Below are 144179 nucleotides of genomic sequence, written 5' to 3' on the forward strand. Positions count from 1 at the left end.
AAAATTATGTTGATATTATTTGTTACGTTCCTTATACGGCGTCTAACTAAACATTGCTAATTACAGTTAAAAGCTTCTGCACCATTATGACCCTATGTCAATTGCAAGGTCTATTATGAAGGATCAGATGTTGAAGAAAAGTTGTCATTCCCATATAGCTTACAATTACGGAATGACAGCTACTATTCAGCACGCGCGCGCGCGTCATGTTTTTCAGATACGGATATGTAACGATCGATCAATCGCAAACAATGATTTACTTCAAGTCTAAATTTCTTAAGATATGACTTTGCGCGGATGTCGAATAGATGCCTACTGCCGTATTCGAACTTCAAGATATTCACAAGAGACGACACGTACTAGATCCATTCTAGATACGTTATATAGTTTAGATTTCAACTAGTTCTCTTTTGCAGCTCAATTCGGGCAACCAATGTAACTTTTACGTTAGAGTTAGATATCTATTAGATGTGAATTGGATCTCTAAGGGCCCGATTCGGATTTTGTAATAGATATCTATTAGACATCGCCAAGATACGATAACGATATGTTTAAGATCTAACCTGTCAAATTTGACATTTCCGCGATTCTGGAGATACTTTTGAACGATTTCCACAAGATATTACTTAGAGATCTAATTCACATCTAATAGATATCTAACACGATCTATCGTAAAAGTGACATTGGTTACCCGAATTGCGCTGCAAAAGAGAACTAGTTGAAATCTAAACTATAACGTATCTAGAATGGATCTAGTACGTGTCGTCTCTTGTGAATATATATAATATAGAGTATCTCCAGAATCGCGGAAATGTCAAATTTGACAGGTTATATCTTAAAAATATCGTTATCCTATCTTGGTGATGTCTAAAAGATATCTAGTAGATGTCTATGTCAAAATCCGAATCGGGCCCCTAGAGCCTTAAAGGCTGTAGTGGACGCACGCTCAACGCGGCGTCGCAGGCGCGACTGCGCTCGCTATCGTTCAACCTCAGTCCCGTTAGAGCGAGACCCCCGGTGCGAGCAGCGCGGCTGCCCCGTCCGAGCCATCCGGAAGCCTCGCTGAAACTGGACCGTTTTCTTTTCTTGTTATTATTGAGATCGACTCTCAAGTTTCTGTTGTCGGTTGATAACGCGATGCGACGGCACTGTGCGCACGTGCGCTGCGCCGCTCTAGCGAATAACTATAATTTATAAGTTTATAAGTTCAACTTATAAGTGCGGTGTGCCGGATGACTTTTGGGCGTGTGTTTATTTTTTTTAATAACGTTCTAGTGTTGTTGCGTGTGAAGGATTGCTTTTGTGATTTTTGATGACAAGGATATTTTACTGACTTCTATCCAAGTGCGAATTTTTGGCTTGAAATAAGCTCAGAAGGATACGTTCGTGTGGTTCTCCGTTATACGAGGTACGTTTAGTGTCGTTAAAATTTTAAGCTTTGGGTATTTTAATGCTCTCAATATTTTAAAGAAGAAGTTTATGGCAAGTAAGAATTTTTACGGACATATTAAATTTTAAAAGTAAATATTGTGTTAAAGCGGTTAAATTTTGATTTAAAATCCTGGTACTCAAAATGACAAAAATGAATAATTGTACTATAAATATATTTTTTTTTTAATTGCAGTAAGGGGTTAAGTTTATTGATATTGTATTTTAATAAATAAAATTGTGAATTCAAGCAATAATAATACGTTCATAAATAATTAAATCCGTACTTACTGAAAAAGACTTAGGAATTCCGGATTTTTCATTTTATTTAAAATTGTAACAAACATAAAAATAAAAAAAAATCAATAATTAATTTTTAACTTTGAAAGTTTTGATAATTTTGAGTTCAAATCCTTTGGGTTTGAGTACCTGTAGTTGCAATAAATTTGTATGGTAGGTAACTTTACCTACCTACCATAAAAATGTATTGCAACTAGGTAACTTGTTTTTTTTTTTAATTAGGTAATTAAATACACATCAAATAGAGCAACGTAACGGAGTGCAACTAACACACCACAAAAAATAACATAATTATATTAAGTTCGGTTCATATTATTTCCCGTTAAACATATAGACCAGCACAATCAAAGTAAGTTATATTTTAACAGCAATGAAATTAAGAAATGCCTAAATTAAACTGAAAACATAAATAATATTAACATGGGTATTTTTACGTTTATATGAAGTATGATGGATTCTGTGGATATTAAAAACGTGAGCTATTACAATGTTATGATAATATATGCAGCATAGTACGAGTAACACTCATAAAGTAATAGGAGTACCTATCCTAACCTATAATTAAAAAAAAAGGTAATTCTACGACGCCCGTCGGCAAAATTTGTCAATACTCTAACCTAACCTAACTTGTGGCTCCACATAAATATAATATCCGAATTCAGATTCAATAGAATTTGCAAATAATATTTCAAAGCAATTGTGTTTTACTTAACTTTATTAGTAAAACAAAGTGAACTATGCCCTTTTTCAAGAAAGCGGTGGCATAGATCTATTATCAATTTATTTAATTAGATGTTGTATTTAAAATCATTTTAAGTTAAAATAATATTTCAACTATTTTTATTTGAGTAAAAATACATATTGAAAATGTCAGCTTTTATAACAAAATAATGGTAGGCAATCCTGTTCATTAATTTATCTTTCTGTCATTCTTTCTGAATGCCATTAGATAACTATTATTAATTATGTAAGAAAGAAAAGGGATATAATTATGCATATTATTTTTTACATTACCGTGATAGCATATAACAATCAGTTTAGTATATTAACATTTCTCAAATTGAATCTATTAGCATTCACCATCTACCTAGCTTTATTTGACGTTCATAAGCGCATTGTAATTATGCCTACTTGAATAAACTATCTTTTATCTTTATCTTTATCTTTATGATGTGATTACAGCGTGAATATAAATTCATTTATATATATATATATATATATACCCTCTTAAGTATGTTAAATTAGTGTCTTAACACTTAATAACGTAAATTAAAGAAAATTATTATATTTAATAAGAACCCAAATTTTATGTATTGACGAACAGATGACGTTATTTTAAGTCCCGGTTTAAATAATTTTGTTTTACAAGTACATATTCCATAAGAGACATAGTACATACCTGTATATATAAATTCGCCTAAGTCAGACTATACAAAATTTGCATTACATACAATCGACATACTACAAAAAATCCTAATTCAAAAAGTGTTGTGTACCTACTACTTTTAATAAAATGGTCTATTTATACAGAGTGCTTCATGTAACAGGAGCAATAAATTAAACTGTAGGCTGTACTCCTCAAACTGACCAACATTTGTTGAGCAACTTTTGAAAATAACTAAGATTTTGATTTTTATTACACTTTAAAGTTTATTCTAAGACGCAATGTATTGCAAATTTTGTTATGTTTAAAGCGTGACAAGCAACGTCAAACACACTGATGTCAGCATACATTGAAGGCAATATTTATTTTGTATGAAAAAGAGGAAGTCTAAAGGATTCATAATTTTTAAAAGTTGCTGAACAAATGTTGGTCAGTTTGAGGAGTACAGCCTACAGTTTAATTTATTGCTCCTGTTACAGGAAGCACCCTGTATACCTGATAGTTATAGTCTAGAACCTAGGTACTCGTATTAGGGGTAGGTATAGTTTGTTATTAAAATATGAATACGGATAAAATCATTGTTCAGGTTCACGCGCTGTCAAAAATAAAGGGGCCCACTCAGCCTGTAAGTTGTTCGGAGCTGTCAACTTTTTGTTCTAACTGACAGGCCGATATCGTCCGGCAGACTGTTAATCAGTGGGCCTCTTTAACGTATCGTAAGTAATATCTTTCACCGTTTAACGGTTTTAATATTTTAACAAATTTCCTCAGAAAAGTCATAAAACTTTGACGCCGCGTATATGAAAAGTGCAACCGATCAGAAACACGCTTTATGTTTATTTTAAAAAAGGTCATCTTTGTAAAAAAGTGCAAAAACAGAGAGGTATAAAGGAGATTCTGTAATGAAATTTATCAATGATCTGATGTCATTGATGCCATAATTTATTATTGCAATTATAATACTGATAAAAGCTTTATAGCTTAATACTTAATACTAATAAATTAATACTTACTTATTTATATTATTCCGTTTAAAAGTGTTTGTTATTGTTGATAAAACAAACCAAACTTTCATCATCTTCCTCGCGTTGTCCCGGCATTTTGCCACGGCTCATGGGAGCCTGGGGTCCGCTTGGCAACTAATCCCAGGAATTGGCGTGGGCACTAGTTTTTACGAAAGCGACTGCCATCTGACCTTCCAACCCATAGGGTAAACTAGGCCCGTATTGGGATTAGTCCGGTTTCCTCACGATGTTTTCCTTCACCGAAAAGCGACTGGTAAATATCAAATGATATTTCGTACATAAGTTCCGAAAAACTTATTGGTACGAGCCGGGGTTTGAACCCGCGACCTCCGAATTGCAAGTCGCACGTTCTTACCGCTAGGCCACTAGCGCAAACTTTAACTAAATTATATTATAACATACCTAGCATCTAGCAGTAGATGCCAAACTGTCATTACAGTCATCATTAATTACAATGAACAACATAATAAGTCGTCTCTTGAACATTTATGTTTATCAACTGTATATATATTTATAACCAACAGTCAAAATATTACAAAAAATAAATCTAAAATCTTCTTGTGTAAATCTTGGTGTATATGTGCTTTGATTTGTTTTTGTTCTGATTTATATATTGATAATTATTAGTGTGTCGTTACAATTTTGTTTTAGACTTATTATTTTTATGTTTGATTAGTACCTAAATAAACAAATGCAGTTGTAGGTACTTCCTTGGATTTTATTACAAAATAAAATACTCTGAATGATAAGCTTTTAAGAAAGAATGTCAAAATAGGTATCCTTTGTCATTTACCCTGGAGTACGTTAATTGAAATACGATTTCATAAGAAAACTTCCGTGAGACACAGACATATTAAATATATTATTAAAATACGTGAGTAACCCGTTTTTAATATATTTAATACGATTTCATAACATTGTTACGAGAAAAAAAGCACTAAAACAAAATTGTTCCTTTCTCTGCACGGGTCTCTAAACAATATAAATTTAAAAATGAAGTGCTTATCAGAGCAGACGTTAACTGAAGTTCCATATCAAGTAAAGGGACGCAACTAATATGAATTTGCAGAAAACATATGCCGTTATCCTCTTAAGGCTGTATGGCGAACCTTATTCCGTAAAGACGGGCATAAACTCGTCTGTTTTATTCAAATGAACGATATCAACGAGATTTCACCCAACTCCGTGTTCTCGTAAAGGATAATGCGGCGAAATGGTTCCAGTAAAGGATGGTACGGCAGTGTTTGCTTCGCGCTCGACTTGGCGGGGGCACTGCCGTGCCCCCCGATGATTACCAACTTGCAAATAACCTTTATTAACTGGCTAAATACTTATAGCAGGCACCTTTCAATTGATTACTATATGTATAAAAGTATTTTCATTTTGATTTTTCCCGACTGACTACCTAACAAAAAGGACACATACATAAAAGTTGGTTTGATAATCACGATAAAACAAAAAAAATTGGCATCTGCAATTATATTACAAAATAGTAGGTGTTCATTCCTGCAATTATTGTCGTAGTTTTACCGAGAAGCCAGAGCTTTCTTTAACTCAGCTACAATGAAGCTTACCACTTAGATTTACTGAGAATTAGGGCCAGTTGCACCAACCACATTTGACAGACTGATCAACGTCAGCCAGCGCGCCCCGGCGCTTTACTATGAAACTTTCCATAGATAAAAATTTAGCGAACTCTTTAACGATACGAACAGTTTGGTGCAACCGACCCTAAATATACAACTTCAGCGCAAAATCAACCCCCCTATGAAGTAATGTAGAAAGATGGGAAGTACCTATCAAACCGCAAAGGAAAGTAGGTGTTTAGTCAGTCGCACAATCTCCGGCGCCCAAGTCAATCACGCTCGGTTTCGTCCACACTGGAAAAAACCTGAAGCGATTAAACCGCTGTGTCATCTTTGTTATTAAAAAATCAAACGTTTCGCTTTCACTGGTATTGTAGTACGCTGTGCGTTTTGGTATGCTCACGTTGCTGCCGCTTATGCTGCGTATGGTCTCAGCCCGGTTTTGATAAGTAAAATCAGTAGGATATAAATGCAACTGGCCTTACGCGGGAACTCGCAATAAAATATCTACTCTACAATCTCTATAAACTAAGTTGAAAACGTAAGGATTGTAGGTCAACTTTCCGTCTGTAATCAGTTGGAATTTATTCATCCTTTGCAATATTTACAAAAAAACGTAGCAAACGCTACAAATTATGTATATTACCTACTTAGAGGCTTTTAAAAATGGTAACCAGTTTAAATCGTAAAATATGATGTTTCAATTTTAACGCTTATGTCCAGGCGGTTTGTTTAACAATGAGTGTTTCAAGTACCTGAACTGAAATTAGACCACATATTACATATACACATTACACATATACATATTACATGACATCTATTTCAGTTTATAATTTATATAGTATTGTTTCTACTTAAAATAACACAAATTAAGATATTTCAATATTAATATTTAATTTGTTTTCTAATAGCTCCAAGTAGGGTACTAACCTACACAAAATGCATATGGTGAAGAAGAATATATAATGGTTTTTAAACCCAATACTCTTACAGAGCCCTGTAGATTGTTGAGCGGAGACAACGTAAGCATATCGTTAGGTAACTGACAGACATGTCTGAATTTATATCGATCAGGTGCCGCGGCAGCCTCTCCGCTTCCGGAACAAAAAAGTCCGGTAACAAAAAATATATCACGGAGTTTATAATTGAGTGTATTAATTTAATTTGTGGCTGTATTTCTCAGTTCTTTATTGGAGAGATTTTTACTTTGATATTGTAGTAAAATAAGCCGAATTTATTGAATCGTTTCCGAAGGCCTTCGACCTGGTTTTACGCAATTATTTTTATCTCACGACTGCCACATTTCGATCGTTTTTTAATGTTGTAACTAAACGGAACTGTATGACACAGAGATAAGAACATGTTTATTAAAATATCTGCGAATTAATAAAAGTATCTCACTCGTGTAAGAAAGGAATTAAATTTTGTTCAGTATCCAATTTATCTTTATCGGTTAATTATAATTACAAACAAGCAAATTCTTAGTTATTTGTTAATAAAATGGCATGAAAATAAGAAGATACCCTTGTTAGAAATCTAGTTATAAGAATTATTTAATGTAAAAAAATCCAATTGTAAATTACCGCTATTTAAAGATAAGGATAAAAGATAGTTTATTCAAGTAGGCATATTACAATGCGCTTATGAACGTCAAATAAAGCTACACCGGCACCAACCCTACACCTCTGCCCCGAGAAGATTTAAATCCCCCCTCAATATCTATATTTTCATCATTTAGTTTTTCTAAATATATGACGTTGATGAAAAAATTGGTTTGGTAAAATTGGTCTTTAATTTCATTGTATATGTCGGCGGCAGATCGTAAAATCGGGCATATCGAGATATTCCTAGGCATATCATGAAACGCCGCCATTTCATGATCTGACTAAGATTAACCCAGGCGTATCACGATCTGCCTTATAAAAGAGGCGGCAGATCGGTCAGACCAATGTATTCGTTGATATTCCTAGCTTCATACCGGGCGCATCGTAAAATAATTGATGAGATATTTCTAGGCATATCATGGAACGCCGCCATTTCATGATCTGACTAAAATTAACTCAGGCATATCACGATCTGTCTTATAAAAGATTCGGCAGATCGATGGGACCAATGTATTCGTCGAATTCCTAGCTTCTTTCATACCGATCGTATCGTAAAATAATTGCATTTTTTGCCACTGGAGGCGCTGCATTCTATATGGCGCTGCGTCCGAGTCCAGTGTTGCCAGACCGTACTTTTTAATACAAGTTTACGTTCCTTTTGAGCCTTGAGGTTTGCTCGATATGGCTGGTGGTCGCTAGGCAGATCATGAAATGCCGGCGTTTCATGATCTGCCTAGGAATATCACCCCTTGAGGTTTGCACGATATGGCTGGTGGTCGCTAGGCAGATCATGAAATGCCGGCGTTTCATGATCTGCCTAGGAATATCACCCATTGAGGTTTGCACGATATGGCTGGTGGTCGCGCTAGGCAGATCATGAAATGCCGGCGTTTCATGATCTGCCTAGGAATATCACCGCTTGAGGTTTGCACGATATGGCTGGTCGTCGCTAGGCAGATCATGAAATGCCGGCGTTTCATGATCTGCCTAGGAATATCACCCCTTGAGATTGCACGATATGGCTGGTGGTCGCTAGACAGATCATGAAATGCCGGCGTTTTATGATCTGCCTAGGAATATCACCCCTTGAGGTTTGCACGATATGGCTGGTCGTCGCTAGGCAGATCATGAAATGCCGGCATTTCATGATCTGCCTAGGAATATCACCCCTTGAGGTTTGCACGATATGGCTGGTGGTCGCTAGACAGATCATGAAATGCCGGCGTTTCATGATCTGCCTAGGAATATCACCCCTTGAGGTTTGCACGATATGGCTGGTCGTCGCTAGGCAGATCATGAAATGCCGGCATTTCATGATCTGCCTAGGAATATCACCCATTGAGGTTTGCACGATATGGCTGGTGGTCGCGCTAGGCAGATCATGAAATGCCGGCGTTTCATGATCTGCCTAGGAATATCACGCCTTGAGGTTTGCACGATATGGCTGGTGGTCGCGCTAGGCAGATCATGAAATGCCGGCGTTTCATGATCTGCCTAGGAATATCACGCCTTGAGGTTTGCACGATATGGCTGGTGGTCGCGCTAGGCAGATCATGAAATGCCGGCGTTTCATGATCTGCCTAGGAATATCACGCCTTGAGGTTTGCACGATATGGCTGGTGGTCGCGCTAGGCAGATCATGAAATGCCGGCGTTTCATGATCTGCCTAGGAATATCACGCCTTGAGGTTTGCACGATATGGCTGGTCGTCGCTAGGCAGATCATGAAATGCCGGCGTTTCATGGTATGCCTAGGAATATCACACCCTACTTATTTGATATGCCTAAACGTCGTTAGGCAAATCGTCAAACGTTGATGTTTGAACGATATGGCTGGTAGTCGCTAGTCAGATCATGAAATGGCGGCGTTTCATGGTATGCCTAGGAATATCTCGATATGGCCGATTTTACGATCTGCCTCCGATATATACATCAATATAAACTAAAACATAGCTTAACGAGTATACAAATTAAATTCTTACACTTCTACCTCCTCCGTTCAGATGCGACTTTAAAAGAAATTGGGAAGAGAGTGCAATATCACGTCCAAAGTATTAGTTTAATTGTTTCATTTTTACTCGTATTTGTAGGTTCAACAAGAATAAGAAGAGTGTAGGTATAGTATGTATGTATGTATGTAAACACTTTATTGTACATAAGACAGGTTAAGATACAATTAAAAGAAAGTATACAATGTACAAAGGCGAACTTATCCCTATAAGGGATCTCTTCCAATTGAGAGCAATTGAGAGTAGACAAATGAAAATGACAGACAAACGAACACATGTACAGAAAAGTAAATTATGGTTCAATGGTTACCCAAGTAAAGTATAGTATAGTCATTAAATACATTATTGTTTAAAGGCTGGAATCGCCGTAACAATGATTGTCGCGTTCGTGGGTGTGTCTAACGGGGGGTTTCAAAACAAGCCCGGCTCGCATTTGCATCAAATTGCTGCCATTACTAATTATCTGCGAAAAGCTTTCGCGACCTCTTCCTGGTGTTTGACACGGCGTTTAGATGCCTCGCTGTTTACTAATGATAAAGGGATCTTCCATAACAGATACATATGCAGAGTAACGTTGTGCATGTGTATAATAGAGCTAACTACTTATCAGGTACACTTTTAATTCCTGAGGAGTGAAAATATTTCAAATGTGAACTTTATTCCAGTGTCTAGGACTCCGACATTGCATTTTCATCCCTTATCGGTTTTGGTGTAAAATAATTTACATCACCCTAGGTCCGTAAGTGCCCCTAGGCTCACTTCCTGGCCAAGGCAGGACGTAAAACTTTAGACAAACCACGGGCGGTAATTCGTTTAAAGCCCCAAATCGCATATTTATGGCCTGCAATCACAACACCTGCCAAGAAAACAATGGTGTCGGTTTAATAGACTCGGAACGGGTCACGGCCGATGCAACTACTTTTTGCACAAGTGGGGGTGGAGGGACTCAGCTCTGTGTGATTGCGGCGAAGAGGACCAAACTATGGAACATATTATCCAGCGCTGCCCCCTCCATTCATACCAAGGGCCACCAGAAGAGCTGCTGCATCTCACACCCGACGCAGTTGTTTGGCTCAGCACCCTGAATGTTGACGTTTAAATTTTAGTTTTCTTCTTTTGTATATTATTGTACAAAATTGCCTATTTTTTGTATTTATGCCATACGATTAAATAAATAAACAACACCTGCGATCTGGGGCATTTACGAATTCACCTCCCTAGGTATGTAATGTACTATAACATTTCATAATTAAAGTTTAAGTCCAATAAAACCGTTTTTGTATTGCATTACCTGAATCCCAAGAATAGAAGTTTCTAACTTTTTTTTACAAAATAGGTAATAACAAAATGGGTACTTTTATCCCGAAATAAAAATTTCAAGAGGGTGCTGAGTATTTTTACGTAGGAATAAATCGAGCTTTGTAACTCTACGCGATCGAAGTCGGTTAGTGATAATTACGAAATCCTAAGAACATTCACCAAATGTCTGTATCTGATACTTTGCTTAAGATTTAGGCATGTAATATTTACATGCAACACTGTGTCGCTAAGAGGGAACAACAAAATTTTATTCGTCTGCTGCATCAGACACATGAATCACGATGCAGATGAAAAATGTATTCGAACCCACGAGACCGTCTACTATTAACCTCCACGACATAATGTCGCATGCGAGAAAAACAAGCTAAACTGCAGAATTCGCCGATTTAAACATACCTTAAACCATTTGTATTCGTTTTCGAACGCTTTGATAATAAAGACGAGGGCGATGCAGGGGAGCTATTGCAAAAGGCAACCGAGCGCAAGTGAGTTGGTCGCTCATATAAACCAGTATAAGTAGTCTCCGATCACACATTGTCATTATAAACCTCGAGGTCATAGTTATAGTAGCTTACTTGAATGGTTGACTTCACTCTGGCAGGCAAGTAATGAAAATACACGGCCAGACATCGATAGACGTCGGTGATCTAAATTCAAGGAAATTTAGTCTGCATTCAAGTACATCACTCGAGATAAATTTAAATGGCAAAAAAATGCACAGACGTTTAGATAGTCGCATAATTTTCAGATTCATTTTCATAGTCTGCACTCCGTCTGCGGTCAACTCTTGGACGTTTATGTTAGGACATTATTTAAGACACTACCTAAATAATTTACCTAAACATAAAATATACGAAAAAAAATATTTCGCTATCTTGCTCAATATGAAACAATACGAGAGAATACAGTCCATATTATTAAAAAAAACTCCTATCAATCCTGAATACTTACTTTACTTTTCATTGGTGTGTTTCAATAAAATCATTTGTCCGATAAAACAATTAGATCGCCTTTCTAACCGGACATCCGTTTTACATACAGAAACATGGGGCTAGAAATAGCCTAAGGCTCATCGAAGATTAATGCATGGACCTACAATTAAGGAGAAGCCAGTTCATATATCTAGCCACTTAATGACCAGCGTCCGTTCCGGTGTCAATAAACAATAAAAATGTTAAATCAATTCCAGATAGTTCTAGTCAAATACTTTAGGTACCTATATTGAAACAAGTTTTTAATTTGTTCTCGGTCATCATTATTTTGTCTGTTAAGTGCAATCAAATAAGCCTCCAGCTATTTATACTATTTGTAACTGTCAAATGTTTAAAACTACGTCAATAGTGTTATTCATATACTACATTGATGTAGTTTTTAATGTATTTGTATAGTATAGTAATACGCGCAATCTTTGTTGCATTTTAAGTAAATAAAAAATTGGGTACTCACTTAAGAACGTGTCATTTCACACTGTTTAATCTGTGCTACCAACGTGCTACAGAAAGCTCCTTAACTCTAATACTTGTTTCAGCTTGTATGGCAGCCTAGACCGCGGCGATGCATCAATGCATTTAACGGTTTATTTATTATCTTGACACATCTACAGTAACATTCACTCTCATGCGCAGTGCTAATATATCAATGACGTCTGTACCCACAAACCTCATTAGCCAGCACCCATATTGTTCTCTCGTTACACAAAAAGATCACTTTCATTATCTCCGTGGCATACGTCTTCTGGTTGCGTAAACGCAAGTTTACTGTTAACTTGGCGATGGCAATCGGGTGCATGGGAATTTTATTGTTTTGCGTACAAAACGCGTTCACACACATGAATGCCAGCCCTATATGTATGCCTCGGTATGATTACAGTGAATTTGACACAGTTGCCACAGTGCTAATGAACTTTGTAACGAGGCATTAATAGGGTTGTCGTCAAAAATTACACATCTTTTTCATCAAGTCTTTAAAGAACTTCACCTTTATTATTATGAATTTGATGTGTATATAAATACCTACAGTTGCCATCAAATATAAGTACATATCGCAGCGGCCAAGGTATTTAGGTATTTATAGAAATGGACTTCCACTCCACTTGTATTACAAGCTACAAGCTTTTGATAAACGGGCCACTGGAAAACCTTCAGAAGAAAGGGAACGGCCGTTTCTCCATACAAATGTAGTCCCCATTTACGTCTCTGGATATTGCATTATGGAAAATATGTTTACATAATGTGATGTTGGTATATTAACCATAGCTATGCCCCTACGTTTGACTTTTTTCGACTTTTTTATTACTGTAAAAATTAGGAGCGATAAACAGATTTCATACAATATTTTAAATGATCCTAACTTTTATAATACGTAATTAAAAATTGGAGAAAAGCGAAATGTAGGCATAGCTGTGGTAGATATACTTATAACAAATTGTATCAAAATATTTTCAATCATGTTAATATTCAGAGAGGAAAATGAGGACTAAGTACGTTTGTGTAAAAAGGCGATGTCGCGCGGGTCCACCACATTGGTCTTAATTAATTATGATCAATAGACTTAAAAAGTACCTGCGATTCCCACCGAACCGGCGGAGTCGGAGCGCATTTCACATTTGTACGGCCGCAAGCTGATCAGCTCCTCGCGGAAGCGGACTGCTCCGGACGGACTCCATCGCTTTTGCCATACATAATGTATAATAATAAAAATAATAATGTGAGCCTATATACGTCCCACTGCTGGGCACAGGCCTCCTCTCATGCGCGAGAGGGCTTGGGCTATAGTCCCCACGCTAGCCCAATGCGGATTGGGGACTTCACATACACCTTTGAATTTCTTCGCAGATGTATGCAGGTTTCCTCACGATGTTTTCCTTCACCGAAAAGCTAGCGGTAAATATCAAATGATATTTCGTACATAAGTTCCGAAAAACTCATCGGTAGGTACGAGCCAGGATTTGAACCCGCGACCTCCAGATTGAAAGTCGGACGTCATATCCACTCGGCCACCACCGCTTTTTTTAATGTATAGGCACAGAAAATGCGCTCCGGCGCGGCCCGACTACAGCCGGTCGGTAGGAATCGTACAGAGTTGTATCCTTCCATTTCAAAGTCCAGATTATATATACAATACTTATGTAAAATTTACTTTTAATTAAGAAACTGTTTACCTATATAATGACATTAATGTCGTTTAATATATAATTTTTAACAGGAAATGTTCGACTTAATGTCAATTTAAATATGTGATTCCAATATACAGTAAAACATGAACGGAAGCGGATAATCGTAAAACGTTACGGCCGCAATACAAAAGCCTTCATTGAAACTTCACTCGCCGTTTCATTGGCGTAAAAATTGGTTCACTCAAGCATTATAAAGCCTATCCGGCACAGAAGATCGTAACTCACCATAGTATTCATAATAAATAGCACCTTTTGCACAAATTGGACAGTAGAGGCATCTATCGTGATCTTTAACAATAATCGGAAACTCCCACCGATAATATGAAAAAAATCACGAAAATTGCCATTGCGTCACCAGTTAATTGCCGTTACGATTATTATAAACCGATCGATTACGAACGGTTTTGTAACAGAGTATCAAATTTAGGGCACTATAACAATGCTTGCGTGACCTAGTAGTATTGAAAAGATTTGAGTATTTGATTGACTTAAGTAATTTTTCTTAAATACAATTGTAAAATGGACAATTAAGTAACAGTTATTCTTATTTTTACATATTCTAGGTACTGTCACAGAATAAATAATAGTACTAAGTACAGAAGACTCACTCTTTAACAAAACGCGTCTGTTACGATCAGCACAGATATCGCCGCTAGGTGGCGACAGCGCCACGCGCGGCTTATGGCTTTCCCCACAATTGGGGCCGAACGGATGTACTTTTAGCTACCTGTAGCAAAGCGACGAAATCGCGGAGCGAGACACGCCTGGTACTGTTTAGAACTTTTAGATTATTTATATTGATATCGATATACTTATCTGTTAACCGAAAAATGTCGTTTTAAAGGAAAGTATGCATTTTTCAACTATAGGTTCGATTCGTGCAATAAATTGTAGGTAGGTTACGTATACGTGTGTCAATCAAACAAAATAATGTAATCAGCAGCGCGTTTAGATGTTTTCTACACTTGGTAATTAAGTGTATCTAGTACGAATTCATAATTTGCACTGAATATTCATTATTCAGTAGCGACAACCTGAACTAACCTTGCTATATAATAACGTAATATATCATCAACTCTTCGGCTAAAATCTAATGCAGCCTTCCACAAAGTTGTCATCAATTTGGACTCTATTTCATCATGAATAATGACTGGAAGTTGACATCAAAAATATACAGAGCACTACAATTTGCATCAGTTATTGATTTAATGCAACGTGATAATTGATAGTTATGTAGTCAATATATTATATTTCCTTACATATTCAAGATACTTACCCCAGTTTATCTAAAAGTAGGTCAAACCTCTATTTACTGGAATTGAGTTTTAATGGATTTGACAAATAAAAATGTAATATGCTTTTATCACATTTGCTCAAAGTCAAAGAGAGAATTGAATTTGCAATTGACAATTTTGGCAAGACATTCATTGCAAAATATACCAAGTCGGCCGAAATTTTATAACCACTTAGTCGTAAAATAAATGTCTTGAATATGTACTGATCAAATGTTTGACCATTTTAACTTATATTCAAATACATTTACGATTAATTTAGTACACAAAGTAAAGTACATATAACACAAGATTATTACAAAATCATTGCTTGGCGATAACTCCTTCAAGCTGATTGATAGGTTGTACTAATATTATGTGTTTTGTACTGATTTGATTACTTGTAATATGTGGTTCGTATTGACTTGTCGATCGGTTAAGTGATCGACGACTCACACGTGTCCACTCGGGCGCAAGACGCCAAAATTAACAAGCTTTTTATCCCATTACTAAAACATATAGTGTTTCTGCCGCCAAATAATCATACGAAAAAAACACATAAGTGTTAGGTACCTAAATACTTCATAAAAAAAGCTTGTAATAAAAAATACAACTTAACCTTTTTAAAGGTTGTTACTTTTAATTTTATAGCATTGTCATCATTATTGGTATAATTTTTTTAAAGATTTTTTTTATATATTTTTTTGTTGTGTTTACAAAGTAATAGTGTTTACAAAGTAATAGTGTTTACAAAGTAAACTTATTTTATAATTTTTCTTTGTTGTCGTCTATCAGGCGCTGTCGCGAATTGCTAAATTGCCAACAATCTGCTTGGTATGGAGCCCACATCCATATCACCATCGACTGGCGAGTCCTATGGAATGCGCCTAATAAAACCATAACAATAGCTACCACAAAAAATCTCCCACGGCACATAATAATGAATAGTTAACGACGAAAACTAGGTGAATCTTTGTGCAATCGTGTGGTGTCTTTTAAAAGAAATATGATCATTTTCAATTTCATAACGTTTCCCACACATGGGGCTATGAATGGAAGACTGCTGTCGGGCAGAGGACTGACAAATTAGTGTAATCTAAAACAGATTTTGTGACGCGTGCCCATTGCGTGCCTACTTATCTCAAATTACAAGTTTCTATTGCTAATGAATATCATCAGCCATCGACATCGACGTGTGCTAAGAAATCATGGAAGCTTTTTACGCAACGCTTGTACATAATTTGATACAAATTTAACAAAATGATTGTGATGACCAATTTATATTTTTATTCTGTGATATCCATTGATATGTTACCCAGACTTTCAACATGATCTCGTATTATTTGCATGTAAAATTCTGACATAATTTGTTCAGGGCTGCAATATTCAAACGAGTCTAAATTATTCCCTATATCAATATCATCGTTGTAACACAAAGGCTTCATATAAAACCTGAGACAATGAAGAGAACGGACCTTCGTGAAAAATGGCTTCAAAACTCAAGAACAAACGTTCAATGCAAATTGGACGAATGTCAAACTGTTGTATTAGTAGTATAATAGCGTTACACAACGTGCATCTTGACATTCCTTTTTGTTGTTCGTTGCATTCTGTGTGTGAGAACGGTTCCCATGCGATGGTAGATAGCGTGCGCGCCCAGCCGGCTAAACGCGCGATAAGGCAGATTAGAGCATCCGACGGGAGTACTACAGAGGCTATTAGTCATCCCCATTGTCGCTTCTGAATAGGTAAAAGTACTAAGACATACATGCTTGTTTCTTCTTTGATATAGTTATGATGAGTTCATGTAATGGCGTCTACATAATTCATCGTTATTTTTACATACTTGCTAAGGAAAGAGACATTAGGCAAATACTGTACATGCCACGTAGACGCCATCAGCAAATCATTATCACACATGAGAAAAATCGTCGCAATGTCTCATAGATAGGTACCTACGTAATAAAAAAACGTTTGGATCAACAATAACTTCAAGGATGCTGTACAACTGACATTTAGACCACTTTAAACGACGAAATCACGGTGTTTATTACCAATGAGCCTAATACGAGTTAACATAACTACATAATATCATCCAATAAAACAACAGCAACCTCTAATTACAGCGTCATTAATTTGGGAATCATCTCGTTAACAATTACGGTCCAACATCCTCTTGAGTTCATTTGAAATGTAAAATATGTGTATATTGAGCAATACACACCCATTATCTTATTATTTCTAATAAGAAACACATGTTGCGAGCAAGAATCGAAGTGGATTTATGGCAGCTTACGAAAAGCAATCAGACGGGGTGTGGCTTATAGTAATTATTTCTTAACACCATCTTCTAAACGTGGCTACCGAACGGACTCCATTAGACACTTCCTCTGCCTTAATGGTTAGATTAAGATGCGGCTAACTACTAGTGTTAATAAGTTCTCGAAATTAACGGCACTTTGATCGCGGCTTCACGGCTGACCTTTCTCACTCCCCGGCAGATAAAACATATCGACATAAACATTTCGGGGCGTTCGAAGTATTGTCTGAACATGGTCAGTGTGGAGGGTTCTTTATTAAGGCGCGAGCCTTAATAGCCCCATAAAAGATTTATTATCGCCCATGAATGAACTGATCCGCGGAGGATGTTTATTGTAAAGAGTAATAAATCAAGTTCTAAACTTGATACCCTTTTCATTGGACGCATTGAAACATATTCTTGATGAGTTAAGGCAGCAAACACGGGGTAATGAATAGGATATAATTTGTCAAAGATATCCAATATTTTTAAAATTATACTTTATTCTTTTTTTTGTTTAGTATTAAAAAAGTTTTCTGTGGCCATTGACGGTATTTATGATTTAATAATAGATTCTGTGGGTACTAAGTATTGTATTTTAAATTACATTGGCAGCGTATAAAAACATATACCGTTACAGTAGACCTCGATCAATGGGTTCAAGATGACACTTTCAGATTGCGCATCGCTTAAATTAAACTTTTATCTTCTCTTCTCTAACACTGAATGCTATAGAAAGCGAATTCACTTTGTTTATTAAAAAAAAACTGATAGCTTCCTTCCTATTAGAAAGTTTGGATCTTAACGCGATAGGCTGATAAGGAGTTGAGCTTGGAACTTGAGACTCCGGTGCCGTCAAAAAGATGTAATCGTCTTCCGGTAGATGTCGCTATACGCCACCCTTATGGCGTGTATGCATAAGGGAAGGGATGGAAAGATTTGCGATGTCCTGGTAGGCTTCCGTAGCTCAATTGGTTAAGAGCAACGCACGGATTGCGGAGGATGCGGTTCAAGTCCTGCCAGAAGCGTAACTTTTTCCATTTTTAGGGTTCCGTAGCCAAATGGCAAAAAACGGAACCCTTATAGATTCGTCATGTCTGTCTGTCTGTCTGTCTGTCTGTCTGTCTGTCCGTCTGTCCGTCTGTCCGTCTGTCTGTCCGTCCGTATGTCACAGCCACTTTTCTCCGAAACTATAAGAACTATATTGTTGAAACTTGGTAAGTAGATGTATTCTGTGAACCGCATTAAGATTTTCACACAAAAATAGAAAAAAAACAATAAATTTTTGGGGTTCCCCATACTTCGAACTGAAACTCAAAAATTTTTTTTTCATCAAACCCATACGTGTGGGGTATCTATGGATAGGTCTTCAAAAATGATATTGAGGTTTCTAATATCATTTTTTTCTAAACTGAATAGTTTGCGCGAGAGACACTTCCAAAGTGGTAAAATGTGTGTCCCCCCCCCTGTAACTTCTAAAATAAGAGAATGATAAAACTAAAAAAAATATATGATGTACATTACCATGCAAACTTCCACCGAAAATTGGTTTGAACGAGATCTAGTAAGTAGTTTTTTTTTATACGTCATAAATCGCCTAAATACGGAACCCTTCATGGGCGAGTCCGACTCGCACTTGGCCGCTTTTTTTCCTTTAATATAAAATTTGGAATATCGCTCGCAGACGAAACTGCTTGTTAAAAAATTGATAAGGAGTTAGCTTTTTATTCTAGCAGCAAGACAGGGTTACCCTTTTCGTGTAAATTACAGGGTTGGACATATTACATATAATCAATACTATGTATTATCCTTTATATTAATATTAATAAAATATGTAGGTACTTTCAAAACCATATTTAAATTATTTGCAACAAAACAGCGCCTTAACATAACGCCGGGAAAATGGGTAGGTTACACATAGATATTTTCATTCATTCCATTCGTGCCAGCTCTTGTGAATCGACCTGTACTCGTAGTACATAGCATGTTAGTTACTCAGATATGAGTAGGTATCGTCTTTATATTGTATTTAGTATCTACTGAGATAGATACTAAATACAATATAAAGACGATACCTACTACGACGACGATATTACCGTAGGTACCTACTTACGTACTACATTTTCACGGTCCTCAGTTCAAGTACGCTTAGGATGTCAGCAGCGTACAAGCGGATGTAGACATCTTTCACTGTTACTATCATTGTCACGTCAATAACTGAGTCACCAGTATGACAGCTTGTTTGACAGCCGACTTGACAGTTTCGAGCCCACACGATGAGACGATACGAGTCGAAAGCTTAGCGGCAACCAGTTGCTTGTCAAGATGTTTCTCGTGACAGTCTGCCGTATTCGAACTTCAAGATATTCCCAAGAGACGACACGTACTAGATCCATTCTAGATACGTTATAGTTTAGATTTCCACTAGTTCTCTTTTGCAGCGCAATTCGGGCAACCAATGTCACTTTTACGTTAGATAGTGTTAGATATCTTTTAGATGTGAATTGGATCTCTAAGTCATATCTTGTGGAAATCGTTCAAGAGTATCTCCAGAATCGCGGAAATGTCAAATTTGACAGGTTAGATCTTAAACATATCGTTATCGTATCTTGGTGATGTCTAAAAGATATCTAATAGATGTCTATTTCAAAATCCGAACCGGACCAATTGGTTTGTTGTGTATTTATTTATTAATTCTACGTTGCGTAAAATATACTTCGAAAAGGCGGACTTAATACTGTAGGTAACCTTGACGTTGAAAACATTAACACTTCAATATCGTCATGACTTTACCTTTCTGCCATTGTGAATAACCGAGAAGAATAACAAAGGAGCAAGTTCGGTCCGTCTTTTTATTCATATCAATGATTTGGTTCCTTTTGTATATTATTTATAACTAAAGAGTAATTGGATTTTCAAATAACTAACTCAACTTGCTATTTACTGACTCTGTTGATAGATTTATTACGAATACCGGCTATACCGTTCCAACTGTATTTTCTAAATACTGTGTTGTTTAAGAATAATACTAAAAACAATTTTACTGAAATACAATAACTCCAGAGCAAGCAATCCAGATTCACATTTACCATCAATCCGTGAGTTATTTAGGGCAAATTAAAAGACAATATAAATCCATCTAATGTGGTCTGTTTCGACATGAAAATTGCTTGTCATTAGCAAGGCTAAAATGTCACAGAACAATACGGGCGGGTTGTCGCGTCGCGTCCGAAGGCCGCACGTGAGCGCTTTCCTTCGATATTACACTGCAAACGGCCAAGCAACGGAAATAATGCACTCAAACAAATGTCCTGGTGCCATTAAGACGTTTTAGACCATAACAGTATGTTCAAACTTTTGACTCAGTTTGCGCAGTTTGTTTTGCAGACGATATCAATCGAGACCCTGAAATTTATTCCGACACGAAAAACGCTATTTTTTTACAGATAATGACAAGTACCAAAAAATACAATACAAGGAGAAAATTTAAATAAAATCAAAGTAAATTAAAATCGCAAATAATGCCAGTAGTTATATTCAGTTTATTCAGAGACTTTTTACGCATAAACAAATTAATATTTAAACAAACCCTATCATTTCTTATGAACGCAATGAAACATAAAATACAAGACCGTCACAACCCCTTCGTGAAAGGTCAAATGTAATGTAATTATGAACAATCATGAACAATGTGATATCGGTTTACCATATCAATTTATCCTTTATTGTAAGTACCTATGTAGGTACCTAATAGGTGAATGGGGCGTGACACTGAATAGTTGAGGAAATTAGATCATGATTAAGTCAGTTATTTTAAATTGATATATTTTAAAAACTTCTAATATCAAAATCAGCAAACTTAATGAGATCAAATAATTCCACTTAAATAAATCAACAATTACTATGCAACTGGATAATAACTTTATTTTGACCTGACAGGGCATTTAGAGAAAAAAAAAATTTAGTCTATATTCTCAATATAGCCACACCTATGCCGAACTAGCGAGAGGCATTTCATCAGGCCCGCGGAACAATGGCGGAGCACGCGCCCGCGCACCTCTGACCCGCGCCACGTGCTGCCCGCGCGCTGATTGGACGGCGAAAGTGAACTCATCGTTTTGTAATAGGCTACTCTATTAGTGCTCCCAACTAACTATATGTGAAGAGTAAGTTATACTTTTGGGGTTTTAGTCTAATATTGACGCTGTTGATTGTACCTACTTGTTTACCATTATGCTCTGCTAGCAGAATAACATTTTAAATTGGACTTATTCTATATGTTTGCATTGTTTTAATTTTGAATTAACATTTTCTTTTCTAATGATTGTTGATAAAAAAATACGATTGGCTGCTAATATATTTATATCTAATGGTCCAAAATAATACTGCTTGTCTGCGTAGTATCAAATTAATGTCCAGTATATTTAAATCTCCAACATTTAAACTAACCTTTGTTTGTTTTGACCTAATTACTTGAACATGCTTAATGGGAGCTTATAATAATTGCATACCTACTGAGTAGGTACTAACTTTAAATTGGCCATGTTTTGTTATAATCTGTCCACAAGTCCATCTATTGTGTATAACGTCCTAAAGTACCAGCATATTGTGCCCAGTAAATCAATGAAAGGTGTAGCATGTTCCCTTCTTTTTGGTGTCCATTTAATCTCAGTCTGCAAAAGCTTATCTAAAACAACTTGAAACTTTATCTACATATTTCAATGTCTTGTTTATCTTTGGCTAACTTGAAGAGGCTTTAATTCAATCAAAGGAAAGCTTCAGAGACACCTTGTATCTGGCTTGTCTCGAGGATTAACTTATTTATTTGTTATGCGTGTATATTTGACATGAGCGGGGGGAATATTCTCAACACTAACTTGCTATACACTAACAATTCATTTTAAATGTTATATTTTATTATAAAATATTGTTAATGTAGTTATACTCCAGCAATAAAATAAATGTTGAAGCACCAAATTACTTGCAAGAATATATTTTCTAATTATCGCTAAACGGCACGTACCTATATAGTAATGTAGTTTAGTATGTACTATATAATGTTCAATATTTTAATCTCGAGATCCTGTGCATTAACAGCATAATCAGACTCACAATCCATAGCCAATAGCCATACACTATTGTTACAAGTCGATCGGCCGTCAAAATGTCACAAATTCCAGTCTATTATAAATCTGCACAGCTATACAAATAAATAAAGCGTTAGTTAATTTGAAAGCCTATTAAGTGTATTATTATCTTTGATTCCGACAAGCGTGTCACGAGAGGGGCGCGTCGGGCGATAAATCGGCGCAGGCGCAGGCCGGGCGGCGTTAAAGATGAAGTGCCCGCTTAACATACAATGAGGCTGTGCTGTTGCAATAGAGAGGCTTTAGGACAATGTTGGAGGCGCGAGTGTTTAGCTACGCATTAGTACTGGCGCTAGTTAATTGTTGAGTATCTTTAGTCACTAAACAAGTTACAAGTCGGCTGAAATCAATTTTTTAAAATATAGTTTTGGTTATAAATTAACCCCCTTATTCATAAACATCTGCTAAGTTAATCAGCTGATGATCTTCTTTTGTCCCTCTCTATGGCATAACGACAGATAGGGACATACGACGATCATCAACTGATTAAGTTAGCAATCGTTTATGAATAACGCCATAAGAGAATAAAATATGTACAATAATTTAGCATACCTGTGCCTGTGGCTGTGTATAGCCTGTGAAGCCGCGGTCCTGGGTTCGAATCCCAGTAAGGGCATTTATTTGTGTGATGAGCACAGATATTTGTTCCTGAGTCATGGTTGTTTTCTATGTATTTAAGTATTTGTATATTATATCTATCGTTGTCTGAGTACCCACAACACAAGCCTTCTTGAGCTTACCGTGGGGCTTAGTCAATTTGTGTAAAAATGTCCATTAATATTTATTTATTTATTTATTTATTATACCTATATAAAAAAACAGTTATTTAACCGACGGCCAACGCCCATGAATCTGTTCTTGATTTAATGTGTATAGTAGACAGGCCTATCTACCTTTTTTACTTGCATTCAACTATTCATTAAATTTATCTAAACCACATTACAGAAAAAGCTTATAATATTCCATAATAATTTTACTCCATTAGGTACGTATGTAAACAAAAAAAAAAGGTACATAGTTATTTGGGTAAAGAAACATCATCCTAACTGAAGAATCATCAAATTGGCTGTTAAGTTCTAGTCAGTCTAAACGAGGCATAAAATTAGTCACTAACGAGTCTAGGTGTGTCCCCTGTAACAAATAACGCCGTAATAATAATAATTGTAGGCGCAGTTAGGTACGATAGCGCAGCGTTGTACGATGTAATCTAGATGGTTCAAAGGTAAGAAAAAAAACAAGCAACAACGGTTGCACGATAGAAGTGAAAACTCACCTCACTATGTTACCGACGCCCGGTAACCGGTAACACGATACATACGTTTAGCGGAGGTATTCTATTTGTTTATTATATATTATTATCATTCTCAAATAAGATCACACTTTTTCATTGACATGTTTATTTACATACTGCCATGACAACGTCAAATTATTTGAACATAGGTAAAGAGTCTTGAAAAGGAGTCCGCAACATAAATGTCAAATAATATTGAGTTTTTCTTCATTGATTTAAATGCCATCTAAATTATGAGTGGCCATCTAAACCTTACGCCCCTTACGGTCTCGAGTTTATAATTTTTTCCCACCTCAAAAAGTGCCCAGCGCCGCTAAAGAAGTTTTCACTTCAAAAACATTAGATATATTACAAAAAATTTTGTCTTAACTCTCTTGTGATAGAAGGAAGCCATCCATCCATCCATCGTATGCCAATCCAATAAAGCAATTATTTAATTGTAGGTAAAAAAATACAAAGATAAACGGAATACTAGTATCAAAAGCACAAAAGCACCAACAAACCAATTACGCGCGTCAAAACATTACCTTGAAAGAAGCAAAGAACATCTCAACAGCGCTTCGACATAATGGCTCTATTGTTGCATCCAAGATTCACTGCGAGATAAACAACTAGTCATGCGAAAAACAAAATATTATCTTTATATTAATTACACATTGCCTAACTTTGTCCTCGCGGTTTCAACACAGCTGATGGGTACGATTTGTCATAGTATAATACGCACATTAAATTGACGAGTGATTCCGCGGAGGAATGCGGACCTACCACCTACTGTTACGTAAAAAGTGTTTTGAAATGGTCAGCACCTGCTGCAAAACCAAAACTAGATTAATACATTTATCTGGGTAGGTATTTACCTACCCAGATAAATGTATTAATAATTAAATGTATTAATAATAATTAAAAGTATAAGGAAATACCAGACATCGCGGACCTATCAGTAGAATGCACCGTGGAGTGTTGTGCAATTGAAATTAAACCTAATATAGTACTAGTTACATTGTACAGACCTGATCGAAATGTAAACATATTTTTTGAATTTTTAGGAAAACTGTTAAATAGATTAAAGTCCAAAAGCTTCAAGCATCTTATTATAGCCGGTGACTTTAATTTAAATAAATTTCAAAACTCTCCAAATTACACAAGGCTTACTAATAATATGCTTGAGCTTGATCTCACGCAAATCATAGATGTACCCACTAGATCTACCACTAATACTGCAACTTGTATAGATCTCATATTTTCAAATTACAAAAACTACAATGTACATATAGAAGACCATGGACTCTCGGACCATAAAAGCCTTATCTATAAATTTAAGCAAAGTGAAACTACTTTAAACAACACATATAGTTATAAAAGGATTTTTAATACAAATAACATACTTAAATTTAAAGCGGCTCTACATGATATAGAATGGAAAAACATTTTAGTTCAGAACGATAACATAAACGCTAACTATAATATATTCCATTACCATATACTTACATTATTGAATAGATTCTTTCCACGAAAAAACACTAAATGTAATACTAAAAAGAAAAAGAATTGGCTTACAAAGGGTCTCAAAATATCGTGCGCTCATAAAAGGCAGTTAAAAATTATGGTTAATCAAAATAATGATATAGTATTAAAAAATCATTTCAAGTTATATTCCAAAATACTCCAAAAATGCATAACAAAATCAAAACGGCTTAATTATATACAAGAAATGGAAGAATCTTCAAACAAAACTAAGACAATGTGGCAAGTAATCAAAAATATAACCGGCAAAAACACACAAACACAACATACAAATATAGAGCTATTACTTAACAACACAAAGATTGAATACCCACAAGCGATAGCTAATGCTTTTAGTGATTATTATACCTCTGTAGGCCACAGCGCAGGGCCTAGAAACCCGCTAGGGCGCCCATGTCCCAAGCCTTCTGTCAACTCAATATTCCTCCATCCTGTTACCGAACAAGAAGTCCAAAAAGTTATTCAGAACCTCCCTAACAAACATAGCTGTGGATATGATGAAATTCCACCCAGTCTGATAAAAACCTGTAATAGCGAGTTAACACCACCTATTACATTTCTCATCAATCAATCATTCAACGAATGCTCTTTTCCAGAGAAATTAAAAATAGCAGCAATTAAACCTATCCTCAAAAAAGGCGGGAAAAAATCCGATCTCACAAATTACAGACCTATCGCGCTCTTACCGTCCATATCGAAAATATTTGAAAAATGCATGGCAGATAGAATCTATAATTTTTTAGAAAAATATCACCTACTAGAAGAAAATCAGTTCGGTTTCCGTCAGAAACGTTCAACCACCCTAGCAGTCTACACATACATCCAAAATATATTAGAATATCTCAAAAACAAAAATTATGCCATTGGCCTTCTGCTAGATTTGTCCAAAGCTTACGACAGAGTATCCCATCCAATACTACTTAACAAATTATACGAAATAGGTATCCGAGGCAATGCTTACAACTGGTTAAAATCATACCTTGAAAACAGACAACAATTCGTGCAAATTGACCACTACCATAATGATTCCGGGCAGCTCCAAAAAATCCAGTCAAAGTGGCAAACTGTCAACAGCTCAATTCCACAAGGCAGCGTACTGGGATGTGTGCTCTTCTTAATATACATAAACGACCTCCCAAAAATTACTAACCATAAATGCGTAGTATTTGCCGACGATATCTCACTCTTATTTAAACACGATAATGACCCAAACAATAACTTTTCACATATAAAGGAAACCTTCTTCGACATATCACAATGGCTACAAGACCATAACTTAATTATAAATACAGCAAAAACAAAGACTATACAATTTAGACCACACCAAAAACGACCGACTGACTTGACACCACTATTACAAGATTTAAACATAATAGAAGAGACTGAATGTACCCTGCTAGGACTAACTATTGATACCCACCTAGACTGGAAAAAACACGTAGCCAAAGTCAAAGCAAAATTATCTTCCTTCCTATACGCGTTCAGCATTTTAAAATCAAACACACATATCCATTGCGCCCTGTCCGCTTACTACGCATATGCACAGTCTTGGCTCAGTTATGGTTTGCTATTGTGGGGCCATAGCAGCGACGCCCACGACCTATTTATAATGCAAAAAAAATGCATCCGTATATTGGTAAATATTCCACAGACCGACAGTTGCAAACCCCATTTTCAGGAACTTCAATTATTGACTCTCCCCTCTCTGTATATCCTGGAAATAACTTCATTTGTCAAAAATAATTTACACCTATTTGAATTTAACAAGAGTGCGCGTCGCAAAGATAATCTCATCCTCCCAGAACCAATCTTAGATATTTATAAAAAAGGACCGTACTACCGAGCAATAAATATATATAATAAACTACCTACTGAAATAAAAAACATACAAATAAATCATTTATTTACACAAAAACTCAAGTCCGTTCTATTGCAAAAATCATACTATACCATCGAAGAATTTATGCAGGATGATCTATTATGATAATATTTGTAAACAAAGTTCCTAAACATAGAAAATAATAATATGTAGCAAGTAGCAAGCAAAGTATGTTTAAGTGTACTAAATATTATATTTAGTTAATGTAGTCTTAAGGATAATTGCCATACCCTACCAGGGTGCCATGTGATCTGTTTCTTATTGTAACATCTATTATATTGTACCATGGTTTGCAATAAACGATATACTATACTATACTATACCTACACGAGTAGTTTATAAAGGCTGCTTATTGTTTACAGATATGTATATCGTACTAAATAAATATGTAGGTAACAATATTATTTTGCCATATTTAGTGTCACAGTGGAAATCGTTTAATAACAAGACTTATCATAGTGTTCTATCTATTAGTCTTTCACATAAATTGCACGCCTTTAACTGATCAATACCCAAATCAAAATTCTCGAATGGCATTCAAACAAAAGTCCAAAACGGCAAACCACCAATTGTCGACAAACCTAAAATTTACAGGCCAAATAAATAGATTACAATGCGAATTTCTGCCAAGCCTTCGAAATATCTGCCAATTGCATATCGCGGTGAATAGGGCACGTCGGCCGGTCAGCCAATAACCCAATCAGTCCTGCAATAGCAAAAGAGACCTAATAGACTTCAGAATAAGGTTGATATTTGAAATATAGATTTAACAAGGTGTATGAGAAATAAGAGGTTCAGAAAGTAAGCAAATGTAATGCTAAATAGAACTGTTATGAGTTTGAGCGAATTTATAGCCCGGCTGGCGTATACGTCACTCGGAATGGTGCTTTTGTCAATTCTGTCTCGGAGATGAGATTACATGGCCATTTTGTAACGGTTCTTGTCCAACTTAACTATATATAAGGTAAACGTACTAGTGCTCGACATGCTAATGCCCAACAGCCAGCCTATTATGGATAGCTTTATCCATCTTTATCCACGTGATAAAAAAACTGTCACTGTTTAACACCGTGGGAAAGAAAGTGACGGACACCGTTTTATCACGCTGTCACGTAGACAAGAACGACCATCATATCCGTACAGATGACACCCTGCTGTCACCTCTATTGACAATGACTTAAGTTTCAAGATGAAATGTACTGGGACAGCGTCGAGCACCAGTACGTTTACCTTACAAGACACTATTACAAATACACTTCATAATTTGTTACTTACTGTTCTTTAGCCTGATCTGGATTTTCTAATAATTGTAAACATAAATCAAACTCCTGACACCTATGATTACTGACGTCGTCAAACATCTCTAACATCTGTTATTTAACCATACAACAGTTACCTACTCATCAACGAACTACAACACAAGTATAAAAGCGAAATCATTCGAGACGTAATACTCGTAAGATCAAAATTAGTGATAAGAATACCAAAGTAGCCAAAATAATGAGCATCTACGGGTCCGCGAAGCGATGCCATCGGATAAGTGGTTTTCTTAACGCCCCCCGTGCCGCGATACTATCGTCACAATACAACTACAATAGGCAGCATATTAATTTCTAACACGATCACTGTTTGTGAATTAAGTTGTGAATGGCTCGGGAATTATGAACGAAATTTAATGCGGTAACATTTTAATTTAGGAAATTTCACGAAGATTTAAATGGAAAGGAGATTTTAATAAAAAAAATCTTGAGCTTTTTACCTGTCACATGGCTACTACAATTTGCTGTGTTTAAACCATCAAGCCACGGGCAAGATTTGAGTGATATAAAGAATAATTGAGACTACAAATTTTTGCGACTAAACCATGCTGTTTCGGAAAATAGAAAGTGATTAAAAGGAAATTATAATGAATTCATAAATCGCATATTTATATCATAAAACATTTAGATACAAGTCATAACACGTCTTTAAAAAAAATTGTAGATAGCACTGTAAGTTGCTGTATAAAGTACTGCATGACAGTACTGTGGTACGATAGCCTCTTAGCGCGTGCGCACCGCGCATCAGCCAGTTATTTTTTATCTTACGAACAAATACTTGCAAGACCATCTGGATGATCGCTAGCGAGATTACGAGCCAGTTTTGTTTATCTATTCTTCTCGCTTACGACATGGACAAATTACGCAACACATAACATACTGTACATTACATGTATTGATGAGGTTACAAATTTGGCTGCCAAAATCGGCTACTTGGAACTCGAGGACTTGTCTTCTTAAAAGGTTTTTTTAAGTGTAGGTTTTCTGATTCTAACAGCGTATTTGATATGTATTTAGGTCGGTCTTATAAACATTTAAGCATGAGAAAATTTATTTTACTAAGTATAGCATATTAGTCGGTATTGAACCGCTCGTAATTAGTCAATAATAGACACATGTCATTTTCACACACACATTTTCAAAATCAAATGAGAGTCCAAGTTGCAGTAATAAAAGATATCAACGCGACAAGCAAAAGCTAGTTGCATGTAGGAACTTGAGACGATTTATAAAAGTATTTTTAATCAAGGTATTTCATACTTTATTTGTATGTACTTATGTACCCATTACCTTCACACTTTAATATAATTTTTGACCTAACCTTCATAGCGTGAAGTCATCTAAAACTACTAATTATAATAGACATGATCATAATCATGTGCGTATCACAAGACAGCCATTAGCCTCAATCCCTACAGGACACGACCGACCTTCAGTGTATGATACCATCACACTTATCTGAGCTTTCGATCCAGAGCCATATTCAAATAATAAGCTTGCGATACCAATATCATATCAAAAAATCGCGTCTGTCTATTCTATGGTCTAAAATTGATATTAGTATCATATTTTTAATTCTAAATACGCCTCCCAGCCAAAGTAACCAATCGGCTGCCGATTATAATTATCCACTCTGAGATGTTATCTGTTTTTTTATACTTGTGAAATTGACGGACCAGTGCATGGCCAACCTGATAAGTGGACGAAACTTGCAATTTAACTCCAATACATGTAACATTCAACACCTCTGGAATTGCAGGCGTCCATAGATTACGGAGACTGCTTACCATCAGGCGGGCCGTACGCTTATTTGCCACCGACGTAGTGTTAAAAAAACAATGCATATTTACTTGATAAAAACAGGTTAAAAAATAAATAATCACGCACTTAAAATGCATTAAGTCACAAAGATTAGATATTTAAATATAGAAATTATCCAATATTTCAGGAAACTGTACATAGATAAGATATAGCCGGATTCGAACTAACAGACCATAATATTTCTGCAGTTTTCTACCTAATACGAGGTTTTAGCTTAGTAGGTAGAAGGGGAGGGTGCCTTCGGACAAGGTGTTGCTATAAAAAGAGCAAGGCTGTGTGCTTTAATTCAACTCAAAACAATATCGTAAAACCTTTTCCATCTAAGGATCAATACGGAGAGCATGCGTCATAGGAAGTCGGGGCGGACACTTGGTCGTGTTTTATTTCAATCATGTTCAATGGCATCGATTCTCCGTTATCTCTTGATCGGACACGTCGAAAGCAAGGATAGCTATGGCCGCCTTCACCTCGCCTTGATGAGTCACAAAAATCGATCAGTCGCATTGTTGTACCGACATTGATCCTAACGACACGACTTACAACTTTGGCGAGTAATTATAAGTTTATCGTTGCTTAACGTGACGTCCACCGTTATCTGATATGGTGGCGCAATGGCGCCCGTAGCGCACGCATCACAGATTCGGAGCTGAGGGCCTACCGCGAACCACGTTCGACGTGTTGCCTCCCTGTCACACTTACGTACGAATTCACAAGTGCGACAGAGAGGCAACACGTCGAACCTTGCTTTATATTGATACGTATGTAATTAATACGCAATTACCGAAGTTAAGAATTACTCATTATAAAACAAGACAATTTACGCTTCCTTTTTGGATTCTTTCTTACATCACAGTCACAGTTTTACTTCAGCATAATCTACTGACTGACCTGATATAACTAATATTGTTTTTCTGTTTCAGGTATGTTACTTCATGAATGACTAACGTGGAACTTTAGTAAGGTTTGTAAATATGCATTGAAATATAAACTCGTACCTAGTTACATTGAGCGCTGAAGGCGCGGGAAGGTGAGCGTCAGGACTCAGGACATCTGGCGGTCTAGCATGAGTTGCCTTCTCATCTTGCACGACTTCAAGTATGGAGTCGCGCGCGAGAACGCAACTCATGATAGACCGCCTGGTGTGGGAGAACTGGGAGATTGAGAGGCAAGTTCGTGCACGAACTGTAGATAGGTGGTATAGTAGTAAACGAAAGAAATGAAGTCGAACCATTATTTCATGCCAAAACATAAAGTTGCCCCTAGACCTTGCCCGCAAACTTTCAAAACCGCTCTGAAATGCAGTAAGCATTTTATGATTTTCTATATGAGCTTTTGAGACGATTTCCCGCCAACGCAACATAGCTATTGGATTATTAGAGCTTTATAAGGCATGTTAGTGAAAAGTGGATAGGCGTAGATGGTTGTTTTTGTAATAGGTAATAATATTATAGATTGGATGCCATAACTGGATGACGCCAGGCGGGTTTCTTGAATAGAGTGATGTTAAGCTGCGGCTACATGCGATCATCTTTATTGTGAAATCAGTGTATACGCCAGTCTTGACTACTGCCATTGAGAAAATGAGCCGGTGAGTTAACTGGAAAATGAGGTCTTGTTTGTGCCGCTTGTAACTTGTTTTTTTGCGTGTATCAATTTCACTTGATATTATCTTTCACATCTTTTTGTTACATGGTCCATTTGATGTATAAACAAGTGTCGATCAAATATAGTCAACAAAGTAGCATTGGCTCTTCTCTGAAAATATGACTACGGTTTTGTCTAATTTATATCAATTCTCTGCAAACATTTTAAATGGAGCCGCGGCAATAAGATGTAAACACATTATATTTTTGAAATGGCCGGTATCTGATTTTTTTTCGCATAATATACCTAGTAATTGTGAAAGTATCGCAAAGTAGGTATACTTCTCATTCAAGACCAATTTCCCATATACTACGCATACCTCATTCAGTTTTACGGTAATCCACGTGATCGACGTCCATTATTTCCTTGATTTTATCACAAATTGAGTATAAATCGCCTTGCTTTAATTAATGCTTTCTTAAGCCATTAAGTTTCTTTCAATGAATGGATCATTGAGACCGCCTGATTTCTAATTCATTAAATCTTATTGTAATTGGATAGCTCACTAGTCCATGTAAGTTAATACAGTGTGTAAGTCAAATACGGGCAATAAATTAAACCAGATATAGAATTTACCTGTCTTATCATTAATTAAGATGTTTTTTTAAGTTACACTTAATTATGACCCTGTGATTAATTTTTTCCACATGTACCGAGCAGCAATGTACTGTAAACATTAAGAAACAAGATGATAATGACATTACGAGATACGAGCTTTTCATAGTAACTGCCAACAAGCGTTGACAGTTACTTTAAAAAGCTCGTATCCCGTAACGTGTGGGGTGTATTACATTGCGGGCCGAATTATTTTGTATGGTTATCATTTTCAATGCATTTCTAAGTAAAATCTATCTCAATATACTTTTTAGGTCCTATGCTAACCACCGTTTAAATATTCGCCCGTATTGGATTTACACACTGTATATTGCCTGCTACGTACGAACATTGATCAAGTTAATTAAATGTAGTAGCTCCTTAACTATATTTTATTTAGGTCCAGATTGTTAAGTACATTTTAATAATTATGAATCGTAGAGTTATCACATGATATAGCCAAGATGAATGTTTCACAATCTTAAAGTTAAACCTTACATTTCAGCTTAACGCTATCCTTAAACTGTCAATTTAACAGCAATTAAGAACACTTTAACTATAAATGATTTTATTTCCTTTCTTCAAGTCATAATTAAGTATAAACGTGCTCTGGATTGGTAGGTATATAGGACGTAGGTAAAACTAAATAGAAGAACCGGAAAAGAAAGCATAAGAATCAAACGATATTAAACTTTATATCAATGCATTAAGACGGTTGAGGAAAGCTTTATTTTGGTCGTGTACGTTGGTTAATTACGGGAAGAGCAAAAACAGCGACCACCCACGGCCGCGGCCGTTTCTTATGGCCTCCAGTGTATCAAGTTTCATTCGGGTTTTCTTTACAGGTACCTTAGTATATATGGCTTGAAATTTAAACATATTTTAACATCACTTTTAACGCATTTTAGGGTAGATATGAAAATTAAGTAATTTTTTACGAGGATGCGCCTACAAATAGAACATCAAAATACATAGCTCTTCTAAAGAAAATATAATAGAAGAACGAGGTGTAAGAATGTTTATTCACCTCAAGTACTTAATTAACTACCCAACCACAAAAATTAGGCGTATCACTAAATAAATTTTAAATTTTATAAGAGCAAAATTAAAAAGTAGATCATTGTATATTGATATGTAGGTAAGTAGGTAATCGTAAGTAAGAATTATAAGACTTGTTAGAGCAATCGAAGATACGCATCCCGTTACCAGAACAACACCAGATGCGTTTCCGCCGGGGAATGTAATGCAACCTAATTGAATGTAACCCCACGTGTGTGTAACGGTACGGACATGCCTCGGTCTAACTGTCGCAGGGTAACCACAATGGCCTTAGTGTCCGGGAATGTTGCTCTTGTACCATTGATAACGGATACTAAGGCGTTAGTATCCCTTTAAAGGGTATTTCAAATACAATCAGCTTGTAAAAATAGTCCAACTGGATTTAAATCGAACTTAGTGTGTCGAGAATTTGTAGCACTCGTGGACTGTCCCTTACTTATTGTGATATTACTTCAAGCTAAATTTTGAATCATCTGATGACTAAGAGGAAGCAACAATATATGTATTTTTACTAGAAATGAATGGAGTTGGAAATAATAAGGAAATGTGTGCGTCATAACATTATCCCTACTTTACCCCTACTTTATCCCTACTATATTATTAAAACAAATACAAATGCATTTATTTCATTACTTTTTTACAGCTGTTCTTAGTTATAGTATTGGGTAGGTAATTAATCCATCTTAGGTATAAAGAGTAAGTAGGTAAGTATTTATCTAATCATTGTGAGTAATGTAAGTAATGAAAGAGGTGCGGGTACAGCTTGCTGGATTTAAACCCGCCCTTGGTCAGCTAATTGGAATGGTATTAATATATTAATTAAAATAGTACGTCTATATGTCTGTATTGTCTGTCTATTACGTTATCACACTTAAACCGCTTCACCGATTTAAATGAAATTTGCAATGCATTCAATATAATATACCTACTTATCTCCAGAAATATTCAGACACAATTACACAACATTTTAAATATGATTTAAACTTTCACGATTTTTACACATTATTAAATTATACAACGGGACTTAATCGCGTATCGCGTATCACCTGGCGTTTACAAAATTGATTGCAGTTGTGGTAGTTCCTATATCGGAGAAACAAAGCGCACAATAGCAGAAAGAGTTAAGGAACATATTGCAGCTGTCAAAAATCGTCAGGTGAACAAGTCTGCCGTGGCTGAGCATTTACTGGAGTCAGGACCAAACCACTGGATTGAGCTGCATAACCCTAAAATCCTGTCCACGGATCGTCATTTCTACAGCAGGAAAGTACGGGAAGCCATTGAAATCAAAAAACATAGTAATTTCAATCGGGACGAGGATTTCAAGATCTCATCCACATGGAATCGAGTCATTAGTAAATGTAAGCGTAAACGAATATCGACAGTCGATAAATCGAATATCGTTAGTGTTGTGTGTCGACAGAGTGACATCCCTAGTGCGCAAAACGTTCAAGCGGATAAACAAGACCAAGTGCGGGTAGTTCGAAAAACTCGCGCGGTTAGACGATGCTGATGTCAACTTAAGCCAGTCTTCTCCGAGACCACGGGGACAACGCCGTCCTCGAAACGTCGGAGGTAAATCTTAAAACTTAGATACGCGATTAAGTCCCGTTGTATAATTTAATAATTTTAAATATGGCTTTAAAAACCTACCTTAAATACCGATTTAACAAAGTACAACTACTACTACTACTACTACTACTACTAGTACTAGGTACTATCTTGGGTCCGAATCCGAATAACAAATCGGGAAAATTCATTCAACAACGAGAGACACAGCAGCTAATGTAAAATTTGGGTGTGTAATGTTTTTAATAACAACTATTTTCGAATTTTCATTTTGCATAATTCGAATTGCATAATTTTGAAAGCAGAAATTATTATTTAGTATAAAAACAAAATGAATAAGAACAAATTTCATTATTTCAGTAGTAATAATAATTTAGTTGCATAGTAATGTATTTTCATAACAGGCAATCAGTATAATGATCACTTTGTATACTATTTAATGCTCATAACGATATAATGTTCATAGAATATAAACGCCTACTGAAAATTGATAAGCAAAATATAAACGCCCCACTGCTGGGCGCAGGCCTCCTCTCATGATCGAGACTAATCGAGAGGGTAATAAAGCGTATTATAAAATAAGTCGGTTCTGGCGCTTCGCCGGCCGCTGCCGCGGCACGCTCGCTTCGCTCGCTCGGCTCGCGCGCTGTAGGGTCGCAGTTCTACCTAACACTCCTCCTCGCTTCGCTCGTCGTCGTACCTAACGGCGACCTGCCTTAAGGTAGAATATGTACTAAAGTTGTTTTATAATTTATGTCATATATTATATGATGTCACCCGATCATTCGTTAAAATATGGTTCTACATTTTAATCATAATACTAACTGTATGTTATAACAAGTAAAATTATTCCTAATGATCGTTATAAACAACGTTTTTATGATCTTAGAACATTCTGTAATTTAATTGTTATAACGAATAATATTATGGATTTTGTTTCTATACATTATGTTTATTATGAGTTTTAAAAGTAGTTAAATGTAATTATGCAAAATGTTTGTATTAAAATTGAACGGCACCCGTAAAATTTTCCCACAGCGATGACACCAATTAGGTTTACCAACATCAAGGTCATCTATAACATTTTAAAATTAATTCTCACGGACACATTTAAGATGCTCTAATCCGTCCGGAATAAGACGTGTTACACGGCAAAGTTAACCATCGCCTCCGACATCAATATCTTCAACCTTATTTTTAGAAGGGTAAGGTTTCGATTTGGATGAAAGATTGTTATAAAGGAGCAAGTGTAACTGGGTTTTGCTGTAATGTATCTCGGACGCGTCGAATCAGCTGTCACTTCACACGGAGCTTTGGTCGTCCGCTCCTCCGCAAATCAATGTCGCCTGTCACTGATTAATCCAAAGAAGATAATGGCAAAGTATCTTCTAGCTGGCATTGTTTGGTACAACTGCTACCCTCGCCTACTGGTACAAATGAATATACAAAATACTCTGTTTTTTTTATTAGCAGGCCTTTGTAACGCCGCTGTTTCTATAAAGTTGATAGATTTTTCAATTCATGTTGCTCTCCCTGCTGCCGGGAGGCCCTAACGGGAACTTCGCCGGGAAATAAACTATTTTTAAGTTTTACATGTAAATGACCGATCCATAGAAAGTAGTAGTTAATAAATGGCATTCTACATAATTGCATGATAAATCATTGTACGTAGGTACTTTTTATTGTACAAGTAGGCTTGCTAAATATAAAATATGCAAATCCAATATGAAATAACCACAGGATATTCGTTTCAATACAAGAATTCGCAAACAAGAGTGATGTTTCCGCTCTTAACGATTCTTGTTCCGAAAGTAGGGCTACTTGTAATGTATTGTCAGTTAGCATATAATTCATTTCAATTAATTATGGTAACCAATTACACTGATATTAAATTATATTAATATACATAGTTAATATTATTGTCCTGTTTATTCATCATGCCCCTGTTAACCATCGTGTTTTTAAAACAATGGAACAGATAAACCTCCTTAAACCCTTTTGTTTCTTAAAATAATTTAAAGTATAAATACTTTAAGAACAAATTTAGTAGTAATTAATTATACTCGTAATTTATGCATGCCATACGATTAAATAATAATTATTGTCCTGTTTATTCATCATGCCCCTGTTAACCATCGTGTTTTAAAACAATGGAACAGATAAACCTCCTTAAACCCTTTTGTTTCTTAAAATAATTTAAAGTATAAATACTTTAAGAACAAATTTATTCGGACGATAAAAGTCAAATAAAAATAAGATGACTTCACCTGAACCTTGAAGGCAGCAAATAATTGTAACAATAACTTTCGATTACATGGTACATTTATAGTTGTAAACTTTTCCACCTTATTTAATGTAGCCCCCGCAGTGTTTATGTTTCAAAGTAACTTCGGTCAGTTATAGGTTCTCGATTTGTTGATGAACCTGCGTGGGTTTTATGGCATGTGTATTGAGCATTGAATGCATAATATTATAATCAAGTCAAGGCTAATAACATGGAACAATGTTGAGATAACACCGGTAAATGCAGATTAATTCTTCCGATAAATAATAATAACTAATACGGCGGTTACTGTGTAACATTTGAAGAGAATACTCGTATCAATCGGCTTGTAGGGACTTTTTGGTAGCTAAATGTTGTTTATATTTACTAAATTTACTATCACGACACATATGAAGGACCAATCTACTAATTAATTACTTCAAGCTAATTTTGAATCATCAGATGACTAAGAGGAAGCAACAATATATAAAATGTAAAATGTTTGACAGGACCGAGCGTTCCTGTTGTTACTCCCATTATGTTGTTGCCTACACTGTTGTTACTCCCATTATGTTGTTGCCTACACTGTTGTTACTCCCAATATGTTGTTGCCTACACTGTTGTTACTCCCATTATGTTGTTGCCTACACTGATATCCAGAATTAGAGACGGTAATTTAGCCATTAGGGCTTTGTATTTATTATTATTATCGCGATAAGGTATAGCTCTGATTTCTTGAATGTTTTTTTAAATAATTTTGTTTAATTTGCTCATAAATATTTTCAGGAAAAGTTCCTAAACCGCTATTTATAAGAAATAAGTACGCATTTTACTTTTTTATTTTATTTTGAATATGTAATGTTATTATGAGTACCTACTTGCTAACTGTAACATTTATTGATAATGATTCAGAACACGAAATACGATTCTTGATTTATTGACGAAACTTGATTTATTTTAACTCGATAGGTATGCATTTATAGAATAGCAAACCTGAATAAGTAGTGAATTAATAGGTACCTACTTATTGACTAATTACGAACTTTTATACAAATTAAATGCTGATAGGAAACAATGATGCATGTGCAATTAACTTGTATATAATATCACTTTATATGTACAATATCCTGTAAAGGTTCATTTATATCTTAAATTTTGCGTGTCTCAATTAATATTTTTGCGTAGGCACCTAACCACCTCATAAAAATTGTGCTGGCCATAAAATCTGCAAAGAAAAACATTGCCTGGAGCAAACAAAGATGAACCAATTACATTAATATGTCGCCATCGCAAACGAGGTGGGCGCAGTTCATTTACTTCCTCATCTATAAAACCGTCATGTGTCTGTGACCCACGCACGATTCAGCCACTAATAAGGTAATAACCGCCGTATCGTTGGCACAAAAAAGGCTTACATCGAAAGTGAACAATTTTGATGAACCTTAACTAACATTGCTTTTTGGAGAGCGCGATATTTTACGCTCTTAATTGGTTGGTATAACGAGTTTGTCCTTTATTCAGTGCGGCAACTTCAAAGCCTGCGTGGATGTTTTAAACTTTAAAACAGATTAGCGATGGCCTCTTACTGAGATTATTATAATGGACGTGCGTAAGAGATTTGCTGAAAAGATTTACGAACTTTCGCTTTGTTGAGAGTTTAATGTAGTGGAAATATTGCAAATGAATCAATAAATGAGATTTATATTTTTTAAACATTATCGTTTTATTGACCCGTCTTCTTTCGTGATGTAGGTACTAACATAATTCTAAAACACAAAGTTTAATCAATTAGTGCACGCAAAATATACTCACTTAAGCTTCCCCGCCGTCAGTAGGAAGACGGGCGGAACGCGTTCATGAAAAATTTAGTTATTTTTATTCCCGTGATTGGCAAAATGGTATTTTCTTTTATTTAACATATCAAAAAAGTTACCACAAGGGAAAATTACTTATTTGCCAAAATTAAATGTATCTATAATTTATGAAAAAAAAGCAATGTGTCAACATTACAGAACATAATAATAATAAAAAAGGCGCAAGTAACCACTTACGTGTTTTCAAGTTGGTCCGTGACTATGGCAATGAGTTCAAATACTTTGATAAATGGGTATCTGCCATTAAAATCAATTAGAAAAGACGTAAAAGACCATTCTTATTAGTCAATTACTTTTTACCTAGTATTTTTCTACCATTTTTACGAAGATGAAAAGGCGAAACCCTGCAATTAATATACAGGGTGCCCGGTAATTAGTGGATAACCTTCTAACCACCGACAGAGCATGGCTAGCTCCAATTAAAAAAGACAGAAAAGTTCGATTATCTCGTAAACCACGAAACTTTTACTAGACCTATAAGTGCATTTTCTGGACCAGCCTAAGGTGCTCTGTCGGTGGTTAGAAGGTTATCCACTAATTACCGGGCACCCTGTATACCTAGGTATGTGTTTTTTTGTATGCTTTATCATATGTCTAGTACATATCTTAATAACACTTTTAACATAATGTTTTACGTTGTTTGCTACAGTTATAGCAGAAGTTTTAGTGTTGGTGTTTCAATACATATTTATTTTCGCAGCTTCAACTTCATGTCAATTACGCCCTTCTTTCTACTGGCGGCAGTACGCGGGCAAGGTCTGAGAGAACACAGTCATTGTTTTAAATATTATTCACGAGACTTGGCCACGTTACGAAGAGCTTAAACAATGGTATTAAATTAGTCCTCGTTTCATTTTGTACAGCACACATCGTTTATGTCATTATAAAAAAACATGTGAATCTTTTAATTGCACTCAAGTTTTAACTCAACTTGACCCAAATTCTGACTATGCAACCCGACCGTAACCAACTTTGTAAACAAACAACATACGATAGATTTGGTTATAACGGAATTATCGCCATTTTTGTCCAAGAATACCTTTATCTTGGCCAAATAGTCTCTTTCCAGGCGCGACAGGAGAAAGAAGTCCAAAGACGCACCGAAAACGCCTGGAGGAGCTATTGGTCAATGAAACACCTGATGAAGGGAGACCTACCTCTATCACTCAAGCGTAGGCTCATGGACATGTGCGTACTTCCAGTTCTCACCTACGGTGCTCAGACCTGGTCTTTGACGGAAGCTCAGAAGTTTAAACTCGGGGTTTGCCAGAGAGCTATGGAGCGCAGCATATTAGGTGTAAAATTAAGGGATCGAGTCCGAAACACCACGCTGCGCTCTAAGACTCGAATAATAGACGTAGCTCGGAAAGCGGCTAAGTTAAAATGGGACTGGGCTGGTCATGTCTGCCGAATGCCGGACGACTTGTGGGCCAAGTTAACCACAGAGTGGGAGCCCCACGAGTCTAACCGGGGAGCCGGCAGGCCTCGTCGGCGATGGCGGGATGGCCTGGACTCCTTCTTGAGAGGCTGGCCAGATGTAGCACTGAACAGGGACGACTGGAAGGAGAGGGGGGAGGCCTTTGCCCAGCAGTGGGACACAGTGGGCTCTGTATAATTTAGGGGCTCCATCATTTTTCAGCTGTATTGCATATGCGCGCAAGGATACTATGTTTAAAAAATGCTTTCCAATTTCTAAATATGTATAAAATCACTCATTTATAAAAATATTAGAAGAATTTTAATGTTGCATTATCGATAGTTACCTACAATTATTGTAGTTATACTTTATATCACGAAAAGTATGAATACCTACGTTAGCTATTGTTAAGTCTAGTAGGTACCTATATAAAAGTCGGCTGATTAAAATAAGTGAATACGACAAAAAGGATGTATTTATTTCCTTGTTACACTTATTACCATGGCATAGACTTACGTAATATATTTTAATTCAATTGATTAAATGTTTTATTGTCTTGACACTGACTAATTAATAATGTCGTTTTGTCGTTGCGTTGTCTAGCCTCCCTCGGTTTCATCACTGTAGTAGTCGGCAGCATTAATATCTCATTCACGCATGCGTCACTCTCGTTACAATCTTAAATATCAGTTTTCGATCACGTTTGATCTCTCTGACCCTAGATTTCGGGCTACCGTGAGCACGATCTTATCTCATAGCAAACAAGTCAAATTAACCTTACACGGCGAATCATTAAAGTTTAATTTAGAATAAACAACAGTCGGCGGCGGAACGTTTGAATCATCTCATGTTAACAATCAGAGATTAGCATGTTAAATACCTGCGTCCATTTGATAGAAATATTATTTTGATAATTAACATATGATTTACGAAATATAAAATATTCATAATGTATTCCAAATAAAATTTTAACTAGTGTACGGCACACAATTTATAAAATTGCTGTTCGAGTCGAGAAACCTACGCAACTGCGTCGGTTACATACATTACCTGTAGGTACCTACTAATTTCAACCGGATGGTCGGTTTGCAAGACCGCCAGTAATTTTGATATTAATAAAATATGCGATTTGCAGAAAAATATCATCGACTATAAGAGCCAGGAATTGGGACTAGAATCGTTTGGTCGACGAAATCATCCGCGAGCATCGGTTTTTTATTGAGATCGATATTTCGCAATAATCGTCAGCCTAAAGCCATTAAGGCAATGAATGGCGAATGTGGGGCAATATCCTGCGCTGGGCCGTAGGAAGCCGGACCAGACTTACTAATGGCGGAGATGAGTCGATACGCGGCGAGAGGGCGCGGTAAAGCGTACGAAATACGAAATGATGGTTCGCCGTAAAGTGCAAGGACAACGATAATGCGCCCGCGCCCGTCACAGCTTCTTCATACAGAAGAGACTCCACTTTATACTAACAACATACCGCGGTATTCGGAAAACAAGATTCGTTCTAGAGAAGAGAACGATACGATATGTACTAGATACCTGGTAGTTTAGATTTTAACTAGATATCTTTTGCAGCTCAATTCAGGCAACCAATGTCACTTTTACGTTAAATTATCGTAGTAAGATCGTTTCAAAATCGTTTTGAAATCTACAAATACATATCGAGACGTTTTAGACATTGTGGAAATCGTCCAAGAGTATCTCCAGAATCGCGGAAATGTCAAATTTGACAGGCTAGATCTTAAAAATATCGTTGACGTACAGGGCCGGATTAAGCATGTCGGGGCCCCTAGGCAGTGCAATGCTCGGGGCCCCCTTATAGTCAATTCTGCATGCATTTTCGGTTTTAATTTCAACCTTCAGGTGTCGGTTGAGCCGATCCGAACAAGCCGAGCGGTGTCTTTTTCGCTAGGTAATTAAATATTTTGCGAGGCTGATCAGCGATTGTCCGACCATAAGACCATACGCTGAGCCACATAATTAAAATTAAACTACTAATAATGATTTTCTATGTATTCATTGACCAGTTAAGCTACCATGTAGGTACAGGGTGAAGTAGCAAAAAACGCGAGCGTAGCGAGCGCGAAATTTTTTGTGAAAAAATTGTGAGAGCGTGTTAGAAAGACCGGGCCGGCCCTAAAAATTCGAAGTTCCCCAGTGAGGCGAGCTTTCATGCGAGGTCAAAGCCGTGCTTCAGGACAAACTCAGCTAGAGCACAGAGCTATAACCGCGAAAATCGAAGTTCGCAAATTGCGGGCATTTTTCTCTGTCACTCTAATTACGCGTTCATTGGAGTAAAAGAGAAAGATCCCCGCAATTTGCGAATTTCGGTTTTCGCGGTAGCAGACGCCAACGAATGTCCTTGTATTAAAAAGCGAGACCGCAGGCCGAGCTTGACGCAGCGAGACCAAAGGCTCGCTAAGCTGAAGAAGAGGAGATTTAGAAGACAAACCAAAAATTGAGGTAGCCTCACTTTTGGCTGAAGGTCGAGCTCAGCAATCTCCACATTACTTAACAAGCCCAAAGCGTACTTATAACCAGCGAGGTGTGCATTCATGCGAGGCAAAAGGCCTTGGAAGCTTCTGAAATCAATGTTGATATTTGTTAAAAAGCGACGCCGAGGATCGAGCTGTAAGAAAGCAGTGTGCAGCTCTCTGTCACGAACCAATCGTCAAATGTTACTCAATAATAATAATTATGTGTCATATGTACAAGAGTTACTCGGAGGGCCGAAGTTCCATTGATGAGGTTTTAGGCCCTCAGGAGCCTGAAATTCGAGCTCGACATTACTGACTTTAAAAGCTATAAAATAACGTAATTTACATAATCATCTAATGATTGTGTGTCTGAGAAACTGATATTGGACATTAGGTATAGGTAGGTATCATTTTTTTATTTTTTTTTTTATTTTGGCCATATGAAACAAATATTTTTTTTGGCGCGCGCGGGGCCCCCTAGCCGAGGCGGGGCCCATAGGCAGTTGCCTACTCTGCCTTAGGGTTAATCCGGCCCTGTTGACGTATCTTGGTGATGTCTAATAGATGTCTAGTTCAAAATCCGAATCGGGCCCATAGAGATTGTGCGGAAAGAGAAGAGTCGTGGAATGTATGGGGCCCAATACATTCCACGACTCGTCTCTTTCCGAACAGACTACATATTTTTGTTATAAGTACATCGCGCTCTGTCGACAATAACGTCAATAACTGATCTTTATTGACACATTGTCTTCAAAATTGTAGTGATTAGCTCACATGTAAGCTACATGATAGACTGGAAAAAGTTTATACGTCAAATGGGCCTAAGGTAAACGTACTGGTGGTCGACGCGGTCTCAGTACATGTCATCTTGAAACTTAAGTCATTGTCAATAGAGGTGACAGCAGGGTGTCATCTATTGAGCATTAGCATGTCGATCACCAGTACGTTTACCTTATAATATTTTTGACAATTCATGATCCATGTTAATGATCACAACAGCCAGTCAGTATTTGTTATGAGATGTGTTTTTATGACGATAAGGTATCCGAAACTGAAGTTGTCAAAAAAAATAATAAAACGCAGGCGGACGCAGACAAAATACTTTGTTTAAAATTATTCAAACGAAAAGCTTGAAACGCACCTTCTGTTCTTATTTCCTTTGTGTTCGACAACAAAGTTAAGGTCGATCCCAATCCAATGGTAATACTTATAATTTTCACTTGTAATTATATGTAGGTATGTAAGTAGTAGATCTTCAGATAGAAAGTATTAAAAAAGGTATTTTAAGATTGTTTAAGTGGGCTCTTAAGTTACCTAAAGGTTAACGTACTTTACCTATATTTTGAGTTTTAAAACATTGTAACGAGTAGATACTTTGTCATTATCATTAAACTGTTTTAATGATAATGATAAAGTATCTACTCGTATATTAAATACAGCAGCAGTTGTTTATTTTTGTTTCATCGAACAGCAGGATCACTGTGTACAAAAGCTTTAATTTTACTTTAAGGCGACGGTAGAGGTGGGTAAATTTTCAGATTCTGTCAATTTACCCCATTTCACACACAAGCGCACTTCACGCACACTACCTCACTTTACTGGGACAGGTCATTGACCCATCAAGTTTTTTTAAGATAGCGTTTTGACTTTAGTGTTAACCACTTGCCTCTTTTGAGGAACAGAAACTGTAAAAACTCAATTACTGTCAAAGACAAAACTGTAATGCGCCTTGCTCAAACGGAACTCCATATTTTGATTTTTGGATACTTTTAGTGTCGATTTGTAGAGAATTACAGCAAATAAAAAATATTATGGCGTGAAGAGTCGGTACACGGCTTCTTCGTGAACAGATTTACGTATAATTTAATGCAGTTATTAATCATTTATTAATGCAGTTATTGTTCATTATTGAACAAATTGATTGCACAAAGTGAGGTCTAAATCGAAAACGTCATATACCGTCCCCTTAAGTTATGTATAAGATAAGATTGTTGGTGCATATCATGTGAGTGCTCTTATCACATTTCTTTAAAAACAACAATTTCGTATCAATTTATTTTAATACATTTTTACCTTGCACGACTTGTTTATCAGCATACATTACTACTACTAGATAATATCATATTTATGATATCGTGCCACATGGCTTTATCATATATAAATCAGTAATGGAGCAGATTATACATGCGCATAATAAAGACAGATCGTGAGCAGGACCCCTGCATTTCTTCAACAGTTCCTATTTGTGACATCGTCCCGCCATCGTTATGAAATATGAATTTGTTAATCTATACCTAGTTACAAACAAGAAATACAAACCATCCATCCTTAAACCTTAATACTATCCTCTTAAATCTCTTTATCCTCTAAACCTTTAACAAAATATTTAAATAAAGTAGATAAGTACATTAGAAACTTTAAAGCGCCGAGGAAAAACTATGAAAATCGTACATATGTATCACACTCGGTAGCGACGACAACATCTCGTTTACTCGCTCAAACTAGTTTCGGATATCATAACAGGCGGTCTAGCATAAGTTGCGTTTTCGCGCGAGTCCATACTTGAAGTCGCGCTTGATGTATGGAGTCGCGCGCGAGAACGCAACTCATGCTAGACCGTCTGTTATATGTTAATGTCTTTAAGGTGTTTATTTAATTTATAATGACTGTTATGTTTCAGACATAGTGAGCTAGAGAACTATATAACGACACCACAATCAAAATAGCGTTCAGTTTATTAAACTTCCTTATTGCACATTCGCGGAAAATGGCTTAAAATTATTTATTTTTCCTTGAAACGACGACTAGTGACGCTTACTTTTATCATCATCATTAAATCAAGCTACCCTTCCTCACCTTAAATGACCTACCTAAGACCTATATTGAATAAAATTATTTCTATTCTATTCTATTCTATTCTATTGTGAAATGTAAGTATTGTTGCAATTATTGTAAGTAGAATTAAGTAGGTACTTACATACAATAAAACTATTAAAACAGATTATATCGCGTAAATTTAATTTATACTACATCCGTATAAATGTGGGGATGTAGTATAAATTCAATATACGCGATATAATCCGTTTTAATAGTTTTATTTCACGAGTAACTATCACGGTAACCGAAGACAATATTAGGTACATACAAGATTTTTGAATGAATGAATGAATGAATATATTTTTATTTCGTGTAACACATGGACACATTTTTATTAGTAGAGCTTACAAGCTAGGGGGTTAGTAGGTACAAACATTTAAAACAATACAACACTGATGGGGGAATGCAATCCCTCACAGTGCGACAAGTAGGGACAGTCAACCCTGTCCGCTATCATTCGTAGGATGGTGTTGGGACTGCCACGCACACGGCGCACCAGGGATGCTGCGCGCGCACGCATGGTAGTATAGAAACAATCCACGCGCGCGTCGCGAACATCCCTGATGCGCTACAAAAACGAGGCAGCCCCATCAGCACCCGGAACGCATTATTGTACTGGACCCTAAGGGCCCTATATGCCCGTTGCGTATACTGCGCCCACAGATTGCAGGTGTAGAGGGAAGTGCAAAACGCCTTAAACAATGTGACTTTCACCTCTTTAGAGCACCTTGCAAATCTGCGGGCGATCATACTCGCTCGGACCGATAAGGCCCTTCGTTCCCTTTCCATGTCCAGGTCGTCTTTGAGGTCGGTCGCGATCATATGGCCTAAGTACTTAAAATGGTCCACTCTATCTATAGGGGTACCATTGAGGCAAATAGCAGGAAGCTCCATTGTCTCCTTGCGACCGCACTCAAACACCATGACCTGGCTCTTGGTTGCGTTTTACCGTCTGAAATAATTTTGAAGTTACGAAATCAAAAAACTGAACACATTATGATTCCAGTTGGGTCATTAAAAACATCCTCATAAACTTCGTACTTGGCCAGTATAGGTAATCACCAAATGTAAAATCACTTTCGAAATCGTCATCCGAAAAGGACATGAACTCGTTAATGCGAGCGGTTTTCTGTAATAACTCCAAGATATATAATTCTTCGAAATTTAATTGTCAATCGAGTCGTAAATTTGTGACCTTAGCCTGCCTTATAACGCATCCTTCGACCTCGTGATTCGAAATTTTAGATTGCAATATAACCCTTACGGTAATACGCATAGGACTGACAAAGTTGCTTAAAGAAATAAATTAATTCACATATAGTTGTCAAACCTGCGTACTTAATTGAATGTAACGATGGCTGTCGTCACAGCTCTGCCATTAAATTCGTATGAGAGCAATCGTGAGCAAAATAAAACTCATCGGAATTGTTCCAGCTGACTCGATGACTTAATTATTGTTATTTCCACGGCCTTAGCCACGTAATTGCGGCTTGTGTCATCTATAATAAGAGTACGAGTCATATTTTTGTTTAAACTGAGCTACTTAGGTTTTTGGATCGAAGTTGCACACTTGCGCAGTGTTACTTAACTTTAACAAGCAAAGATTAAGTCTTATTCCAAATTTGAATACAAATACAGTCGATTTAAATGTAAAGAAGGAAATCTGATGTTAATTCCAACTGAAACTGGATTTTAATAACTGAATTAACTTAATGACAATGAGCGTTATAATTCGGATCAAGTTATGCTCGAGCTTCTGAGCTTATAATATGATGTTTATTACGTCCCGAGTTTCAAAAGACGTCATAACACAATGGACGCGTATGTGCAGTCGCGGTAAAATTCTTAATTAGCACCTCTATTAGTTAACCCATTGTATTAGGCGCAGATTGAAACCATAGCTTGCTTCATAGCCTTAACCTAGATCAGAACGGCGGTATATTGCAGTGTCGCATTAATCTTCGGTGACGATTAATAATAGGCTCCCGTCGCTTTGTACATCGGAATCATCGTCTATTGTACATGATATGTAAAAATTGTGAGACACACGGTCTGCTAGTTTGATCATTCGAAAATATATTTACTTTGAATTCAATACGTTATTGTTTTGTAAGTTTTTGTTTTAACGATTCAGTGTATATTAAATATTGTCATTATTACCCTTGGCATAAATCATTTCTGAATCACTGCTCCCCACGTTAACGATAGGTTAAAACTATTTCCTGTATTAAAAAAATCCGGGGCGTTTCCTTGTTTCAATTAATATACATCGTGTGATGAGTGGTTTGAGTTTTTGATGTCTACCCCCAATTTTTTCATACAATTTTCATCGGGTAGTTAAACAAATCTCTGTTTATGAAACGTTGATAAAACGTCAGTTATACGCGAACGAAACGTGTAACATGCGTCAAAAAGTCAGAAATAAAGGTAAACAAAATCAATTCGCTATAGATCCGTAAAAATTATGCATTTAGTTATATTAATAAAATTAACTCTAATTAAACCAATACCTACATTGAACACATGTAGTAGTAGTAGTAGTAGTAGTAGTAGTAGTAATCACTTTATTGTACACAACACAGGAGTCCTATGTTACCTACATGTACATGTACATGTACATGTAGGTAACGGAGGAGTCATGAAAATAAGATGCTAAAGATACTATTCAGTGGATATTCTAATACCAAGCACTGCATAGCATATCGGTAGCATCTAAAAATGCCATTTTATACATTGCGCTGAATAAAATTAAATCTATGAACATATTTACGTATCCGTGTGTGTCGCGGCCAATCGCGCGTGTTCCATTTCAAGCTAACCTCAAATGGCGCCCGCAAATTGTTTGTACCCTTTGTTTCGGCAAATTCATTCATACATATGCTACGATACGAGAATCTATCTTGTTAGGCAACAGCGTATCATCATTTGTTATGAAATAGCCATTCGGAGTAGGTACGTACGCTAAGATTGGAGATGAAACAAATTACTGTTTCGGTGTGCGCAGGTGTACAATATAATCGGTTTTAGCAATCTTTCACTGATTTAGTGGTTAGCTTGATGTTTGGTACATTTTTGGGACTGATTTTTATTTGTTGTGGTTATGATGTACCATCTGTATTCTCGATATTAACTTATTTTAAAATGTCCAATATTTTTTAAAGATCGACTTTAAGTTTACAACACTGCAAAATTATTGTTATAGAATTAGTAATTTCAGTGTTTTATGATTTAAATTTATGTTATAATAACTAAAATTTGGATTTTGTATGCGTCTAAAATAAATATTATTCATTCATTATCTGGAGGCCTACCGCGAACCACGTTCGACGCGTTGCCTCTCTGTCGCACTTGTAAATTCGTACGTAAGTGTGACAGGGAGGCATCACGTCGAACGTGGTTCGCGGTAGGCCCTCTGATACCTGTAAATGTCTACTATTTAGTACTTATATTTATTGTTTAACATTCAATATATTAGTGACTTCAAAAAAAGAGCTACCGTGAAGTTGACGAAGTTTTTTTAAGCAATATTTTACGATTTTAATATGTATACCAGATGCGTCTTTATGATTAAAAAAAATAGTCTTATACCGACGAAAACATAACAATTTACGGATGTCAATCCGCAAAGTGAGAATACTCCTCCTAGCACTTTATATATTCGTATTATATTCGGTTTAAAACTATACCATGATCTCTGCCGCCTAACCAAGATTTAGATTTGTTTATGTCGTATATTACGAGTATGAAAGTATCGCGGAGGTCGATTGTAATACATTTATTTACAAATTATGTTTATTTTAATAAATTTCTCTCACGAAAAAGTACTATCGAAATTATTAGAAGGGTTTTCTATAAATTTGCACATTTTCTCGCTCCGGACTAGATACGGCGGACGGAGAGCGAGCGAGCGAGAAAATGTTCTGAAATTAATGTCATCAGATGAAAAATAAAAATCCGCTAATATTTTACGGATGTCCCTGGTAAACCATTTTACCAGGGACATCCGTAAAATAAATGCTAAACTATACATTCATTAAACAATCCCCAAAGACATTTGGCAACAGTTCATAGATCAAGCAATTAATTTCCAATGACCAAAGCCCAGATGGCAATCACTGTATCACGATGCAACTAATACTCTGGTAATTTCACAATGAAAATTGCCATAGAAACTACGGAGAAAATATTTGGGGACTCCGGAGCAACAGTTATGCAATCGGATTGGTTGGCGATGAAATTAACGTCTTGCAATATTAGCTTATTATTTCTTAACGACTGTTATTACTGCTTCCCTTGAGCAGTGTCATTATATATCTAAACAAGCTTCTATTTATTTACGTTCCTGATGATGTGCATTTGTCAAAGTTTTGCAACGAGCGTCTACTGTTTTTTATTTTAATATCGTTATTAAGAAAAAATTAATGGTTTGACAACCGGTCTGGCCTAGTGGGTAGTGACCCTGCCTGTGAAGCCGCGGTCCTAGGTTCGAATCCCAGTAAGGGCTTTTATTTGTGTGATGAGCACAGATATTTGTTCCTGAGTCATGGTTGTTTTCTATGTATTTAAGTATTTGTATATTATATATACCGTTGTCTGAGTACCCACAACACAAGCCTTCTTGAGCTTACTGTGGCTAAGCCCCACAATTTGTGTAAAAAATGTCCTATAATATTTATTTATTGTTTCAGTTTTAAAACCCCGCCGCCAAGCTGTCTACCGCAAATGAGATTAAAGCCATTTACCACGTGGATGCGCTAATAGGTAAGATAATCTTACACCGCTTACTCACACGCATTGTAGGTACTTGTGAGAAAATTATTTTATACCTACGGCGCGATTCGGGAAATGAATTAGAGAATCACTAGATATGAAATAGTAAAGATATGTGACGTTCCACGGCAAAAGGTACCGTATGGCGGCTGGCGCTTACGCTATTATTAACGCCGCTCCAATATTCAGCCGGGGCAATGGTACCTTTTGCCGTGGAACGTCACATATCTTTACTATTTCATATCTAGTGAATCTCTAATTCATTTCCCGAATCGCGCCGCTAGTTTCATCTTGAAAATCTTTTGTGTGAACGATAATTACACTGATTGATGTATCATGTTTAAAACTGGTTCTTAATTTCATTTTACTGGTACTCTATTCAAATCGTATTTCTTACAAAAAAATAGACTCATGATGTGATTAGGTGAAGTGAACTAACATACCTACACTCCTTCCTTCTTCCTCGCGTTATCCCGGCCTTTGCCACGGCTCACGGGAGCCTGGGGTCCGCTTGACAACTAATCCCAAGAATTGACGTAGGCTCTAGTTTTACGAAAGCGACTGCCATCTGACCTTCCAACCCAGAGGGGAAACTAGGCCTTATTGGGATTAGTCCGGTTTCCTCGCAATGTTTTCCTTCACCGAAAAGCAACTGGTAAATATCAAATGATATATCGTACATACGTTCCGAAAAACTCATTGGTACGAGCCGGGGTTTGAAACCGCGACCTCCGAATTAAAAGTCGTACGCTCTTACCGCTAGGCCACCAGCGCAACATATACCTACACTAACTTATGAAAATTAGTAAGTAACATTTTAGTTCTATATTCTTAGCTAATAGAACAGTTACGAGCCCCGATTCATTAAGTGCCTACTTGCCTAGTACCCATCAGCAAACCGTAACTATCGCCTTTCTCCGGTGAAATAAGTAAATCACGTTTTAGTGCCATAATGCAACAGAAAATTAATGTGAAAATAATTCCATTATAATACGGCAACATGAGGCAACGTAAAGGGTGATCTTGTAAGTCTAAAAGGACTTAAAGCTGGGTTTATGCCGCTTGTAATAGGTACTACTAGGGCTTACTTATTATAATAAACGTGGTGGGCCGAGAGGCTTCTACACGGTTTGACCCCGGAGCGCCGATTAGTTGGCTACTAGCGGGGCAGGAGTTGTAATAATACCTAGTAACATGCTCTGCTACCAGATTGGGGCGCTGGATGTGACTCGGTCATGTTGATCTTGGAGTTTAGAAAGTAAGGAAGCGTCCTTATTTTATGATAATATCCAATACAATCCACCATGTTATAAATTACTGATTAGACATCCTTTTGTAGCTATTCAACTGTAATTGAATGAATAAGGCAATAATTTAAAGTCTATTTTTTTATTCGGTAGACTGAAATGACAGTTAATAGTATGAACATGAAATGTCATTTCATACTATTAACTGTCATTTCAGTCTACCGAATAAAAAAATAGACTTTAGTAACGACCTCACAGTTTAATGATTAACATTGCTTGCAAATTTTACGAAGTGTTATAACAACATGATTCAGAAAATTAGGTGATAGAATCATGTGAATTACACATGAATTACATTAGTAAATGTATAAATGTATACTTATACATGTTCGATGCATTTATTGACATGTTCTATCACGTACAGTTTCATCTTAATATTTTCTTGCTTCTGATTGATTTACTAAGGATATGTTATTACACGCAAAGCATCTTGCTGGCAAAATTTATAAATACGACTATATAATCCTAATATGTTACGCATGCATGTTTAATACACATGCCTTCTCACCAATTTGTTCAGTAAGATTTATGATAGCAGAAATTCTGTTCGCAATGCCGCCTCTTTAATAGCATGTCCCATCCAGTCTGCACGTAATGCGACACCATATGCCTCGGCTACATGGAACTGGACACGCATTACATGCCCCGTATCGTAAATGGCAGTGTGCAGAAATTCACCATGAAGCTGTGTCCAGGCGGGCTGGGCAAATCGACCGATTTAATCAGGAAAATAACTGGCGTCAATCTCCAATTTAATCACCAATTTAAGATTTACGGTGATATTTCAGCCCTCTAAGTTAAAAAAAAATGCTCCAAAACGGAAATACTAGCGTCACAAATTAGTATTCTTGTTTCGCGCCCCATTTTATCGGTAATATCGGTCATAATCGGCGAGCCAAATTGGCGTTAGCGTCCTCACATCCTGATTTAATCGGACAATTTCATCAGATTGGCGAAAAATTGTCTCGTCTGGATACAGCTTAAGAATGCCGTTTTAACGCTATCTAAAGTGAAGTGACTTGAACATAACAGTGATAGTTGGCAAGGTTAGGGGTCATATATTTTACCAAAGCGCTGTAGAAATATCGTATGACCTGGGTATGCAATTTTTAAGAACAATCCTCCGGGCTAAGATGGCCGACTATTTATCATTTGTCACCACGGCTGTCACATTCTAACAAATATGTAAGTGCGAAAGTGACGCACAGCATGACAGGTGATAAAAATGCGACCATGATAGCTGGTCTGGTATGTAAAATATACTTGAATCTAACAAAACAAGTATCCGGCGAAACAAGAATCCGCCGAATAGGGAACTAACCCCTACTCGTCAACAAGATATTTCAATAAAATAATATTTGCTTGGGAACCTCCAGCTATTTGCAGAATCAGATAATCATCTGCATTCAATATTACATTTTACATTACAGTAATTTAAGTACACTGAGGTTCTTGAAACTAATTTGCAACTTATGACCATTTTAATTATTTCTTCAGAATTTCTTAAGGCCATTGTTGTGATTATAATCAATTTTAATTTATTTTCGGTCGGTGTGGGGTCGGTTAATTTTTGACGGCGATGCCATAATGATGGCGAGTCACGCGATCTTAATAAATATATGGATTAGGGTAAAAGTGGGATAGATGCCCCACTTTTTGAAATTACTTGATATCTCTTATTAAAAAAAGCAAGATGCCTTATTTGTAAAACGGGTAGGTACTTTGGTTTATTATCTTCAATTTCATGAAAGGAATAAACATTATCTTTGATATTTCCAGAGTATTGGCTATTTTTGCGGACCCTAAATTTTGGGACAACTATCACATATAGGGGATAGTTGCCTAATCCATGTAAATTACGTTTAGGATAGATGCCCCGTCGAGAAAGAGAATATTTATCCCGCAAAAACTTTGATCGCACCTAGCCGTTCCATGGAATTGCACAGAGACATGCAACACAGTCAACTTAGTTGTAGTTGCAGAGTCTCTCGATAGATAAATAAAATAACATGTGTTTCATTCGCGAAACTAGAGTAATTCCAATCAAGGCAACTGTACCCCGGGGCATCTATCCCAGTTTTACCCTAAGTAATAAATGCAAACAAATAAGGTAATTTGAAACAAATTAGTCGATTTTATAGTGTATTGCAACAAAGTGCAATTAATCACCTGTTTATTTCAACGACATGTTTTGAACCGGTTTAATTACTTATACAAATACATATAGAAACACTCAACACATTGAAATGCATCAGTTGATGTTGTTAAATCAAAGTTCGATTATTCAAAAATTACTGATTAACGAGCACAGGAAATGGGTTGTTTCGTATGCAATTTCCTCTGATCAATTTGAAATTATATTAATAACCAGTCTTTATCTAAGATATGTACAGGTTACTAACCAACCAGCACGTAAAGGGAATGAACTGAATATTATACCTAATAAACAGAAAGCGAGTATTCTAACGGCGATCTATAGAAATTTGCCATAGATACAAAATGACACAAACCAAAATAATGAAAATTTTAAACTTTTTCGTAGCGGTTTTCGAAACTCAGTTATTTATTTTATACCTAGGTAGGGACCTAAACGACGTGTTAAAACTTCATGTATTAGGTTTTCATATACTTAACCGCAATAATCGACTACTTGCTCAGTCTAACCTTAATTATTTGACTAACCGCCAGTCCCGTACAAAAGAAACAGGATAGCTTCAGGCGTACCAGAGAGCATAAATTATAGACTCTACAGGCTGGTATTTTATTACGGACGCTAAGTGAAATCACCGAGTTTCACTGTTAAGCTTTGAATGCAAACGATAACATATTATCTTAGTTTATCTCAGCAATTGAATGTTTAGTTCTTAGGCAGGTAATACACGAATACCTTACAAACTAATTCATTATACATTTTAATAACGCGAGACATTGACACTTCATTCATTCATAGAATTATTAATAGGCGAAGTAAAAAATGGAAGGCGTTAGAAACTTTTACATTGGCACAAAATTGTAACTTACCGTATCTAAAGAGGAATGAAATTCAGCGCGGGTTCAATAAATGAACAAATTGTCGACTTATTTATTGACAGTTAACCCTCTTCTGACAAAACATTGACGGGCTATAGATAAATATGCCACAGATTAAAATCAAAAATAGTTTTCTATAAAAGCTTCTTTATATGTTGCTTTGTGATCCTCTTTTGTAAGCATAAATGGACAATGTTACGGAATATCAATGTCGACGCTAAAACAACTGTGAAGCGATAAATAAGATGGACACGCGACCAGAGCTTATCAAACAGCATTGTGAATCACTAGCCCACTTTCTTCGGCTAGCGGAGTCGATACATCGCGAAAGCAACGGATCCAAGGTATTTGCGGTTTCCTACAATTGAATATTATGCGGTTACCACACTAGGCTGAGGAGCACTAGTATTTGATGTAATGGAGATAACAGTAATAGTAGGCACGAATATGAAAATTGAACAATAAATCCACTACTTTTAAGACGTTTTGGTTAACAAAACTGCATAGGCTAAATGATTCAGGTAACTAAATACTACAGTGTTTAAATAGCATTTGTACACGTTGGCGACGGTTTAATTATTTGACACACACGCAATCAATAAAATCACCACAAAGAATATCAAAATCAAATAAATAGTAGTGGTACTAATGTTCACAAATTAATATTGAATCTGCATATTTTAGATTCTTTATAAAGCCATTTGGTGTGTCAAAGATCTGGCCGTTTCAATAAAATATGTTGATATGCAAATTCGTTAGATAAAGCGGGGTTATAACATGGGTACGTAACGACGCGGGACGGCGCGCGCGCCGCTGTCGTCTCATAAACTCGTTTGTTAATGCAGTAGCCACGCTTTTCCGTCTCACTGCCAATAACTGGCCCGTTACAGATTACCTGAGCTGATACAGCTTGATGATGACACTATATGTGGCGATACGAACCTGGCACTATGATCTTGTTTTCTATTTTATGGACCTACTCCTATCTACTATTTTGCTCGTGTTTAATATCGCTCGGATATCTTAAAAGGTTTATTTGCATATTTATTATGTTTTACCAGACCGGGTAGTAAAATGTTATTTCCTGATTTAAGAAGAAATGTGTAATTCAGGTTGAAATATATTACTTACCTACGAAGCATCCTTATTGCAATAATAAACGTAAAATGCGACTGTAAACGTAACAATAAAACCGTTCATTATGTACTTATTTCGTTCCAATTAAATGTCACGTGGTACTCGTATAATAAACAACGCGAAGATATAGTTACTTAACGACTATTTGGAGTCTGTACGTGGCAAATAACAAGTGTATCTGCATACATAGCGATTGTTATTCGTCGACGCAAACTGATAGAGATATCGAAAGCAACGGGCACACTTACGTTGATCCGAATTAGGTAAATACCTTACATAAATGAGGATTATGACAAAAGAGTCATGTTATGACTATGACTTTGTATGGCGCACGTATAGATTGGCTTAAAACAAGTTAGTTCGTGTTTTTCAGAATCAAGTAAGTGATAAGTGCCGCCTTACCGCGGATCGCAAACATGTATGCAAATACAAGCTGTTAAATGATAAGATAAACTAACCTTAAACTAGATCCAACCATCTTTCGCTTCTCCCAATAAGTATGTTACATTTCTACGAACATCCATATCCATAACATTATATCGACATAAAGTGGTTGATCACTTTACTTAGAGAAAATGCGCAGAACGGATGCGTTTTCAATTATAGGCCGGAAGTAGATATATCAGGGAAAACTTCAACGATTTTAATAGTTTTATAATCCTATTATTTCCAGATGCCACTGTAGTTTTGCTATATTACGATTACTAAAATAGAAAGACATAAGCACATTACAGAACATTAGTTATTGAAAGTTGTATGTTTGCTCAATCTATGTACCTGTTAAAAACATAAAAGGTCGTATTAGTTACGGTTCCTTTAATACACAGAGGCATTCTAATGAGTCCATTTAGCGTTCCAATTGAAAAAATATTATAGAATTCCGTATAAATTGTCTAAGGGAAACAAATTGACATTAAATTTGACATTAAATAAAAATAAATTAAATTAAATAAATTATTAGTATAAATTGTCTAAGTCACGTAAAACAAACAATCGAAAATGATAATTTCGTGAACGCGAGCGCAGCAGAATCCTCACGATGTGGCGAGACGCTATCGAGATGCCTTAAATCACGAACCACTCACGCGTAAAGTGATTGGAAAAAAAACTTTATCAATTTTCGTTTTTATCGATTTGTTTTAATACAATTTACCGAAATCGCGTAAGACTTTTACCTCCATTTGCGCGAAAGCCGAAATAAACGTGGCCGATTGATCCCTTTGATACGCTACTTTACACGACGCTTTTAACATGATTGGTCGCTCCCAAATACGCACTCACTTTCGTCAATTTAAATACATACTTACAACGTAAGATGTAAAAAGTTTTATATTTTTATGTTACTCTCTCTATCGGACGTAATTGGTCATTACGAGAAATACACGATCGCATAATAAGAGACTTTGAATCCGTATCGAGCACATACATACACTCTATACAGTCTGTTTACTTGTACAAAACTTTTAATAAAACTGGTTATGCAGTTCTGAGAAACTGGTAAAATAGGGTAGGAGAGACTAGTAAAATAATCTCTTTCGTAGGATGGCACTTTTGTGGGTTTAAGCCTCAAGTGTATGGATATAGGAAGTGTATTTACTGGGCAGAAGTAATCTCTGTTACGCAAGCTATAAATTAAAGGATTTTACTGAACAATGAATCATATTTACACTGCAAGAGGCTCAGCACCGTTTCTACGGCACGTGCGGCTAATGCCTCGTATACATTACATTACCTATGTGGAGTACTGACACGAAGATAAGGGGTCTGAACTCGAGACCTTTTCGATCTAGCATTTTACAATTGCGCCACTGTGCCGTGGCGGCCAGATTAAAGATATTATAGACGGGCCGAAAAATTGCAATACTGTTTTATTACGATGGCTGAATTGATAGTAGTTAGGTGCTTGCTTAAATAATTCCTTTTTTGCAGCTTATGAACACTTGAATCAAACTTTTGGACCCTTAAATATATACTGAGTTATCGACTAAATAAATTAGTTTGGTAGCTAAGACTTTACTATTACAAAACACATGTGATGATAGGACACTGATAGGATGATGATACTGATCATAGGACAGAACCTTTGTCGTAACTGGGTCAATCAACTATTTCTTGTTGTTATTCTGTCCCATCAGCGAGGAGACAATAGTAGCATAGATTGTTAGAAGAACTGCTGCACCATGTTCTACTAACATGCTCAGTAGATGTCCCATTATGGAAAGGTCTTATAACTACCATAAAATGCAAGTTTGGTTCATTTAAACACGAAAAACCTAGAATTTTAAGAGTGACTCAGGAGACCGTAACCAATAGCAACGTGTGACAAGAAAAAGTTGATTAACCCAACTAATTATGAAATATCCATACATATTTAGACAAAATATTTTGACTAAACTCTAATGTCAATTTGTTTCCCTACCAACTCTTTTGCTCATCTCCGGATATAATTTGGTATTGGGTACTATTTTTCATCAATACGGCACAGTTGACTTGAAACCATTCATTCTATTACATTCGGTATTAGGAATCGCATCTACTTTCCTTTAATCTCGCAATGGCGTGTGCTGGGCAGTTTTATTTATATTGGCTGTAGCGCGGGAGCGCTCACGACGAAATAATTGATGCGCGAGCGCGCGTGCCGCGGCGGCGGCGGCGGGCGCGGGCGCCGCGAGCCCGTTAGAGCTTTGACGACTGATACTGTACCGTGCTACTCGTAAATTAGGTGTCGGTGAAATCTAGCACAGGATGTTGCGGTTCTTTATACTTATATAAACTTAAAGCTTAAATTGTTAAATTAAAAATGTACCTTTCTGTGTGACTGGAGTGAGTAAATTAGCCTTGAAGATGAGCCTATTTTCATGTCAGTAAAAACAAGTATGATATCTTGATTAACTCGATTTTATATTTAAAACTTTTAAGTAAACTTATCAAAGTGTTGAAACGCGCTACGGGCGCAGTAAAGGTGCTAGAGTTTAGGCGGGATTGCACCAGTGTGCGGCACTGTGCGGCACAAGCGATTTGTATTAAATATTAAATACTGAATATTAACATTATTTAAGTGACTAATACTGAAACATGCTATCCTCAAACTCTATTCTCTCACCGCTTACTTATAACGTAAACAAATAATATGAGTATAACTAAGTACAGTCTGTGTCTAATATAATATTATTTCTATTTTCTGAAAGCTTGTTCAACATATGTATGTAATAACAAAATAATATATAAAAAAGTGTATAACAAAGTAAAACACGAATTAAGTGTATTTAATCTACTTTCACCCTTCATAGGACGTGTTTATCTTTTCGCTTTATAGTTTATCTGCATTTTAATGATCTTGCAGTATTTATTGAAGTAAAAGCCAATTCGACAAACTAAAAATAATAATGAAATATTCGAATATTAAGGAACTATCTCAAAATCATTGCATCATACAAGCCCATTTTGTAACAGCCAAATCTTTCCTCTCTAGAAAAGCTGGCAGAAATGTTCGTTATTTCTCGAACCGATTGCTCAAACGGTCGCGTGCTCCATCGTAAGCCAATTACACAGTAAAAGCAAATTAGCCGATGCTTTTAAATAAATTTATACAATTCGATGACCACGTTTACCGTAGTGCAGTCGTGACTGAATGACGTGCTACTGGCATGCGGCTTAAAAAACTTAACTGCCTGTATCTAGATGAAATAGACTTGACTCACTATGTCTATCAATTTGAAAACAGTGGTAAAGTTTATAAGAAACAATTTATGAGTAACGTATAAACAAGTATAGTGTAATAAATAAGAATTTTCGCCTAAAAAAATTGGTTCATTTTTCCATTATCAATATAACCGATTAAGCTAATTAATTGAGCTTAATTGTGAACCAATTGGTTTAATAAAAACACGTGAAATTAAAAAACTAACAGGTGGAACAAATCATCATAGAGTCAAGCGAAACAAGATCTCCTTTCGGGGCCATTCGGCCTCATCCAAAAAAAACCAATGAAGCGCAGCGCCTATTCTTCAATTTTTCGTGTCGGCTATGTCCTATTTTCGCTTTCCTAAGAATGGCCTCGGTCACGCACTGTGTCGATAAAGCGATGCGATTGATTCGCTTTCGCTTCCTCGGAGCCGGTAGCTGGCGAGATGACGACACGTCGGCCCTTGTGGTCGCCGTCGCGTCGGTGTGAAATCAGCCTTAAAGTGCTGTGTTTTGGAACGGCAAACAATAGAAAGCCATGGTAGTTGACGGTGTCGCCGGTCGCACTGCGCAAGCACTTGATACTAGGGTTTCAGATCAATTAAGAAACAAAAGAAAACCGTAAAGGCTTTCAATTTCAAATTGGGTAGGCGGAAGAACTGCAGTAACGGCATCAACATTCAAAAATAAAACGACGCATTTAAAAAAAAATTGAAATGTCATTTTACCAATCAAATTACAGTTATATTTTCTCTCATATTATTATTTGTTTCACTTTTTCTTATCGAAGGGTGTCAACTCGACATGTCTGACATTTTGTTGCAGAAACCAAGCAAGATAACGATTGTGGGAATTGTTCTCAAAGTGTATCATTACATGGATATCTTCTTTAACTTATATTATCTGCAACTGGTGACTTTAGTATGGCAAATTGGATATAATTTGTCACATTGCATAAAAAAGCTTTCGAGTGCGAGTGCCACGTCCATTCAGGTCATTAACACGATGTTTGCATAGATCTTACTACAAATGTCAACAAATTATGTTGCAAGACAGTAAACCACTTAAACTGAACAGTCAAAAGAACTTACAAGTGTTAAGATGTGAATTAAAGACGGTAAAACGTCAAACATTTTTTTTATGTGACCGTCGGTCATAACTCGTAAATAATGGTTCTTAAGGCCCAAGAGCCAAACGCGCGAAGCATCCATACCGAGCCTAATGAGGCTTCTGCCATCTCATTATATCAACGTTGATTAAGTAAAGTAACTTGAAAATACCAAATATGAAAGACTTATTAAAGATAATAAAATTTTAACTACCTACCATCATGGAAATTTTCGATCCCATTTTTATCTCGTGTGACATTTATATATTTTTCTTTCTGTTTTAAAATATCAAAGGAGTACAAAACAAAAATATATATAAACATATATTAACCTACCTATACTAAATTAATATAGCTAGTTATAGGCCATCGATAGTAAAATGTAGACGACGAATGAAGCGTTTTACTAACAGGTCCTAAGATATCTTCACCTTTAGACAGCACAAAGAGTCTAATCACCGTACCATCCATCTAACCTTCATCGTCGATTAGTTCGGCGCAAGCGCGCCTCTTGCGTTATCTTCGGAACAAACAAATTCAATTAGGATTAAGAAATTAAACTGCCCCTCAAAGGAACCGCTGAACGCTTCCGAATCCACCCGAATGGGGTCGATGACGTGTTTATCGTATTTCGCATAAAACTGCATTCATTACGCTACCGCTTTTTCGATAACATTTTTCACGTTCAATCCCAATAGATTATCGTTCCGATGCTTTTATGAACGGCATTTTATACTTTTCTTTACTGTTATATACAACGGAATGTTTATTTAGGCACGTATGAAACACAGTTTTTTATTATGTGAAACGCCGGTAGACCGTTAGTTTCATCCGCATTTCAGAGCTTCCGTGCGTTGAGAACATGTGTGAAATAGTGTACGGAGTACGTGAGAGCCTCGTTTGTAGACCTTTGACTTGGTCACGCGGAACGGCTGCGTTAATTCGTGATACGGCTAATTAATGCGGCAGTTTACAAGAATCCGCCCGGCCGCGGCGTTATGTTATATTTTCACACCGTTAAGAAGCGCGCGGAGTTCAAGTGGCGGCGCGTTGATGTCTAGTGTAGAGTTTTATGGCGGTGACTCATCTCCGTGTGTCGGAAGATGCGCGCGCGCTTACCGTGTGAATTTATATGATTTATGTCATTGTGTTTCTTTTTCTTCATGCCGGTCATAGTAATTATAAGTGTAGTTTAAAATACCAACGTATTTTAACCGGTTTTAACTATGTATATGTCGCAGTCGGATTGTATAATCCGCCGTATTACATTACGGCTAGCCGTTTTACAAAACAGGGGCGTTTTGAAATGCGGCGGTTCGACGATTAGCCGGATTGAATGCGGCTGAATGTAAATCCGCCGGAATGTATTCGGCGCCATACGTTCTTCAAGACGGCTAGCCGTAATGTAATACAGCGTGTCATTAGCCGCCGCTTTGACAGTTTTTAGTTCCCATTTTTAACACTCGTGGCGCTGCCTGACATAACAACAACAAACTATGAAAAACGCTGGGGTGTCCATCAAATCTGGAGTTCGTCGGACTGTTTCTTTTCAAAAAACATTTCCTTCGCAACTTAACTAGACGGAGCCCCGCTTCGCGGGGCTCCTATTTCTGAGCGGTTTGCCCTTCGGGCATCTGAAGCTACCTAACGAACCTAACCTACCTAGCTATTGATTTAGTGAGACGTCCGTGAAAACATACATTTTGTGGAAAAAAGCGTAGGTAGGTAAGTAGGTTAGGTTCGTTAGGTAGCTTCAGATGCCCGAAGGGCAAACCGCCCAGAAATAGGAGCCCCGCTTGCGGGGCTCCGTTTATTTAAGTTGTGAAGGAAATGTTTTAGAAAAGAAACACATGTAGTGCGGTCGGACCATGGTAAAAAATAAATTAAATTGCAAACATTGTCAAACTCCGGTTACGTAGGCGACCGAAAGAATGGTCACTCTACAATCTAAATAGTAGATACGATGCGGCTAAACGTAGGCCGCCTTATTGAAGAACGTATCGCAATGGCAATCCGGCTAATCGTCGAACCGCCGCATTTCAAAACGCCCCTGTTTTGTAAAACGGCTAGCCGTAATGTAATACGGCGGATTATACAATCTGACTACGACATATACATAAACAACCGAACATAGTTAATAGGTACCTTTAACAGTTTGTATTTTTTAATTATGTTAACCGATAAAGAATAGACGTTGGACGGTCCTATTTAATAATTATTATATGATTTATAATTTATAATACCTACCTACTGTTTTTTTCTTGAGCAGATAAAAACCACCTACTCCGCACTAGGGTTTATACCACACCTTTTGCCACCATAACACTGCTTATACATATATATGTATATATTTGTATAGACATTAGTACTAGACACCTGGCCCATAAACTACACGCAAAGTCATCATCCGTCCATTTACAACATGCATCGAGTTGCCAGCTCCAAATATAGAAACTCACTATAGACAGGCTAGCCATCCTTACCGATCAATGTCTATTACACATGCTTTCCACCTATTCGCGTTTAATTGCGACCAGTCGATATAAATACTAATTAGAAGGTTATTCTAAAAGGGGTTGGTTTTCCTCTCGCCGGCTCTCGCGGCCGGTCCAGTTCTCGGAAACTGTCGCTTTCAATCGAGAACCGGAGCGATGATTCTTCTTATCAAATTATGGGTTTGGTCTAGGGTTGGCATCATTAGGAACTTGTTCGAGATAAGTATACCTCTGTCTTGTTAGTTGATTATTATAGGCACATAATGGAGCATTGTCATTTAAGGTATGTGCTTAATTATTTTTGTCGGTAAATCGCTAAAATGGTAGTAATAGTAACTTTCAGGCCAATATTCCGGAATAACCGATAACTGATATAATTCCAATGCTATTCTAATGTCGGTTTAATGTCAGGTGCACGTTCGGATTGGCCTGTCCGTCCTGATTGAAAAGTCTTATACCTTTTCCCTAGGATACGATTTTATCTTTTATTATTTCAACTAGCAACATAAAATCGAGATATATTATGCTATTAAAAACACAATAACAAAGTTTCCTGTTGTTACATCTAATGCCATCGAAAATAAATGTCAACTACACATGTAATAATGCCTAAAACTGCTGCAATATTCCATTCAGAATATGAAATTTAGGATATACCTAAAGATAAGCGCAAGTACAGGTTTTATTTAATGGAAAACTCAACAGTCAACCCTACGAGGCGGATAGTGAAAATAATGTTCCCACATTTTCTCGCGGACCGAATGATATAAATCAGGGTGATTGCAGGCTGCGCGGACGCCGCTGGCCGCTAATGCGCCGTTTCACTGACGTTACGCGCCGGATGGACCCCGAGGATATATGATCGAAGATGAATTTGATGGGCGCTTGATAACTTGTGAAACTTTTCCCGTCAAACGTGTGCCTTAACGTTTGTCGTTTTGCGATATATAACCTCTTTGGGAGTCGACAATAGATAGTCAATAGGGTATTTGACATTTTTTTATGAATGGTATCAGTCGATTAGGTTTGTTTTGAAGATCAAATGTCTGTATGGGACCCATTGTCTTAAAGCAATACAAAAGTCATAAATGATGGTCAGTCTGGCACCCGCACTTAACTGACGAAACGCTTCATAGAAAATGGCAATACATCGTGACGTCACCATGTAACGTAAGAAGCCGTTTCAATGTATGGAAAACAAGGAAATTACGATTTTGTCGGTGAAATATTGCATTTATGTATATGGTTGCCATACAATATTTTTTTAAATACAATGTAAGGAATCGAATGGTATCATTATTTTTTCCAAAGCCTTGTATTTTTTATTATTCCCATTTTTAGGGTTCCGTAGCCAAATGGCAAAAAACGGAACCCTTATAGATTCGTCATGTCTGTCTGTCTGTCTGTCTGTCTGTCTGTCTGTCTGTCTGTCTGTCCGTCTGTCTGTCCGTCCGTATGTCACAGCCACTTTTCTCCGAAACTATAAGAACTATACTGTTGAAACTTGGTAAGTAGATGTATTCTGTGAACCGCATTAAGATTTTCACACAAAAATAGAAAAAAAACAATAAATTTTTGGGGTTCCCCATACTTCGAACTGAAACTCAAAAAATTTTTTTTCATCAAACCCATACGTGTGGGGTATTAGGATAGGTCTTCAAAAATGATATTGAGGTTTCTAATATCATTTTTTTCTAAACTGAATAGTTTGCGCGAGAGACACTTCCAAAGTGGTAAAATGTGTGTCCCCCCCCCCCTGTAACTTCTAAAATAAGAGAATGATAAAACTAAAAAAATATATGATGTACATTACCATGTAAACTTCCACCGAAAATTGGTTTGAACGAGATCTAGTAAGTAGTTTTTTTTTTATACGTCTTAAATCGCCTAAATACGGAACCCTTCATGGGCGAGTCCGACTCGCACTTGGCCGCTTTTTCTCCAATGTATTGTGATAAATTTCTCATTTTCTATCTATTTGACTAGATTTAGTTATAAAATTCAACATGTGTCAAATACCCTATTACTACAAAAACTACGTCGATACTATTTTAATAAACTTAGACGATATGAATTGAAAACCAGTTCGAATGTTGAGTGTTAAAAAACTAGTCAATAATGGATAATATTACTTCCATCCTTATTCAACTAACCTTAATATTTAATAGCATCACTAGTTAATGTTATAGCAATAACAGTTACAATAAAACATTTTACTGCCTATTTATAACTTCAATGTGAGTTTTTCTCGCATAGTTGGAATCATGCTGTTAATTAATTAAAAATCGATAAAGATCTTCACTCGATACATCGCTATATCGCACTTAGCCGGCGCTTAAGTTTTTAAATGACATGAAATGGAAGAATGAATCATATTTCCTTGTTATAAGATACATTTTGTATTGTCAGGTTAGGTTAGGTTACATTACATAATAGTAAATATGTGTAAATAGAATTGTAAATATGTTTATTTACGAATTAATGCTGGATGAGAAACAATTTGATTACTTTCGCAGATCCTTTAACCATCAATTGGCATCAATTCATGGAAAATATTATTACTAAAATTATTTCCTCTTTTGATGATATCCTTAAGCTATAATTACTAACCAATTTCAAGGTTTAAAATGTAATTGCATGGTCTGATTAATTTATTTTGTAATTCGGATACGTCTATACAAAGGTTGAATAAATAAAATTAACAAATGTCTCCAGTATAGTCCCAGAGGGAGAGCCCTATGGCTAGGGCTGCAAAGGCTATTCCAATCAGTTACAGTGTTCGTAATGACAGGACCGGGACTTGAACCCATTACGCGAGGGCACGACCGCCGCCGGCTGTGCCAGTCCGGCGACTGAGTGTTGCCAGCACTGAACAAACTGTTGTTTTGATCTAGTTTAATAATTTCTTCCATTTTTGGTCCTGATATGAACAATACCGGAAATTAGGAAAAATGGCACAGTAAACAATGTACCTATAGGGACAAACAAAACAACCAATAAAATAGAGATTTTTGCTGATTAAAAATAAAAACCTATTCCCATTTCATTTACAACATTTAAACAAATAGGTACAAATGACTCGTGTTCGTTCTACAGTTTTTGTTTTGAAACGGATGTTTAACTTGATCCTTTTTTATGTATAACCCTTGTACTTTTGCAAATGTCAAAAAAGTGATATCAATAAACATAACCTCGTCAACCCGAAACTGATAATTAACCTGACTCATTATTGTACAACTGATAAAGCTCTTATAACCGTCAGCTGAAGAAATTAAAATCATTAATAAGCCTCCCAATCAAAACTTACGATGTCGCTCTTGACATTTCGTAAATTTGATTTTAATTGTATAATCCTTTAATGCTTCTTGATCAGTGCGGTCGCAGTTTGGTCAAACAGGTCGAGGGTGCGCACACGCAGCTTGGCAATCATTAACGGGAACTTGTACTTATGACAAATACCTCATTTCATTACATTGCCCAATTTCTTGCAGAAACACGATTTCTTGTACGAAGAAAAGTATGGAAACATAAATTCATTAAATTGAAAATCACTTTTCATTACATTAGACGTATCCCTGAAATAGAAATGAGAATAAATTCGTTATTCGTTGGTTTCTTTCAATTGTTATATTTAACTACGATAAGGGTCAGAAGTGCGTAGTAGTAGTACATATAGGTAAGTAATTTATTACCAGAAAATACTAAAACTTCAACAAATTTTACAGTACAAACGTACAACTGACTCGAAATATAAATTCAGAATTGCTTCGCACAAGATCTGTGGCGGTCGCAGCACGGATGATCCACGCAGTGCCCAGTCGCCCATGGGCGCGCTCACGAATCTAGTATTTGCACAGGCTTGCGCCCGCGCCGCCCCCGGCGACGATCTCTGCGGGTTAACATTAGTCTCGCATCATGACGAAACCAATTTCGTCAAATATAAACAATGATAATAAACCGAATGATTGGATCAAATCGTTTTAAAGTAAGATTTTGGTCTGTGCCTTAAGGACGACTGTTAACTATAAGACACAGCTAAATATGTTCTGAGGAATTAACTAACTTCATGAGCGATTTTAAAGATCGGTTGGTTTACTTGAACTTTTTCGGTGTACCAACAACAATAAAATGTATTACTTCTGCTACCGTTTGTAATATTATGATTACATACGAGTACAAAACTATGAATAAGTAATTATATCTTTATATTTTTTTATCATAAAAATTAAATTTATGTGATGGTATAAGATTATATCAAAAGGGTCATGGAGTTGCAAATTGGCCATAAGGTTCATCGAACCGAACGATCCATCCATAATCGAACTCATTACGAGCAAAAAAAAAAACAATATATGGGTGTATTTTCTGTAAATATTCCAAGATTACAAGTTTCACAACATCACAGACCTAGTAGGAATTTTCGTTGTCCAAGTTGCAGTCAATAAAGTATACTCGAACAACCTCAAATTGCTACAGAAGTTAACAATCTAAGATCTCGATCAGATCGCAATATAACGACAATCTTGACTTCGAAATCAAGTATTCAATTTATGCGGCAAACAACTTGCTAGCAAATATTTTGCTGCATAGTTTCGCAGTCGGTTATAATAAAATATACAATAAAACTTTATTAGTTGAATTATATGTTTTCGCAAAAAAGCGACTAAAATAATGATGATCGATGTTTGAACACATGATCTTTACATTTCTATTTATTTTTAAACGTGCGCTGCGCATCAAAAACAAATGTTTTCTGACAAAAATATGTAAGTATTATTTAACACAATGGGAAATAACTTTTCTGAGTACCTATCTATATAACAAAAAGTTTTATAAACCTACAATACTTAGGACATTGCTCACCTAATGAAACTTATAATTTACCAATTATTTAAAGCAACAATTTCCCTAGATGCTGGAAATATCCTATCTGTTGAAACGACATTTATCACTCCCCAGACGCTTCGAAATGCCTCGGACACCATGAATATGAAATGAACCCACTGAATGATCATCATTCAATATTTTAACGCTAAAACATTAGACACTAAAAGACCTATCTATTGAACGAAGTTTTGGCGGTCGCAATAGTTGAATTGTTTACTCGCAAAAATATTTATAACTAACAATTTTATGGTATTATGCAGTCTGAAATAAATATATTGAAATTGAAATAATTTTAGAGTGGAGACAATGTAAAGGTTCACGAGTTAAAATATTTCACAATCCTTTGGTTTGGGGCTTATAGCGTAGTCAAAGTGCATTATATGTATAGCCGAATTGCTATACCTACATAACAACTTCATACTTACTGTGACCACTTCGATCCCAAACTGACTTTTTTTGAGCTATAATGTAATAGATATCTCAATCAATAATAGTCACGGGCAGATTAATATATAACCTTAAAATACATATTTTTCGAAATATATAGGTACCTAATTAAATTGCATTAACTACAAAACGTTAGTACCGGCCTTAACTTATGAATAGCTCTTCTAATGTCTGAGGATCTGTGTAAGATTGTTAACTATTTTATTGAATACATTTAAGGTAAAAATGGACAAGAAATCAGTTGATAATAGTGTTGAAGATATTTATGAACAGCAATTCCGCTGCTAATAAAATCTTGTAAATGCGTTAAAGGTGAATGCAAAACAGCTATCCGCGCGTTCCACCCGCCTGCGTTACGCCGGTTGGGTGCGGGTGCGCAATAACGCATTAAACGCTCCGCATTAAAATGTGCGCGTGGGCTGATCCGTCCACATTTCTATGATGAATCGGTCGCCGGCGCCGGCGAGTTACGAAAATTCGCTTCCATTTGCATAATGTACAACGTTCCGTACAGATATGATCCCGGTACACACATTCGAACTGTCGATGGCTCAGTATTGCATTGTTGCTAGGCTTATTTATTGGCTATTTTGCCAACAACTGATACAGTGGTAAGTATTATGGGACGCAGTTCGTGGGCATGAGGCATGAACGTCGATTGCTCAAATTTGGCCAGATCCGTTTGGTTATATACTTAATTTATGGTTTTATCATAAATTAGGCATCTGAATAGGTAGGGCCAATAAAGTGCATTGAGCGGCATACTCTATTCAGGGATTTACATGAAGTATACTGTAGATTAATATACCTATACTATAAACGTGTAATTGATACTTAAATAATCCACTGAACAGTATAAAGTACATTTAACACCATGTTGAATATCGTTCTATCATCTGAACTCATTTTTTTGTATAGTTAATGAAAGCTACCTAATCACAGTAACTAGATTGCTCACTTATTTAATTAAAGCGTGACCTCACAGCGCGTCCAGACGGTCAAATGCGATCCTATTGAGCAAGCGTATTAGTGTGTCGTGATGGTAACGAACGACGATGATTGATGGAGGCGCGTGGGCGGGGCGGCGCGCGCGCTGAAAACACCGCTAAATTACCACAACACTATTGTAATTGAATAATATTAGTTTGGATTGGTTCTAGTGATAACAAATTAATGCAAATCAACGTAAAAGGAACACCAGAGACAGAGATAACCTCTTTTAAATTTAAATACGCACTAAAATGACTTTCTTTAAAAGTGTAAAAAGTACTTCACGTAAAATTGTAACACTCCTGATCTATCGACCTGAACCATTGATTTATCATGCTTTATAAAACTACATATGTCCAAATCGATCCACCCGTATAAAAACAAACAATACCTAACACGGGTAACAAACGCTCCACGTTCCACATAAATGTTCAATAAAACTTTTTTTTTTGTTCCAATAAAAAAAATCCAATGTATCTGCATTTGCAACAGTTAGTTATATGAAATGTAATCCCCACACGTGATTGTTTAATGTTTATGTAACTTTTGACGAGACCCAGCATTTAAAACTTAATTATAGTATGTAGTCAAAACTTTAACAGCAATACGCTCGATCAACTTAAAATTCGATTAAATCTTGCAATTAAATCATTTATCACTATTTTACAGGCCAGCATTCCGACTATTTTATAGTGTAGTTGTATTTGCTTAATTGCTCAGAACCATCTCGAATTGTTTTAGTTCCGTATAAATTGATCCGTTAACCATTTCTTAGAGGCAAGGACCGGAAAACCCCTCTTTACGCTTAATCCTATCCATTCGGTAACCCAATCAATTCGGTTACCGTATCATTCGGTAACCCTATCATACTGTTACCTGATTGTAACGGTAAGCTTATTGAAACGGTAACCTTAACCTTTAACCGAGTTAATCTCAAAACCCCATCGCGTTAGGGTTTTTGTTAGGGGTTTTTAACCGGTTTTTATTCAGTTATGGTAACCTTTATTATCGGTTGCTTATTGGTTTGCTACATTCGTATTTAGTGATGTGCCGTCAGTCAAATACCTACTAAAAGAAAAAGTTAATTTATTAATAGAACTAATAGTTTATTTTGTTATTTTTGTACTTTTTTTTTAATTTTGCTTATTTTAATGTTTTTGTTTATTTTACTTACTTTGTCTATTTTTTTATTTTGTTTATTTTACTTATTTTATTTGTCATTAATTTTGTTAATTTTATTTATATAATTTATTTTGATTATTTTATTTATTTTGTTTATTTTTTTTTATTTTTTATTTTATGTATTTGATTTACTTTATTTACTTTATTTACTTTATTTACTTTATTTACTTTATTTACTTTATTTACTTTATTTACTTTATTTACTTTATTTACTTTATTTACTTTATTTACTTTATTTACTTTATTTACTTTATTTACTTTATTTACTTTATTTACTTTATTTACTTTATTTACTTTATTTACTTTATTTACTTTATTTACTTTATTTACTTTATTTACTTTATTTACTTTATTTACTTTATTTACTTTATTTACTTTATTTACTTTATTTATTTTATGTATTTTATGTATTTTATTTATTTTATTTATTTTATTTATTTTATCTATTTTATCTATTTTATCTATTTATTTTATTTATTTTATTTATTTTATTTATTTTATTTATTTTATTTATTTTATTTATTTTATTTATTTTATTTATTTTATTTATTTTATTTATTTTATTTATTTTATTTATTTTATTTATTTTATTTATTTTATTTATTTTATTTATTTTATTTATTTTATTTATTTTATTTATTTTATTTATTTTATTTATTTTATTTATTTTATTTATTTTATTTATTTTATTTATTTTATTTATTTTATTTATTTTATTTATTTTATTTATTTTATTTATTTTATTTATTTTATTTATTTTATTTATTTTATTTATTTTATTTATTTTATTTATTTTATTTATTTTATTTATTTTATTTATTTTATTTATTTTATTTATTTTATTTATTTTATTTATTTTATTTATTTTATTTATTTTATTTATTTTATTTATTTTATTTATTTTATTTATTTTATTTATTTTATTTATTTTATTTATTTTATTTATTTTATTTATTTTATTTATTTTATTTATTTTATTTATTTTATTTATTTTATTTATTTTATTTATTTTATTTATTTTATTTATTTTATTTATTTTATTTATTTTATTTATTTTATTTATTTTATTTATTTTATTTATTTTATTTATTTTATTTATTTTATTTATTTTATTTATTTTATTTATTTTATTTATTTTATTTATTTTATTTATTTTATTTATTTTATTTATTTTATTTATTTTATTTATTTTATTTATTTTATTTATTTTGTTTATTTTATTTATCTTATTTATTTTATTAGGATAAAGTTCATTTATTTAACTTAAAAGGTAAAAATAAAAAAACATTACAACTAACTATGAAATTATGAATTAAAAATTTAAAACCTAAACTAAAATTAAAATAAACCTACTTAAAAATTAAACTAATACTTATAATATTATATAAAAACTAAAATGCAATACTAATAAAATAGATGTAAATAATATAATTTATTTGTTTTTTTTTTATTTATTTTATTTGTTTTATCTATTTTATTTGTTTTATTTATTTTAGAAACTTACAAAATTAAAAGTAGGAGTATGTAACTACAAAAGGTAAATTAATTCAGAATAACATTCTAATTGAATAAAACGTTATTTAGTATAATCCTACATCTGGAATAAATATTCCGTTTTGTCTTTTTCATTTGAAATAAAAGTGTCATGATTTATTCACTTTTTATTTATACTAAAATAACGAGTGCAAGAATTATTCTTATTCAAATCGATTGGAATAAGAATGAAATTTCTGTTTTTATTCTTATTCTTATTCAAGTTATTTTTTGCCCAACTCTGCTCTAGATTACTCTCGTGTTGTTGAAGGTGACTATTGAACAAAATCTGCAAAATATCTTTCATGTATGAAGTCAATTATTTGCACTTCCTAGTACCTAATAACATGAAGATAATAAATATACCTACACAGGCGAAGCAACATGCGTATTTAAATCGAAACGCTGCGCTCCGCTGGCACGCGCTACATACAACGCAAGTGCACCGAATGTTTAAAGGTCGTGGTATTTTCTATTGTATTAGGATATTTAGGATTAAGCAGAATGCGGTGAGAGTCATAGTGACAACAATAAAGCCTTATTATTGTACTACACTACAGTATTGTTATCAGTACTCTGCCGTGTCATGACTAATTGATGTAATTGTAGATACATGAGTTAGTGGTAACAAGGTTAAATGGCATTTATTTGGTCATATTATACGTCATATTATATGTAGTACAATGTATATAGATAGTAAAATGAATTTCACCCCTCTTTTCAATGGTTGGATTGATTTGAATTTTTTGAAGCTTTCGAAACGGTGATGATAATTTTATAATGAAGCTACATAGAAAGTAAACTGCGAAATTATAATTATGATGGTTCAATGTATATTTCTTTGCGTATTAAGTATGTATTTTGTTTATTATTCCTACCAGCCTTGAGGTCTTACGCTATCTCTTTCACACCTACGGAAAGTGAATGAGATAGTAAATTACTGCAGGTAAGAAAAGAGTCCTACGCTTATCACTATAATTAAATAGATTTGCAGAAAGTTGCAGGCGTGTTTGCACTTGAGACCGTCATTTATTACTCATTGGCAATAACAATAGGATTAAGTCGTGGCGTGGTGAATTCTTTGTCAGCATTTGCTAAACACGTGCGGCAAGCGTTGTGTCAAACGATATACCTGTTAATTTCCGTCTAAATAATAAATGCAAATTTTAAATATCAGAAGAGCTTTTAAAAACACCATAAGTCTTGGTAGTAACTCGGATACTGAAACCACATACTATAGTTCGTTTTTTTTTAGCATTAGAAATAAGGTAAACAATCTTGATGTCTCTTTTAATTGAAAAGCACATTTTAAAAATAAGTTACGGTAAATATGTAACAATTATGAATCTAATACGATCTTTTATAGTCTTCTGCTTTCATAAGTAATAGTTATGGTTTTTAAAAAGTGTTTTTCAATTAAAAGACATGTCAAAATCGCTTACCTTCTTTCAAGTTCTTTCTAATGCTAAAAAGAACGAATTATAAACATAATTCGAAAACAGAAAAAAATCATGAGTATTTTCCCCATTTGTTCCTGTCCAACGTGATCGCCGCGATACATGAGGCGGGGACATATGGGAATGATTTAAATGAAGCGCCTATTCCCATCTGTGCCCGGCGGGGAGAAATAGGAATACACCATATCAAGCCATTCCTTATCCTACCTTTAAAAACATCTTTTTCAGGGTTCCGTACCCAAAGGGTATAAACGGGACCCTATTACTAAGACTCCTCTATCCGTCTGTCTGTCACCAGGCTGTATCTCATGAACCGTGATAGCTAGGCAGTTGAAATTTTCACAAATAATTAATTTCTGTTGCTGCTATTACAACAAATACTAAAAACAGCATATAATAAATATCTAAGTGGGGCTCCCATACAACAAACGTGATTTATTTGCTGGTTTTTGCATAATGGTGCGGAACCCTTCCTGCGCGAGTCAGACTCGCACTTGGCCGGTTTTTTATTTTTTACATTAATTTAGGCACAGCCATTGAAGAGTTTCGCTATCCACCATCCGTTCAGAGCAGCTGAATTGTACCTGATGATTTAGTTATCACATTAAAATAAATACGGGTATCGTCCAATACCAAGACTATGCGGCAGTAAATTAAATTTGTAAGATTTTATTGCATAAAATCAGGTATAAATTAGTCAAGAAACATAATAGTTTCTTGTCTAATTTACTTCTATCTATACGTAACGCCTATACGGCACCCATACTACATGTTTAATCCAGGAATATTATTTAGAATATAAAATCATGATTATATTTATTTGATTAAGAATGAGATTATTCTTATTCAATTTTTTCACATACGAATTATTTCCGATCAAAATTATTTGAATAATTTTGACGGGAATAAAATCAACATGATTTTATTCTTAGGAATTCTTATTTAAATAATGATTTTATTCTTGAATGCCCAACACTGCTTACTAAGTATGTATGTAATTATGTATCTATTTAATTTAATCAAAACTATTTCACCTACCAATGTTATAGATACCCAATGAATATGTATAATGAATTCTGCCCTAGTAGCACGGTCGCATTTTTATCATTTATCACCATGCCTGTCACGTTCTAACAAGTATGTAAGTGCGAAAGTGACGGGCATAGTGATAGTCGATAAAAATGGAACCGTGCTGAGCCCCCTGGTATTAATGAAAGATTTGTAGTATTAAAATAAGTTTATAACTGCTATAGATATATATTTTCTGATCGCTGCATTAAGCGGTACAAGGTAAATTACGACTTAGCTCATACAACTCACCGCATCTGAAAACATTTTAAACTAAAGTCTATTTTTTATTCGGTAGACTAAAATGACATTTCGTAGTATGAACATCATGTGTCATTTCATTTCATACTATGAAATGTCATTTTAGTCTACCGAATAAAAAAATAGACTTTAATTGCTTATTATAAAATAAGCTCATAATAACTAGTACATATGTCATTTGTTAACAATGGTAAAATATCTACCACAATCCGCTAGCGCATGTATCTTTATCACAAAGTGTTTTTTTTTAAATCACTTAAGATAAATTATACCTAACTAGGTACCAGTAAAATTACTAGTTAGGTGAAAATTTTTCTTTAAATCAGTCTTTAATCTGTAGGTACATATCAAGTGTGAACCCGAAAATAAAAATAATAATCTAAGTAGCATAAAATATATCTAAATAATAGCAGATATTACTAGGATAGGATGTTGTTTACTTGCAACCCCTTTTCTAAAAATTTCTAAACTAGAATTGACAAAAACAATAGGAACACACAGGTATAAAGATAAACAAAGGAATGGCCGCGCTGCGCCGCGGCTGTCGCTCTAAAAATAATACTGTAATCGTTCACTTGTTTTCAATTTTAGCTTAAGGACTCAAAGTGCAATATTGTTTGAATTGACAATAAGCGAAGTTACCGGCAAAAAAACTTGTTTGTGCTGGAGGCTTCATAGACCGCCCATGCCAACCACGGTTATTCAATAATAAGTTGAATTTAAGTCTGCGTAAAGTTTACAATCGTTTGAACTGGTTCAAAACCTTATTATGAGGTAACAGCATAGACGGGGTTTTTATTTCGGTTACCGGTAACAGGGGTTAACTCGATCTGATACGGTTACCGAATCAAAGTGTTACCTTATCAGACGGTTACCGTTATGGTAGGGGTTTTTATAACCACTTCTAAAATAACCCTATGAAAAACCCCGGTTAAGGTAACCGGTTCCGGTCCCTGCTTAGAGGATGAATATTCTATTTGTAATTTAGTGCTTTTTAACTTATTTGTAACCGTTCGAGCATTAAAGAGGTATTATTAATTTATTACCTAAAGAAAACTCAAAAAATATGTAAGTATACGGGCTGTAGGTATGTAATAACATCACTTAAATAGTGTTTGAGCGTAAAATAGTCAAATAGGTACAATTAAAAATTGTTTAACATAATTATAATTTCAAAAAACCTACACATCATGTTTCGCTAGAATAGGTAAAAAGATAAATAGAAATTAGTTGTATTATTATGAGACATTTGTGCATAAGTAATATAGAACTTATATATTACTTATGCACAAATGTCTCATATCAACGCAAATCGTAAACTCACGAAATCTGGCGTCACGTGCAACATTCGATGTGTTATAAGACTTATAAGATATACATTCGATCGGATTCACTATTCTACTTAATGCACTACAGTTTTAAAGACGTCTAGTCGTGGAACGTAAATTTAATAGCGGAGCGTCGCACGCGCAAAGCACGCGCCGCTAATGATCGGGCCATTCTGCAATATTCCGGTTATATTGCAATATTTTATTTATTTCACGACCTACATACAGTTTTTATGTAACAGACAAATTCACTTTAGTATTTTATATGAGTTTGTATGCTTTTAGGGGTAATTTGGCAGTTTGGGCCTTTGATGTTCTTATATAAACTAAAATTAAATACTTGAATCCTGTCCTAAGTGCATAAGTATGCAACTAAATAAAAGACGGATAATAAACACATTTGTACCTTATTTTTTATAAATCAACGGACACTTAAATTTTGCAACTCTTTAAGGATTATTGTATGATTAACTGGCGATTTTTTTATTTTAAAAAATACGTAGACCGACTTGGTATAGGTACCTAAATCGCACATCATTTAAAACTAGCTAAGTGCGTGTCGGCCCACACTTAATGGAGAGTTTCATATCTTCATACGATACAAAAATCCATACAAGCAAAAGGGCGTATTATCGCGACACTAAAACGTTGTTTTAATAACATTTTTTTTCTCGGAAATTAACTCATTAGGTACCTAATGGCTCAACCAATCATATTTACAATAATTTTCGTGAAGTCTTTATTCAAATTTGTTTTCTGGTTTTTTAACAAGTCCGATACGGACGGACATGACGAAACTAGAAGATTTTTGCCATTTTAGCTACGGGACCCTAAATACCTTTATATTATAATATAATTTTGCTTAAACTTTGCAGAATAGTCACTAACTTGTTATCTACCTAATGACTTTTCAATACAACACGTGTTCAAAGATTCCTCAAATGATGTTTAATTAACCATCCCGTATGCTACATCGGCCAAACCACAACAGCTGATTGAACAAGAAATTAATGTTTAGTTAGCCATTCAGCATATCAATACTTAACAAGGATTTATTGAAAGTAAAAGTTTTATATGACCTTAGAATAAATTAATTGATTTAATTATTAGTGCTCTAAATGATGTTAAGTGTAAGTGTGTGTTGTTGATACAAGGCTAACCTTGCCATGATTGCAGTATTGACTTTATTCTTATCTATAAAGCCGTTAACTGTAATATTCATTTGTTTAACTGAAACAATGTGGACGAAATTCGAAGACACAAATGCCTTTGATTTTAATAGATTAACAAATAATACAAATCTCTTAAAATCCCAACTTTAGTAGGAAACATTATACTGCCGTATTCGAACTTCAAGATATTCACAAGAGACGACACGTACTAGATCCATTCTAGATACGTTATAGTTTAGATTTCAACTAGTTCTCTTTTGCAGCGCAATTCGGGCAACAAATGTCACTTTTACGTTAGATAGAGTTAGATATCTATTAGATGTGAATTAGATCTCTAAGCCATATCTTGTGAAAATCGTTCACGAGTATCTCCAGAATCGCGCAAATGTCAAATTTGACAGGTTAGATCGTAAACATATCGTTATCGTATCTTGGTGATGTCTAAAAGATATCTAACAGATGTGTATTTCAAAATCCGAATCGGGCCCCTATTATCTACGCAGATAATTAAATTTAACTATCAATTCATTCGGTCCGGTGACCTTAAAGCAATAAATCACGGGTCTCATCTCGACGCCGCGGGCCCGGCTCCCAACTTCGTCTAAACTAAACAACTGCACGCCGATTTGGACCCACTGTGGTGATGAGATATACAAATGACTATCATTAGGTTTTTATAATACTTAGTCATTTGATCTGGTTTCTACGAAACGACGTTTGACGGTAAATTAATGAGACCAACAATGGCATATTGCTCTTTAGATCAAACTCATCAATTTGAATTAGTCACTAAATTGTCTTCCAGAAACTTGAAAAAAAAATTAAGAGACTTGCCTGCTTTTCAAGGCGTCAGAGGGCCTACCGCAAACCACGTTCGACGTGTTGCCTCTCTGTCGCACTTGTAAATTCGTACGTAAGTGTGACAGGGAGGCAACACGTCGAACGTGGTTCGCGGTAGGCCCTCAGACTCATAAAAGCTGCAACTCGGATGCCGTCAGAATAGTTGCAGCTAGATAAATTCAATGACGAACAAAAATTTTAATTATATCGTGATTACTTTCGATCATAACAAATATACATAATTATAAACCGTGTTTCGTAAAAAAATATTTTAAAAACTCTGACAATGCTCAATATTTGTTTATAAAAATTACGTACTATTATAACCTTTCTTGAACAAAGTAAGAACCTAACATGGCACTAAATAAGTCCTATTAGTTAACTTTATGCACTCTGAATACTAAGTTGACGGTTTTCAACTAAAACTCCTATAGACGCAGCAAACTGTACATCCTAGAACACTATTAGCAACTATGTTTATGAGTTACAATAGGATAAGTTTATCTTCTTCGAAAGCAAACACTGGGCAATTTTATATATTGTAGAGTAAAGCTGTGTCCAGACGGGCTGGGTAAATCGACCGATTTGATCAGGAAAATAATTGGCGTCAATCTCCAATTTAATCACCAATTTAAGATTTATGGTGATATTTGAGCCCTCTAAGTTAAAAAAAATGCTACAAAACGAAAATACTAGCGTTACAAATTAGTATTCTTGCGTCCGCGCCCCAATTTGTCGGTAATATAGGTCATAATCGGCGGTCGAATCCGACGAGCCAAATTGGCGTTTGCGTCCGCACGTCCTGATTTGATCGGACAATTTCATCAGATTGTGGAAAAGTGTCTCGTCTGGACACAGCTTAATTTAAAACCGCTAACAAACTAGAATGTTGCGTGGTCCATCTCTAGTGGCCGGAGGGTAAATGCTCAATTACTTCCAACTAATTCACAAAACCTTTTTATCTCAGCTATAGCTTGTATTGTACGTAGGTAGCATAACTTGCCCTCGTGATTAGTAACAACCATGCGTAATCAGGGGTCACATTTATACTGGTTCGATTAATATGAAGCGTATCGCTGTAAGTAAGCGATGAAAAACGTCCTGCGCTTCTTCAGAGTGCACGGAATGTTTATATGTAACGCTATTTGTTTAACTTCTACAGACACTCTTTGGCCGGATTGCTTTATTACTGGAGGCTGTATGTACCTACATATACTTTCATTCCTTCATATCTGTACATCGTATTGTGTTCATTTAGTCAGAATATAAGGTATATGAGTTCTTTCAGACACGATTCATCTGGAATAAACATAATTACAACAAGAATTCTTCTGGAATAAAATGGGCGGTTTACCTTTAACCGCCCAGAGCCCAATAAAAAAGCGTACCATTTCGTTGTTAGTCTTTTGAAACTTTTTTTACAGATCAAAATAGTAAAGTTTTTATTTTAAAAGAGATGCAAATATTTTTCACAGGTCAAAAACACAGAAATACCAAGTCAAAAATATACAATTAATAATAAATACTTACTTAAAAGCTAAGAAGTAAGAAAGAAGAAGAAGTAATCAAAATTGCATGTACTCGTACTTCTTGGAAATTTTGCGATTTCAATTTGATATAAAACTAGAACAAAAATCTAGAGAAAATAAGCCACTGGCAAGAGTCACATATTAACTCTTAACTCATGTTAACTCATTAGGTACTAATTCCAGCCAATTTGGTAACCGTAACAAAACCCATAAAACGAGACAGTTGACCAAAGTTTACCACGTTGATGTAGTGCGCATCAGTTTCAGCGTTCATACAAAGATTTATTACAAGAAAGCGCCTACAACAATCTTTAGAAGCGCTAAAGTTGAAACCATAGACATAATAGACTTATGTTCTTACTTAAAGTTCCAGCTTTGAATACCTGGTTTATCTGGGTCGCTGCACAAATGCGTCTGCTATTGATACCGGTCGTAGAGCGCATTATTTTATACTTTAGACGCACCTCATAATTTCTAATCCGCAGTTCATAAAGTCACATCGGCACGACCAGATCTTGCCAGTGCTTTGTAACCTAACACTTATTACCAGGCAGGACTGATTGGTATCGCCTCAAAATAGCGTCTGTCGTGTACGGAGAGACTTAAATCTTCACGTTTGTAGGCGTCTTAAACTTGATAGCTGTTCAGGCATTCCTTTGCAAAATATTCTCTTGAATATTTTACTTTACTCACAAACATAGTTTAGGTACCTGAATTATATAAAATTATATAAAATACTTTATAGGTCAATACGCGTTAATTAAACCGGTAGTAATTAAAATAAAGTTTCTTTAAACAAAATTCCCCTAGTCCGTAGTTAAAAGTCGCACTGTTTCATAGATGTATTTTTCTTATGTCTCGGCCCCGAATACGATTTCGTACCTTTTGGTGTCGAGACCCTTGGCCCGCGGGGTCCGAACGCGTCTACGCTATTTAAAGATCTATCCAAAAGGATAGCAGACGCCACTGGTGACCGTAGATCTGGCAGCTTCCTCGCATAAAGAATAAGTATTGCGATACGAGGAAATGCTGCCAGCATCTATGGCACCATTCCGCAGGGGGATAGTTTGTAATAATTTATTTTAAGATAAGTTTTATTTATTTTTAGATTTAGTTTTTAAGTTTTGTAGGTTAGTTATTTAATTATGTTTTGTTTCTAGGTATGTATTGTATAGTTTGTATGCACTAATAAACAATTTTTCTTATTTTCTTCAGTAACAAAGTAACAACTAGCCGTATATGACTCATGTAAGTTTTTCCGCTCAACAAGATACTCCCTCGCCTTGACATTTTAATATGAAGTCTTTACAGTCTTTATAACGTATATTTATCTCGTTGCAATTTGGACATCTACGAATACGGCTGATTTAAAAAGTATTCATCCCAAATGCATCGCTGAATAATTGTAGAGGCCGACAATGTACGAAAGTTGAATGTTGAATATTGTTTACCATCGTCCAAACTGTTGACTGACAATTAGCCAACCTTACTGCATAGACATAAAGTCTATCAATGGCCATTTAAGTGTTGTTATTAGTACAAGCAACGATGGAGATGCGATGCGTGGGCATCGCCGGTGTTTTGGATGATGAACAACAACTCAATTTTATTGTTATTAACTCACCAGCGTAGGAATGTCAAGAAAACATGACTAATTATGACAAGGCGAGGCAAAGCGGGATATTTTATATAACTAACAATAAAATTATATTTTGATATGAAGCTAGGTCTTGCCTAGTTGGTAAACAAGCAACAAACCTTTAATAGTTGTTATTTACGTTCCAAAAATGGGAAAGGAAAAAAATAAGTATATTAATGTTAGAAGAATTTTTTTTTTCGTACAGCCCTAGTGAAGACATACAAAGCTTACAAGCTCTTAATAATGCACTATAATTAAATAATCGAGACAGCCCTGGCACTCTCCGGGGCGGCTATCTCCGAAATTTCACGAACAATATTTCAACTAGACAGAATTTTTCTTACCAATGGTTGATTTATGAACGCATTCAATGCGATGTCTTCATTGAGTAGCTCGGGGCAGGTCGTGAGTGGGAGTGTCTCAAATGACCCGAAAATATATTCAAAGAAGAGCCAAGGTGCTTCCGATGAAGCAATAAATCAAATTCTTTGTGCACAAGCGCTTTAATACGGTCCTTTGTACGCATACACATCCATCATTCGCGATCAACACACGGTACCGAATGTTTTTGCCATGTTTTGACTTGATTGAGAAATAAGAAAGCGTTAAAAATAAATAAAAATCGGTAATAAATGATTCACGGGAAATAAAACGGAGAGTTCAATTCCGGATTACTCATCAATGCCGCGGTCCATTTTTTATTCATTCCTTTAATCACACTTTGCGGATATCAAAATCCTTCTTTACCAGATAAATAAAATAACTAGTCATCTCTTAACATAACCAGTAACTAAATGTATAATTTTTTTATTACTATGTATATAGTATTTACCCTGATATTTAAAACCTGGGCTTTACAGAAACAGATTTCCAGTAGTTAGGTATCACTTGAAGCTGCTAAATTGTAATTCGGCACCGCATTTGATTCCACTGTCAATAACTAACCCTGATACAGTAATGCGGCTATAGTTGTTCATTAGCACGAGACCGTACATTTGAGTGCACTTGGGTGTAAACATCGGAGCTGAGCTCAATGGAAAAACGGCGTTAATACATATGAATCTCATACATATATATCTCATTATTGCTTCGTACGGAAGCGAGGGCATTCAGACCAGATCGAATTTCAACTAATGCCCGCCTGAAGAGAAATGTTAACTAGCCACTGACTATTTATTAGTGAAGTTTATTAAGTTAATGCGAAGCTAAATGTTCCGCTAATTTTGCGGAATTGAAAGCTAGTGGCTGTTTAGTGTCAATGAGTTTGCTTAACCCCTTGGCCACTTTATTTATGTGTTCTATATGTAAGTGTAACTACATAAATAAATAGTTGTAAATTACGAATGCGCGGCACTCAAACTCTAATACTCCAACGCTACGCGTGATATTAAAATTTAACCAGTGTTTCTGATTCACTAAGTCATAAATTGCATACACAGATAATATATACAAAATTAATAGCCAATATATAATTTTAAATTAATGTTTACCTTAATAGGTGAGTAATAAGGTACAATTTACTATAAAGCACCTACTTACCTAAATGCAATGATTTATAACTCAAGATAGGTTATAGGCGTTCCAAAATTGAAGCGCTTACCTTGCGACAAATTGGACAAGTTGCCTTCAGTCGCGGCTGGACAAGCGATAAATGTGCACGTTCTAACGAGCTCCCGCACACCGAAAGAGAAAGAGACGAGCTTATGTTTAACAACGAGTATGACAAAGATGGATGGAATGAGAAAAATTATCAAAAATAACAGATTTCTTCGTAGGAACAGAAATAAATATGGAAGTATTTTTTGTGTTCCTCAAGTATGAGTATAACCTATCTATGGTTATATAATATCATTGCCTAAATGCATTTAAACGTCATCGCCATTAAAGAAAAACAAAATTGTTAATTTAATCACTTAGTAGCTTTTAACACATGGCTCCAATATGATACCATAAAAGATATTTAATTACCGGCAAGTGAACAGCTTTATCGTCTCTATAAAATGATTAATATTATATTTACACTAATCTTTGGACCAATCATTAGTTAACAATTAACATGGCATAAGACCGCAACTAATGTTATATGGTCAAACCACACATCTACCCGAATATTAACCCCGAACCTTGCACATGTAGAATAGGTTTTTTTAACAAACTAGTAAAGACAAACTGTACCCATCTTTAACAAGCATCTACAACATCATCTAAATCTAACGAAACATTAGACCTCATTATTGCCAACAATAGTCGTCATTTATTCACAACAAGGGACTCCAGACGGGTATTTTAAACTAGACTCTAACTAAATGTTTCTCTGTCTCTATTACTCTCACAATAGGTTACAGTTTCCTTTGTGGGAAAGTCTTTCGGTAGATAAAATGGTACTGGACAGAGGGCACTGTCACAGTGTTTATCCATTGCATACTTTCACCCTATGCTTCGATAGGGCTCGTTTGAACGGGGCAGTGGGTGAGGCGAGTAGCTAAACCGTATTAATAGATAAGGTAATGGGCTGGCGGATTTTCCACCTTACCAATAATTAATCTGGAAGTGAAACAATATAGTAATTTATTTGAAACTCTCTCTTTAATATAATCGGAGGCAGAGTTACATTGTTGGCTAAAATTACCAATTTGTTATTAGTTTTATCAAATATTATAGGTCAGTAAACGGCCACGATTTGTGCTCACCCGAAGTAGGTAGACACCTACTCATGTTAATTAGACCCTAGGAAAGAAAGCGAAAGAAATCTGTAAACTCTAACTAAACCATCGACAATCTCCACTTATTAACTACTTGAAAGCGCAGTCTCAAATACCTATAAGAGGAAAATACATAAGCTAATTTTTAGTTACTCGAACTACATAAATAACGTAGGTACTCGTACAATGAAAACGCGTGAGCGAACGTTACGAGAAATATTTATCATATTACATGGGTATTATCTTACATTAGTGTCATCTCGAGCTTGCTTTACCCAGAGATGCTAAATCTAGTAAACTCTGGTTAATTAAAATTACATTAAATGCTTGCCGTCCATATAAATTGCTAGTGCAGTGAAAATGTATCATCGCTCGCGTTTTCTGTTCGACGCTGCTTACACGTTACCAGTACTTACTTACTTATACGACTAGCGGGAACAAATGCCCACGGGCGCTTTATTTACAGCCTCTATTATACCTCCAAGACAAGGCCTGGAACCGAGATGTCCTCGGGATAAAGGTAATAATGTAATTTGCACCCGTCATGTGGGTACAGCGCTGAGGGCTGCGAGCTGCGTTGACTAGATTGCGGTAATGTAAAATATTGCTGTAAGGTATCTACATGAAACATAAACATACGTTGACACTTGACACCCACGTATTACATACCTAATAATTTGCATTATTAGCACCTACCTTGCATTGAAAAAAATCCTTCATTATTCTTGTTGGATCCACTGTTAATATATAACGGCATTATTCATAAGCGTCTGCTAAGTTAATCAGCTGATGATCATCGTTTGTCCCTCGCTATGGCAAAACGACAGATAGGGACAAACGATGATCGTGAAGTGATTAAGTTAGCAGCCGTTTATGAATAACGCCATAGGCATTTGCGTAGTAGGTACCTATTATTAAAGATCAGTAGAAACTCTGGCGATTATTTCCGTGCGTAAAAGATCAAAATAAAAGTTTTATTCGCATTTAAATAAAAGTTTCCGCATGATTACGCGGTTTATGCGAGCAATAAAGACGATGTATCAGGACAGCTCGCGTTACGAAATCGGCGGAGTGAAGAGAACATTTCAACATGACACTTAAGTTCCAAAATAATTCCCCGGACCGCCGGTAAACCGCCCACTTAACGCGCGCTTCGCATTTTAGAGATCGCCGTATCAAAGGACGAGGACCGCGCAAGGTTAAATAAAAGATTTTGTGGGCGAAGATGTGATATTTCCTCTTTACGAAAGTTTAATTGTCGATGTTATAAATTTAACATAAAATCGATGAAAAAGCTACAATAGAATTCAAATCTTAAACTGCACTGTCAAAAGCTAGGAAAAAAGAATATACCTAGATCGATAATAAACTTACTACTCCTTTGTCTTCCTAGTTTTTGTATCTGCTTTCAAGATTTTTTCCTTAACTAAGTTTAATATTCCAATGAAACAACTACATGATACCTATCTCTATGGAATCTTAATTAAATCAGGGGATGAAGGAACCCATGTATATGTGCACCATTCACTTACTGATCAAACTGGCTCAAAAGCGGTTGCCTCAAGTAAATTTAGAGTGCCGTTAAACTGTTCGCTACTTCTGAAATGTCGTGGGCAAGAGCATACTAATCATTCCCTGGCGAAATTAATGCACATACATAATACTTATGCATGCAGGCGCTGTGAACTCTTGGTCCAGATTGAAGGAAGCTTGAACAATTTACTTTGTTGATAAGGCAAAAGTTTTATTTTGTCAAGACAATTATGTATGTAATTGTGTTAAAATTGTAAAAACCAATGCTATGTAAAGACTTCTTGTTCAGGATAGAGTAAATGGCCTATATCCAGAGCATGCAGGAGCATGCTCCTCTTTGCAAAGGACTGTAAAAATCCTCTCTGAGTTATGCCCGAATCAGTGCGTGCGAATTGCCCGATAAGAGAGAGAAAATTTAATCAATTGTTATCTTCTTTTGTATCTTTTTACTGAAGTGTGCCAATAAAGAGTATTCTATCTATCTATCTATCTATAATTTCTAACGAATGTTGTGCTTGGTAGCAGGGATGTTGCGGATGCCGATTTTTTGACATCCGCGGATGCGGATGCGGATGCGGATTTTTAAAGGCTCACATCCGCGGATGCGGATGCGGATGCGGATGTCAAGATAGTACCATAAAAAACGTCAAATATTACATTTTTATTTCAAAAAACCGGCCAAGTGCGAGTCGGACTCGCATTCCAAGGGCTCCGTACAATAAGTCCCACTCACGCTTGACTGCTCATTTCTAATAGGTTTTTTGGTTAATGACTAAATTACCTAGCAGTCTAGCACTTACGCCGATGCTAAGACGTTCCTGTACCGACCTGTTCCACATCCGCATCCGCATTACATCCGCATCGATTTTATGCGGATGCGGATGCGGATGCGGATGTTGAAAATAATGCGGAAGTTCCGCGGTTGCGGATGCGGATGCGGATATTCGCAACATCCCTGCTTGGTAGTTATTGAAATGTAAATTTAGCACTATAATTTTACTATAATATTAAGACGTATGTATCCAATTTACATTTTGTTACCTCGCCTTGAAATAAAGAAAAAAAAATATTACAAAAACAGGTGTGCTATCTCTCGAGACCCAAATCGCACTTCGATATTTAAACGGCCGATAAGTTTTCGACCAATCAACGCGTGCTTTTAATTAAAGACATGCATTACGCTCCTCTTATCATGATGACGGCGACCTTTTCAAGTAAATACTTTATAAAATTGCCAACAAAAACATTATATTTTTAAAGGATATCTATATCACTTATTGTTATCGCTCGAATGTTTGTTTTCGGCCAGCATCAATTTAAATAAGTTATTGTCTCCATAACTTTGAGGCGTAATTATTATGCCGTATATAAATTGCTTGACATAATAATTATGAGCGTCGAATATTAACACCGACCGAGATTAAAATGTGAAAGAAAACTCCCACAGTGCCCCAAATTACATGCGGGTTGATTTACAGTAATCAGTCAATGTTAAGATCTTCATACGATACCGGCGTGCGCAGACACTTGTTTTATTACTGGTGTGAGCACATAAGTACGAACATGTTTCTCTTAGCTTTAAAGAACATAAAAGATGACATCAATAAAGTTAATTTTACAGTAATGTTCATTACAGTTATTTTTTGCGAAAAAGCGCTGGTGGCCTACCGGTAAGAGCGTGCGACTTGCAATCCGGAGGTCGCGGGTTCGAACCCCGGCTCGTACCAATGAGTTTTTCGGAACTTATGTACGAAATATCATTTGATATTTACCAGTCGCTTTTCGGTGAAGGAAAACATCGTGAGGAAACCGGACTAATCCCAATACGGGCCTAGTTTACCCCCTGGGTTGGAAGGTCAGATGGCAGTCGCTTTCGTAAAAACTAGTGCCCATGCCAATAACTGGGATTAGTTGGCAAGCGGACCCCAGGCTCCCATGAGCCATGGTAAATTGCCGGGACAACGCGAGGAAAATGATGACAGGTATTTTTTGCAACTGAAAGCTAAATTATTTTACTTATATTCTTATTCGGTGTGCTGCTTCCATAGAAATGTTAAATGCAATGTTGCTGCAGACAAAGCTAACCAGACTCTTCCATCACTTGATATTTAATAGATGGTGTCGTAAAAGTTTACGATTTCATTTACTTTAGTGCGGCGCTCTTTTCCGTTAATCTGGTTTTTAGTTTATTATCCATAACTAGAACAAATGAAGAAACTAAATTTTATTGGTGTGTTATTTAAACTGGATTGGAAAGGCGTACAACTCATTCGAGCACGCTCTCTTTGTAATTAACTCTTTGTTTGCTTAGGTAAAGCATAGCCAATTTACGAACAAGGAACACGTGCCAAGTTGGTTAATGAAGTATCGTGATTCATCGTGGTAAAATGTCGCTAATATGTTGTTAAATATATTGCACGGGTATAAATTGTCTTTGTTTTTATTTTCTTTTTCTCGTTAATTCTGAGGCACCTGACTAAAACAGGACTGAACTGACAACAAAAGCATTTGCTAGAATATTGTAAATTTATCAGTACAGTCTTGCTATAGATATTTGCGAATTAATACACATACTCGCACAGTATTCCACTTTAATTTTGTCTGTTCATCGCATCAATGTTGTAATATGGCAGCGAATAGCAAAACTTTATACCTACGCCGGGTAGGTATCATATGCTCGCTATGTCTCGAACAGTCCTTACAATTTGTCGAATTTGCCTCTTGGAGTGAAGAGTGTAGTATAAAAATACAAAGAACTGCAAACTGTTTAAATTATGGAATATTTTGACGTATAGACTTTAGATATTGTTCGATAGCGAGGGATATAGTGTGTTATCGAAGAACCTAATAAATAATTCACATAATTCATTGTGATTAATACCAATATAGGTAGCTTATGATTAATTATCTGTGCTTTAAATATATAAGGACTTAAAACAAGTGTAGTTTATTAGGTAGACATTTAAAAATAAGGTACTTGTCATCAAATTTATTAGAAATTTTGAATTAATTTTATTTACTTAATACGAGCCTTGTAACGAGAGAAGCTTGATTATGTAAACTTTCGCATAGGCATAATCTTTTAGCCATCGCTCGAAACCAACATTATGCGCCAGCGCACGGCGGGAAGTGCCTTGCGCAAAATGTATATCACGCTTGAAACATGATTAATTTTAAATCGCGGCTGCCCTGCGCGCGTCGCCGGATGCGTGTCCAGCAATATTGATGGATCCACTTTGCGGACGATTCCCGCATATTTCACCTCCGCAACTCGACAACTTTTAATTGGTCCTTATAAATACCACTTCAATTACCAGCAATTACATATCGCACAATGAAAAAGCGAATAAATCGCAATCAAATTTATGCGCCCAATTAAATTAGAGCTGAAAAACAGCGTTCATAATGAGGCGACCAATGAAAGGTATCTCATTTGCGGTTCTTCGGAAACCTTTTCGATTTAAACGTTTTAGCTCAAATTAAAGTTTCGTTAAAATACCGAACTCTGAGTATTCACGGGTCGCGACAAAGAGCTTAATGGTACACATAAATTTGACAGTGGTCCGTTTTTCTCGCAGTGCCGGGTGCCTTAACGAGACAACTGAATCAAAGACAATGGGTGGTCACTGTCAGTTAATTGATTTGTTTCAAAGTCCGCTGTCCCACGTCATACGGGGGATATAAAATGTGCAGTGGTTATACTAATAGGCACTCAATATCCTTCGCACGCGGGAGACAAAAAGTAGCCGCGCGACTCCAACCGCAGGCTTCAACGGCCACAAAAAGAATTGAAGCAAATGATATTTTAACAGGCGGCTCGGTTGCCATAAAATGATATGTTAAACACGGTAATTCATAGTGCATTAGCTGCCAATATAAATAGCTGGCGGAGTGAGTGCCGCGGCGACGCGCGTCGTCGGACCAATTACTTATGTTGTTATCCAGACTTACGTTTTACATCACCTACAATTTATCCTAGTTTCAACGTTTAAACGCCTTTGATTTATTTCGACGAATTTTGTTAAATGGATTAATTAAATTGCGAACGTGTTTCTAGCGCGTGAAACGAGTAGGTACCTATTTACTTACATTCCTGACTACTACTACATAGTATACAACAGTTTACGATAGATTAGGTATCGTATGTGAAGTTAAGAGTGTGCGCTATTTCCAATTTTAGACCGTTGTTTGTCACATCCTTACAGTCCTAGACTCATAGTCTTCACACATTCATCTTTCACTAAGCTATACAAATCTGCCCGCATTCATCAATCTGATCTAGTATTCATTTCCTCTATTATAGCTTTTGAGACCAGTCCACCATAATCAAAATAGCTTGGTTAGAATATATACTAACCTATATTTAAGGTGAACGGTACGAGTAACATACTTATTTAATAAATAAGTAAAATATGTACTCATAAAGGTATTAATATTTTTTAAACCTGCAGATATGTCACCGTAAAATTTTAAACAATCGTCAGTTCAACCTTGCTAGTTAATTTATAAACTGACGGTAGGTAGACTACAAACTAACCTAACCTACGTTAGATTGTAAACTAACGGGTGCTCAATCTTACGGTGTCAAATATAAATCAAGTTCCAATATTTTGTCAAAGAAGCCGTGTCATATCTGTAGTTTAGGAGAGTTAGGGTTCAACATGGTCGTCAGATTTTTTGTTACAGATTATATGGCAAAAAACATGAGATTAATGCAGTATGTAACGTAATTAGGAGCATTTTACTTTTTTCGGTTCGTTTAAAAGCTTCCTAAAATGAAAATTCCACATCGGCTATTCGCCTTAAGCTAGGATATTCTGCAACACTTCGTCCAATTATGCATCTGTATCGCTGGGTTACGTGCGCATGCGCGAGTGAAAAGCGTCGCGCGCGCCGATGGGCCTGCGAGACATCTAACAAGAGCGAGTGTCCGCGGCGAACGACCGTGTGCGGAGAAATCACCGTGTTGTCACCAACCTTTCCAAACAATTATTATAATAAGCCAGTTTTTACTTAGACTTTTTTATAAACAGCTGCACTTGAAAGTGTTTAGGTAATTACTAATTAGGCTCCAGTACCCTAAGTATACAAAGTGTAACAAAATTCGTGGTAATCCATTTAAGGGCATATTCGGTATCCTGTTCTGATTAAGAAAAAGTAGAAGAAAAAATGTAGACGAGTAAAATTTTTGACTTTGAAAACTTGGATGACCTGCCCCTAGAAAAATATTATTTTTCGCGTCAACAAAACTTCTACTTTTTCCTAATCAGAACAAGATACCCAATATGCCCTTAAACGAATTCCCATTATTTTTGTTACACTCTGTATATTTTTAATACGAAAAAATAACTATGCCTGTAAGTAGGTAAGTAGGTAAATACGTGTGTCGTGGCCAGATCATAGAATTTGATCATTTAATTAATTATTTAGAAATTATCACTTCATTCTTAAATTAGGTTAGGATAGACGATTTCATGGTGTGGGCAACCGATCAGTTCGTGAAATGATTGCTGCACTATATCATGAAATGAGCAATTTTAAGATCTGGCTACGTCACCTATATAAAAACATATATGTTAAGTAGTTGTCGTTAACGTGTGGAGGTTTTTTTTTTGCCATAATTTTACCATAAAAACGCCGGTAGTTAAATACTTGTTGAAGATCATAGTTATAATTATTTTTTGTTGTTATAATCGTTTCGTGTAATTATTATCGTTTTACGATTTCTTGTTATATTTTATTCATAAAAGACTAATCATATATATTTTTTTTTCAGGTAAATACAACCTCAACGACCACCATGACAAGACATGCCTCCGAAAAGGTTATTATTATTACATAAAATAAATAAAACTTAATACATAAATTTAAATATTGGTTCGCTCCAAATGGTTGAGGAGCGCTGGTCAGTTTCTCTGGTGGAACCAGTCCGGCGTCGATGCATCGGTCGTCTAATCGTAATTAACCAACCCGTGAAATCGAATTATGTCCACAAATCGTTTTGCAACCATTCCTCATATTGCCTACCATACACTCTACCGCGTTCTCACGCATTAATAACTGACGTAAGGTGTGATATATTCAAGACTAGCGACCCGCCCTGGCTTCGCACGGGTTAACAAATTATACTATTAAAAAAAACCGCATCAAAATCCGTTGCGTAGTTTTAAAGATCTACGCATACATACAGACAGATAGACGGACAGACAGACAGACAGACAGCGGGAAGCGACTTTGTTTTATACTATGTAGTGATATGTACATACTTAGCAATAAAATTAGGGAGTCTAGGTCTCAAACATTGGGTAGGTGCCTTTTAGTACCTACGCCTCTCTAATAGGTGCCATCTATTTTATTTTCTAACAATAATAAATTCTAAAAAAATATTTTTTTCCTTGATTCTAGAAGTGTTTTCACGATTTTGCACAATATTTAAGTTTTAATAATTAAGTTTAGGTAAAATATAAGTGGCTGAAGGCAAATATTAAAAACGTATATTAAAGCGGGTCACTCTTGTTTTAAGTTGAAGATACGAGAAGCATCAACAGCGAGGATCTTAAATAATTACGTCTGTGTCTCACGGAAGTGTAGTTGTTAAAATTGTTAATCTGTATTAGATCTGTATGAGTACCATGACTTGAGTCGTTCGTCTTCGTTAATTTTTTCAGCAACTATTTTCTTCAAAATATGCAATACGGAACGGAGACGAAGTCACGTTCATGTAATTTCCGTACCGATATGTGGTAGGTCTGAGTTTATGATAAAGAAAGTTTCGCTTAAATTATTGAGTGCACGAATTTTTCGTATGCTTTCTGGGGTATTGTGCCCTTCTGAAATGAGATCGGAGCCATTCGGCGTTGAACCACCACGCCCTCCGGTTTCTTCCTCGTAATGACACGCCGGAGCCACGGAGATGACATGCCCAGGGCTCCGATTTCATCGGTTGGGTGTAATGACGTCTTCGCGTGTGTGGTCCGAATGTCAGAAATATTTCCTAGTACAACTTCATGTTCGATTTCCCGAACAAATTATATGGAAATTAACAAACAAACACGTTGATGTCAGATTTTTTATATAATAGAATTTTAATTAGTTAAGTGCACCGTGGTAGTGTAGAATTTTAATGTAGCCTCATCAGTACGGATATGATCAATGATCGGAATAGGTAGTGCCATTTGGGGTGAATGACCTCAAACATTGTACTTAACGTGGATAAGACTCGGGATTCCAAAAATATTTCTTGGCATGTCTTTAATAGGCCTCATGCATGAAGTTTATATTTAAACGAAATATTTTTTATTACGATGTTTGTTACCGTTATATCATGTTACAAATGCATTTACGTTATTAAATTATCATTTAATTGCCTAAAATAATAAATAAAAAGTACAAAACTTTGCCCGCGTGAAGCTAGTGAGCGAAACGCAACGCCATTGGTCGAAACGTCACGTGACGTCACTCGTTTCAACAAATTGTTAAGACCAACCAAGAGTGAAAGGGATGGCATTATTATAGAATCTGAGTAGCAAACGGCATACGTCAGTTGCATGCAAAAGCGAATTCACGCCAAAAATTATGAGCATTTCAACCGCTCAAAAATGTTCAACATTTTAAATATTGTTTAATAAAATAATGGGAAGGTTTATAAAAGTATTTTAATTTTTTCCGGTGTTAAAACGATTTAAATAATTATAAAAAAAAAACATGCATGAAGCTAATTGAAGTAGGTAATATGAAATCCCGGGGTGAAAAGGTATATCCATACTAAACTTACGCACCGAAGTCCCGTGAAATGGCACTACCAATTCCGATCACTGGATATGATGGTCGTTATTGTGTACGTGACAGCGTGATAAAACGGTGTCCGTCACTTTCTTTCCCACGGTGTTAAACAGTGACAGTTATTTTATCACGTGGATAAAGATGGATAAAGCTATCCATAATAGGCTGGCTGGATGACATAAGGAGTATCTCCGCAACTGAAATGCATTTCGTATTCCGAGCATGAAAGTTTAAAAAATAGCTTCTATGACTTAAATGATACATTATAGGCCGAGTAACTGCCGCAAAAAGAGCATTGGTGGCGATAAAATTTTAGTTGCACACATAAATTACCTTCGTTGACAACCTTGCACTATAAAAAAATGTTTAATATTACTTTATCGTAGATCTAGTTATTCTCGGTCGATCGTAAAACACTATATCGGTACGATACTAACAAAAAGCCGTATTACCGTTAATGGTTACTAACATCTTCGGCACATCGTCTGCACTCGACACTGGTTTGTGTAGGGATTGCCAATTTATCGACGGTCGATAACTGCATCCAACGGAACTCAATATTATTAGCGTCATAACTACTATCCATATAAGCTATTTCATCTTGGAAATCATAACATTAACTCTATATTGCTCGTTTTATTTTATTACTTATCCTACCAGTACAAAACACATGTACCTACATATAACACATGTGTCGTACGTGATTATTATAAAATTACTAGAAGTGCCTAATAAGGACATTATGGCGGTAATATTACAATTGCTGTAGCAGTTTTATCCTTTTATTATTAGTCTCCCTAGAACTACAAAACAAAAAAAATCTATTGTCGTCCAACTTATAGTCGATATTAGAAAGGCGTCTGATGTTAAGAAAAGTTATCCTCGTACTTAGGACATAGCATTTCGAATCATTATTTCTCGCAATACGTACCGAGATTGTTTAATCCTTCATATGCATAAAAGTGAATAACGAAAAAGAATGCCGAATAATAATATATATACTTTTTTATAAGTACACTCTCTCCAAAAAGAAAAGTCAATAAAATAGAACCAAATTGAACATTCCTATAATTGTTATCTATAAACTGCAGCTAAAAATAAACCATATCGATAGAATCGTCCATCTCTCGGAATTAGTGCACGCTTTCCGGATAGGCAAGATCAGTATGTAAAGCAGGTGCGCTCCGCGAAAGGCATAATGGCGTCGGTCCTGGAGCTTCCTTCGGAGAAAGTCTTCCGTCGCTTCTGCTCGAATTGCGCGTGATTAACTTCACCATTTTGGGAACGTGACGCAATCTTGTTATGCGTAGTTTGGTGCCGTGCGATCTGTTTCAATTTTAGAGGTACAGTACACATCAATTTTATACCTGAGAATAGGCTCGACACCGTGCTTTATTCCACGCCCAGTCATGCTGATTATTTATAAAAGTTGCTCGTACATTTTGATTATTTATTTTTATTTAATATTTTTAATGACCTTTTCAATATAAAATAAAATGCAAAAATTGTTTTAAAGAATCTTTTTACAACTGGTTAGCCGATATTCTTTCATTTTAGGGCAACCCCACAGTAGCGTCTTTAGAGCGTCGTCGTCTAGTCAGTGCTATAATAATGGTGTCGCTGCGCAGTTGCGTCCACGTTGCGTCTCGACGCAACTATGGCTATGCTCTATGGCTCGCAGCAGCCATAGATAAAGTTCACTAGAGGCCGACGCTCGGGAGATGCTAGTGTCGGGTGGCCCTCAGTATAGGATTTAAAATTGTCACCTAATTGTACCACACAGCGAACGGCGATTTTTTTTAAGTGTTTTCCCCAGAGCAACAAGGGCGTTTTTTTTTTGTTGTCCCCTACACTTTTTTTCAAATTTGGGATTTTTTATGTTATTTCTACTCAGAATCACGAGCTCTTTCTATCCTAATAGGAGAAAAAAAGTGTCCTAAGGTTTTTATTTACATTACGTCACCATTTTTCATAGACTTTGTATGGCGGTCGCGGAATGGAAAGATCGAAAAATGTATGGAAATTTCGGGACACTTTTTTTCTCCTATTAGGATACAACGAGCTCGTGATTCTGAGTAGAAATAACATAAAAAATCCCAAATTTGAAAAAAAAGTGTAGGGGACAACAAAAAAAAACGCCCACAAATGCGATGAAGTAAATGAAATGGCGGTTTTTGTTCACCTGCCTTTCAGATGAGTCGTTTTTTTTTTATAATTTCAAACCAATTTTACTGACAAAAGAACATTTAACGAACAGTACGGACTCACTACAAAATGTTAGTCGTAAATGAGCCAAATTTTTAATTTATCAATAATTTATTAGCCAAACACAGTAGTTCTTATTGCGACAATTAAATGAAACCTTGAGCTTTAAATAAGTCATAACTCTTCACAGATAATTTACATCTCACCTAACGAGTTGTCAAGATTTAGAGTTTTAATTAATTTTTGCTGTTAATAAATCACTCATTTTCGCTCCTATATGCAGGTATCACGACAAATTTTAAATTGAAATGTGTCATTATTACTTAGTGGTATTTTAGCTACAAAGCTTTTTTTTTATCTAACAGGAAGTAAGCCGGTTCTTGGTTCGCTGAGATTACTTATTGATTAAACATACTATCGGAGATCACACGCTTGTTTTGACTTATATGTAACAAAAACGTTAATGCGCTTTAATATGAATATTTAAATAATATACATACCTAATCCTAATTCGTAAAAAATATCGTATTTCATGTGTAATAAATATATCGCGAAATGGTACTTTGCAGAACCACTTTTTTTTACAGTTCAGAGAACTATCAAAATTTCCATTTATCCGTTCATTAACAACAAGAAACCCTTAAAAGTTCAATTTAATACAATGTACCTAAGTCGTGCATATAAAATACACGGCCATAAAATAAATACGATACGACTGAATAGGTAACCTAACAAACAACTAAGTAATTCAATTTCTTAATTAGCAAAACTGAATGGAAACCGTTCATAAATTGTAAGCTAAGTACAAACACGAATTTATCTGATATTCTCCTGGGTCGGTAGCAAATCAATAGGGTACGGTGCGCAGGAGCGCGCCGCCCCCACGCCATTGTGCGCCGTACATTACCGCCATCTGCCGGCGCGCTTTCCCGCACTTTACGGCACTTTATACTGTAATGCCCCATACAACGATATTTACCGTCTTCCTATTTCTAATCGATATCTGTAAATATCAATTTAACCGATGCTTATTGCCCATTGTGTTTCGTTAATTGTGTCTCACAATGTTGGCGGTCAACAAAGCATTGTGTTGTTATCTTTTCAATTAAGTTTCAGAATATATAGGTAGGGTAGATCGAAGCATGTTGAGCGGTCAGGTAAGTTGAGCAACAAAAAAAAATGTATTAATACGCAAAACAATTTGTCTGAGGAAGTTTTGTCCTAAAGAAATGTTCTATCAACGTAAGTAGATTTGATCATTCTAACACTATTTAAGCATTACAAAGCGGTGAACTCAAATGTGCCCAACATGCCCCAGTCTACTCTAGTTCTTAAGCTATTAAAATGGAGTAAGGTTCACGATAAAGTTTAAATAGGTAAGTATCTACAAATTAACTGCTAACCTAACCTAGTAATCTCTCTGTACATCAGCTACAGGTAGGGTTATTTGCACGACGGATCCGAAATGTATGGGAATATCCGCGGATCCGGATCCAGATCCGGATAATTCCATACATTTCGGATCCGGATTGCAAACCCTAGCTACAGATCCAAAACGCTTTATTGGTATTGTGGTTACCATGCGGCAGGATATATAGTCACAATCATTGAAACCCACTTATTAATTAAAAACGCATTCCTGTATTAGCGCAAAAGGTAAACATGCTACACTTTTTATTTCCCACTTAATGAGGCCCATACACGGTCCGACCATCCGTTCCAGAATTTGCATTGATCTTCGTAAAGTAATTGCTTGTAAAATTGCCAGTTTAGTACTGATACCCAATTGGAACCGTCCTGATACAATTGTCAACCATTGAGAAATTGATAGTCTATTCAATGTCAAGGTATTTTTATGGCATGGGTAAAGTAAAGATCGGAAAGGAGTTATTGAAACCGTTGTCAAATTGGTCGTACCTATTTAGATATACGTATTATATAAGGATAAACAACATTACAAACTATGTAATGAACATTACAAACTTTAATAGTTATTTGTTTTACAAGGGGGCAAAGTTGTTGTTTAACCGCTCGTGCTAATATTGATACCCGAGCAAGCGAAAGATTCCAAAATTGAACCACAAGCGTAGCGAGTGGTTCGAAAAATGGAATGATGAGCGTTGCGAGGGTTTCAAAGCACGAGCAAAATTTGCCCCCGAGTGAAACACAGAATTTTTCACCACACCAACCCGAAGCAAATATTAAATGTAAAATATCAAACAAAATCGAACCTAATCAAATCCAAATGAATGTTATTAAATATTTATCATCCAAAATCATCATTTAAAGTCAATTTTACCAGCAAACATAAGAAAACAACTCAAAATTTGCATTTGATTACTTTGCATCACATGTGAATAAAATGCAACTTTGCTATCAGTTTTTGAAGTGCAAAGTAAGCCTTTCCGAGCTGGTGTGGTGAAAAATATTTTTTCATTTAAGTAGTTAAGTTCAAAGAAATTTATATAACTTTGTCGTTCAGTTCTTCAATCTTAACGAACCTATTATGTTATGAAAAGGTCATCTAGAATGTGAGCAGCTATTTATTTTCGTCCGTTATCGTTAAAATAATTGACAAGCGCAATATTTCGTTTGACAAGCGGCTCGTTCCAACAATTTATTGTTCATCGATAGAAGTGTCGTCTGTAGGAGCATTAGCACTTAACAATCGGCTGCCACATCCATATCATCCTCAGGAATCTGCCTGGCATTTGGAACTAATGCCAAGGTCTGCGGAAACCGAATGTGGGCAGCATTGTAAACATTTGTCATTGTTAATTTGCGTTTAGAAATATAGTGTGTCGCAACACACTTTCAATAATAATTGTCACCCATCCTCATTCTAACAATGTTCCATCCGTTTGTTAACATTAATAAAAGTCTAAACGTGAACAAAGGCGCAATTTGTAACTATACTGAGGACAATGTCAATGTAGAAATTAAACAATTGATTTTATAGAACAATAAGCGATGATCGATAGGAATTCGGATGGGTCCAACGACCCCACAAAGATACAGAAAGCAGATCAGATGGCGCAGCATTAGAAACGCTCATGCCCAGTAGGCGCCCGATGATATCCGATAACAAACTCAATTTGGCTATCCGCACACTCTATCTGCACAGTGCATGCAAATCGACGGCTACCGACATGAATACCTGAGCACCCATTACATTGCATGAAGATCTTGACCCGCATCCAGTCCAGCTATTATACCTGCTCTATTACAAATTACAACCCTCCGAATGGCCGGCGATAGGGCCCGATAGGCCCTAATGACAGCCCGCGGGTGCCGCGGCGCTCATTGGCGCGCCATTGAACCCGAAGGTCGCCGGTAATGTGTCTGATCGACCGCTGGATTGCGATTCCTCCACTTAATTGTTCGCTACGATTGAGATTGAGACCGCAACTTTGCCTTCACTGCTTGTAACCCTCGCAAACTTCAATCTCTGTCTTATTTTAATTCTTTGTTTTATGACAACATTTCTCTTTTCTTGTTTTTTAATATGGGTAATGTATTTATTTATCAAAAATATAAAATTATAAAAAAAAAAACAGAATGAGCAACAACAAAAACATGGCGCTAGTGCAGGGTGGAGGTAGACAGGTTAGGTAGGGCTGCACCGTCATTGAGACCGAAGAAATGTTGGATGGGTTTGAATTTGTGCCGTGTCCTACGGATACACATGCTGGTGGCTCGGATTATCGAAATCATAATTTTGGATCTTAGCCAGCCCATTACTACACTAAGGGATCTGTCCCAACGGTCAGCGGTGGCTTCACCGAGATGTTTGATGAAGGTGGACATTTGCGGAGCGAAGACTCCATCGACGGATGTGACGAGGGGAGTGAAAGTTGCGTGACGCTTTTCACAGACGTTCGAGTATTTTCTTTTTTTCTCTTTTCTTGTTTGATTACTGCATCCTGAGTATTTTTACCTCTGTAACAATTCCTAGTACCTACTTAGTATTCAAACTTTGCCATAATTATAATATTTCGCTTGTATGCATGTTTAATACCTTTTAAAGCAAGCATAATGTTTAATGCCTTTTAGAGTATAGATTGGGTTAAATATTATGCATGCGCACCATGACGCGCCATATTATCATTACATTTCTGATTGCACTCAAATCATCACCAGCCTCAGCATAATTGTCGAGTTTCTCGTCAACATAAATCAGTATACATAGTTAAGATATGTACAACACTGAATCTGGTCTCGTTATGGGCACAGATGTTCTAATGGCATACAATTATGATGGCCAGAACGACCACTGATAACCCGGCTACTGGCCGATTTACATACTCGTACCTACGTGCTCGACTTACTGCCATAAACTAATATGTTAAAATATACCTACGCAATATAAGGACGTGACTATACATGAATATGGTGCAACGCAGTCACTAGTTACTTCCCGCGACTTGTATCACAAATATTTAATTGACCGCATATATTTAATAATAACATTGAGAGTTTTAAGAATTTTACTGCCGCTCATAGAAGTTTTGCGGGTATGGGTATGTTCTACTCGCTCTATTTCCTTGTATTACAATTTCTAGCAACAAAAAAGTTGTTTTGACAGTTTAATATAGCTTGTAATTAATATTGTTATTATACTAAGGGATCGCATCCGGAACACCACTGCGGTCAAAAACTCAAAGATGTAGCTCGAAAAGCGGCAAAGTTAAAGTGGGACTGGGCTGGTCATGTCTGCCGCATGCCGAATGACTTGTGGACCAAGATAACCACGGAGTGGGAGCCCCACGAGTCAAACCGCGGATCTGGCAGACCTCGTCGACGATGGCGGGATAACTTGGACTCCTTTTTGGGCGACTGGCCAGATATAGCTCAGAACCGGGATGAATGGAGGAAGAGGGGGGAGGCCTTTGCCCAGCAGTGGGACACAATAGGCTCATAATAATAAATTTTCACTGTTCTTGTTCTTTATTTTCCTTTAGAAATACCTGGGTTTAAAAATACAATACTACAAATGCTTAATAAGTAATTAATATATTAATATGTCTCCTTCAAATGATCTTCCAGCAGGATACCGGAAATACGTGATTATTATCGGTATTAGGCAAGCAATTCATGAAACTAATTCGTTTGAAGCATAGAATCAGACACGTTTTAATGATACCCAACGTGATTAAAATATCTCACCCATTGTACACACACACATTTTTTTAACGTAAAGTAAAACTTAAATAAGCATTAATTATGTGTATGACTTTTTTGTTGTCGATATCACAGAACTATACATAGTTATTATTTATAGTAAAGTTATGAGTATTGTCACAATGACGAAATAGCTACCTAGACTATAAATAGGCTAACATCATACTTAGGGACTATAATAACACATGAGTCAAGAGGATATGTCTTGAAATTACAGGTACAACAGAGGTCATACCTATATCAATTTGACTCTATATCATAACTGAACATATGTCATTACGCGTACATAAGTAATAGGCGATCAATAGATGTAACACGGCTTGCGACAGCAAGGGAGGAGACAGCCTTGCCCGCAATCTTGCTACGATAAACATTACTTGTTGAGATTTATAATGATACGAGCGAAGCATTAAACTGCGGTTTGAAAAATACATTCGCTCAATTACTTTGGCCTGTCTAGCGCTGCTTTACTTGCAAATTAAACTAGTGCTGAGAATTGGGTAGTTACGGCTAGGTACACTAGTATTAATCTAGTCTTCAAGGAGCTCTTACGAGTATCTTACTGGTTAATCTATCCTTTATAGGGTTAATTTGCAACGCTAACTTTTTTACATTCGTTAAACAGTAGTGTTTTTATGTGCTCGAGAATATTGTTATATTCATTTTGTATTCCCCCGAACCATGTAAAATTGCTTAAGAAGAAAACTAACTTGCACACCTGATATTTTGATCTTTTGCAATAAATACCTATATTACAATCGAGGTAATATTTTATTGTTATGATTATACTACTACTAGTATTAGGGTTAATTGTAAATACATACCGACTGAAATACAGTAAACTCCTCTATGAATAATATGGCCTTACCAGATATCAATACAAAAATAGTAAACCTTATATGTAGTTAAAACGTGTAAGTAATTTATAACCACATGACGTAACGTTTCTATGATAGATAGCTCTAGCTGGATCACCTACATCGGACTCACTATCATTCAATTGGCCATGGAGGTGTGATACACAGAGTAGATATGACTAGATATTCATATTGTAAAACGACACATATGTACATATACATGTCGCAGGGAAATGATCAAAACAGAGATTTGAACAAATCACTAAGAGATATGATCAAATCACGCAGGATGTTAAAATGGCGAATCCATATCATCATTTCCCTAGAAAAATTCAGTCATTTGACCAAATCACTGACTCTGTTTAGTGAAAAGACAAAATAGGCCAATAAACGCGAAACGCTTTTTCATTTCACTAGATTTGTTTAGGAATTTGACAAAATCCCTAACCACGACAGTAAGTTGACGAAACGAACTTAAAAAGTCAACTAGTTTTATCATTTCGCTAAACAGGTTTATTGAAATGATAAAGTCTCAACTGGAAGATGGTATATGGTGATTAAGAGGGGTTGTCTTTTTAATTATTATAATTATACCATACTTTCTTACTACAATAGGCTATGGTAAAGTTACCTTCTGATGGTAAAGTTGCCACTTGCCAGTTTTGACGGTAATGAAAACGAAGCTACAAGTGCGTAAACGTAATTTTAATTGAGTACTTTCCGCTACTTCAAATTAATTATTTCACACCGTGCACGAAATAAAACACCAGATAATTATTAGAAAAACATAGACAGATTTTAAACATAATTTCTATTTAATAAATCGGATTGAAACGTAAAAAAGTATGTGAGTTGACCGTGACGTCACTATACAGGTTTCCATATAAATTCCATATTAGGAAATCGTTTTGACAGTTCTAAAATAGTAGCTGATTTGACTAGTAGGAAAGTAGCCAATTATTTGTTAAAACATGTGTAGATTTGTGGCATCTTGAGTTACACATGACATTTTTTTTTTACAGGCACGTCTATTTGTTTTGTTTCACAGGAACACTTCTTGAACCTCTGACCTCCAAATACAGATAATTTAGCTGCAATTTCACGTAGACTGTACTTTGTAGAGGGAACTGCTGCAGTAAATGACGTGATTGGCTGAAGTGCGTTTCTAGGCAGCCAATCTTTTATGATACCGACAGATGTACCGATTTGGTACAGATTATTTTAAATATTTAAAACAATCCCCGGTACATTACTTCCATCTAATGGACCTCTGCCTACCTTAGGGACGTCCACCAACACGCTTGATTTGATTAGCAACTCTTTGAATTTATGCAGAGAAGTCTCTTTAATTTTTTCAGCCGATATTTTCAAAAAAAATCACTTTATCTAGTCAGAGATTTGATCAAATCGCTTAACTGTAGAGAGTAAACTGTTGTATTCTGTACTTGCTTTCGTCATTTCACTAAACCGTTCAGAGATTTAATCAAATCACCATAATTATACCATCTTCCAGTTGAGACTTTATCATTTCACTAAACCTGTTTAGCGAAATGATAAAACTAGTTGACTTTTTGAGTTCGTTTCGTCAACTTACTGTCGTGGTTAGGGATTTTGTCAAATTCCTAAACAAATCTAGTGAAATGAAAAAGCGTTTCGCGTTTATTGGCCGATTTTGTCTTTTCACTAAACAGAGTCAGTGATTTGGTCAAATGACTGAATTTTTCTAGGGAAATGATGATATGGATTCGCCATTTTAACATCCTGCGTGATTTGATCATATCCCTTAGAGATTTGTTCAAATCTCTGTTTTGATCATTTTCCTGCGACATACATATAAGGAAACATAGCTATAGAAGACACAATTTTTTAGAATTTGCATTAAGCGTACACGCAACCTTATTCTTTTTAGCAGCTATTCTTAGTTTTAAACTTGAAAATATAACAAATTAGATCAATCATACACCACATAATAAGTTAGTGGTCTGAGAGACCGGTCGAAGAAGTTTAAATAAGTTAGCCTTGTAAAACATGGCCAGCACACCTCTGCTCACATCACCGCCACATTTGCTACAATTACATCGCATATGAATTAATTTATGTGCACGCGCAGGGTCAGCTGTGATCCTCAGGAACAATGCTAACCGCTTCATTACCATCGGCTATAACTGGAGCACGTGGAAGGCCATATTGATGTGTGTCTATGGAAATCCTTGCTGTCATACGCATAATAGCGGAGGTGCTTGAGATAGGTTATGCACGATGTCATGCACGATGCCAATGGAAACTTGAGTATGAAGAATTTTACTTATTAAATTGGTAATTATATATGACTAGCGACCCGCCCCGGCTTCGCACGGGTTAACAAATTAGATATAAAACTTCTTCTTGAATCACTCTATCTATTAAAAAAAACCGCATCAAAATCCGTTGCGTAGTTTTAAAGATCTAAGCATACAATACAGACAGACAGACAGCGGGAAGCGACTTTGTTTTATACTATGTAGTGAAGTATTCAACTGATTTTCATGGACGCCATTTGAACAAAAAATATGGACTTCATTATTTTTACAAGATTTCATATTTGGTCATTATTGTATCTACATACATATTCGATTGTTGGTCTATCTGCTTGTTAGAATTGCCTTGTCACTTCGTATGTTACTTACACCTAATAATACTTATCTACCATAAGAAAATAATCGTAAAAAATACATAAAACACAAAGTTATTGTCACCTGGTTCAGATTGATAATTTGCAGTCTATAAATTTTTATGATATCAACATTCCACACCTGCCATTTAATAACTTGTAATTAAAGTGTCAAATAACGATCGAACGACATAACGTCACCCGATGCCGCGGGCGGAACATAGTGCACAATATATGGTCAAGAATGGTCACAGTACTTTAGAAGTACATATTAATAAAATTTTAACTGCTATAAAAGTACTTTAGAAGTACATATTAATAAAATTTTAACTGCTATAAATGATATCCGTTTTTACCCAATTAAGGAATAAAACGTTGCCTTGAGATCATTAAAATGTGGTATAACCATTTTGTAGGGCGTTATGACTTATGATTATGAATGCAGCAAAAAAATATAACGTCAAGATAAACATGGTGTTGACCTTTATCCTTTATCACTATAAGAAGTATGATTTTCTCGAGATCTACTGCACAACTGAAATTTAACCTAAACTAGCGGCCCGCCCCGGCTTCGCACGGGCAATTAGGTAAACAAACCGCATCAAAATCCGTTGCGTAGTTTTAAAGATATAAGCATACATAGGGACAGACAGACAGCGGGAAGCGACTTTGTTTTATACTACATTTATAGTGATGATGACTGATTACTCTACTTGGCTGCATTGCAATGAAATGCATACATTACAATGTTCATAAATCCCGATCCACATACTAAAACTGTTGACTTCTACCGTCACAATTACACTGATCCATCGATCAGTAAATTATATCGATTCTTCTTCCTCGTGTTGTCCCGGCATTTTGGCCACGGCTCATGGGAGCCTGGGGTCCGCTTGGCAACTAATCCCAGGAATTGGCGTAGGCACTAGTTTTTACGAAAGCGACTGCCATCTGACCTTCCAACCCAGAGGGTAAACTAGGCCTTATTGGGATTAGTCCGGTTTCCTCACGATGTTTTCTTTCAACGAAAAGCGACTGGTACTTAAATATCAAATGATATTTCGTACATAATTTCCGAAAAACTCATTGGTACGAGCCGGGGTTTGAACCCGCGACCTCCGGATTGCAAGTCGCACGCTCTTACCGCTAGGCCACCAGCGCTTAGTAAACTATATCAATTGTTATATAGTAAATTTATATCGATTGATTCGTGTTATAATATATGTAGGTAGTAAAATCATTTGCGTACTTCACGTTAAAAACCAGTTCAAGCACTCACTGATCTCATACCGATCGGATGTGCAAAACAAAAAAATCACTTAATCCTAAATCGGGAAGGCTACATAATCTGACAGCCTCACTTTCACTTGTCCAACGTATAATTACACAGGCGTAAACTACATGTGGAGTACGTGATAATCTGTGACACCTGCCGCATCCGGCAAGCCGCTCCAGCCCGGGGCGACAAATATATCGACCGAAGACTATAAAGCTTAGAGCACATGGTCGCTAGCAGGGATGTTGCCGATTGCCGATGCCGATTTTTTGACATCCGCGGATGCGGAGGCGGATGCGGATTTTTAGTAACTTACTTATTAGTAACTTATTATTATAACTCTTAACCTATGTTAGTGACAGTATCTATATATATGTCTAATCTATGTATAATCTATTACTATAACTTTAACTATTACAAGCATGAAGGCTAATCCAGTACTCCCAGAAAGCGCCATCCATCCTGTCTGCGACTGTCTGTTTTTAAAGGCTCGCATCCGCGGATGCGGATGCGGATGCGGATGTCAAGATAGATACATAAAAAACGTCAAATATAACATTTTAGTAATTTTTATTTCTGAAAATCGACCAAGCGGGAGTCGGACTCGCGTTCCAAGGGTTCCGTACATTAAGTCCCACTCACGCTTGACTGCTCATTTCTAATAGGTTTTTTTGGCTAATGACTAAATTACCTAGCAGTCTAGCACTTACCGATGCTAAGACGTTCTTGTACCGACCTGTTCCACATCCGCATCCGCATTAAACTCCGCATCGATTTTATGCGGATGCGGATGCAGATGCGGATGTTGAAAATAATGCGGAAGTTACGCGGTTGCGGATGCGGATGCGGATATTCGCAACATCCCTGGTCGCTAGTGTAGTGGCCGCAGTAAAAAACCGATGAACACGCTTTGATTGATGAGGTTCGATTCGAAGACGAGGGTAAAAGCCCCATTTGAGCGGAAAATATATGTTTTACCGGTGTTTCTCGGGGTTTTCTATCATATAGTATATATTGTTACTACGTTTGATGTACAGACAGCTGCAATAGTGCACTTTTTCAGCTCGATGTAGGTACCTCCATGTGCCAATGTATAAGGTTGTAAAATACCTACTAACAAAATACATTATGTATTATTAAAGTTGTTTCTAATCTTACGTATTTTGTGGGTTACTAGTATGCAATCTGCCTTATAATTAGATTACACATACGACCCTAATTATTATTCAATTAAGCGTTATCAGTTTCATAACCAAATAATACAGAACGGTAAACGAGTGTGCCCAAACCTGTTCACCATGTAGTTCACGGCGTAGTAATCAGATCTAATTATCGTAATATTTGAAGACCGCAAACAGGTCATAAAGCTTACTTAATTTATTTTTGCATACATTAAAGTATTCCTGCGTAATAGATCTGCGTATAGATTTTTTATGCAGCTTTAGTGGGCTTATATAATTTAACTAGCGAGCGTTGGCGACAGAGACTCAAACTTTTTATTGTTACCTATTTTGTTTAAAAAAAAGCTAATCTCATGAACCATTTAAGTATCTACAATAGTGCTTTTAGACATTTACTTGCTTGGCTTTAATTGAATCGCTAACATTGTAACCAATGTAAGAAACATTCGTATTGACAGCGGATTTACACCTCAGCAAACGAATCGTGTATACTGTCCGTCTTGCGTTATTTGCATTATTTATGAAGGGGACGTCTAATAAAATTCAAGAAGGAGCTAATGGAGGGGAGATATAAGCATGACCACCTACGTGTTGAAGGTGAGCATACCGAGATAGTACCAATGTACTTACAATTTTACAATGTTACACGTACTAGACCACTACACGTTTTATTTAATTCGAACAAACTGATACAATAACTCTCCATGTTTAGTTGATGGTTTCGTCTCTGAATAGATATATTCGTCATAAGCAAATGTTTTTTTATGATTTCTAAAGTACCTATCTCATATTGCCTGCGAGTTATGAATGTAATGCCAATTCAATTATTTAAGCAGATATGAGTATTAAACGATTAGAAATGGCACATATGTCTCTTTATGATGGCTCCAAGTTTTGGAAGGCATTTGGTATCCCCAGTTATGGAAAGATGCCATCTCTGGCGACCCCTCGCGGCGCGAGCTTACAAGCCTACGTCGCCAGGGCTATTACCGCGAAAATCGAAGTTCGCAAATTGCGGGCATTCTTCTCTGTCACTCTAATTACGCCTTCATTGGAGTAAAAGAGAAAGATCCCCGTAATTTGCGAAAAACGGTTTTCGCGGTAGCCCCTCTGAGCCTAGCACGGCCGAGCCCACGCGCGCGCCTCTGCCCGCTATAATCAAACCGCGATACATCATTTTAATACTGGACAAGTCGACGCAAATCCCAATCTCCAATTCAAATGAAATGCCTTCACAGGCTATACGTGCCCTCTAATGGTGCACTATAAATTATCACACAGCCAGTTTCGTTTATCTCCGCTCGTGTATTGAATTTCATAGAGATTACGGCTGGGCAGAATATTTACACAATGCAAATATTGTGCATAGTGTATGGTACTCGTATAACTTTAAGCTACAAGTCGAGTGCCGATAATGCCATAATGGGATATGTTTTCATTCACATTCAATTTGTTTCATATGTAGGTAGGTAGGTACTTACAGAGCTAGGTATAGTTTCGTCTGATGTAATCGTTGAATGACGATGAAAACATTTCAGTTACCTGAAACAAAAAACCCCTTCGCTTACTTCAGTGTTTTGTACATCTTAAAATATTCTACGTTCTCATTGGAGATTTTTATTTATGTACCTAGGTACCTACATGTATACATTTAAACTGACCACGGGATTCCTTAAACAACTTTTATCAGACATCCGTCTTTCAACTTCTCGACGTTTTACTGATTCCCACAAAATGTTATCATTTAAAGTGCAATAGATGTCGATTAAATTGCAATTACAATTTGAAGTGTTCAAGTTAAATCCACCGGTGTTGAGCGAGTTTATTAGTTCACTCGAGAGTGGGCCTATCTTACGAAACCGCGACGCGTCCGCGCAACAAGACGCGTGCGCTGGTTCAACCCTTTAAACGCTACTGGAAAATAAAATAATGTCTAAAATTAGCCCGTGTTTTCTTAATCGTGTATCGCTTCTCCAGAATAAGGCTAATAGGTAGATTGCAATAATTATTTGGTATAATTTACACTACTTATTCAGTGAACAAATTACTGCCTAACGCAATGCTTACTTGAGTGCTTATTTTATTTTGATTCTGCTTAGTTTCCACATTTTCAATTTTTAAGCATTTACGATTATAATTCAGATCGCTCACTTTGCACTCCAACCGCGTAATAATTAACTAATTACCCACAGAAAACTGAGCTGAGTTATAGATATCTACGAAGAAAAAAGTCCTGATTTCGGGCGTTCCCACGTCAAGCATCGCCCTCGTTCCCACGTGGCAGCAATCAGCCATTTTATTCACAACATAGTAGTCATAAGTGCGCCTGCGCGTTAAACCAATACGCGATTGGTCAGATTCGGCCCGTCTCGTATAAACGTCCATTCTAAAATACATAGCATTCCGTTGTGATTGGCCCATAAAGGAAGTGAGAAATCGATTAGATTATTAATTATCAACGCAACCTTACATTTTATTGGCGACTTCAGAATACAAGACAGTTTAAAATTGAATAACGAGTTTAGCGACGTTTAAAGAGAATCGACTACGCTTGAAGACGTAGATGGTCTCAAGCATGCCGGCATTATGAGATGAAAAACTATTATTTATTTAAGACAAGATGGGCAATAAAGCAAGAAAGATATAGTGCCAGTGTCGCAAGTCGGATCACCAGACGGTTGGTGCCTAATCAATCCATCTAAATACGAGTACCTAGTGCAACCATTGAGTTCATATATCGGAGAGCAATTTCATATCTGGCCATAAGGTAGATGTCGGGCTCGTTTCCTAAAATAGTGATGTGAAATAAATCAAAGATCGTGGTTGTCGATACTCGACCGTCTAAAAAAGTCGCCGCCGTGTGAATCTGCTCCGGCCGCGATCGCGTGAGAGAATATGACACGGAATGCCTGCCAGTATGTGACTTACGAGATTGCTCGTACAGATTTTAGAACATGCTCGGCTTAACCTAATAAACCGCAAGTATGTTGTCCGACATCACTAATATGGGATTTTTCATTATAAATGCAAAGTTCATTACGTTTGTCTGGCGATAAATTGCACTAACTTTTGTTTTTTGTTCCTGAACTCTGTCGTAACTACATATATTATGTATTCGGACAAACCACAGAGTATGAACGTATTAGCAATCATTATATACAGCAAAATTGTGATAGGTAAATATACAATAAGTATTTTTCTTTAATAGCTACTTTTCTTTTAAGGATTATATTTAATAGGTACCTAATTTTTGCTGTGGTATTTAAATTTTTAACGACGCATCTTGAACATAGTTTCGATAATATTGAATATAAAATAGTTATCATCAATCTTTTTAAAATGATTAAATTCAACTTAATTTTCACCTCAGCAGCTCGAACAAGGGTACTTTGCTACTTAAAAACATTGAGCAAAATCGCATTTTGCTCACTGAGTGAGACAAAATGACCAAAATGCGATTTTGCTCACTGTTTTTAAGTAGCAAAGTACCCTTGTATGTTCTCACTGCTGAGGTGAAAAGTTTTGTGAACTACACGAGATCAAAGTTATTTACATCTCGTGCGCTTTTGAGTCCCTTACTACGCTCAAGATTCTAAATATAGGATCCACAGCGCAGGCTTCGTCATCGTATGGTGGATGAGCTTTCTGTATAGAAAGCTCATCCACCTCAGGCTTCGTCAAATTAAAAACTCGCTACGCTCGTGAATCTAGTATAGAATCTTTCGCTTGCACGGGACTCAAAATAAGCACTCGAAAAAATATCAAACTTTGATCTCTTGTTGTACAAATAACTATTTCGTTGCCTACATTTAGGCCACGCCCAGATAACTCACGCCGGTAATAAACCGTTTCAACATTTATGATGTGCTGCAGTGCATAAACTGAAACGCACCTCAGTGGCCGGCCTGATAGCCATCTACATAAATTAACAACCATTTACATACTAGCACTTTACTCATTATAATTACATAGTACTTACATATTTACAACTTTAATGTTTATTTTGATATACTTTGTTTCGATAATTGTATTTAAAAATTAAGTTTGTTGACCTTTATAATAATAGGTAAGTATAATACAAGTAGGTACTCTTTATTGTACATCTCACATGCCGACAGAAAGGAAACGACACAAAAAACAGAATACAGGAGGTAAAATAACCGGCAGTCTTATTGCTAAAAACGATCTCTTCCAGACTCTTACAAGTTTTAGGTAGTGGAGACAAAATTATATAATGTAAGTACAGGTGGTTAACTAACTTAAGTTAGCAAATAACCAACTAACTAACGACATTAAATTATAATATGATATACCTACATATGAATGCGGAAATTAAAGGCGTCATCCTTGTAATTCGATCCATGTTGACCCTAAGAACATCCATTAAAGCTTTAGGCAAATTGTTTGTCTTTAAGTGCAAAGTGCATGGAGAGTGAACTAAAAGTGATGGTCGCGCTAAACGTTGCAAAAAAAATCGTTAACTAACATTTTCCATGACCGTGCCATACGTAGCATCTGTCAACTGACAAATATCCAATATGTATATCCAACAGCCGCTAATGCCGTCACTGCCGTCAGCCAGTTCGCCGTCGTTGTTTCTTGTTATGATTATCCGTACCAGTAGGTAGGTATCTACTTATAGCAAATTAGAAAACTCGCTAGAACACATCAACTGTCTCTATTTTTATGACCTAAATAGGTACATAGGTACACCAAAAACGCCCCAAGTTTCATTAACGCTGCATACAACTGCTAATAGATAGTGTTTAGGAAGTTTAGGCACGAACTATGGATGCGCTCGCGCCGCCCATACGTCACGCGGGCGCGCGCGCGGAACGCGCCTCATTGGTAGTTTACCGTACGCTCGCTTACTAAATTAACTCATACGCTCAATGTTTACCCAATCCAATGGCTCAAGTATATAAGCGGTATCTAACACACTTGTTATGTTTACGTGTTGATAAGTACTGTACCGCGACCAATTATATCATGATCGTTATACTGTTATTGAGCACTTTTTACATATTAATTGAAATATTTCCAACAATATTAAAACCATGTACCTACATGAGGAGTCAAACTAGACAAGGATGTTTGACCTACAATAATATTATTATTACTAGGTACCTAGATTAGGTATCTATTTAGTTTCGTATATTTATGGAAATTTAGATTTTATTTATATTATAAATAGGTAACTACAATATAAGGTAATATAGTACTTTTCGTATCTCTTTAAAAGGATCCAAAGGAACCTCCATAAATACGAATTATGCTATAAATTAATTAATCATCATCATCATCACTTAACTGAGACGGTTAGTCAGAAGTTCATCATCTTCCTCGCGTTGTCCCGGCATTTTGCCACGGCTCATGGGAGCCTGGGGTCCGCTTGGCAACTAATCCCAGTAATTGGCGTGGGCACTAGTTTTTACGCAAGCGACTGCCATCTGACCTTCCAACCCAGAGGGTAAACTAGGCCCGTATTGCCCGGTTAGTCAGAAGTTAATACGGTTAACGACGGACTGATTAAAACTTAAAAGCTTGGCTGAGTACGAATGATTCTTATTGTCAAGTAAAAACAAATACAAACCGGTTAATTATTTGTTAAGGATTTCGTCTCCAAATCAAGCTACCTACCTTCAACAAAAAACTATCGGTCAACTACATTAATATCAACCGCCCGAGTTAGGTACCTAGTTGGTAGACCCGTAGTTTGTACTTATTTGGCTGGAATCAGAACAACAATGTTACGAACAACATACAGACTAATAGATCTTAAGGCATTAATTATCATCAAAATAGGTAGTTTAATTTTGCCAATTACCTAACGTGCTACTACATTACCTATCACAATCGAAAATGGGAATACCTGTTTTAACCTTTTGGACGCCAATGACCGATATATCCGCACCGTAGGTTCAACGCCAAAGACCGATTAATCGGTCACAGACCACAGAGCAACATAGACCTACGTGCATATGCATAAAGTTCAATTTTAATTTTGACATTTCAATGACGTGGCGCCTGTGTGACAGCTTTTGTGTTTGACACGGCGTCGAAAAGGTTAACCGGTAGTATGTACTTAAGAGTCAGACAGATTTGATGGCGGGTTCGTGTGACTCTTAATCTGTCAGCTCCCATGGCTCATATATGAGCCAGAACGCTTATGGTGACGTCATATCGTGGGATTCGACAGGTTAAGTGGCTATTATTAATATTCAGCATTATTAAACTTCACACCCTCATCTACATATTACTGTGAGATGTTAATACCAAGCTTCAATAGACTAAAACCAATAACCCCACTTTAACGATGGTTTAATGCTCTCTTTATAAAACGGAGATTACGATCTCTAATCTTTAGCTCAGTACCATAAGGTCCTTTATCCAATATGGCTAACTAGCTCATACAACCAATAGGGTCCGAGTTGCAACTGTCGATTTGGACATGGAATTACTCTTCGATAGGTACTTAGTGTTGGTAGATAAATGAAGCTATTTATCTTTAGTACATTTAAAGCACTGAATTCCTTGCATTTTGAAACATGGATCTTTGTACTGTGCTTTACTACGCAGATCTGTCTGTTTTGCAAATGTATGAAGAAACCAAGATTTATATCGCTTACATTGTTATGTACAACATTTTGAAATATTTGGTAGGGCTTCTTGTATTTCAAAATGTACATAACAATTGTACGTACAATGCAGGTAAAGGCAGTTACATTTAAACTGCATTTTAATTATAAATGCACGTAGTACATTTATTAGGTATCTACATAAAATCGTCGTACAAGCTTCATCATCATCTAACACGCTTAGAAATACCTAACACCTGAATTTACATACCAACGTTAACGCAAAACACTATAATTTATTGAAATATTTACATAACGAACCAGCGAGACGAGTCCACAGTTTCTATCGTCCAAGAACCGACCATTACCTTTACAAGCTCATATCTCAATCGATTACACAATTGCAAACGGTACTATAATACCTTTGGATTACGGTTTACTTTTGAAATCTACGGAAAGCTCGTTGTAAGGCTGTGAAAGTGAGTAGTCGATAAGCGATTCAAATGCTAATATATCACTAGGCGGGTCGTGGCGCTCATTGGTCGTCGAGTATTAACATATACCGGCCCCGCCTCCCGCGTCACGCTCCCGAAGATCGTTAATTACAAGTAATTAGTGGATCGTGGTCGTGATGCGCACTAATGTGTCCTAATCGCTGGCCACATTTGTACACATACACAACACAGCAGCCGCTACTTGTATTGGCTTCGATCCGACACATTATATAACCTTTGCTAGATAAGTGTGTAAGTAGTTCTGGGAGGATTTATGTTTTGTGTATAACTTTAGTTTAAATTAATTATTATAGTGTTCGAGTACTAATTGATAATGGTTGTCTTACAAGAAAAAAAAGTACTGGCACATCGCGTTTTTATACCCCTTTTTATGGTCAGTATAAAATATACCCTTTGAGACCCGGGCCACAAATAAGAAGAACAATTGGAGGACACCATACAGGCATACTTAGCGCCTTCATTGTCAAAAAAAAAATCGTTTATATTTTGTTAGTAAAATCTAAAATTAACTTATAATTAAGGTTAACTTAAATTACTATCTTAGATGCTAAACTTAGACCAGACAGACCAGTGCCTGTCCCATGTCCGATCTATCGCCGAGGACCAAAAAATAAAAGATAACGTAATAAATTAGACTAAAATATTTGCTTTCTCGGTTATATCGACATTAAGTACTTACCTACTATAAGTATCACACTATAATCGCATTATAAATTGCAGCTAATTATAACGCGAGCTTAATGATCACAAATAAATGTATAAATTGGGCTTCTGTTGGTTTAAACCAACCAATTACTCAACTGTTCAATGCCCAAGTCACATTAAGCCAGCGGTCATTTATATAACGAGGTGCTAAGTGTACTATCATGGACAGGAAGCCAGTCATTAATATGAAAATGTCGAATTAAATCAGAGAAATGGATCTAAAAGTGATCAAACCGGCAACTGCGGTGCAGGTAGAAATGAGTGTTTTTTTTTTCAATTAGATTCCATACACAGTTAGTTCCTGATCGTCATATATCACGACACATGTTACTGTATCGTATCTTTCAATCTTACCAACGAAGGAAATATAAGCCTTACTTACTATTTGCCTACTTGAAAAATAGGTGTGCACGATACACCTAATAATAATAAAGCTTTTTTTATTTGTCCATGCGAAAAATAAATACATTGCAATATGATATAGATAAATAATTACGTAACATTCAATAAGTAGTTAATTTAACATAATTAGATTAATTAATTTAACAAAATAGTTATAATTGATTAAAATTTAAATCTAGATAAATTTTTGAATGGACCCCCTTTGGGTAAAAGCCTCCTCCAAGGTATGCCACTTGCTTCTGTCTTTGGCTTTGTGAAGCCAACCTCGGCCTGCTATTGCCGTTATTTCGTCTCCTAATTAAGATATTGCTGAAAAAATGGCTTTATTGATATCCTTCGTCCAATTGTAGGTAGCTATAATAAAATACATGGCTGAGATGCAGGATCAGTATCGCCGTTATACGCGCCACCAGCATGTGCATCCGAGGCACACGCCACCGGTTTAAGTCCACTGCCTGGTGGCTTGGGTTCGACGACGGTACCGCCCTTCCACACATCGATTGAAACCCCTTTTCTACCCTACCTATGTATTATCTACCCCTTTGCATGTATTATGATTGTTATAATAAATGCCCATATATAGGTTAATAAAATACATAGGCCTATAATGTACGTCAGTGCAAAAGGTTTGAAGTAAAACGCATGAAAATCACAGAAAATATGTACATGCTATTAACAATTTTCACGACAGTCGCGACTGAATAAGCTGGTGGGTCCAGATTTTGCCCGTTTACGGGTACGAGTAGCACATTTGAGTACATGATCAGAAAATGCACCATTCACAAGTGCCCACCTCACGGGCTAGGGTCTCCGGTAACAAATCATAAACATGCAGCGCGGGGCTCACGAGTCCCTCCAAATAAGGGCCCGGACGTCGAAGCCGGCCCTTGTTCAAAGGATTTATGTCGGCTGCTTTTGGCGCAAATTAGCCGCCTGGCGAGTTGTAGGCGTGAGCGAACAAATTTGTATCAGCACTCGGAAGATCCTGTCTTTAAATCAGTCGTTTAAGACGTTACACGACAAGCCCTAACAATTTATACAGCTTAAGATGCTATCTCTGAATCACTCATTTATGAAATCGAGAGTGAACTCGTAGTGTCTCTATCAAAGGTAGGATATCTACTACGTTAATACACTTTGTTACACAATACATCTATTGAAAAGACAAGAAGGTACATTGCACTTTTTACGGTTTTAGGGATTATAAAAAATTATATTAGGTGCTCATTTCATGGTTTCATTCAATGCAAATTTTTATCGGAACAAGCTTGGTATTATTCGTCCTATAGGTACTTAAGTATGGACGTCAGTTTTAAGTAATGCTCTAATATTTAGTCAATTTATATAATTTATAGGCCATACTTTCAATTGCGGTATACCTAAATCATTCTCCCCTGTATTTATGAGTTAATCAGTTTCTTACTAGATTTTCTACTTTATTTATTTTTACTTTTATTTATTGACTGTGATAAACTGACCAGCTGAAGATTTGGACTCAGTCCCGCCTGAGTTGGTTACCTGGCTTAGCGACCTCAAAGCTATACTCTGATTGTCCTTCTTTATGCATGCCATACGATTAAAATAATAACGATGCGATGAAATAACTGACAGGAAGCTAAGGATTTAATCGTACCTTGCCTGCCGAATCGCATTTCAACACTGAATGAAACTCGAGCAAAGCTGTGTGTAAAGCGCTGATATTCGAGATCGTGATCGTGACATCTTATCTTTGTCAAACGTCACGGTCATCCGTTTCCATTACACTTTCCCGTCCATCTATCATGCGTAATTAGGTTGTATTGAATACGTAATGCTTGTTTATCCATGTAAGGGAAATTATCGGTAGAATAGATCATGACAGAGGGACACAATGCTCGTGACGGTACGTGGGAGACGCGTGCGCCGATCCATCACTTGAATGAAGTCGTCCGATTTATTGCACCACGATCGGTAGATATTACTTTTGTTATAACATTATCGTTGATAATACGTGGGCCGTAGAAATATTTAAGAGGCCGAAACTAGCGTCTTAATTTATAGTTTACTGCTCCTCTGACAAATACCAGAAATTGCGTTCTCAATACGCCGCAATCCATCAAATTTACCCAAACACCAAAGTCACCGTAAATATAAATTGCCTTTCAGAGTGATTTCTTCGATATTCAATATCCACCCTTAAGCGTGAGTTAAGCGCCCTTAAACGTAAAATAAAGTTTATTGGAACTTGTCTCCCATTGTATATTATGTGTACAGCTGATAGGTACAAGATACATAAACTGTTGCCCTATAATAAAACTACGCCCATAAATGTTTATTTGTCACAAAGTGAGAACTGGTGACGGTACGATACTTCAATATCTATTAACATTGCGGGTATAATTAAATAGCTTAAAGCATCGCTGTTTCGGTAGCAAATTGCTCCAGTTTTGATGTCGCAAGAGAGTGGGTGTGCATCGAAGGTGAGCGTAGGAGTCGACATCCATCAGGCCACCCCCGCCTGCAGTTGCGAACTCACCAATATTTTAGGATGCTAATGTGTCTCGAACATTCAATATGTACTACTACTTGTGACGTTAAAATACATATCCTTAAGGAAGTTTTTATCTTTGTCTATTTCTTGATTGACTAAAGCTGAATGTTATGTTGTTTCAGGTCGGTGGCGCACGAGCCCGATGAGCGCGTGCGCAGCGGCCGCCATGCGCGAAAAGCACGCGGCGCCGCGCCGCCTCGCCTCCCCGCCCACCTCGCCGCACGACCATGTCTCCAGCCCTCTCGGCTCGCCGCGCGCCGACGAGCCACTCGACCTCCGGGTCACCCACAAGCGCCCGCAGCGTCTCGAAGATGAGAACTGCAACCTCATCACGCCCTCGCCGCCACCGCACCCTACGCACCCGGCTCACCCGGCCCATCCGGCCCTGCTCCAGTTCTGCCGACGGTTGCCTCTGGCGCTGCCGGCGCCTTTCGGCCGCTACCCATTCTTGCCGGCTGCAGCGGCAACCCTGCTCGCCCCAGGCGCTCCTCGTGCACCACCAGTACCCGCCAGCCCCGGTGCACCGAGAGCACGGGATCGCTACACGTGCTCGTACTGCGGAAAGGCCTTTCCGCGCAGCGCTAATCTAACTCGGCACCTAAGAACGCATACCGGGGAGCAGCCTTACCGCTGTAAATACTGTGAACGCTCGTTCTCAATATCGTCCAACCTACAACGGCACGTAAGAAATATCCATAATAAGGAACGGCCGTTTAGATGTCGTCACTGCGACCGCTGCTTTGGTCAGCAAACTAATCTCGACAGGCATCTTAAAAAGCACGAAGCTGAAAATGGCGACGATAACCGTCGGAGATCACCTGACGAGACGTACTTTGAAGAGATCAGGTCATTTATGGGACGAGTGGCCCCGGCGCGCCGCGTCGCCGCCGCCGCTAACGCCGCCGACCACACCTGATAGTGGACCAATATTATCCACCTTTTACTATAATCTGGTCGAAACATCCAAATGACTCTTGTGTATACTTTACTGAACTTTTGTTGGTGTGTGTGTGTTGTATCTCAATCAAGCTTCCAGTGTGAGCTATCACTAGAACTAGAATCAAGCTAGACTTGAGGGATTGTAAAAATATAAGTTATATTACGACAAAGCAAATAGATGCTCTCAAACATGAAATGTTTTAAACAGCTCTCTAAGACATCTGACTAATTTTATTAAGACAGTAAGCATTGCTTCGAGTTATTCTGATAAATTTTCACATGATTGTTACCTATTTTATTGACGTAATTCCGAATTTCGCAGTAAGTTGTAACCTGGTTTCTGGAAGCAACTGGCCTCTATGTAGGCTTAGATTATACTCCGAAGTGATATCGCGTCGTGTAGGTAGTGTTGTAAATAGTGTGGAGCTCTCGTTGAAAGTAATTTAGTGTCCTTACCGAATCAATTTACCGGTAGAGTTATAGGTATTACAAACCCGCACTAGATGTACGTATAAATAATTGCTCTTGTCGTGAAAGACATTAAATAGGTATTTTGCCTAATTATTTTAAGGCTCCAGAGTGTTCGCTATATTTTAATAACAATTTATTGATATATATATATATAGTTATTGTCTGAATGTATGTAAGAATCCTGTTAGTATTTTTTGTAAATTTTGCTGTAGTCGTTATAAGGTAATTAGTATTATTAGTCTGAGAGGAAACGCCGGTTACCAATAAAATTATAACTTGTTGTTTATTAAAGATATAAATATTTTTATAAAATGTTAGAAAAGTTATTAAAAATTATCTAATATCTGGGAATTTTATATACTTACTACTGCGGTTGCGTAAATTATTTAATCTGGGGTCCACCGAACCCTTCGTTAAGTTTCACTATTAATTACGCGAATTTTAAGCATATTTTGAGATTGTAAATTAAGAATTTATCAAAAGAAAGCATTCGAAGAAAATTATTTAGGTATTCTCTCCAAATTAAGATTAAGATTATAAATCTGTGATTTAATTGTTATCTTTTGAGCTAAAATTGGGACAAGATAATCATGTTTTCTTACACACCATAAAACTTTATGGACGCAGTTTCTCAAAGAACTAATCTAAACGTTCCTTTAAGTAGGTATAGATAGATCTCTATTATTGTTACGAGTATAAAGTTGGCTAGATATGCCTTTACTGCCTTGTCAATCTCACTGAACGACTAAATAAAATGTTATTTATATGCATTTGACATTTGTTATTACTGAGATGTTTATAATGCTAGTTATTTTTTCCCTTTTAAAGAAGTTGGGATACTGTCGAACGTAACCGTACTATCACTCAATAAATACTGATATTGATATTTTGTACATAATTGTTCAAATAATACAACAGTAAGCCTTTATTTTGAAGAGTGTAAGTACACGGTAGTTGTACGACTTAATCCATCTACCGATTTCATTACCGGACATCCAGTCGTGGAGATCGAATGTATCAGTACGTTGTCGACGATGTACCAATAATTATCATTTATTTAAAACCTCGTCATTCTTAAAGTCTGTAATCACAAAAAAATACAATTTACCTTCTTATAAATTCAGAGATATGATAATCCATATTTCTGAATTAGTAATCTAAGGTATTGAGCTATAAAAGTAAATCCTGACAGTTTTTAATTGAAAAAACGTTGTTCGACAGAATCCCAAAAATAGTTTTTCCGAGTGAGGAAGTTACCTTTTTAACTTCGTACAACTTATCACAATTTATCGTGCCTTAATCTGCTAGTATACTCGTACCAAATGTCTTTTATTCTGTAATATTCTATTTAACTTATCACTAGGATGTGCTAAGAGATAGCGATATGTTGATGTCATTTTGTACTTTTGATACCTACCTATTAGTCGTTCAAAGGTCACCGATTACCTTGTCAAAATGAAATAAATAGTTATGAAAATAATTTGTTACTTTTATTACCCAAATACTCCCGCATCCAAACATACATATATGTATATCATAAATAAACTCAGCAGCACAAGAATAAATCGGTTAAAAAGAACTCTGGGGGCCTAGCTAAAGTGCCAATCGTTTACGCGGTGCCGTAGCGACCGAAACGGTAATCTCTCTCTATCACTCTTCCATATTAGTGCGACAGAGAGACATTAGCGTTTCGTTCGCTACGGTGCGAACGATTGGCATCTTGGCTATTAGGCCCGGGGGTCTGTAAACATTGACGATACAAATACATACCATGCAAACAAGAAAGCCCTCGTTTTTTATCGCAAAAAGTAAAAGCTTGGCTCTTTTATACTTATCTGTAATTCAAAAATCAGAGAAATGCGCATAAACCAAAAACCTACTAATTTTCAAATCAACGAGCGCCATCTTGGAATCGAAGGGCGCCTCCGGGCGCAGCGCTTGCGCAGCTCACGAGCGCGTTTACGATATGATTATGCTTTATTGCCATTAATTTGCGACAAACGGCACCGCCCGAGAACCCTCGAGACCGCCATGTTGGCAAACCATTGAATTTATTGATCTAATTGGATGAATAGACCACCTTTATTTAAGCTCTAAATCGCGCCAATTTAAACCTTTAAGCAGTTTTACAGGTTAAAATGAACAATAATTTTAATATTCGTCAAGTATAATCTACACTCAGATCTAGTTTGATTACTGATAGTACTAACTTTGTAATTAGAAGGTAGAAACTAAATTCAAGGACACCATAATTGCCTTTTCGTCACTACGATTTATTACGATGAAATAAGATCCGTGGCGGTTTTAATTTACTGTAGAGCTGAATATATCGAGGCGAGAAGGGATCTATTTTAGAGCCAGGTAATGTATCATTGTGAACACAGGTTTCTCGAATTGAATCACTGGCGAAGCGGTGCCAATAACGAGGGAGCGACAAGGAATCGAATTTATTTACAATCTTAAAGACGACTACACCGATTCTTTCTACACCACAAATACTATTAGCAGTGAACAGACAAGTTCGATAATATTTTCAATACCTAAGGCTAAGTAACAAGAATAGGGTTATTTTCGACTGTATCGTAATCATATGTGAGTATGTCTGTGTCTTTTACATAACTTGTAATTGGCTCTACACGTGCAAAATCCGTCGTAATAGTTAAAGTGACAGTTTATCTAATATTTGGTCTCACACATTTCCTCTTTCCAAAAATTGAGCATGCCCATTCCAAGGACTTCAGCTTTCTAAAAGTCAAAGTTGATAAAAATCGAATCACCTATACTATCTTTAAAATGGCAACAAACCAATAGTTACACTTGCGCTTACAAAAAAAAACAAACACTGGTAATTGTAGATCAAAACATTTACCTATATAAATATTATGCATTTAAATTAAATTACATAATATGTAGTATATGTCTTTTTTTTTAATATTTTCGTACTCTTGAAGAAACAGCGAAAAAAACTCGTATACTGCATGCAAAGATTCCACTACCTAGTTATCTGCAGCTGACTAAAAAACAAGTAAGTAAAATCAATAATTTAACACCGTGACAAACAGCAAATGTGCCGATTCTGTAATAAATATGTATATCAAAACTATGTTCAATATTTAAAGGAATTTTTCGCATACATAATACGTAAATCGTAACGAACCTACAAAAATCCACTCGCCCTGCAAATCGCAATGCGTGTTTCGCTTATAACTTAGACACTGGGACAAGTGGTCCAGGGTGGGGCAAGTTTCACAACGATGGCACGGCGCGGCTTGTTAGGCGCGTGCGCCACCGTTGCGTTGCGTTACATTATTTATTGCTTATTGAAAAACTACCGATCGCAGTATTACCCCTACCGTTGAAACTAAAAGAGCCTATGATCACTAACCACCCGAAGAACCAAAGGTCGGTTCGGTTCTAAGGTCTACTTTTTGCGGAACAATTTTTGTGACGCAATATTTGTTGCAATTGTCACGGTCGGTAGAGCTGCGTAGATGTTCTTTTTTGATTGCTTAAATTTTACAACGATCAGTACGTGTTAAATTGATAAAAATTGTTTTATTTCTTTTCCCCGTTTAATCTTAACCTTCTATCTTTTTTAGTAAAGATCAAGTAAATGTGAACCAGCAGTTTAGGGTTTCTATAGAAGTAGTACTTGTTTTAGTTGTTCTTTACTACAGCATTTAATATTTTTGTCCTTGGAGTACCTGTTCCACAAGAGTAAACAAAAAATAACTGCAAATTTTTCCTTATTTCTTTAAAAAATTTAAGACTAAATAAATATTTACCACAGGGTTATTAAGTAACTTTTCCCAATAATGTAAGAAATCTGCAGACAAAAAATGTCCTATACATGTTCAGCAACTTTTAAAAATTATGAATTATGACTTCCTCTTTTTCATACAAAATAAATATTGCCTTCAATGTACGCTGACATCAGTGTGTTTGACGTTGCTTGTCACGCTTTAAACATAACAAAATTTGCAATACATTGCGTCTTAGAATAAACTTTAAAGTGTAATAAAAATTAAAACATGAGTTATTTTCAAAAGTTGCTGAACAAATGTTGGTCAGTTTGAGGAGTACAGACTACAGTTTAATTTATTGCTCCTGTTACAGGAAGCACCCTGTATATTAATCAGCACGCAACTACGTTCAGCATTGATTTACATTGCTAAAATTAATGACATTAACTCATTTCATACAAAAACACTCTTAAAGTTGCAATTTAAGTTCATTATTTTGATACAACTAAATTTTAAGTGAAAATAGCGAGCGCCGGTATGGCGCCGGTTTTACTTTTTAATTTTTTCTGTTAGCGACAGCCAACGCGGCAATGATAGTTTTCCATTCAGCCAAATTATAAAAAAGTTTTTTAGTGAAATATCGTATTATAGTCGGTCAACCAAATCTTGTCAGTAGAAAAAGGCGCGAAATTCAAATTTTCTATGGGACGATATCCCTTCGCGCCTACATTTTTCAAAATTGCCGCCTTTTTCTACTGACAAGATTTGGTTGACCGTCTTTATATAACATTTTATATATATAATAACAAATAAATATTTACTTTATATCGTGTAATAATACTTTTTGTACGTATTATATGTCTAATGTCAAAATAAAAATTATATAAAGTTTTTGATCATCCAAACTTTTTGGTGTGGACGTATCGAACACGGGCAGAATTAAATTTAAAAAAAATCGAAAAGTAATAAGCACTAGTTCGCAAAAACACAACTTTGCGAACGCTAAACAGCTACTTAAAAGAGCACTTTTTGAGCAACTGTATTAAAAAAGTTTTTTTCGAAACTTAGTACCATAGTCCTCATAGCCTCGTAAGTCCCCGTCCAAGTCCAAATTCGAGTTTTGAACTCATATAGAAATAAAAAAAAGTTCCAAATTCAAAAGCGCCAAAATTGCCCTGGGTCTTACGAGGATAGACTATGTTTTTTTTTATGTAATAGTCAGCAAACGAGCAGACGAGCCGCCTGATGGGAAGCGGTCATCGTCGCCCATGGACATAAGCAACATCACAGGAGCCACTTAAGCGTTGCCGACCCTTGAGAACCCTAAATACCCGCTTCTTGAAGAATCCCATGTCGTAGCGCAAAGGAAATACCTCAGGAGGCAAGTCATTCCACATTCTGCACGTTCTGGGAAGAAACGAGCGAGATGCCCGCTTATTCTTGTCACTGCACAATCGGTAACCGTCAACAGCATTGCCTAATCTATCCATAACATTGCTCACGGTAATCCAAATTACATTACAAGCATAACTTCAGATGTCACCATGGAATCGGCTATATGGCGAGCCTGCGGTCAGTTACCAAACAGTTTTTTGGGCGCAGTTTGCGGTAACGTGTAGACTTAGAGATACTTTTATCATGGAAATGACATACCTGAACTCTAATTTAGTATATTGTGAAGCCGATCGAAATAAATACAGAGTATAAAAATAAAAACAAATACCGTAGAACTATAGCTGGTCAACCAAATCTTGACAGTAAAAAAAGGCGCGAAATTCAAATTTTCTATGGGACGATATCCCTTCGCGCCTACATTTTTCAAATTTGCCGCCTTTTTCTACTGTCAAGATCTGGTTGACCAAGTATACTTGCATATAGGTACATCTATAACTAACCGGTTTTAGAAATAATTTGGTGGGTACAGTCGACATCAAAGATATATAGTTTGTTAAAGGACTGTCTCATTTCAAACATAGACATAGAGAGAATCATAATACTATCTTTGTCTTACACTAGTACTAGCACCCAAAATAAAATGATGACTATAGTTTTCCTGGTTCTTACTGACTGACAAATTGGTTTGACCAACTATAGTTACATATTTCGCCATAATACAAAGGAGTCAAAGATATGTTCTTTGACGTCGACTGTAAAAGTTGCAACGAAGCAGTTATTATAGTATTATACTAAAATTTTGACAATTTAATCGTGATTGATACTGTCGTAACGTTAACATTATGCGCTGCAAATAGATAATAATATGTACTATTAATAACAGATTTTTAACGTTCGATTATCGCTCTAGTTTGGTCACTTCTTAGCCCCTTATCTGCATGCCATAATTTATTATTTGTTTAAATTTGATCTTTAACAATTGTCAATAGATTTGAATACTATAACTGACATGACTACCGTAGGCTGAAAGGGCGTAAGGGACAAAATGACGAAAATGAGTTATGAATGCAGTTATACTCAGTATTTTTTTCTCTATCGATTGGTATATTTAACGTCTCCATAACTTGAAAAAAATGTCTGTTAAGCCCTATGAAAAATCAATGCGTGAACACAATTTTCCAACGCATTTTGCCGTATCTGCCAATTCAAATAAATGTTGTGAGACATTTTGGCGTAACTCCCAACTTTTTGTACGATACGCCCTTTTGCATCAGAGATTTTATTAAATTTGTGCTAATTTATTGTCAGTTACGCCTATTTGCAGTAGATTTTTGAGTGCTAAATGTACGTTACGCCCACAACTAGTGGATATTTATACGAGTGTTAGAGAATTCAATGTAAGAGATACGCCAACATACTATGTACAATTTCGAGTTAATTAAGTGGGATGACCTAGTAAATTTCCTTGTCATTTTTTTATTAAGTAGGTACTTGCAGTACCTGCTCATGTACTCATTAATGCTTTATTTATAGGTTTACTAGAATTTGACAATTTAAACTGAACTAGTGGGTACTTTTTTCATCAGTTTTATGAAAATAATAAAACACGACTATATTCAAATGATAATTAATTATGGCGATTGATTAAGATTAGACTGATAACTTTTAGTTTTGTATGTGACTGGGCCATTTGCAATTTTGATTAGACGTAATAGTAATACTTTTTTGTTTAAACCCTAATTTATAGGATTAACCTTATGAAAGTTACTGTCTATAAACGTTTACATAGAAGTACGTAGGCCTGGCCATTTGTCTTTTTTGCTACCTACTCTGATGTTATATCATAAATAATCACATATTCATTAAGTTTTACTGAACAGACATACGAGATGTCAAAACTACTATTGTACCTAATAGTATTATGATGGTATGTAAAAGTAAAATATATGATCAAATTAAGATTACAAACAGAAATAACGCATACATACTTTCTATAGTAAAAGTAATTGTTATAAATTGTATTGATATACATAAATAGATACAGGTGGTAGGACAGAAGTGATTCTGTTGAAGTAATATAAACAAATAAAAAAGAAAACATTGGGTTTGTGGCTAAAAAAACTACTTTTTCCACGTTTAAGTATACAAAATAACAAAAACGGGGGAAAAACTTAACAATGAATACATCTCTAAGTTTTGAAAAAAGGAATGTAAATTATAGTACTTAGAAGTAGTATTCCTTAAATGCAAGTTGCCATATTGCAACGAAATTGTTAGATTTACGTAGCGTAGCGTAGAGTTGGAGTTATAGTACAATTTATGATCAAATTAAGATTACAAACAGAAATAACGCATACATACTTTCTATAGTAAAAGTAATTGTTATAAATTGTTTTGATATATATAAATATATATTAAAACAATTTACAACAACGGGAAAAAAGCGGTGGTGGCCGAGTGGATATGACGTCCGACTTTCAATCTGGAGGTCGCGGGTTCAAATCCTGGCTCGTACCAATGAGTTTTTCGGAACTTATGTACGAAATATCATTTGATATTTACCACTAGCTTTTCGGTGAAGGAAAACATCGTGAGGAAACCTGCATACATCTGCGAAGAAATTCAAAGGTGTATATGAAGTCCCCAATCCGCATTGGGCTAGCGTGGGGACTATAGCCCAAGACCTCTCGCGCATGAGAAGGAGGCCTGTGCCCAGCAGTGGGACGTATATAGGCTCACATTATTATTATTATTATTATATATAAATATATACCGATGGTAGGACAGCATTGATTCTGTTGAAGTAATAAAAACAAATAAAAAAGAAAACATTGGGTTTGTGGCTAAAAAAACTACTTTTTCCACGTTTATAACAAAAACGGGGAAAAAACTTAACAATGAATACAGCTCTATAAGTTTTTGAAAAAAAAATTGTAAATTATAGTACTTAGAAGTATAGTGTTCCTTAAATGCAAGTTGCCATATTGCAACGAAATTGTTGGATTTACGCCAAATGGTACTGAAATAGTATTTTTTTGTACATTACGCCCTTTATCGAATAAGATAATCCATAAAAAAAGAGGCGTAAGAGACGCCCTTCTTAAAAACAGTCGTGTTTTTTGGCGTAACGGACATGCTATTTTCGTAACTAAGCATTGTATTATAAGTTCAAGCAAACAGTTTAAAAGAGCTCAAAAAGTTAAGAATAAGCCACATACATACAGGCATCAGTTTATTGAAACAAACAAAAAAGTTATGATTTTTTTTTTCTCAAAAAAAAACTGTTTTTTGGCTCTCCTGAAAAATCGCGTTTTGTCCGTTAAGCCCTTTGAGCCTACGGTAGTCGATATGGCTAATACGTATGCGGTAAAAAAATAGGAAAAAAATTATGTATAATTTAAGATTTCGCATTCATTTGGTCACTTAGGTACTATACGCCTTTACACCATTTCTGTGAATTGTCGTTTCCAGTAAGTAAATACATATATACGTGTACGAGGACAGGTGACCGATCCATCACTTGTGCTCAGCGAAGTGGCTAATTAACCCAAAGCAAGGTCGGTGATGAAACACGCCTAGCACCCACTTGTTTGCCACAATAAAGTAACTATTACACAACTTGATATAGCTATTACAATACTTTACGCAAATTACGTAAGCGTAGAAGTTAATTTGTTAATTACTGTGCAAATACATTTTAATGAGAATTAATTCCAACCATTAATCAACCTTTTATATGAATTCTAGTACTAGTGGTTACTTTTACGTAGTGTCCGACCGAAACATGTTTTTTTTGCCGAAACCGAAACCGAAACCGAAGGTTCGGCTTAGACTCACGTTTCGGCCGAAACCGAAACCGAAACCGAAACTTTTGCAGATTTATTAAAATCGTTGAAAAAATTAATTAAACCGCTTTGATATACATATTAAGACTGCGTCGACCGTCCAGTGGCGCCATCATTAGGGGAATTGTGTTTTCTTAAAAACCAATAAATTTCTGTATACATAAATATTGTTGTCCTACTTGCTCCCCAACTTTTGGTCTTTGTCACATAGTTAAGTTTCATAGTACGAAGTACTATTTTGTATGATTCGGCCCGACCGAAAGGTTCGGCCGTTTTTTGGCCGAAACCGAAACTACGGCCGAAACATGATTTTATGGCCGAAACTGGCCGAACCGAAACCGAAACCGAATCGTCGGTCGGACACTACTTTTACTTGGTGTTATGATTTACAGAATATAATGCATTTAAGATAATAGCATATACTTACAGATATTTGCGAAGACCCACACCGACGACGATTGCTTATTACTTTCTGGATCATATTGATAGATCCATGTTTCGTCGCCAGTAATGAATTCATTCCGAAGCACGTCTGACGTTTTTTGGTTGAAGAAATCGAAAAAAAAGAAAATCGGTATCGTACCGTTGTGACTTCTTATACATATAAATACCTATTGTTCAAATCGAGCCGTACAGGTATTAAAAAAAAATACGTCTTTTGCAAGCAAGTTTTACGATGTCAGGACCATTTCGAGTTTGATGTCACAAACTATCAAAGAACACATTCAAATATCGCTTTACTTTATGCGTCCAAAACATGCGACTGACGACCTGTATAACATCATAAAGCAGAATCGAGAGGCAGATCCGAGTATGAACACTTTCGTGGCGACCGGCACCCGATGTGTTCAATTAACGAAATATGTGTTGGGGCACTCGCTCGAACCAGATTTCCTTCTTCGCGCGACTGCAAAGCAAAGGAACAGTAGGTCCGTTCAGTACACTTTTACAAGTACTATTAAAAAGTTTTAAAATTATTTTTAAAAGTTTCATAAGTAACTTTACCATGCCCATCACAGGTAAGGTCTCAAGTTTAAATCAACAGTTGCAGGTTAAGAGTTCGGAATACAGACAATCTATTTCAAGACCAATATAGGAGTTTACCTTATTCAAATTAGGTAAATTCCCTCTACGAATCTACTCTCAAATTGCACTGGTTGCCGAGTTTGCAATTATTTTATAGTTTGCAATTATCGAATTACAAAGAATGAGCTCTGGAATAAAATAGTATCAACAAACAACGAAAGTATGTGTGCTTATTATGCTATCTGGTGTATACTTTCTCAGCCCTTCACATACAATTTAGCAAAAGCATAAGCAATTACTTTTTCAGTACCTACCCGCTTTGAACATATGCCTATAAAATATTCCTTCTGCGCCTTGATGTATTATGACTCGGTCATGTCGCTCCGGTTAAGGACCCGCCGCCCCATCTTCGGACCTATTAAGATGCCCTCCTTTGGGCAGGACCTCATGCCTCGGGAGATATTTTGATGAGGCCGCGATAAATTAATTATAGAGTCGCGTCGGAACACTAATAAAGTGGCAAACTTGCTTATCGATACAGCCTAGATTTACTACCTAGTCTGGTAATGGTCCGGTATAGGTTCTAGCTTATATTTACCATAAAGTTATCTTTTCGAAAACTGGTTGAAATCGACTCGTATTGGTAATCAAGCAACTAATTATAAACACATAATTTTTTTAATATCGTATTTATGGGTACTTGTAGATAAGGTTTGTTACACCCACGACGACTTGATGTTTGTTAATAACGAGTTTGACGTATAATCGGATACGACCGCAATTTTAAATTAGATTAGATTATTAATTGTTTACAAATGCATATAATTTAAGGCCAAAGGAGGTATGCCTCTCAATAGACTCAACGGATGCAATACAACAACTGGACTATTTATAACGTCCTAAATAAAACAAAACTTATAAAAACAACCTTAAATCTTTTTACATACAGAAATGGTGTGACATCAAATATTATATTTCCTATCAGTTACATCTCATATTAAACTGGAGTGCGTCTTTGAACTTCGAATTACAAACGTGTGATGAACAATTGTGGGACAGGTCGCTATTGCACAAAACATTTACTTCAACCGCTGCCGAACCTCTATAATTATTAAAATTTAACTCGGACAAATTCCATTATCACTTCACGAAGAGCGTCTCTTTTTAACATCTAAAAACTCCTATCACAACCAATTTATTACTTACGATGTGAACCTTACCATCAGCAAAATAAGGTTCGAATTTCAAAACAAAAGCGAGACGAAGACGCGAGATTGAATGAGTAAAAACAGCATGATGGACGTTGTTATGCATCATTTTAATGCAGTTACCACAAATCGAGAAACTTAAGATAAGAAGTGGTCCAGTGCAATCGATAATATTGGGGCCGAGCAATAATTATACGGTAGCAGGGAAGATAAGCGCCGACACTATTGTGCATAATATCGGCCAGTATGACTAAATTATAGCGTAGCCAGTAAGCGCTTATGCTCTTCGTACCTATCTGGGACCGGTATCAGGGATCCTCGCTACATCAAGCTCGTTAGAATTTTTTTAACATGGGTTCATCACTTCTATCCTTCATACACTAGTGTCTTTTGCTTTGGTTACAACGTTTCAGATTTACCTACAATTCTTCTTCTTCTTCTTTCCATCCTGTTACCCCCTGATGGGGTGTAGGGCTCGAATATTTTCTTTCCACTTACTCCGGTCCTATAGGCAGCTTGGGTAGCCTCCTCCCATCCCATCCCCAATACACCCAGCTCTTGCTCCACAGAACGTCGCCAAGTAGATTTAGGGCCTACCTACAATTAATCATGAATAAATTAAATCAAGGGCTTGAACCTATAATCAAATAAAAATAATTTATTATACATAATATCCAAATCGAATGTGGATTTTATCTGATCATCGGTGAGTCATTTTGTTTTAGTGGTTACTCGTAGGCCAAGAACATGCCATAATAAAAGCCGTACCGTAAAGTCGTAATAAAAGATGAAAGTATGAGAGAGAACACAATAATTGATCACAATTTACTAAATAACTAGTAGGTACGATACGTATTATTGAAACAATACGTTTTAAATCTTTACAAAGTAAATGGATTACTTTTCAAAACTAACACAGAATTTATTTTTACAAGCAATTTTTAAATAATATGTTATAACTTTAGACTAAAAGTTAAAAGGGCGGGAACCCTCCACCAATTACTCCAGTTGGCGATGCCGCAGGATCGTCACCCGCCGCGTTGCATATAAATTCAGCGCCGAGCTGTTTTTTCCACTTTGATCCTTCCGATACCACCTTTTTTTTCCAAAAACACTTTAAAAAAGTTAAAAATACCGAAACTGACAAGCACGTATAAACAAAGGAGAAAATAAGGAAACTTCCCATACTGTTTTGTGATCAAAGGCCCGCTTTAATAGACCCGTAGGCAAAGTAGAGCATAATTATCTGTAAATTGTATATAGGACGTGATTTTATTATTCTTCTAGCGCGTAATTATTTACTGCAATAGATTAAAAACCGTGAGTTTAGGTGTGGCCAGAGAAAACCACAGGATATTCGTTATTTAGCAATTTTACGCTACCACGTACTGTATCTATTCCTATTTCATAAACCCCAGGATCTGATTAGTACGTTTGTGAAATCTTGATCATTATGTACAAATAATTGTGGGTTTTCATTATTTCTGTCGGTGTACCTTCGTATTCTAATGCTTGGTGTATTTCGAGACAGTAAATAATAATATCTATACGTTTAGTTAATTTTCGTTATCTTGTTTGCACAGCGTTCTTCGTCACCATAACAAAATAAAACATGTAATTATTTTTTGTCGATTCCCTGCCCAGTCTCCCGTCAGCATGTTCAAGAATAATGATTTTAATTAAGAGATGAGAAGAAAATCGGCGCCAACAGCGGACGCAATCGAATCGATCTCTTCGCTCATGTAAATCATCGGCCGATATATTCCGGACGAGTTTTCGCAACGCACCGGAGCTCGGCCGATTATTGCCGCTTCGAATTAATTCGCCTCGTTGTCATATGATTTAAATTCACGCTTAATTAATGAACGAAAAATGTGTCGGTTGTCTGGACATTTTACAAGCTTTTATTACAGTTTGTTAGCTTCACAATTCTTGTGCAGTTGTTTCTTAATACTTAAATCGCTTTGTTTATATTATGTAGATCCAATTTTTCTCAACAACTTATCACTTAATTACTTTTCTCTTGTCTAAAACAAGGTAATACTTTAAATGGAGTGAAGTCACAGTGAAGTACTTACTACAAGCCCGGTCTTCTATCGCGAAGCTTGCCGAAAAGGGGTGTAATTTTGCGTGTCAAATTATCGTAACTGTAGGTACAATTTCATTTTGGATTAAAATTGAAAAATGAATTAATTCGCCAGTCTAAAACAAGAACGGTTCCTTAAATAATGAGGTGCGCCGGCCAAGTCATTTATATATATGTACCGAAACACCCATCTTCACGTCCTTATTCTGTAAATTATATAGGACAATAAGCAATGTCAGCCAAGTGTTGTTGTCCTTATTTTATTGATTTGTTAGTAAGGGACAACAGTAACTATGTCGCAGTGTGGTGGCAGAATAAGGCGTGGGGCGTGGACTCTTAATTACGAGTTATATGATAACACGGCTGCACCCGCTTCCTTGATCTTATCGCGATCGCAACACGATCGATCCCATGCTATGGAAAATTCATAGCATTGATACGAAAACAGAGCATTTTTATTAGAGAGCCACGAATATTCGGCAACTATTCGGTATTCGGCCTATTCGGCCACTTTGCCGAATATTCGGTATTCCGCCGAATGTTGCCTACTATTCGGCCGAATACCGAATATTTGTTGCACCTACTTAAAAAGAAAAATTGCACAATAAAAATAACCAAAAACTATGTAGGTATATTTAGAATGTGTTCTTGGAAAGTTGTTAAATACGAAGACCCTTTTTTGAGCATTTGTTGATTAAAAAACATTTTATTTTTATCATGAGTCTTTTGTTTGACTCTATTCATTAATGCTGTTCAACAAAAATATATCTTAGCTAACGTCATCTAACGTTGAGCTTGTTAGCGATCAGTTTTCATAATAATTGTGACTCAAAATGTTCACATGTCATGCCAAATATTTGATCGCCGAATATTTGGTATTCGGCCGAGAGAGGGGCCGAGTATTCGGTATTCGGCCAAAACCACTATTCGGGGCATCTCAAATTTTTATAATGTCATATAAATTACACAAAATTGGGGTAATTGCACCAAAGATGCCTATGAGTCGAAGTGTATCCGTAAGGGCCCTCGAAAACAATCAGATAAGATAAGATATGATAATGTCATATAAACATAGCGGCCAACATCTATAATTATAAATCTTGACTTTACAAGATACATACCTACATAGATCTTGAAACAAATTATCGTCTTCTATATCAATAGGAGATACCATAGACACACACAACAAATAATCGCGTATAGAAATGAAACTGCGTTATTTTAAACTTGGAATTTAAATTTTAATTACTATTTTTAATAACGAGTATGATTTCATTCGTTCATCATTCGTTTCATTCGCCTCTCCCTAATCAAAACTGATACTTAAAGACATTTAAACATGATAGTAAAAACGAAAAACTTCAAGCGCGGTCACGGTTCAATTTAATAATATGCAAAATATTGCTAAATCTAAATCTTTTAGCACATAAGTGCAAGGAAAATAAGAATGATCGTGTTTAATTGTCATTGCATTATGTCAGCCTAACTTGGAGGATATAATCAAACGGAGACGCCATGTCTGTAATTTTCTGTACAAAACAGTCTGCCGATTTTTGTGGGGGAGGGGAACGTCAAATGTATGCGTAACGTAAAAATAGCCATGTCAGATAAACGTCAGTCCATACATTGTGTATGACCGTTGGCCGCCTATTTTCGACAGAGGGGAAAGCCGGTTAATGGCTACTCCGTTTAATTGTATCCTCCAAGCAGCCTAATGACCTTGGGGTGCCCATAAAGTACCAAGCAAATGGATAAATCTAATAACTCGTACACATATCTACAATGAGAATCTACAGATAGTAACGAAGTAGAATGAATAATTAGAAGGCAATAATTCATAGATATCTTCTTTTTAAAAGCTATGCCTGCGGCGCATTCCATCAAAGATCTGTCTCTCAATAACTGACGTATTGAGATACCACTGGCTGTATGAGAAATAATTATATATACTCTTACCAACCACTCCTCAACAAGGTATACCTTAGTGGCAAAGTGATTACGTTTAAAGACTATCATTTGCACCAGACTTTGGGTCGAAATTGTTGGCAATTGGAAGGTTTCTATAAACCTCGAACTTAACACATAATGCAACAAATTGTTTTTTGTCTTAAGTTATCTAATGTGACGGCACCAATAATGAAACATTAAAGAGAAAATGTGGAGTGTTTTCGATGTATAACTGACTCTTTGCGAGTTTTAATAGACTTCTGATTTACATTTTATTTTTGGTGCCACGCCTATTATAGGGGTGTATACCATATTTCGAATAACCAAATATCAAAGATTTACCTACTTCAATTTTGCCAAACATGGTTTTCAATACAAAAAAATAGATAAGTAAATAGTTATTTGTACAACAAGAGATCAAAGTTTGATATTTCTTCGAGTGCTTATTTTGAGTCCCGTGCAAGCGAAAGATTCTATATTAGATTCACAAGCGTAGCGAGTGAATCTAATTTAGAATCTTGAGCGTAGTAAGGGACTCAAAAGCGCACGAGATGTAAATAACTTTGATCTCGTGTAGTTCACAAAACTTTTCACCTCAGCAGTGAGAACATATTAGAGAACCCGAAAAATGAATTCCTTCTTCATCACTTACCTCTATTCACTCATGTTTTCTTAAGATATACCAACAATTAAGTTTTCACCTCAGCAGCTCGAACAAGGGTACTTTGCTACTTAAAAACAGTGAGCAAAATCGAATTTTGCTCACTGAGTGAGCAAAATCGCATTTTGCTCATTTTGTCTCACTCAGTGAGCAAAATGCGATTTTGCTCACTGTTTTTAAGTAGCAAAGTACTCTTGTTCGAGCTGCTGAGGTGAAAAAGGAATTACTTTAAAACGACTACTTTAGAAGTTGCAGCTCTTGATTTAGAATTTTTCGTTTACCACTTTTAACTACCTACCTACTTAATTCTACTAGGCGCTTAACCTCACACCATCTATATTAGCTCCTTTGGCAATTATAATGTAATGTCAAACATAGCTTTTTGAAGATACTTCCTTTAGGTTTTATGTTGTCCGGCGGTATACATAATGTCGATAGGTATATAAATACACGGGCTGATCTAGTTGCCGCGGGCGAAGTTTTCACTCTCTATGCCATCCCGCTACAGAGAATTCTACGCCAATAGTTTTTCACTTGACCACTAGTTTCAATGGTAGCGTGAATTTACGTAAAAACATTGAGCTATGATTAGTTGACTACTTACAAATGACTAATGATTATGATTTATGATTTTGTACCCGTTGTTGAATCTGTTGGAAGTCTAATACGTCAATTAAAAATATGGACAGTGCTAGATTTTCAATAAATCGTGACAGTTTATTATTATACAATATGTAAGTAACTTTTCAGCCTAAGAAGACTTGAGAGCTGATAATTAAAACATAATTATTCGTCAAATCAATTCGCACACAACGCACATTCTAAGGGCTCATTTAGACGGTGCGAGAACTCGCATGCGAGTTTCATTACATTGCGTTATTTGATCGGTCGGCTAAATTAATGTAACTTCAATGGTCCGCAATGTAACTAAAATCGTATACGAGTTTGCGCGCCGTCTAAATGAGCCCTAAATCGTTGAAGGCAGTATTCTGAAAAGTACTTCTAACGATGTAAAATTACTAGCTAATTATTAAATTAAATTTCTGGATATTATTAAATTAATTTCAAAGGAGCATGAAAATTTATTGAAAGTATTTAACGACATCAGATCTAATAAATGTAATAATAATTTGTGTCGAAAATGGCAAAATTAACCCTTCACTTTTTGAATCTCTTAAAATTGGTTCACTTTAATCGAATATATGTTAAAAGAAGCTAAGTAGTTCAAGTTAAACAATATCACGGCTGAACAGTTCAACTTTCTCGCGCGATGGGCGCGCCGCCGCCGCATGCGTTTTTGTCGCAGCAAAAACCTCGTTAGTGGCCCCAACAAAACGACCGCAGCGTTTGCGCTTGTTGGTCGCACTCAGTCGAATGTCATATTTGGATGGCTTAGGGGCAAAAAACTGTGCGAAGAAAAATGTATACCAACCGCTGTATTCGGAAAACTAGATCTGTTCTAGACTAGAGAACGACACGATATGTACTAGACTATACGTTGTAGTTTAGATTTCAACTAGTTCTCTTTTGCAGCTCAATTCGGGCAACAAATGTCACTTTTACGTTAAAATATCGTAATAATATCTTGTGGAAATCGTTCAAGAGTATCTCCAGAATCGTGGAAATGTCAAATTTGACAGGCTAGATCTTCAAAATATCGTTATCGTATCTTGGTGATGTCTAATAGCCATCTAATAGATGTCTAATTCAAAATCCGAATCGGGCCCCGATTTATTTTTAGAACGTTCTTTTAGATATATTATACCATAGGTACCCATATTATTTTTTCAAAATACTTTTCTGGAGCCCCGATTCTGATTTCACAATTTGTTGAGGTTTTCATCTTGTTTGGATACGACTTTGGGTCGTGTCACTAACGATCGCGAGCGCGGACGTCTGGCGGAAGGTTTCGTAGGAATCTGCCTACACCAGAACAGGTGACGTGACAGGTGTCGCCAAAATGATTTTTAGTTTTTTTTATGATTTTATTATTGTATGTATGACAGTCGGTAAGATCTATGTGCATTTGTTACCAGGCAATAAATAATTTTTGACTTGTTTTAATTTGATTAAGCATCTAACAAATTATTAAATCAGAATCGGCCTCCTTGACTAAACACGACTACCTGGTAAATATTACTCAACCATTGGTCTATTAAATACTAAAAGCACGTGGAAAGAATATATGTATTCATCACCTCGTTATCTCAGCAGGACTAAACGTTATTACTGACAACATAGTATAACATCTCGTTTAAAATCTTTTTTTTTGTAATTGCCATAATAGAGCTGCCTCAATCACATTAACGTCGCAATTCTCATTACATCCAGCTGTTTTAAACCAGCTCCAATAAATAGTTATCGCAGTATGTCTCTCGGTGACTATGTGGGTAATCTGGGTTCTGAGAGACATACCGATCGTACCCGAGCATTCCCGATTCGTAACTTATAAATAAACGATTATCATTCGCGTGCCTGTCGCGCTTCGAAACTCCCCTGCGGCTTCGAGAATTTTCGGAAAATAATTGACGATTGAAGCAACATTAAACTGAGAATTAGATTTTGAATTGAAATGAAAGTGAAATATAAATACAATTTTACTTTATTCAATTTTATTCAATTCAATTTTTTTTCAATTTTATTTTTTTTTTTTTAAACTGTGCGTCACACTGGCCCTAATACGGAACCAGTGACATCATTATTTTATACCACATCTCGCCTACATCGAAAATGTGTACAGATAACTAAGCGGTAAATAGATTTAAGAAATATTTTAAGTATAATTACTTTTTTTGCCTAGTATTGTTGCCCAGTTCCAAATTGCATGATCATCTGTTTTGTTTGTCGATAGTGTGTGGGTGGGTTGCGGCTGAGATAAATGTCTGTCGCATGGAATCTCGTATGCATCGCACGTCGATTCACGCTATTATAGCACTAGGACACCTTGATGCGCTGGAGTATCGATATTAGATGACATAGATAAAGGCGTGCTCATAAACTTTATGTAGAATTTTCTCTTCAACATAATGTACAGTCAGCTGCAGAAATACCTGACTCCTGAATGCTCTGTCAATAAAGTTTGACTAGAGACGAAAAGTAAGGTAAACGTACTGGTGCTCGACGCGGTCCCAGTACATGTCATCTTGAAACTTAAGTCATTGTCATTAGAGGTGACAGCAGGGTGTCGTCTATTGGGCATTAGCATGTTGAGCACTAGTACGTTTACCTTATGGGGTACATAAATATTTTAGTACATAATATTTATATAAACAAAAATCTAACAAATGTTACAAGCGTTAATAGGTTATTTGCTTGCTTACCATACTCGTAGTAAAAGTTTTTTAACTTAGGTTTAGTCAGTTCAAATCTGTTTAGTGTTCAATAGGTACTTATAAATTATCAGATGTATTTATTCCATACCCTATCATAAAACAACCTTGCAGTGTTAAAAACTTTAACACCCATAAATATGTATCACAAACATGAACATTCATACAGTTTTTACACACATTACCGTTCTATTGCGAATAGTCTTTGATAGAACAACCGTAGACGGCATTCCGACGCTCTTCAACTGGATCGGTTTGAGTAAGTCTACATTCCCATTGCCTATAATTCCTATAAAGACAAGTGAGGCGAATCGCACAGAAATAAAATAATAGTGAACTCAACGGCCATGATAAGTAAGATATGAAAAAGTGATACGTTTGCGCACACGTGATATTCACCTTTTAAAAAATACATTGACGCAGGGAGGAGTGGGGGATGTCTTAAGAGGGGGCGTAAAGCCAGGAAATTAGAAGGGAACAGAATATAATGGCGCGTCGGGTGAAACTTGCGACGGAAGATATGGCCATATACTAAAATTATAATGCAGTTGTATGCAAGGTAGCGATATACTGTTATTAAATGAATATTAGACATGTTTTCGTGTTTTTATAAACTGAATCGTCAAACATCAGCAAGCGGCCCGGCCCGGCTTAACGCGGATTCCATGGAGTACATATTTAGTTTTACTGGATTTATATATACTTAAAAACACACGGATTTATATAAACTTAAACAAGAGAGTCGTTTATAGAAAGAGTATTATGCTTTCAAAACTAAATCTTCACTTACCTTAGTAGGTATCTATAAGAAATATTTCACTTACCCTCGTTGCATTAAACTGGCCAGCCTGAACGTTCGACTTTGCCACACTCGATATTCGATTTCATTAAAACCAAAGTACCTAATGCGTTCTCGCAGACCGAGATGTTACGAGAACCTCTACTGATAAAATCGATACCCCAAGCCACAAATACATATCTAAATAGATCATTGGATTAACGACATTATATCAAAGACAGTAGAGTAAGTTTTGCCGTGAGGCTTGATGGAGATTTAGAGAAGAGATAGAGTAAATTGCAATACGGGAATAGTATTTCGATGATGCATCGCGTCAGTACATTGAGTTACAATGTCATACTGTTTGTGGAAGTTACAATCTTACACCTAATATCCCAGATATGATTCCAAATAACAGTTAGAACAAAACTAAATATACATAATAAAGACAGCAGCTAATTTGAGTTACTGTTAAGATATTTGATATTCTTAATATTCTTATGACATTCTGAATAACAAAAACTACGCATACATTGTAAACGAATTATATGTCAGGACATGTTAAAATAAAAGTTAAAGTATAGGTAAACTATATAATATAGCTAATATAATAGGAAGTACGAACATGATAACCAATATACGCCTGTATTAAATTCTCCAATGTGTCTCCGCGGCCTACACGGCTCGAGGTGATAATACATCATACGGTGGTTCAGGCGGAGTATGTCACTTTCTTAGGACGTCACATTCTGAGTTCGTCACTTTCTGACTTTGTCACTTTCTGAGATCGTCACATTCTGAGTTCGTCACTTTCTGACTTTGTCACTTTCTGAGATCGTCACATTCTGAGTACGACACTTTCTGAGGACGTCACTTTCTGAGTATGTCACTTTATGAGAACGCCACTTTCTGAGGACGTCACTTTCTGAGTTCGTCACTTTCTGAGTTCGTCACTTTTTTAGCATAGGTACGATTAGATGTATACTGCCAGCAACCAGATTAGCTGTTCGACATACGGTCGCTTTTATATCCTACATGCCAATACCAATCTCTGTTTGCCTTACGCCTGACTGGTAGAGAATTCCATTTGGCAAAACGTCCTATGTGTCGTGCAATAAAGTGAAAATAGAGAAATAAATAATAATAAAAAACAATGTAATTATGTTTCAATCACAGTATTTAATTCAGAATAAGTACCTACTTAGGAACTACAAGCACCAAAACATTTAGCCACAGATTGGAGTTAGGCCGGCAACAGCTTCGATTCAATACACACAAATATTTCGCACAGTAGGAACCATGATTTTATCATTCGCCGCTGTGATTAGCTCGTGAAGGTATCACAGCAAGCTCGCTGACACCAGTAGAAGGTCATAATTCCAACATATTTACATTTAAACGGACTGCCGCTCCTTTTGTGACAACATGTTCTTCAGCATACCGCGTCTTCTGTCATGTCTCCATAAACTCAAACGTCTTTTTTTCTGATGATAGTGTAAATTTTGGATACCTATCTGCGTATAAAATCAGCATTGCAGTTTTGTTTCAGACAATATTTCTTCTCGTGTCATCTGTGGAGAATAGGCGTCAATGGATTTTTTCTTCAAAGCGTTGCCGAATTTCAGAATATATGTTCAGCTATCAATCACTTCTGCGTATGGAGTGATCCATACTCTCATAGTTCTCATGTTCTTTATTTGTTTCTTTTCTTCCTATATAGGTTACACGATGAATTTTTAAATTATTATTACATTATACTTTTAGCCTGACAATAAAAATCTAGCATGTCGCCGATTTGACAACGCTGATTTTTTTCTATTTAAAATGCGAAACTACAAAAAGGTTATTTATATATAGTTTGTCAAAGGACTGTCTCATTTCAAACATAGACAGAGATAATCATCTTTGTCTTACTCTAGTACTAGCACCCAAAAGAAAAGGATGAGTATAGTTTGTATTGTTCTTATTTAATGACAAATTGGTTTGACCAACTATAATTAAATAATATGGTGCGCTAGCTTCGACCCACGACTTCATCTGCGTGGAAATATGATGATGATAATAATTATGTCCTTCCCCGGGCCTCAAATCAAGGGGAACGAAAATTTGATTATTTTTGCGCTACGACGTACAGTTTAGGAGATACAGCATTATAATTTTTTTTTGTTTTTTTTTTTTAAATTTCTTTTTTGTTTTAATTTTTTTATATATTAATATAAAAAAATTAAAACAAAATTAATTATACTAATTATAGGGGTTTCTTACAGAGGAATGAACATTTTATTATTTTTGCGCTACGACACACGGTTTAAGAGATACAACCCATAAACCTTTTTCTTTCTTTTTTTATTATTTTTTTTGTTTTTCGTGTTTTTGAAACATTACTTAGGCATTTCAGAGGGGAACGAGAATTTGATTATTTTTGCGCTACGGCGCACGGTTTAGGAGATGCATTATAAAGTTTTTTATTGTTTTATTTTTATTTCTTTTTTATGTTTTTTTTTATATTAATTAGGGGTTTCTTACAGAGGAATGAACATTTTATTCTTTTTGCGCTACGACGCACGGTTTAGGAGATACAACCCATAAACATTTTTCTTTCGTTTTTTTCTTTTTTTATTTGTTTTTCGTGTTTTTAAATATTACTTACGGATTTCAAAGGGGAACGAAAATTTGATTATTTTTGCGCTACGACGCGAAGGACCTAATTATTGTTTATAAATCATCATCATTATATTTCCACGCAGATGAAGTCGCGGGTCGAAGCTAGCGCAACATATTATCTACAGTCCGTTAACTCTAATGACCTTCGGATTTTAGAAAGATACTTACATCGGGTATCGGCGGTAACACGCGAAGGTGATATACTGCTGTTCTGCTTTCTTACTCACTCACAAAAAGTTTTAAGCTTACCGCAAAAAGTAAGGGATACCTATTGTCTCAATGTAAAATAAGCCCTAATTTAATGACGTTATGCTTAATATTTGGCTGATGACTATATTGCTATTTGACTTTTTGTCATATTCTATATAAAATAGAATCAGAATTTGAAAGCAGAACGTCACACCGTCATTTACTACTTCTGGCTGAAATTATATAGAGTGGTAATAACAGTCACATTTTTTTTTGTAGATAAGTAAGTATATTTTATAGTTTGTGTTGTTTATTTTATCTCTAGTTTTAATTCAAAATTACTTTAAAATAAAATAATAAATTAAAACAATAATTTTAAATTTAATTTGTAAATATACAGTAAGTACTTAAAAGTCACATAATTCAATATGAATTTAAATATTTACTTACCTACTAGTTATGGTGGTATTAACTACTCTATACAAGGTGGTACAAACCTCGATGTCCAAAAATTTTTTTAGATTCTTCACTACGTGGGCTATCAGATTACTATACTTGGTCAGCCAGATCTTGACAGTAGAAAAAGGCGGCAAATTTGAAAAATGTAGGCGCGAAGGGATATCGTCTCATAGAAAATTTGAATTTCTCGCCTTTTTTTACTGACAAGATTTGGTTGACCATCCATAATTTGGGAAGTTTCCACCTCGGTTCCTTTGACCGGCGACTCTGTCAAATTATGATGTTATTATGGTGTTAAGGTCCCTTTTTAGAGTTTTTCGTAAATAACTCTTGAACGGTGGCCCGTAGCAAAAAATGTTCTACTACATAAGTAATCCATATAAAATTTCCTTTTTCCAATTTTTGGTGTTCGTTTGGTGTAGTATAGGTACATAGGGTATCGTCCTGGTAGAATGTTCGCGATCCCAGGACGCCTCCCCAAACGGCATATTGTGGGAAACGCCGGTGTGGGTTTAGTGGGTAGGCTCCTCCCCTTTTTTCATAACTGAAAAGAGTTGGGAGGTGAGAGTTCCACATACCCCCCATTATGGGCCCACGTCGGGGCCAGGGGGACGATGCGTAACAGCATTCCCACATCGACAAAAAAAAAAAAGGTACATAGGGTATATTCTAATAGCCCACGATATGAGGAATCTAAAAAAAATTTTGGATGTCGTGGTATAGACCACCCTGTATAGTTTTAGTGTTGGATTGCAACTAAATGTGCAGTACGACGCTGTCATTTTCTATTACGCGACTACGTCCGATTTTACCCGAAAAACGAAGTTCATTCTGAGAGTTAATGGACTGTAAGTATAGTTCGTCAAACCAATTTGTCATTAAATAAGAACAATACAAACTATACTCATGCTTTTCTTTTGGGTGCTAGTACTAGAGTAAGACAAAGACAGTATATTTATCTCTGTCTATGTTTGAAATGAGACAGTCCTTTGACAAACTATATATAAATATGTAACCTTTTTGTAGTTTCGCATTTTAAATTGTTTTAAATAGAAAAAAAAAGCGGCCAAGTGCGAGTCGGACTCGCCCATGAAGGGTTCCGTATTTAGGCGATTTATGACGTATAAAAAAAAACTACTTACTAGATCTCGTTCAAACCAATTTTCGGTGGAAGTTTACATGGTAGTGTACATCATATATTTTTTTTAGTTTTATCATTCTCTTATTTTAGAAGTTACAGGGGGGGGGACACACATTTTATCACTTTGGAAGTGTCTCTCGCGCAAACTATTCAGTTTAGAAAAAAATGATATT

General features: G+C 36.1%; 1 protein-coding gene across 1 annotated transcript; it reads left to right on the forward strand.

Annotated features, from left to right (window-relative positions):
• The first annotated feature begins 1119 nt into the window (after positions 1-1119).
• On the forward strand, positions 1120-119145 carry LOC134654037 (transcription factor hamlet-like). Its single transcript, XM_063509432.1, has 3 exons — positions 1120-1408; positions 50853-50925; positions 118248-119145. The coding sequence occupies exon 3, from the start codon at positions 118268-118270 to the stop codon at positions 119039-119041; it is 774 nt and encodes a 257-aa protein (XP_063365502.1). The 5' UTR covers positions 1120-1408; positions 50853-50925; positions 118248-118267; the 3' UTR covers positions 119042-119145.
• Positions 119146-144179: the final 25034 nt, after the last annotated feature.

This window comes from Cydia amplana, chromosome 14, assembly GCF_948474715.1.
Source record: "Cydia amplana chromosome 14, ilCydAmpl1.1, whole genome shotgun sequence".
NCBI lineage: Eukaryota > Metazoa > Arthropoda > Insecta > Lepidoptera > Tortricidae > Cydia > Cydia amplana.

Coding starts and splice junctions, on each gene's coding strand:
- LOC134654037 (XM_063509432.1), top strand. CDS start 118,268: ATGAGCGCGTGCGCAGCGGCCGCCATGCGCGAAAAGCACGCGGCGCCG.